General features: G+C 31.8%; 19 protein-coding genes across 36 annotated transcripts; 10 read left to right on the plus strand and 9 right to left on the minus strand.

Moving 5' to 3' along the window:
• The first annotated feature begins 4181 nt into the window (after positions 1-4181).
• LOC108325343 (transcription factor bHLH149) lies at positions 4182-5226 on the plus strand. Its single transcript, XM_017558403.2, has one exon. The coding sequence runs from the start codon at positions 4374-4376 to the stop codon at positions 4965-4967; it is 594 nt and encodes a 197-aa protein (XP_017413892.1). The 5' UTR covers positions 4182-4373; the 3' UTR covers positions 4968-5226.
• Positions 5227-14795: 9569 nt separating this feature from the next.
• On the minus strand, positions 14796-17723 carry LOC108325215 (uncharacterized). The gene is made up of 3 exons (XM_017558243.2): positions 17523-17723; positions 17260-17408; positions 14796-15091 (listed from the first exon to the last, which is right to left on the minus strand). The coding sequence occupies exons 1-3, from the start codon at positions 17647-17649 to the stop codon at positions 15014-15016; spliced, it is 354 nt and encodes a 117-aa protein (XP_017413732.1). The 5' UTR covers positions 17650-17723; the 3' UTR covers positions 14796-15013.
• Positions 17724-18395: 672 nt separating this feature from the next.
• On the minus strand, positions 18396-18852 carry LOC128195932 (uncharacterized). The gene has a single exon (XM_052875006.1). The coding sequence runs from the start codon at positions 18798-18800 to the stop codon at positions 18588-18590; it is 213 nt and encodes a 70-aa protein (XP_052730966.1). The 5' UTR covers positions 18801-18852; the 3' UTR covers positions 18396-18587.
• Positions 18853-23701: 4849 nt separating this feature from the next.
• LOC108324691 (PR5-like receptor kinase) lies at positions 23702-24190 on the plus strand. Its single transcript, XM_017557629.1, has 2 exons — positions 23702-23755; positions 23843-24190. The coding sequence occupies exons 1-2, from the start codon at positions 23702-23704 to the stop codon at positions 24188-24190; spliced, it is 402 nt and encodes a 133-aa protein (XP_017413118.1).
• Positions 24191-26586: 2396 nt separating this feature from the next.
• LOC108324129 (rhodanese-like domain-containing protein 6) lies at positions 26587-32522 on the plus strand. The gene is made up of 8 exons (XM_017556964.2): positions 26587-26864; positions 26951-27221; positions 27405-27585; positions 28273-28354; positions 28661-28743; positions 30427-30559; positions 31242-31395; positions 31610-32522. The coding sequence occupies exons 1-8, from the start codon at positions 26703-26705 to the stop codon at positions 32359-32361; spliced, it is 1818 nt and encodes a 605-aa protein (XP_017412453.1). The 5' UTR covers positions 26587-26702; the 3' UTR covers positions 32362-32522.
• Positions 32523-33172: 650 nt separating this feature from the next.
• Positions 33173-45083, plus strand: LOC108324190 (intermediate cleaving peptidase 55, mitochondrial). Of its 4 annotated transcripts, none has more exons than XR_008248050.1 (14): positions 33173-33314; positions 33714-33791; positions 34029-34292; positions 34778-34870; positions 35099-35305; positions 35444-35547; positions 35718-35784; positions 35857-35964; positions 38241-38333; positions 39676-39766; positions 39894-39959; positions 41801-41856; positions 42859-42919; positions 44693-44771. XR_008248050.1 is itself a non-coding variant. In XM_017557048.2 (14 exons), exons 1-14 carry the CDS (start codon positions 33267-33269, stop codon positions 44789-44791), a joined length of 1440 nt encoding a protein of 479 aa, XP_017412537.1. In that variant the 5' UTR covers positions 33173-33266; the 3' UTR covers positions 44792-45083. The 4 variants fall into 4 exon arrangements, 3 of the variants coding, with proteins under 3 accessions (XP_017412537.1, XP_052731371.1, XP_052731372.1); XM_017557048.2 differs by having other exon boundaries at positions 39894-39964; positions 44693-45083; XM_052875411.1 differs by lacking the exon at positions 44693-44771 and having other exon boundaries at positions 39894-39964; positions 41801-41868; positions 42859-42921.
• Positions 45084-49956: 4873 nt separating this feature from the next.
• LOC108325244 (uncharacterized) lies at positions 49957-50775 on the plus strand. The gene has a single exon (XM_017558282.2). The coding sequence runs from the start codon at positions 50092-50094 to the stop codon at positions 50602-50604; it is 513 nt and encodes a 170-aa protein (XP_017413771.1). The 5' UTR covers positions 49957-50091; the 3' UTR covers positions 50605-50775.
• Positions 50776-52131: 1356 nt separating this feature from the next.
• LOC108325018 (protein AGENET DOMAIN (AGD)-CONTAINING P1) lies at positions 52132-54509 on the minus strand. The gene is made up of 4 exons (XM_052874264.1): positions 54410-54509; positions 54236-54326; positions 53620-54114; positions 52132-52374 (listed from the first exon to the last, which is right to left on the minus strand). Exons 1-4 carry the CDS (start codon positions 54412-54414, stop codon positions 52360-52362), a joined length of 606 nt encoding a protein of 201 aa, XP_052730224.1. The 5' UTR covers positions 54415-54509; the 3' UTR covers positions 52132-52359.
• A 28-nt stretch (positions 54510-54537) lies between these two features.
• On the minus strand, positions 54538-67225 carry LOC108326315 (alkaline/neutral invertase A, mitochondrial). 9 transcript variants are annotated; one of them, XM_052874259.1, is made up of 9 exons: positions 66304-67224; positions 65258-65417; positions 64884-65095; positions 64097-64590; positions 63831-63879; positions 63116-63436; positions 57206-57456; positions 57021-57091; positions 54538-54676 (listed from the first exon to the last, which is right to left on the minus strand). In XM_052874259.1, the coding sequence occupies exons 1-7, from the start codon at positions 66994-66996 to the stop codon at positions 57427-57429; spliced, it is 1959 nt and encodes a 652-aa protein (XP_052730219.1). In that variant the 5' UTR covers positions 66997-67224; the 3' UTR covers positions 54538-54676; positions 57021-57091; positions 57206-57426. The 9 variants fall into 9 exon arrangements, with proteins under 9 accessions (XP_052730219.1, XP_052730217.1, XP_052730218.1 ...); XM_052874257.1 differs by having other exon boundaries at positions 57021-57114; XM_052874258.1 differs by lacking the exon at positions 54538-54676 and adding an exon at positions 54705-54847 and having other exon boundaries at positions 57021-57114.
• A 1422-nt stretch (positions 67226-68647) lies between these two features.
• On the minus strand, positions 68648-69386 carry LOC128195758 (probable protein phosphatase 2C 1). The gene is made up of 2 exons (XM_052874265.1): positions 68989-69386; positions 68648-68916 (listed from the first exon to the last, which is right to left on the minus strand). The coding sequence occupies exons 1-2, from the start codon at positions 69130-69132 to the stop codon at positions 68650-68652; spliced, it is 411 nt and encodes a 136-aa protein (XP_052730225.1). The 5' UTR covers positions 69133-69386; the 3' UTR covers positions 68648-68649.
• Positions 69387-73881: 4495 nt separating this feature from the next.
• LOC108324888 (60S ribosomal protein L5) lies at positions 73882-76324 on the plus strand. Its single transcript, XM_017557826.2, has 9 exons — positions 73882-73985; positions 74471-74540; positions 74630-74721; positions 74896-75022; positions 75102-75181; positions 75256-75372; positions 75448-75582; positions 75686-75855; positions 76042-76324. Exons 1-9 carry the CDS (start codon positions 73983-73985, stop codon positions 76145-76147), a joined length of 900 nt encoding a protein of 299 aa, XP_017413315.1. The 5' UTR covers positions 73882-73982; the 3' UTR covers positions 76148-76324.
• Positions 76325-78482: 2158 nt separating this feature from the next.
• Positions 78483-83322, minus strand: LOC108325037 (AP-3 complex subunit mu). 6 transcript variants are annotated; one of them, XR_001831799.2, is made up of 11 exons: positions 83158-83320; positions 82953-83052; positions 82761-82871; positions 82584-82673; positions 82236-82483; positions 81727-81936; positions 81328-81535; positions 80761-80994; positions 79526-79639; positions 79001-79130; positions 78735-78789 (listed from the first exon to the last, which is right to left on the minus strand). XR_001831799.2 is itself a non-coding variant. In XM_052874266.1 (10 exons), exons 1-10 carry the CDS (start codon positions 83190-83192, stop codon positions 78706-78708), a joined length of 1434 nt encoding a protein of 477 aa, XP_052730226.1. In that variant the 5' UTR covers positions 83193-83321; the 3' UTR covers positions 78492-78705. The 6 variants fall into 6 exon arrangements, 5 of the variants coding, with proteins under 5 accessions (XP_052730228.1, XP_052730226.1, XP_052730227.1 ...); XM_052874266.1 differs by lacking the exon at positions 79001-79130 and having other exon boundaries at positions 78492-78789; positions 83158-83321; XM_052874267.1 differs by lacking the exon at positions 79001-79130 and having other exon boundaries at positions 78664-78789; positions 79526-79629.
• A 946-nt stretch (positions 83323-84268) lies between these two features.
• On the minus strand, positions 84269-88708 carry LOC108326661 (Golgi apparatus membrane protein-like protein ECHIDNA). The gene is made up of 6 exons (XM_017560270.2): positions 88531-88708; positions 88172-88228; positions 87876-88079; positions 87666-87725; positions 86471-86597; positions 84269-84508 (listed from the first exon to the last, which is right to left on the minus strand). The coding sequence occupies exons 1-6, from the start codon at positions 88543-88545 to the stop codon at positions 84420-84422; spliced, it is 552 nt and encodes a 183-aa protein (XP_017415759.1). The 5' UTR covers positions 88546-88708; the 3' UTR covers positions 84269-84419.
• Positions 88709-92936: 4228 nt separating this feature from the next.
• On the plus strand, positions 92937-94437 carry LOC108325214 (galactinol synthase 1). The gene is made up of 4 exons (XM_017558242.2): positions 92937-93338; positions 93436-93756; positions 93839-93973; positions 94060-94437. The coding sequence occupies exons 1-4, from the start codon at positions 93006-93008 to the stop codon at positions 94255-94257; spliced, it is 987 nt and encodes a 328-aa protein (XP_017413731.1). The 5' UTR covers positions 92937-93005; the 3' UTR covers positions 94258-94437.
• A 575-nt stretch (positions 94438-95012) lies between these two features.
• LOC108324955 (ABC transporter I family member 20) lies at positions 95013-97645 on the plus strand. The gene is made up of 7 exons (XM_017557914.2): positions 95013-95420; positions 95510-95643; positions 95862-95981; positions 96475-96570; positions 96655-96807; positions 96889-96966; positions 97209-97645. Exons 1-7 carry the CDS (start codon positions 95240-95242, stop codon positions 97446-97448), a joined length of 1002 nt encoding a protein of 333 aa, XP_017413403.1. The 5' UTR covers positions 95013-95239; the 3' UTR covers positions 97449-97645.
• A 1142-nt stretch (positions 97646-98787) lies between these two features.
• LOC108326330 (ADP-ribosylation factor) lies at positions 98788-102176 on the minus strand. Its single transcript, XM_017559777.2, has 7 exons — positions 102018-102176; positions 101306-101463; positions 101052-101122; positions 99840-99959; positions 99277-99395; positions 99087-99168; positions 98788-99004 (listed from the first exon to the last, which is right to left on the minus strand). Exons 2-7 carry the CDS (start codon positions 101451-101453, stop codon positions 98999-99001), a joined length of 546 nt encoding a protein of 181 aa, XP_017415266.1. The 5' UTR covers positions 101454-101463; positions 102018-102176; the 3' UTR covers positions 98788-98998.
• Positions 102177-103305: 1129 nt separating this feature from the next.
• Positions 103306-105422, minus strand: LOC108325504 (WAT1-related protein At1g09380). The gene is made up of 7 exons (XM_017558587.2): positions 105189-105422; positions 105037-105099; positions 104728-104844; positions 104369-104621; positions 104102-104260; positions 103863-104014; positions 103306-103758 (listed from the first exon to the last, which is right to left on the minus strand). Exons 1-7 carry the CDS (start codon positions 105362-105364, stop codon positions 103530-103532), a joined length of 1149 nt encoding a protein of 382 aa, XP_017414076.1. The 5' UTR covers positions 105365-105422; the 3' UTR covers positions 103306-103529.
• Positions 105423-107964: 2542 nt separating this feature from the next.
• On the plus strand, positions 107965-109327 carry LOC108324690 (V-type proton ATPase subunit D). The gene is made up of 2 exons (XM_017557628.2): positions 107965-108826; positions 109089-109327. The coding sequence occupies exon 1, from the start codon at positions 108016-108018 to the stop codon at positions 108793-108795; it is 780 nt and encodes a 259-aa protein (XP_017413117.1). The 5' UTR covers positions 107965-108015; the 3' UTR covers positions 108796-108826; positions 109089-109327.
• A 20801-nt stretch (positions 109328-130128) lies between these two features.
• On the plus strand, positions 130129-133604 carry LOC108326288 (uncharacterized). Of its 2 annotated transcripts, none has more exons than XM_017559696.2 (5): positions 130129-130355; positions 131011-131344; positions 132421-132525; positions 132634-132681; positions 133121-133604. In XM_017559696.2, the coding sequence occupies exons 2-5, from the start codon at positions 131069-131071 to the stop codon at positions 133358-133360; spliced, it is 669 nt and encodes a 222-aa protein (XP_017415185.1). In that variant the 5' UTR covers positions 130129-130355; positions 131011-131068; the 3' UTR covers positions 133361-133604. The 2 variants fall into 2 exon arrangements, with proteins under 2 accessions (XP_017415185.1, XP_017415186.1); XM_017559697.2 differs by having other exon boundaries at positions 130344-130447.
• The last annotated feature ends 8716 nt before the right edge of the window (positions 133605-142320 follow it).

The following is a 142320-nucleotide window of genomic DNA, read 5'->3' on the forward strand; positions in this document are numbered from 1 at the left end:
TTATATAAATTCAAATTATAATAGGCATAAAAAAAATCTGGTTTATAAGTTTATGACCGTCTCGTATCACGCTAAGTGAATTGAAAATATTATAGTAAGTAATTATTAAATCTAAGTTTTACATTTAATATTCAATAATACTTTAATCATTAAAGTTTCTAAAGTTCCACTAAAATGCATTACGTTAATAGATAATTTCATTTGTTTGGGAAATTTGTCATGTATAATTAATTTACCATTTTCGTATAGGATGATATATTAAATTTTAGTGTGAATATACTATATCTATAAAACATTTTAATTAAACACGGTTTACACTAATGGAAATAAGCGTAACGGTCTAGTTCTTTTGGTAGTATCTTTAGTCTTTTTTTGTAATGTATGCAAAAAGTGAAATGAAAGCTTAATTTATTATTTATAACTAAATAATTAACTTCGAATTAATACACCTTTACATTAACCAAATTAAGGTAAAATTGTTGTGAGGCCACCTTCGGACAGTGATTTCTCAACTACACAGCAGCAACAAACCTCTCTCACACATTTCAACATTTTCAAAAATATTTAGGATTTTTTATTTAAATAAACATAAGTAATAATAATAGTTACAATAAATTTGAAAAACTAATGACAAACATAAAAATAATAGCTTCCATATTACATTTTAAAAAAAATTAATCCATAAAATAAAGACACATCCATCTTCCAGAGAGATCCGTCCAAATTCAGAATTGCAATGTGTGTGTCAGGTGTTTTGGCTTTCTCTAGCCTAATAAGATGACATCAGAATTGTGTAATGACATTGAAGAATACGTTTAATAGCATATATTATAGAAATAAACAGGATTATGATGATTGTTTTGTGGATAAGCAAGGGATGGATTGGTTAGCAAGGCAAACAGTTGCGTTTGATTAATATAAAGCTTGTGGGGTGGCCAATAATTGGACATTCGTGTGTTTTATTCGCTCTCAGAATGCCGAGAAGCATAAATCATTTCCACAAACAGGTTGCAAACAAATTAATTAGTCTTTAGAAACAGTCTTCTTCACCACAACACTTACTATAATTTATAATAATATTCAAGATAAGACAGAGAGAAACGCGTTAGTTGCACCAAATCCCAAATTAAACCTCTGCCTAACAATTGTCTACTACTAGTTTGGTGCAAGCCATTTGCTTATAGAATTCTCGTGGGAGAAACATTTTTCTATGCAGACATCATTCCTCTTCTTTTTAGTGCTGTGAAGAAAAATTAGCAGAAGGTGCGAATTTTGGTGCTCTGCATCAAATTTGTGAATTGTGATGAGTCGGCGCTTGCTTTGCCTGTCCAAGGTCAACCATTCATGCATCATCATAACAGGTGAAAAGATAAAACAATAAGAAACTGCATAATACGTTATGAGGTTATTTAATGCAAGAAAAACATGTTGGGGAGCATAGCGGCATCATTAATGAATGTTGTTTGTCTTATGCGGTCACCTGCTATAACTAATCTTTTGTATTATATATATACTAATGTTTGTGCAAGAGCTGAACTTTCCAGCAAATTATTATATAATATGGTCAGAAACGAGGAAGTGAAACGCAAATTGGGTTCTTCACGGAACATGGTTAATTAAGTGGAGATGGATGAAATTATTGGTTTATTAGAAGTCAAATTGAATATTGATTATAAACTAAGAAGAGGAGCTGCATAAAAGTCTCATCACATCATATAAGTCATATCTTCTCACATGGATTGATAACAAGATTTTAAAGTGGAAATCCTCGTAAGTAACCCCACATGAAAATACAAGATTCGGAGCAAATCTATAAGAAAGGTAAAAATAGCTTTCAGTAATTGAGCATCTGTTTGATATGATGAGGACGTAATATAAGATCAGTGACCATGCGGTGAAAATATCGATGGAGGAGGTCTCTCTCAGTCTCACTATCACATAGGTTTTGAACTGTAGATGGTTATGATAGAATGAAAGTAATAGTGTATTGTTTGTTTCTTGGGTGAATGCGAAAAATGATTGTACTGGACCAATTGCGTTGTTGTTTAATATATTAGGAGGGAGTTAAGACAGCAAGGCGTGTCTCTTTCCGGGAGACAAAGCTCTCTGGCTTGCCATTTGGATACGAGGCTGATCAGATTTTTGACAGATTTTGTTTCCAATTTTCCATTCTCGCCACAGCTATTTTATTCTGAACTTTGTTGCTGATAATTTAACATGCTTTTCTCAAAGCCATGGAGGGTGGTGGTGGTGGCCAAAATGAAGTGCTTAGTTTACCAATAATGCAGGGCAGTGTACAGTAGAATATTATTATTCTTCAGAGAGAAAAGGGGTGGGCAATGTGGATGAAACCTGGCCACACCGTCTCAGGGAGGAAGTCAGTCCAAAAATCCTTTCTTTCATACATTGAAAAACAAATAAATAAATACAAAATAGAGGGCCAGCTGATAGATAGAAAATGCTAAAGAAAAAAAAAAAAAACATGTCTTCCTTTTTCTGTATTTTGGCATCCATTTGGGTGCATCACCCCCTAATCATTGCCAAGAATAAAAACAAACAAGTTTGGCCCCATTTCAGGAACCAATCAACAGAGGACAACTCCGTTTCTCATTCCCATTCATCATCAATGCCTTCTCATTAAAAAAAATAAAAGGTTTTTTCTCCTTCCAATAAACCCCTTACTTTATCAATTCATCAACCTGTTTTTCAAACCTCGTGTCCAAAACATGGGAAAACTTATTTCTTTACCAATCATAAAATATAAACCAAACCATTAAACAATCCTTGCAGGCAAAGGTAAGATCCACAGTGAAATTTAACACACATTTTGTGGCTTTTAGCACATGCTAGCCATTCACACCCAGCCAAAAAATGAACTAACGAAATAGAGAAAAGTTCATGATTTAGCGTGACCGGGTCATGACCACTCTGACCATCAATCTTGATGAGACACAGCAATGCCTCTGCACTCTGATACCAATATTTTTTAACCCCCCGGTTCTGTTTGATTTCTGAGAAGGGTTAAAATGTGCAGTTTTTGTAATAAGAGTTACTTACAGGAGTTTTAAATAGGTGATGTTGCGCCAAATGTCCCCTCCTAATCATGTTTTAATTTTTTCTTTTTTGTCCCCTCCTCTCTCTTTCCTCTCTCCTCTTGGGCTCTATCTTTGTAAGCAAGTTAAGATGATTGAGGGAACATGGGAGATCTTATCCGTATGAAGCACAAAATAATAGTGTGATTAATAGGATGTACATGCTTTGAAAATGGAGTTCCCGTTCTCCCTTTAATTACAATTAGTTTTATGCCTCCCGTGACATGCAAATTTTTAAAGTTTCTCCAACCGAAAATTAGAATAAAAATTAAAAATTGAAAAGGAATTAGTTAGAACTGTGGGGGAGAATACGATAAAATTAATTAAGCAAGTTGTCCACTAGCCCATCTTGTCCAATCAAATAAACCTCAACTTTCCTCATGAGAGGTGCCATGTGAGGTCTCTATCTCTCTCTATTTTATTATTATCATATTCAAACCACATACTTGTTGTTGGTTAATCTTTCATTTCGCTTTATTAGTCAAACTAAACTCATACTTAAACTTCCCACCCCCCCTCAAATTAATTATACACCAAATAAATCAATATTCACCAATGTTAATATCAAACCCCTCAATCTATTTCTTTCAAAATTATTCTTCAAAACCAATTCATATCTATAACTTTTTTAGTAAATAAAAGTATACACCTTATTTGTTATTTCAAGTAAAAGATAGAAATATATTTTTCAAAATTAAATATATTTTTAATCTCTAAATTTAGATATAAAATTAAAATTCAAAATTTTATATACCTAGTCTTAAATTTTCAAAATAAATAAATATATTCATTTTAATTTAATATTAACTTTTTTTTTGTGTTAAACGTTGTTATTTTAAATTGATATTCGAACTCAAACATAATGTAAACAATAAATATTGACATCTAAAACAAGTTAACACCATTAAATTAAAATTATTATATTTATTTATTTTTAAAACTTAAAAATAAAACTAAATCAAAATTTGTAACCTATAAATTTTAATTTCACATTTAAATTTAAAAACTAAAATGATATTTAATCCTAACCTTTTATTTTATAATATTGAAAGGCTGGTTCTATTGTTAAAAAAAAGGGGGAAAGGAAAGAGTAGGGCAATAAATGTGAGTAACTGAAGGACGCGTGGTTCCCCGTGACTTGAACTCCTTTTATACTCTTTCTCTTCTTCTATTTTCTTCCCCCACTTGGCTTCCAACACCATCGACTTCTTCTTCACGGTTTCGTTCAAATTCTTCTTATCTTTTCATCTCAATCGACAAATCATTCGGTTGCAATTATCTATGGAGTCTTTTGAGCCCAACGTAGATTCAAGTAATTCAGAAACGTTGCGAGAATCTAATCAAAAGAAGCGCAGGAAAATCGGAGACCACGCCGCCGATCACAATTCCGCCAACGCTGTCCCTTGGAGATCCGAGGCGGAGCAACGGATCTACTCTCGCCGCCTCGTCGAGGCTCTCCGCCGGACTCCATCATCGGTTGCCAGGCCTGCGGCCGCCGGCCAGGTCCACGAGACCGCAGACCGAATTCTCGCCGCCACCGCCAGAGGCCGAACGCGGTGGAGTCGCGCGATTCTCGGCCGGTGGAGGAAGCTCCGCACGCAGCACAAGAAGGCGAAGAAGACATCGTCCACCGGATTGAAGAGAACGAGGATCAACAGCGGAGAGAGGAGGAACCGGTTACCGGCTGTGCAGAAGAAAGCGCGCGTTCTCAGCCGGTTGGTTCCCGGTTGCCGGAAGGTCTCGTTCCCAAACCTTCTGGAAGAAGCCACGGACTATATCTCCGCCTTGGAGATGCAAGTGCGAACCATGACGGCTCTAGCAGAATTACTCTCCGGCGGTGCTCCGGCTGGTATAGACGGTGGCGCGTTGAGTTGACCGCCCGCGTTGGTTACAACGCCTAGGCTATATTGCGCCAGGTGTTTCTTATTTTTTTTGTTTTATTTTTTTAATTATATCGTTTTTAATGGTTTCCAGATTCATGTATTTTTATCGTGTACACTGTACATGCCATTTGCTTATTCCTCCTTCTTTCGAGTTCCACTATCCTCTCCACCTTCCATTTTTTTTTAATTTCTTTTATTCTTTCATATTTAATTGAATGTCAACATGCTACCTACTTTTATTCTTTTTTTAACCACTTCCTTCATAAATGAACAACTCGTTTATGCATATTTATCTGGAAAAATAAATAAAATGTCACTTCAAATTATCGTTTGGAAATAACATTTAAGTCCATATTATTATTTGTCCTTCTCAAATTTCTATCGAACTTTTTAATTCATCGTGAATGCTTCTAAAGAGTGGTTGTGAAATTGTGAAGTCTATCGTAGGAAGATATCGAGCTTTTTAGTTTATTTTTACAGTTTTTTATGTCTAGTTAAATCTAACTAGAAAGGAAATTCTGTACAGTGCACTTGATTTTTTAAGCTCGTAAAAATATCTCCGCCTACTATTTCATGGTTTATTACAAAATTAAAAAGAACAAAACATAATTTAAGTTTAAAAAAAATAAGAAAAGCAAATCACGCTATTAATTTCATCCATGGTCATTTGCAGCCTTTTGTCGTTTGAATTTGAACATCATTAGAAGGCTTCACCTCTCGTTTATCACAGCTAATACCTCACTTTTATCGGGATTTGATTTGCGTACAAGGTATCAACTCAGATAATTGCAATTACATTCCGTGTAACAATAGGAATTTTCATTTATGCTTGAAAAGTGAAAAAAATGAAAAGCTAATGAAAGCAATACAAAAATTGATCCCATGTGATTAGGCCCAACTTCGTATTCAGCTTTATAGGTAAGCAAATTAGCTTTAGGTAATCTTCAATTATTTTTTAAGGTTTTCTTTGTCTGTGGATGAATTTCGGACATGTTTGATCCAGCTATAAATTTTTTTACAAAAGGGAAAATAAAAAATATTTTTTATAAATTAATTTATAAAAATTTATCAGATAATTTTTATAAATTATTTTTTTCATAATTAAAAATTAATTTAATTTTTTAATTATTTATAAACAAACTTATCCAAACATGTCTATGTTTTATAGACTGTTAATTAGTTTTAGGGTGTTGCTCTCCCTCCACCACTCCCTCCACCACTCCAAGTGTTTCTGCACCTTTCCACTATTTTTTTTTTATTCCAAAAATACTATATACTTCTTCACTATTTTCTTTTAATGAAGTATTCATATGGCTTAGATTTAAACTTGTAATATATTGCAAAATATAAAATTCAGAGGAAACTTCAATATTAGTGTTTCTACCACTTTCATTTTATAAACTTAAAAGTTAGATGCAAATACAAAATAATAAACATAATAATATTAATAGTAAATATATTATTATTATTATTATTATTATATACTAACTTTATAATGACGAAAGAACTAAATAAATTTCAAATTTTTGACAAATAATGTTTCTTTTATATTTTAAGTATTTAATAATATATTTATATTATTTATCTAATAAATTAAATATTTTATTTAAGTTATTTGAGTCAAACATGTCGGTAAGTTAAAATATAATATAATGTTAAAAATTATAGATATTAAATGTAAAATAAAAACACATATATAAATATTTTTCTAGAAATTTAGAACAAAATTTTATTATTTATTAAGTAATTTGAAGAAAAAATATATATTGAACAGTGAAAATAAGATTGAATCAAACTTATTTAAGAGAAAGTGTAAATAAAATTTTGCATATATCACAAGTTTAAATCTGAATCATGTGAATACTCCATTAATGTTGGAATAAAAGAAAATAGTGGAGAGACCTAGAATATTTTTAAAATAAAAGAAAACACTTGGAAGATGCAGGAACACTTGGGGGTGGTGGAGGTAGCAACATCCTTAGTTTTATTAGTGATTTGGACTCTTTATTCTTCTCTTTACAATAAAGTGTTGTAAAAATAAGTGGCCAATTCAAATTTAGTTACAGTAAAATCCAAAAGTGTTTGGGATTCCGTATTTCTTTTGGGAGGGAGATTTTCTTCGGTTTAAAATTAATGTACAAGATGATTCACTTTAAATATATATATATATATATATATATATATATATATATATATATTAGAATTAATAAATGTTAATTGTTAGTATTTGTTAATAAAAAAAAATTATATTATAATATTTATCGTTTTTTTTAACTTGTTAAACCAATCTTATAACTTCCATAAGTTATTGAGAAGAATAAATTCACAATTTTTTTGCATTCCTTTCTTCTAATTTTACTATATATAATTTGTGTTCAAAATTGTCGGTTTTACAAAAAATTAAATTCTATGTTATAATAATAGATAATAATATTTTTTATATATCAATTTATACACTATTTTTAAGTAAGGTTGAGTCAACTTTTGTTTTCTTTAACAGAATGAAAGGGCAAAAAAAATAAAGGTGTAAGAAATATATATCTGTACTTTAGTATTACCAATTAACAACTCAAAATTTAGAACTCCAACAAAAAAGTTGAATAATTTGAAAATAATATTTTTAATAATAAAATAGAATAAATAAATGTAATAATATTTTAATATCACGTTAATCTACAATTTAGCCATACTTCTACTTAAAAGTATGCAAATTACAAATAAATATAATTCATAAAAACTAGATTTATAAGCAAACTTACTTATACATTTGGATATTCCATCGTGTGTGTGTGTGTATATATATATATATATATATATATATATATATATATATATATATATATATATATATATATATATATATATATATATATATCATAAACTGTCAAAATGTATCTATAATCTTTAAATTTTGTGCAGAAATAAATGAAAAATATAACAGAAAAATATATATTAAAACATACAATATATGAGAAATATAAAACACACAATGATCTACAATTACTTTGAGTCTGTCTAAATGATAAAAAATCACTCTATAATTGCATCCAATCATATACTAAAATTTAGAAAGGAATACAACAATTATTTGTTTTTGACAGTAAAATATCTTGACCTTTACCGATACAAAAATAAACCAGAATAAAACTATCTTAATAAAGTATATATATGACTTTTATACATTGTTGTACATCTCAAGATACGTCAAAACTTACATAGGCTTACATGATTCTCTTAAATAAAAAGATAGGCATGTGTGAAATTCAACTAATTATATGTCGTTGATAATATATAGAGTAGAAATCTTGAATATGGTCCATCAAAACCTCATCACAAACACCGAATGACTCATGTTATACCATTACGAACTAAAAGCTTGACACAGTAAAAAGTTACAGAGTCTGAATGAACTAATAAAGAAGATGAAGTGCCAGTTACCTTTTAGCGAAGAAAGACATAGATATAAATAAAAGCACCTGAGCCGCGTAATCGACGGTCCATGACAGCTTTACTAGCATATCATGTATATTATCCCGCTGTCATTTGCTTCGCCATTTTTGGTCACCTGTCATTCTAGTTGACTGCACCATGCTTAAACTAGTTAGTACATTTCAAGTTCATTAAATCTCTTTAACTAATAACTCTATACTCATTTCAGCTACTTACTTAGTTGCCATCTGCTGGCAAACCCATTCCTGCTCCAACACCAACATTTCTTCTATTTAAGCCGTTAAATCTTCCTAAAAATCACTCATTTATTACACACCAAGCAGCCCATATGATTATTTTAAAAAGGGTATCAGTGATATACCATGTTGTTTAAAAAAAGGTAAAAAAAATTGTGTCTTGCTGTTGAGGTGCAAGATTTTTGGATTAGAAATAGCCTGAGGAAGAACATGAGGAAGAAGGTAGTTTTGGATAGTTTTTCTGTGAAAGGGAAAGTAATTAAAGAAGCCGACAAATTGAAGAAAGTTAAGGGAAAAAAATGAAAAGAGGGTGAAGTTTGACGTACATTATGTATATCATGTGGGAGGGAGGCCCTACAAAATGAAGGGTTATGCATTGGGTTGCATGTGAGAATGTGAGTGTATGGGGAAGAGTTTCACATGGTGTTTTGAGAAGAAGAAGAAGAAATAGTAGTTTTTTTTTTTTGCATAAACTTTGTTCTTCTCGGAACAGACAGTGAGGGTGGGATAAAGACTCTAGGGTTGGACCCTACCCTAAGTACCCTACCCTACCCTCTGGATGAAGGATTAGCGAGTTTTAAGGGATACCTTTTTCTAATAAAAGGGTGACACGTGTGCTGTAGGGCAACCACATTACAACTGTCAAGTTCCACATGCTCGGACTGTGACACGCCCGTTCCCATCCCATGCATACAAAACCTATTTCATACTTAAATATATAAATTTTGAAAAAATTTAAAAATATTTTCGTTTGTGAAGAAGTTAATTTTAGTTTCTTTTTTCAAATTATTTATTAAAAAGTCTTGTAAAGATGTGGTAGTGTTAGGTATACATACATCCTCGTTAACCGAATTATCTATTGTCTTTAAATAGTTTTTATCCACTTGGTAATCTCAAGGTAGGGTTTCCTTTCACGGCAGCCACACAATTTCAAAAATAGAAATAGTTTAATGAAATAAAAGAAATTGTATATTAAAGTTGAGTCTTTATTATTGAAAGTAGTGACTTCTTTTAATGTTGAGAGACAGAGAGAGACTTTTAATGTCAACCATTTCATATTTTTGTGTTTTTTTTTTAACTTTTAATGCTGAAAAATTATAAATAATCATATTGCGAAGTTTATTTTTGAAGTTTAAACGTTTCATTCTCTTGTTATTTTTTATTATCAAATGCTCATTTCTTTTGTAATAGTAACATGTTTAACATACTTTATTTGTCTTTTTATACATAATTTTAAAATTGATTATATTTTACATGTTGTCCAAAATTAAAACTAAATAAAGAAAATAAATAATGAGAAATTGATGAAAAGGTGCATAGATGGTTAATTAAAAGGGACCACAAATACATATAATGTGTATATTGTTGGGTTGGCCCTTGAACTTGTTGAAATCACATTATGTATGGCCTTTGGTTTATTCTTTTTCATTCTCATTAGTGACTACATTTCACATGCATCCATGTGCCTCCATTTAAGAAGCCATCTTTCTCTCTCTCCTTTTTTCTCTTTCTTCTTTTTCTTTATTTTTCTCTTCCTTTTGGTTTCCATTCACCTTTATCTTCCTTTTTGTTTTTTACTTTCTTCATGTACGACTGCCTCAAATTAATTCATGGAATCTGCCTCAAGGGAAAATACTGAAAAGAAAAATTACCTCTTAAATACACACAATGTATTTTACATTGTAACTATCATGCTACATATCAAGTAACTACCAAGGTGAAATAATCACATTAAAATGTCATTATATATATAACTATTAGTATGTAAATTAGTATTAAGAATTTAAATATGAGTTCAAAGTTTTATATTAAATAAAAATATGATTGAATGAAAAATTCTTACACGTTAAACTTTAAAAATATTTTATTAAAAATTGTTCTTATTCGACAAAATAAACATATAAAAGAACACGCTCCAATAAGGATCATTAAGTTTTTTTATCAATCCAAATTTATGTCTATTAAGATAATATCCACGTATTATAATTAATCTTGATAGTTTAGTAATTTGATTATTATTTATGATAAATTATCATTATATTATTATTAACTATATTATTATTATATGTTTAAGATAAGTATTATTTTAATAGAAACATAGGTCTACGATTGATATTGAATCTTAAATAAAAATACTATTTTTCTAAAAGATATTCATTTTATAATTATTCTTACTCATTATATTTATAAAAATCTTACTCTTAATAAGATCTTTTAAACCCGTAATATCTTGTTAATTATATGTAAATTCACACTCATAATTCCGATGACAGAGTATAAGTAATGTGAAGTAAATAACTCGTACATGAGAAATGCCTGATCTTTCTTAATCTATCTTAATGTAAAGAAATTTAACAAATAATTCTTAATGCTATGCGTCCCATTTATTTTCCTTGGAAAAAACCTAAAAGACAAGGTAGAACAAGAGTTGGTGGGATGGAAAAAGGTTTTTTCTCAAACAGGGATGCATCTTATTTTCAACATTGAAACGTGGTCCATCTAGTGACATATCTTGATTCCTAGCTACTATGTGGTACTAGGTAAAATGGAGTTTGTTACATCAATGATTTTGAAAATTGAGTTTAACCTCGTTCAACAAGGTAAAATATCGATCATTGCCTTCTTTCACAAACAACCCTTTTGTTTTAATATTAAGAAGAAAAAAACAAGTTACCTTAGTGTGATGATTGGTGTCATGGTTCCAAAATCTTGAATTGCGTTAGAAGGAGTTCACTTTTAGTGCATATTATGTTGAAGTAATGATATGTTAGGAGCCATCATAATTTGGGCAATGACCCATCTTGCTTTTATTGTCTCATTAAAGACAATCATCAACTAACGTCTATAACCTCTTTACTATTTATAACATTTTTTTAGTTTGGCTTCTGTTTTTTTACCTATATCTTCTTCTTGTCTCACTCAATATTCATGTTTTGACCAACAAATAATATTCAACTATTAAAATAATTTATTATTTTTTAATCAAAATCCTTAAAATGTCTTTCCCTGGCTGCTTATTATCATCACACTAACATTATATTTTCACGAGACTAGTGGCAGATCTTTAAAATATATTTTAGGACGTTAACATTTTCTTTTATAAAAGTGTGCATATATAAATTTGAGAAGGTCAAATATTTAAAATTGAAAAAAAAATACTTTTATTTATATTTTAGTTTTGTTTGTGTAAAAGAAATTTGAGATGACCGAGTGAGACATTCAAACAAGTTAGAACAAAATATTATTATAATGTAGCAAAATATCATACCTTTTATTAAAAAAAGTAGTGAAACATATCTTTTTTATTAAGAATTTAATTTTACAAAATCGATTTATAAAAGGACATTTATATCTCTAATTTTGTCTTATTATATGTGATATCTGAAGTCGTTCTTATACTGGAATGAAATACTGTTTTTTCACAAATTTTATACTTTAAAATTGTTATTTTAAAGATACCATACCAAGGTTAAGTTTTGTAAAAAAAATAGTCATTTTATTATTTATTCTTATTTTTATTTTTAGAAACCAAACAATACAAAAGAAAAACTTTTCATTCCACTTCATCTTTCTCTGTTTAACCTGCTACCACAAATCGAAAGATAAGGTTAATGAAATTCCTTAAACAAGTTACGTATTAAATTCCAATTTTTTTGGAATTTCTGTCTCTTGTGAGAATACTATTTTATTTTTTTATTTTTATATATAGGGGTGTCACTTTCTTTCAGAAATTCAGATGAAACTGTAATTGAATGTATAACTGGATCCATGTGCTACCAAGTGACATGTCATAGTTGGATCAAAAGAAAGAACTTGCATTTTCCTAAATCCAGAAGCCAACAAAAAAAATATACATTACTTATTTAATTTTTATTCTTTTGCTTTTTTATTTCTGCCTTGGGTCTTATCGAAATCAAAGCAAATGGCCAAAAGAGAAAAGCAAAACAACAATGACCCTTTCAATTCAACGCCCTAATAATTGAACCCATGTATCTGTCAGCTAGTTTCTTCAATTAACAAATCACCAAATTCCATTTATTATAATTCTCAACGTCTCAAATTCTAAAAAGTGTAGATAATTTGATAAAATATCCACATCATCGTACCTAAATGTTCATAAACGCGATATTTAAATATCAATATAAAAAATATCTAATAATATAATATATTTAACAATATATAAAATTAAAAATTAGAGAAAAATCACATATTTTTTTAAAATATAAAACTATACTCTAAAAGAATAAAATATGGTTTTGTTGAAAAATCATTTAAAAAAAATAAAAATTTTCATAAATTTACTTTTAATACCATTCTAAAATACTTTTTGTAGATATAAACTAATTTCATCTCTTATTTTATTAATATAAAAATTTTCTTAGTATCCTAAGTTTGTTTAGTTTAGAAATAAGTAGCAGTTAAGGCCAAAGTTTGATTAGATTAAAATGATTAGATAGGAAGAGGAGTAAGAGAATAGTGGAGTTCACAAACGACAAGATGAGAATTACTTTTGAGTTGTCAGAGTTCAACGACAACGCCCTAAAACAAAGAGTGGTCACATTGGGTTGGGCCCATGGGCCCAAAACCCAGTATCCGACAAAATGTGTGTCAAACAAACCACCTTCACCAATTTTCATTCAATGAACATCGTGCGCAGATGCCGTGGTGCTTCACACAACGCAAACTATTTATTCAATATATATTTTTTATTATTTACGTGATTTTTCTCCCATTTTTCATATTGACATGATTTTGGTTGCTTAGTTTTGTTGGATATAAGAGTTTTGGTGGGTTTTGAGGTGGTTGGCAAAAAAGGCAAAAGAAAAAAAAAAGGAAAGAAACAAAGGAGAAAGGGTTGTGGTACAAATACAACAACTACTATTTTGGGGAATGGGCCCAAAGTGTCCCTTACCACACGTGGCCTCTTCCAATGATGGACAATAACTCTTTATGTATAGGGTCCCCTTCCACACTCTTCTCTATCTATCACTAATACTTTTCACAACAATTTTAGGATAAGATTTATTGTCTTTTTTTTCCTCAACTATTTCTTAAACGTCAGTATGTGTAGAAAAATGACAAAATTCAACTCAAAGATGTATACTCATGGAATGTGTCTTAGCAAATGATATCAAATAAAATCTACCATTCCTCCTATATATAGTATATATTTATTTTTCTATCTCTTCTTGTAAAAATAAGTTAATTTTAAAGAGATTGTCCATAAAATTACTAATTAAACATTTGTATGTTCCAGGTTTATTTAACTTAGAATACAGTATAACTATAACATAACCGACCGAATGAAGGAAACAAAGGAGCAAACATCCCCGTGTTCGGCCCATAATAGGAAAACCTAAACACTCTCAACTGAGTTCAAAAGCCCAAACATTAAATGATGACTCAACGAATATTAGAGCCCACCATCAATGACTACCATAAATTAGACAAAGGGTAAATGATTTATTTATTACTGGTGACCCATGTCTATTCACTTTTCTTTTTCGTAATAAAATAAAAAATTATCACACAATTTGATGGTTAATTGATTTTAAAAAACATTTATAAAAACTTAAAAGATAAAAAAAAAATATGTTGATAAAGGATAAAATTCGTATAATAGTTAATAGAAAAATATTAACAAAATTTTAAAAGACAAAAATAATAAAATAATCTATTAATAAAAGGTGATATTTAGTAATTATAACATATTTAATATTAATATGCACTTAAGCTTATTTTTTTATTTGCCCATTAATAAAAAAAGTAATAATTGCTTAAAAATATATATTCAATTATCCCGACAATTGACATAGTTCAAATAAAATTAATAGAATTAAAATTTCTCTAATATGATTGTATTTTTTTCCCTTAAAACAATATATTTATACTTGTACTAAATTGAATATCCTGATTAATAATTCCTGCTTTTATCAAGATCAACATAGTATTGAATCAATTGCTGACCAATTAATGTCAGACTGCGAAAGATTGCGATAACATCTTTGGATTTAAGCGCGGCTAGCTGAACTATATGAAAGCATGGCGAACTTCTGAGCATCAATATTCTTTTCGCTAAAAACAAGAGGTGCATCACTCAAATAATATGCAATGATGTCACCGGGGATACGAAATAAGAAACAACAACTGTAAATTAAGATAAGTCCATTGTACATAACTGGTGTAAATACCAATATCTGTTCGCAAGAGATAAATGGGGTGAAAAGATCTGTGGTCTCTAAAGAAAGTGACTTGATCTTTTCATGTAAAGTGGAGCATTGTCATTCTGCTGCTGCTGCTAAACATTTGGAATATGACCTAACAAACTGTAACTGCTTACTAGTTAGAACAATCAAGCTTTGATGGACTCAACACGTGGCCTCCATAATCCCAGCCTGTACTTGTGTGTGTATTTCAATATTAACTTCCTCTGCAAAGCAAAAACTAGTCGTTAGGAAGAGTTTGCAAGTTAACCGAACAATGTCTTGTGGACAAATCAATTCATTGTATCTTAAAATCCATCTAAGTACAAAAAAACCCAATTCTAACAGAAGGTGAGGCCATTTCAATCCCAATCAACAAGTTATGGGATTGAAGATCTGACCTGAATTGTCTCACAAGAACTGACTACCATGACAAGCAGTCGTTTTACTTCCAATATTAGAGTCCATAACAGCCCTATGAATTGTGCAAATTTATCTTGGATACATGAATGTAAGACATAGAATACAAGTTATAGTGGCATCTAAGATAACCCATGTTAGGACTTCGGTAAAAATGGTAATTTAGGATCATAAAGCCTGACATTGTTTTAATTGATGGAAATCACATACCCTAAGACATCTAAGATGCAGTAACATAACCATATACCTAACATAGGTAGTGTGCCAGGATGAAGATGACAATAGTACATTGTAACAAGCAAAAGGGCTGGTGCTATTATAGAGGGAGAGTTAGTCGAAGGTAGTGGCCACGTGTCCAAAGAAAAAATGAGAATGGACCATGTAGAGCTGTGACGTCGAGAAAGAGAGTGCTAAATGGCATGATTAAGTGATAGATAATTAAGATTGTGTGATATGAGACTTTCTCTCACTGATATTCTCTGAAACATTCTTCCTCTCATAATTCAGCTTTTCTGCTTGACCTCTCTTTTCTTACCTCATCATATCCTGTTTAACAATTGCAGATGAGCTCACGTTCTTTTCGAGTTTAACAGAATATTATGTCAATCGTCTTTCTTATTCTATGCATTGAATTGTTTAACGGATATTTTTCTTATTGCGTGTTAAACAAATTTTGGAACCACTATTGTTTTGTTTCGGTTACTGTTACATTGCTTGATTCTATAATTTTGAGTTTAATCCATTACATACATCAAACACCTCAATGAACACAGAAAGATGCAGAAAATTGAATCACTCAACAATGTATACATGTGACCCTTTCAACTAGCATGTCAGAGCCAATCCAAATGCTTAATACAGAGCAGAAGGGAAAGTCATACAAAAGGTAGTAGACATTGAGAGGAGAATAAATTTTGTCAAGGACAGGAAAATCAACAGGTTCAAAAGTCATATGGATTTTTCAGATCTGAAATTTATGTCAAATACCAGTTCTCTTAAAAGCATAAAATGTTGAATGACGGTTCAGCCTTTATTAATGTCTAACAAATTATGCTGTAGAACAAGATGCACTATTAGCCCTATAGAGATTCTAAAAAGCCCTTGGATAATCCTACAATCAAGGCCCTCAATTTGATATATTTCACTAAACCATAGTTATTCATCGTCATTTTAATGGACCATTTAATACAAGGGAGAGAACGGAAAGGAAAATGACATCTTCTGATATTGGAGGAGTGGAATGCTCAGCTCCTCATTTTCCCTTCCCTCAATTCCCCTCCAACCAAACAAAATGAGGAGTTACAATGCCAGTCATAAATTCAAATATTCAAACACAAATTTGCTTACAGAATTAAGGAAGAAACCAAGACACAATTCAACACAGATTGAACTAATAACGCAAACAAGCCAATCCAGTGGCTTCACCAGGAGTTACTAAACACAAATCAAGATGATGACACAGAACCCAAAAATCTTGAACTTGAGAAATTGAATTCCGTGATACTAATTAGTTGTCTTACTTGATTGATTGTAACTTGAGTACGTGTAAATAGCTTATGTGATCAATTAGTTCTTCAGTTAACAGCATTTATCTGTGTGTGTAGCTCGGCCTGTATTAGTTTGAGTTTTAATCTCACTTGTCAGTATTCACCAATCTCCCTTCTTTGTTTTTATTACCAGTTTACGTAATGCGCACAAGGACTGACCTTTTTTCACATATGCACCTGCAACCGTGGCAAATCTCATTCTCCCTCTCCAGGTCTTCATCCAAATTCTACTTTTGGAGAATTGCCAATTTCTTTACGACTAATAGGGAAACGAAAATACCCCAAATTTTATACACAGTAGGCAGAAAAGAAAAAATCACTCCATTTACGAATTTGGCAAGAGTGATGAATTAATTTCACATATTAAGCTAAAGATGCAGAAAGCAATCGTGAACGACGCCAAAGTGTTAGGAATAAGGAATACATACATGTTTGCAAGGAATACCGAGCTTCTTGAGCTTGAGGGTGCGAGTGACAAGAAGCTTCTGGAAATCTCCGATTTCGGATTCGAGCTTGGGAACGTGGGACTCAACCCCTTTCCCAATTCCGTTTAAAAACTCTGGTATTCCAACCTTCGCTGCATTCAGCAAAAATAAAAAACATTAATAATTCGCTCACACATTAGGGCGTGCTTTTCTGTTTGTTGCTTAGTGATCAATGCAGCAAAAACGAAGATAGAGAAAGATATTACCAACGTAGGTGGATGATTTAGAGAAGAATCTAGAAGAAGAACAAGGCATAGAGTGTGGAAGTGTTGAAATCAGATTAACACCTCCTTTGGTGATGATTCTCTGTATCTGCAACCATGCCATTCCCATTTTTCTCTTCAATGTTTCGCCACACACTTCAGGTTCATACAGGGCTTCGGCTTCGGCTTCGGCTGTGGAGTTTCGGACTATGTTTATAGTCAACGACGTCGTTTAAGCAAGTGCATCAACGTTTACTGTGTCTTGCTATACCGGCCCAACATGGGGTTAGGCCCCCTTTTTCCTCTTCGGTCTTTTTCTTTATACAGTTCCATAATTGCTGAATGCACCGCATAACTTCTAAAATGTATTTTCATTGGTGTTGACAATGTTTGTATCAAGGTCATCAAAACAAAAATGAGTGTTATGTTTTTAATTTAACAAAAGTATAAATTTAATCATTTTCAATTTATTTTTCCACTCATATTCATATATATATAAATTTTGTAAGGTGAATATTTTTTATGTCCTTTTCTTTATGTGTACTATAGAAAGAAGTATGAGATTTCTTCAATTTAAAAAAAAAAATATAAGTAGAGAAAAGAATAAAAAAATACCACTTTTTCTTCATTCGTAAATACTTTATTGTACACCTTTCCTTGCAAAAATGTAGTAAACCGGAAATAAAAAGTCTGGTCTAATTATAGTATTAAAGTCACCTTTTCTTACACTTTATTATTAAATGAACAAGAACATACATATTTTATTATTATTTATTTAAAAAAATAGTTTTTTAAACACGACGCCTTTAGTTCAAAACACCACCTCGTTTCCTGAGTCAACAAAGAAAAATGGGAAGGGATACCAAATTCAGAGGATGAGCACAAATTAAACACCATTAATTTTCTCCTTTACTATTATACACATAGCTCAGGAAGTCTGAGAAAAGTACACACAACAGTAGCCAAAATTTCAACCTAGTTCAGTGCATTTCTACTTTTCGAATGCCATTACAAAAAATTCTAAAAACCATAAGTTCGCTGCCAGTGCTAATGGGTTGAGAGTTGGGATCAAATAGTGCAGCCACAGAACAAGAAAAAGAAACAGAGCATCGAAACGAGAGCCACCGATTCAAACGCGGTCACCACTCTCCACACCACCTCGTCCACAATTGACACGCTCATCATTCCCGACCACCTCAGCAACCTCACCGGCGACCACCGAGGAGTTATGTACGATGCCAATGTTCCTGGCCATGACGACACCATTGAGAGCTCCCACATCGTCCGACCAAATGTCGAATACCTCTCACTTTCTTGTGAAAAGGGTTGTGAAGGAGAGTGGGTATTTATTGATTCCAAATATTAATCATGGTAAACACTAGTAGGTTAAAAGTTATAAATAATTGTTACTGTAGAAATTTTGAAGATGAATTTGAGAGATTCACAACTGTTCGTTCTGAAAATGGATTAGTCAAGTAATTTTCATGAGTGGGAGTAGGACATACAAGTGTATGGGTTCGGCATAAATTGCGGTTCGACAAAGTGTAAGACAGTAACATTGTAACAAACAGTCAACAAAGTTTCCATCAAATCAAAATTAACAACATTGAATACGACAAAATAATTGCAGTCTTGAAGCGGGAGAATTTTGAATTTAAACAATTTTGTTTCTGAATCCCGCCCCTAGTTTGAATTATACTTTGTAGCTACTTTTAAAAAGTATAGTTAATTGGATGATAAAAAACACAAACTACAGTCTATATGATAAGAAAAACAAGGTTGGAAATAATTAACATGAAAGACAAAATTCTTACATAACCAATTATATATAATTGTGTAACTGATATTTATGTTATTTTTATATATACAATTTTATTTAATATATTAATTTATTAATATTATTATTTATTGATGAATTTATTTCAAAAATAAATAACTGAAGTTAATATTTAAATAATAAATCAATATAATTAATTAATTTAAAAATAAAATTAACACACATTTAGACTATTAAATTAATTTTTTAATAAATTAATATCACTTGTTAGATTTATCAAGGAAGAGTTCCTGAAAGAGACACGACATCAATCATATCTAAATTCAATATGGGAAGGAATTAACACAATTTTCAAAAAAACTTTAAAATAATAAATTCACCAAGTCCTATTTTTTTTGTGGGAATCTCAAATTGGTTCTTTTCTTTTTCGGCGACTTTGAGTCCTTATTTTGTGGAAATTACAACAATTAAACTTTTGCCTTTAAATTAAGTCCAACTGGTGTATGGTTGACGTGACATGCTTATCTTCATTTTTAAATGACACGGAGTATCTTATTTTATATATGTGATTCTGATGTGTTTTTTTGATTTTTTTTTTTCAATAAAAGAAATTGGTAAAAATGAATTAAACGTTAAACTACATACTTTGTTCGAATTAGAGATTGGGAAAAAGAAATATTGATTTTAGAGTTCATATAAATTGGGAATTAATTTCAGAAATTGATCTCATTGATGCTTATGCCTTTGACTCAGCTTTTGATGTTGGTTAAGATAAGATCATTTTTTTTTATTTTCTTCTTCAAAGAAAGATGATGTAGGAATTATATCTGAAATCATAATACAAGGTTGAAGAAATTAACACATACAGCAAAATCATAATAGTTGGAACTACCTCTGAAATTGTTTTCTTAAAGAAGATATGAGGAAAGACACTTTTTGCCTGGCCACCATATGCAATGTCATAGTGTTACGTGTAGGACTCGTCGGACCACCCCCACTGCAACCTCCACGTGAAACCAGTTTATGCGCCGCCACCATCTTCGCGCATCATCTTCCTCGTGCTTCCAAACCCTCAGGTCATCGCCGTCATGAATCATGTTTTGCTTCCTTGTGCCGACCACTACCTTCAACGCATCATCTTCTTGGCACAGATACAAGCCTCCTCCATTAGCGCAACCTAAATCGCAAGCACCATCGGCACGTCAACCTCCATGGAATACCACCAGACCTAATCATAGAAAACCCAAATCAATTTCAGCAGAGAGCATCGCGCCTTGCACCTACAAATCAAAAGCAGAAGAGCTCTAATCAGAAAAATTCCCAATTGGAAAAATCCTCTCAAACCCTAAATCGCGTTCGAGCTCTCCATGACATAAATCGCATTTGAATCGTGATGTCACGCGACCACATTCCTCACAACTGTTCAAACCACAACCGCAAGCCTCAATGTTCTCTTTCAAACAATAATCGCAACCTGCAAAGAAAGAGAATCCCAAATAAGAAGCCGGAAAAACCTCTAAATTCGCACAAAACATAAACCCTACAATCGTGAAATCCTTTATCGATAAAACCAAATCGCGATATCTAAATGAACCCTCAAACCAAATTTTCAATTTCTCTTGATTTCTAAGTATGTGTAATTAACTTTTTCAAAATTTTTAATTTAAAAAAATAAAATTGTATGTCAGACTTTTCTATTAGTATATAACATAAGAACCGAAAAATAAGAGGAATAATTTGAGATTCCTACCCAAAAATTGGACTTGCGAAATTATTAAACCAATAATAAATTAACAAGTATTGGTACTCTATTTTCTTAAATATACGTAACAATGAAACTTAAAGTTATAATTGAATTCCCAGCATCAATTACATCATATATTAGGAAAAGGTTAAATATTTTTTATATAATACATAAATTATAATCACATATTTCTTGATTTTTTTCACCAAAAAAAATGTTGTAAAATCAATTAAATTTTATGCGATAAGAAAAATCCATCCACACTTTTTTCTAGTAAAATAAATATTCAACTTTCAAACTTTTTCTATTCTTTGATATATGAAAAAAAAATTAAAAGGAGAAATATATGGTTAAAAACTGAGGAACAAAAGAAAATTTGGAATCTAACTTATAAAATATTAAAAAAAATAAGGATGTATTGTTTTCGAGGTTTTAAAAATTATTTTTAAAATAATGTTAGGTCAGATTACGTTTTTAAAAAAATCTCAAATAAATTTTTTATTTTTATTTGTCTTAATTTATTTTTCGTATTTAAAATTTGATGATCAAATTCAAACCTTTTCCGTTAAATTTTGTAAAACAATATTTAGACATGATGATCTCGAAATTTGTAACCATTGTTTTTTTTGTTTTCAAAATTAGTACAGTAAATGTGTTTTTTTTCCTGTTATTGGCCAAACCTAAATCAATGCCACCCCTCCTTTCGTCCCCTCATAACAATAACTTATAACAATTCATACTATCTTTATAAACCTTGTTCTTCTTCCACCATTCAGGTATCACTCCAAAGCAACTTTTATAAATTCAGCAAGTTGTTAATATTTTTGTTACGTGTAAGTGATTATCGAATTCAAAATTCATTTTTGTAAACCATGTCTATTTTATAGTTTCTATAATTAAAAAAAAATCACGATGACAATTTCTAAATCTCGTTTTAAATGTCGTTATTTGTATGGTTCATCCTACAATTTCTATTTCAGTTGCAACTTACAATTACTTCGGAATGAAAGAAAATCAAGCCATTTAATTAGGTGTGAAAATAATTTTTCTTTATATTTTTCTTTTCCTTTTATTTTTGAATATGTATATTTTTTGTCCTTTTGGTATTTGAAATAGTTGTATATGTAATTTTTTCATTTTAATATTTGAGACAATTGTTGAACAGTGAATCCCATGACATGATATATATCTAGGGGTGACAAAAAAATGTCAAAGTCTGGTGACTTAGCGTGACAAAAAAAAAGGCTTGGGTCAACCTCTTCAACCTGACATCTTGACACAATTCATCTCGTTCAATTTGATATGTCAGTTTGATTAGTCCAATATTATTAAAAAACTTAAATATAAGGAACTCGACGTTATCTATGATAACATTGAGGACAATCTGACAACCTGAGATCATTAAAAAACATAAATACAAGCAACTCAATCCCGCTTGCGACAACACTTAAACTAACCCAACATCATTAATTTTATATCCAAATAAGCCGTCAGCCCAACATCAACCCGGTAACCTAACCTGCAACCCAACATAAACCCGTTTCAGCTTGACAACTCATTCAACCTGCTAGTCCGACACTCCAACAGATCAAAAGCTCGGGTTGTAAAATTGAACTCATTCTTAAGTGCGTGGACTACTCCATCCTAACTTGCTTCTACCAAACCAAAGTAGGATAAAATTTAAACGAGACAAATTGATCCATTTTACAACTTGTAATGAAGACAACTGACATTTACCTTCGAAATATATAAAAATATAAAAATAATTAAATTTAAAATAACTATTAGGTTTAAACCCTCGGTCCTCGTATTTGTTGGAAAGCTCAAGTGGGTTATCGTTTTTTAAACTGTCAAAGTTGGGTCTATATATTTGTAAAATTGAGTCAATTTTATCATCTCCATTAAGTTTTGATAAACGGCGTTAAATTGTGATAACATATGTGTATACTGATGTGCATTATTTGATTATGTGAAATTTTTATTTAAATTAAAGGATTATGACATAGCAAAAATTGAAAAAGAAATTATGAATTTGGAAACCACCGGGCGTTCTTCTGAATGTTCTTTGCAAAAGTATGGAGGAGTGATCATCTCTGTCCATCACTTGGACTGTGTGATTTATGGCATTCACCAAGCCTGTGGAGGCTTCTTGCGGAAAAACAAAAAAATGTACTTCATTTTTGTTCTATCAAGAGAAATGTTCTCGCATTTTTTTTCTAAAGTGTAAAATTTCTGACATGTTATGTATTTCCAAGTTCTTCTTGTTTGAGAGTCTGTGAGATGAACATGTAAAGTTGAGACCTTTTCAATTATCTTCAATTAAGGAAGTTTGATTTTTTACTATGGGAATTCCCTTTGTCTTCAGGTTTTTGATCTCTAATCCTTTTCGAAATTAAACTATTCATTCACATTCTTAGGACAAATATTTTGGTTAATATGCGTGAGTCACTGAATCTGGTTATTCCATATATTTTTTTTATTTTGCTTTTTCTGTGAGAGTTGTATTTTTTTGTTAATACTTTTTTCATTGATATATACGTCTTTGTATTTGATGCTTCAACATGAACAATAAACCACATAATTTTGAAATTTTGTTCTTTTATAGATTTGATGGAAGAAGCTTTTGAATTTCGAAGTTGGACAGGGATCAATTCCGCTAAAATGACTTTGATCAACCAATGCAACTACACGGTGTGGCCAGCTCTGAGCGGTAAGGTCAGTCTTTCAACCACGGGGTTCGTTTTGCCAAGCAGCGAAAATTCCAGTGTCAATGTACTCGTGAATTGGCTGGGTCGAATCTAGGGCCGTACACTCTGCACCACCGACTCAATTATCGGAAAATTCTCTTGTGCTACCGGTGACTGCAGTTCTGGCAAGATGGCATGTAATGGAAGTGGAGGCTCTCCACCGAACACGCTGGTGGAGTTCAGTTTAGACGGCTTCAACGATATTGACTTTTATGACGTGAGCTTGGTGGACGGGTTCAACCTGCCCCTGATTGTTGTTCCCATAAGTGGTTCAAGCAGCAACTGTAAGAGCACAGGGTGCGTGGTGGATTTGAACGCAGTGTGTCCGACGGAGCTAAAGGCAACCAGAAATGAGGAAGTGGTGGTATATCGGCGCATAAGCGCAGTGTTTTCAAATTCCTAATTTTCCTTACAATTTTGACATGTGATAATATTTTAATTTAAATAACAAATTCACATAATCAAATAATGTATATGAACATAGATAATTAATACCGTTTATTACAGAGAACAAAATTGGTTCAATTTTATAAATATATAGACCTAATTTTGACAATTTAAAAAGTAAAAGATTATTTTTCGAGGGTTTAAACCTAACTTTTAAGATTAAAACTGAAAAAACAAATGTATATACACAAAATAGATATATGATAACTAATTTTTTATTCTAACATAATTTTGTTAAATTGTAAAATAATTTGTATTAGAAATAATTATAAAATGGGATAATTTGTATCTTTCTTATTATAGTAAATACTTTTAATTTTAAAAAATAGCTATTAATAGAATAAAATGGTAAAATAACTATTTTAATTTATAAAATAATTAAATTTAGATAATATAATTTAAAAGGTAAAAATGTAAATGCAATTATTTTAATTTTAAATAACGCTTAATTAAAGAATAAAATTGGAAAAATATTATGTACACGAAAAAGTAATCTTATTATATAGGTATAAATAAATATTTTTTTATTCATACAAGAATTTATTAAACTATACAATAATTTTTATTAAAAATAATTATAGAAATAGATAATTTGTATATTTTTTGTTACAATTAGTTATTTGAATTTAAAAAATTAATTCCAAAATAATAAAATAAAATAATCATTTTAATTTAAAAAAATTAAATCTAGATAACGATATCAAAAATGAAAATGTAATTATTTTAGTTTAAAATAATAATTAACTAAAATATACCATTGGAAAAAAATTGGTACAAAAATAAATTCTCAAAAAAAAAAAAAAAAAATATATATATATATATATATATATATATATATATATATATATATATATATATATATATATCGTAAATTTTATTTAACTTTTCTGACTTCAATAAATAGTCGCTGAATATTTGACCTCTCAAGACATTTAAGGGTGTAACTTAGTCTGGTATAAAAAAGTTAAACCCCTTTAGTTGTTCTTATTTACGTAGATTTTTCCTAGTTTGATCCCCGTTTTTTTAAAATCTCTAATTGAGTCCTAAAAAATGCTAATTTGAATCAATTAAGCACCTGCCCAGTTTGATCCCCGTTTTTCTAAAATCTCTAATTGAGTCTTAAAAAAATGCTAGTTTGGATCAATTAAGCATCTGCCGTTAATTTGACTGAACAGGGTTGAGTTTTTGCTGAGATTGGAGGTTGATGTGTCAACTTTTATAAATGTGGCATGCTGAGAGGAATGTGCTTGTGCCGCCGTCAGCACCATGGGCAACCCTAGGCTACCGTTAACCGCCTTGCCGCAACCTCGCCATCACCCAACACCAGCGTCGCCGCCACAAGACCACCTTGTGCCGCCGTCACGCAATCAATTTATAGCATTCCAGCAACCATCTTCATCTTCTCCAGCAGAACCCTTGAACGCGAATCGCAACGCCGTCCCGAGTTCGATTTCTCCACCAATTCACGAACATCTTCATCAACCTCCCTCACCGTCATTCAAACACCACCCAACACTGCAAGTCGTCGTTGTTCCCCCTGGTGGTTTGGTTGCCCCAATTGATGTTGTTGTTCCCCCTGACAACACCGGTCTCGATCCATCTCAGACCTCTTTCTTCCAAGTGCTTAACATTCCAACCGGTCTTGAGCCATCGCTTGGCTTCTCCAAATCGTACTTTAACATCTGAAATAATTGTTGTTATCTCAAAACAGGAACCCCAATTCCAAAACAAAACCTAAAAGCCATAATCCGAAAATCTCAATCAACAACTCAAATGAAACTTACGAGATCAAGAACACAAGAAGCAGAACTCTGACCCCAAAACGCAATTTGAGAAAACAAGAATAGAGCACCTAGAAGAGAATTCCTAAACAAGATCAAAAACCCCAATTTGCAAGAACAAATTGCAAACCCTAACCCCCAGTTAGTGAGACCCAAAACTGCAAAAAAGATTTAAGAGAACACCCAAAAATCGCATCAATCAGGAAACCTAATTTCAACCCCGATTCCGAACACGAAAACTCATTTAAGCCCCAATCATCTTCCATTTTCTTTTTCTCTGATAAAATGCCAAGGAAAGATATGCCATTTTCTTTGGGTTTCAATTTTCCAGAATTTTATGAGAATGTCACGTTTTAAAAAATTAACACGTCAACTTCCAATCTCAACAAAAACTTAACCCGTTAAGCCAAATTAACATGGACTCAATTAATTCAAATTAACACTTTTTAGAATTCAATTAGTGATTTAAAAAAAACAAAAATCAAACTGAAAAAAAACACACATAAATAAAGGCAACTAAAGGGGTTTAACCTAAAAAAATGTAATAAATTTATATTTTCGAATAACACATTTATAAAAAACAAGCAAAAGGATCTGGGGCAAACGGTGGAGCCCAGTACGCCGTTAAATTGCGCAACCCTGCACCCGCTGTGACAGAACCGGCGAGTAAAAACCCTAAACCCTATCATGTCCGAAGACAAAGACAGGGAGCAGTACGGAGTGCTCCTTTATTACAATTACGCTGAAATTCCAGACCTCAATCACCTCCTCACCTTCTACCACTCCAACTGCTCCTCCCTCAACCTACGAGGTCGTGTTCGCCTTTCAACCCATGGTGTCAATGTCACTGTTAGTAATCATATATGCTATTCCTGTTTTTTTTTTTTTCCATTTCATCTTTCAATTCCTATAGCTACTCAATTATTTTCGCACAGGTTGGTGGCAATTTGTCCTCTCTCGAGTCCCACATCGAAGCGCTCAAAGCCTACAACTCCTTGTTTCACCGCACTGATTTTAAGCTCGGCACGTGTCATCACCCACTAAACGACAAAGTTGCCCAGGAGTGTGGCTTCACTTCTCTCTCTATTCGGATTGTGGATGAACTTGTTACTCTTAGTTCTCAGCCACTGTTAAAAGCGCCTGATATCTCCAATGCTGGAAGGCATCTATCTGCACTTGACTTCCATTCTTCCCTTCACAATGCCAGTAAGTTTCTATAACTTCACACCATTCATTTATGCAATTCCACCCCCCCAGTTTAGTGTTACCCTGTTAATTTGTTTATTTCTCACTTTTGTTGTCTCTATCTTCTGCATTCGGTTATGTTTGGGGAATTGGTATTGGAACTTGAGTCTTGTATCATCATTTGTGTAATCCATTATTTTGTAGACAACGAGAATCCAGAAAACGGCCTTGTTTTACTTGATGCAAGGAATATGTATGAAACAAGGATTGGGAAGTTTCACGTGCCAAATGTTGAGACTTTGGATCCACAAGTTAGGCAGTACAGTGATTTATCCTCGTGGATAGATGATAATGGTGACCGGTTGAAAGGAAAAAATATTTTCATGTAAGTTTTCTTTTATGACATTTTGAGGGTGATTTAAATTATAAAGTATGATATGATAGATTATGAAGCTCCGGCTCAGGCAGACAGGGACACAAGAACAGACTGATGTCCAAAATGTAAGACACGGTGATATTGCCGATATATATATAATCAACACGACAAAAGTCTGTATTGAAAACTAAGATTTTATATTTTATACTATATAGGCAAATTGCTATAGTTTTCCTATAATAACAGCTCTCACAATAGAATTCCGAAACAGGAAACATATATCTTAATAGTTTAAATAACTAGTTAAGTCTTAAGGACACAAGCCTACAAAAGTGAGTCCTGCATTATTTGTAATATAATTTGTTTTCCTTTAATTTCTTTTTTTACCTTTCCTTATGATAGTAGTGTCTAGTAAGTGCTTAGTCAAGAATAGATGTTGGTTCACTTTCTTTACTTGAAGCCATGTAAAGGTTTTTTAGCTGAAAAAAGTATTTTTTTAATTGTGACATGGTTCAAGAGTGCCAGACATGTAACAAGTGTTGTATCCAAAAAGTGTCATACACGGTGCTATTCTACAGAGGTGTTGGTGCTGCCTATCTGATCAGTCATTTGGGGGTGGTGTTTTCCATGTTGCGATCGTTTTGTGCTCGAGTAACTAGTAATTAGTTATCCTGTGGCTCCACTGATTGGTTGCAGGTATTGTACTGGCGGAATTCGGTGTGAGATGGCATCAGCATATATTAAGTCTAAAGGTGCCGGTTTTGAGAATGTGTTTCAGGTAAAACCTGAATTTTCTGTTTTTCTATTCACTCTTTTTGAAAATGAAAGAAGAAATCTCGATAATTGTACAATGGAAATGTATTATGTTAACAAGGTGTTCATATCGGCACAACTTATTGCCTTATAAAAGAGCCTATGTAGTCATAAGGTCCCTGGTATTAATGTGTGTGATGGAATACCTACTTTGGGGTGTGGAAATATTGCGGTTGAGGAGTACCCTTTTATAAGAAGTTGCTACATACATGATCAAGAATAGCCTTAAGGCTGATTAAAAATATTTCTTATGATTTTGTATTAACTGCAGTTATTTGGTGGCATACAACGCTATTTGGAGCAATTCCCAGATGGTGGTTTTTTCAAAGGAAAGAATTTTGTATTTGACCACCGGTATGCCCCTTTTCAAAGGAATGAATTTGCACCAGTATCTTGTAATCTTGTAGTGATTGGAATAGTGATATTATGTTAAATTCTCTGGTTGTCAGTGTTTGTGCTTGGTAACAAGAGTTATAGTGGTAGATTTTTTGTTTTTGGAGTGATAGGGGCAAAGACCTGAAAATGTAATTATTGTGGAAAATAAGACTGATTTATTATTCTCAATCATAAAAAATACATTCTGATACTTTCTATTTGTAATAATCTAATTCTCCTAAAAAGGGAAATAGGAAAACTAGGAAAGTAAAATAAAGGGAAATAGGAAAACTAGGAAAGTAAAATAAAATAAAGATTATATATCTATTTCCTCTAATTAGGCTGATTCTAAAGATATTATCTCAAATTACAACAGTAATTTAAGCTTCATTATACTACAACCCATTACTTTTTGTTTTTGGATTGAAAATACCTCTATGTAACATAAATTGGATATGTGTGTGGATCTCATACTACAAAATATGATTATTTTATAAGTACACAGAAATTAACACACAGAAATTAATTTCAGCATTAGCTGTAAGCTTTTCATCCAAATTTGATTTTAAAGTTTTTGTATTCTCTCTCTTCCTCACACTCTCTCAATAATCCTCCCTATCTTCATTCCTCTCATTTTCCAGTGTATTTAATCTGTGCGTATCTTAAATTTGATGGAATGACTTAATCTATTAATTTGTTTTTCTAGAAGTGCTATTTCCACTATTGTGTATGGAATGGAAAGCAAGCTTTACTATGCGCAATATGACACACACACACACACACACTATATATATATATATATATATATATATATATATATATATATATATATACACACACACACACACATGCTTGATTGTATTAGTGAACTAAGTCCTTCTCTACAAATATCTACAAATAATGTTTTTATGCTATTCCCTGATTTTAATTTTCTCATGTTTTAACTAGGAGTTACTTGCTGATTTTGCCCCCTCGTTTCTCAGGTTTTTAATTGATTTTAATGTTTCAGCATTAGCTGTAAGCTTTTCATCCAAATTTGATTTTAAAGTTTTTGTTTTCTCTCTCTTCCTCACACTCTCTCAATGCTACCATTCTTATTTTTATCAGGTCACCATTAATCCCCCCTATCTTCATTCCTCTCATTTTCCAGTGTATTTAATCTGTGCTTATCTTAAAATTTGATGGAATGACTTAATCTATTAATTTGTTTTTCTAGAAGTGCTATTTCCACTATTGTTTATGGAATGGAAAGCAAGCTTTACTATGCGCAATATGACTTTCATAATTACATGTATATTCTTTCCGAATTACGGCCTATGCTTTTAAATCTCAGTTTAAAGAACCTGGACAAACTATCATGGTTTAATGCGTTCACTGCCCAGGTGTATTGTTCACATAGCTTGCTGCACATGCTGATAATTCTAATTTAATATCTTTGCCTTTTAACTTTTGGGGTGGGGGTGGTTCACTTTTTCTTGTCTTCTGATGATAACAGTTGTGGCTTCTAATGCATTAGTGGTTTCGTTTATTACATATATTCATTCATTGAAAGTCCGCAAGTGTCTAGTAAAGAGTGGGGGTAATATTTAAAGCTGGTCAAAATCATAGGGGTAGTTGTGCAACAGTGCATGAAACGAATCTTATTTTATTCATTGACTGTAGGATATCGGTTGGAAGTTCAGATGCTAATGTTATGGGTACCTGCCTTATGTGTCAATGTTCGTTTGATGATTACACTTCTCGCTGCCGGTGTACTTATTGCAGAATGCTTGTTTTGGTGTGCCGTAGTTGCGAGGTATGATCTGATAATTTGTATTATTTATGCCTACATTTTTTTGTTTGCAGTTTTGTGAATTTAACCATCTTGAAGGAGTTAGGTAGGAGAAAAAGTAAAAGAAAAGAAAAGGAAGTATTTAATATCTCCTGATATTATATACTGAATCTAGCAGTCTCAATCGTGCTGGTGTTTGCCTGTTTCTAGAGAACTTAGAATTGTTATATATGTTAGTTTGTGAAGTGTCCATGAAGTTCTAAATAAGATATTGGTTCTGATTATTTTTGTGTACTAATAGAGCTTAACATTAGAGTTGCTTTTGGGCTGGTTTACCTGTAACTGGTTCTGGGTAATACAGATAATGTGACTTGATGTTGGTCAAGAGTTTAACTTTGTTACTGGTAAAAAGGTTGGATATTTCCCAAATTAGGTTCAAGTTTTAATTGATTTTGTATGGCTCCAGCCCGGCTATTGCTGTGGTCATTGGGCCTCAAAATTCAGCTTCCAGCGTGCTTGCACTTGAATAACATTTGTCCTTATGCCATGTGTCCTATATCTTTGATTAACTACTTTTCTTAATTGGTACTCCAGAAAATTTATTCCTTCTCCACCATCTTTAATTGCTTGAGTCTAATATTTTTTCTATTTCATTGCTGGGTTCTTGGTTTTTTTTCTTGCTTCTGATATAGTTGTGTTCCACCAGAGTGAATCTACCGTGTATGTTTGTGAGCTATGTCAGAAACAGGGCAAGGCCGAGTCAGCACAGCTAATTGAAATTGGAGAATCAAAAACATCATTGTCGGGTGCCGAGTTCAACAACTTTTGTTCAGATTTGCCTCGAGTGCCCAGGGGAGATGGTAAGGTCTGTGATCCATATTGCTCGACAAATCTTTACGTTCACATGCGTTCCATAAAGTTTGTAGTTAACCGGTTAATTTTACAATTGTCACTATAATGACTACTGAAAAATTCAAGTTTCTTTTTTTAAAATTTGCAACTCAGGCAATTTAAATGCCCTTTGTAATTTACTACAAGTGTGCAATTCCTAACATCCTAATGATTAATGTTCAGATCCAAGGACCTCAAGAAAACTGAGAATCTTGTGCTTACATGGGTTTCGGCAGAATGCATCCAGTTTCAAAGGCAGAACAGCATCACTAGCCAAGAAACTAAAGAAAATCACTGAATTTGTTTTTGTTGATGCTCCCCATGAATTGCCATTCATTTACCAAACCCCCATGTTTGAGTCAAATGAAAATTGTGCATCATCATCATTGCCATCTAGTCCTCCACCACCATTGGCGAATTGCAAGAAGAAGTTTGCATGGTTTGTGGCACCCAACTTTGATGGAAGCAGTGGCGTTGACTGGAAGGTAGCAAATGGCCCATTTGATCCACTTCAATACCAGCAGCAAACTGCTGGATATGATGTTTCACTATCACACTTGAAGAATATCTTTTCCCGGGAAGGACCATTTGATGGAATCTTGGGATTTTCACAGGGAGCAGCAATGGCTGCCTTAATCTCAGCACTACAAGAAGAGCTGAAAGGTGAAATGGACTTCAAATTTGTAGTCTTGTGCTCTGGCTTTGCTCTCCGGATGAAAGCCATGGAGTGTGGCCCTATCAAGTGCCCTTCTCTTCATATTTTTGGTAATGAACATGGTAAAGACAGACAGATAGCTAACCAAACAAGCAAGGAACTTGCTTCTCTATATGACGGTGATTGTTCTGCGATAGTTGAGCATGATAATGGTCATATAATTCCTACTCGGTCCCCTTGTATTGATGAGATCAAGGATTTTCTTAATGGCTTTCTGTAGGAGTTCAAACAAAAATGATCTCAAGTTTTTGATACCATTCAAATTTACGTCGTTGTTTGATATCTTGTCTTTCTATGTACGGCCACAAAAATTTGTACAATGCTCTATTACTATGCGATTGCCTCAATTGAACTAGCAAAATTAGACACGTCTTTTCGTTATATTTCGTGATTATGTGAAAAGAAAATGTTAGGCCATCTCGAAAACATGCAATAGCAATGGTTTTTCATCAGTGAAAGGAAGAAGAAGTTTTGTTGATTTTTCCAATAATGATCTTAACATATTTCATTTGAAGTATTTAGTATTTAAATTTTGGTAGGTTACTGCGGGGTTGACTGCGAGGGAAAGGTTCCTTGTCCTAGCCTTGTTTTAGTATGATGGATGAGTGCAGTACTGCATGTGCACTGACTGTTGCTTCAATTAGAGTTGAAGCTTTAATTTTGTAATTAGAATTCACCTGTTGTAAGTATGTTCATTGGACAAATCATTGAAACCATTTGGTTTTCATTATGCTTTTGGTCACCTATTATTTTCTTTGAAGAAACTATAATCAAAATTTTTAAATAACAATGAACTCAGTAATACTAAATCGTTTATTGGTGTTGTTTTTTTATCAAATAAATATAAATATTTATATTAAATATTTCCCAGCATATATTTTTGAATTATAAAAGACTGTATAAATGTTATTCGAAAGAGAGGGCATTCCAACGTTTTACAGCACAATTAATTTATAGAGGGAAAATAAATCGAACATAATAATGATAATGATATATAATATAATAATAACAATAGTAAAACGATTGGGCGAGACAAATGAAGTGACAGTACAAACTTGTGAGGATTAACTCACTCTAAAACCCTTTAAACCTCTGCACTGTAGTGTATTGTTGAACACAAAGAAGATGCAGCGCGTCGTAAGAAAACTAACCAGCATAATTTCACACAGACAAGTATGTCTTCTTTCATAGCTTTCTGCAACCTCGTACTTCGTATTCATAGCATCTCAAACTGTTTGTCTGCTTAGTATGTTTTAATAAATGATTTTCTGATGCTACTGTGGTTTCGAACGTGGGAATTTTGTTTTGTTTCTTCAAATTCTGTTACCCATTTTATCAAATGCTTGTAACTCTTGCTTTTCTGTTGGTCAATTCAATCTTCTCGCACGGCAAATACTTTAACAATTCATACTCTCGGCCTTTAACCGGTTCTTCTCACCGGAAGCTATGCATGATTGATGATCTCATTTTTCTATTTTCTTTATTCTTATTTGTAAGGGTAAATCTAGGGATTATTCAAATAATTCATTTTGGTTACTCTGACTACTTGGCATTTGCAAATTTCGCTCGCAGGTTGTAGGTTTTCGTGCCTATTGCACTGGCGGGGTTGTTTTTGATGTTGGACAGCCAACCTCCGCATCTCATCCCCAGGTTTATTGTATTTCTATTTGTGTTTTTTAGAAGTTCAATAACAGAAGTAAAAGAATATTGTGATATAAACATTTCAAGTGTCTATTGTGTGTTTGCCACATGCAAGCCAACTATTTTGAAGTAGGGCTTCCTTGCTGGGCACTATCGTCTTGCTGGGCACTATCGTGTAGAGCATTTAGCTAAAATGCTTGTTTGTTAAGACTACTTAGCATTTTTTTATGTTATGTTACATTGTAGCTACTAAAAGATGGGGAGCTCACACCGGGCATATCTACTGAGGAATACATCCTAAGAAGAAAAAAGTTGTTGGAACTTCTCCCAGAGAAGAGTTTGGCAATCATCGCTGCTGCCCCAGTAAAGATGATGACAGATGTTGTGCCTTATACATTTCGACAAGATGCTGATTACTTGTATATCACAGGCTGCCAACAGCCTGGTGGTGTGGCCATTTTGGGACACGACTGTGGTTTATGCATGTTCATGCCAGAAGCTAAGCCTTATGTGTGTCTGACATTATATCTTCTTGAAAATAGAACTATGTTTTGCAATAGGAATACAATGCCAGTGTAAAAAGATGTAATTAATTGACATAAATTGGTTATGGGTTTAATCTTCATGCATTTTCAATGTAATGATTTTTACACAGTTAACCAATTAGAAATCTGTGACTTGTAAAGAAGTTATTACAAAGTTCAACTATTTTATCTTATATAACAATCTGTGATTAGATGACTGTGTAAATTTCTTTTAGACTGTCAGTTTATTTAAATTTAATTCAGTTATTTACTTACATGTAAAAGCATTCTTTTATATAAATATCTTATTATCAATATAAATCTATGATTTCAATTGTTTTTTCATGTTAGATTAACCATATGTCAATTTGGTCATTATGTGTGTGATTTTTGTTCTGACTTCTATGGAGTTTTGTTATAGAGAATTACCTAATCTCAAGTGAACGTTTTAAAATCTTAAAATGTGTGTAGGATGTTATTTGGCAAGGGCAGATAGCAGGAGTTGATGCAGCAGTAGATACATTCAAGGCTGATAAGGCATATCCAATGAGAAAATTGCATGAGGTGAATTACTGGTATCAACCATCAAAAGCTTTTACTTCCATAGAAATTATATAGTAAACAATTTTGTTCTTACGACTGAAATATTTCCATTGGTAAGCTTGCTGGAAGCTTGAAGCCAATGTTATGACATCTTTCAATTCTAAAAAGTGCATTGTCATCTCCTGGGTTAAACTGTTACAACTGTTATTTATAATGATTTTTATTTAACATTTTTTACTACTGATTCAGATCCTTCCCGATATGATAAAGGGATCATCAAAAGTGTTCCACAATGTCCAGACTGCAACTCCAGCATATATGGAAATGGAAGCATTCAAAAAACTAGCTTACTGTAACAATGTAATGGATCTAGCTGTTTACACCCATCAACTGCGATGGATAAAGTCACCAGCAGAGCTTAAGCTGATGAAGGAATCTGCATCCATCGCTTGTCAGGTACTTTCATCTCTAGTGCTACGGTAACTATTTGTTAACTAAATATTCCAAACTCCTATTGAGGCTGTTGAATGCACATTTGGTAATACCATTAGTAGGTCCTACATGTAGAATGATATCCATGTGATCTTTGAACAGGCTCTTTTGTTGACAATGCTACATTCAAAGACATACCCTTTTGAAGGTACACTTGCAGCAAAGGTTGAATATGAATGCAAAATTAGAGGTGCCCAGCGGATGGGGTGAGGAGTTTTTTATGTCTGAATACTTCATCTATTGCTGTTGATAAATAATATAAGAAGCTTCCATAAAAGAATAAAAGTAAAGAAGTTCATTAATAGAAAAGAAATTCAAGTTTAAGGATCATTTCATCCATAACTAATGATATAACCTTTTTTTTCCTCTGTATCAGATTCAATCCTGTGGTTGGTGGTGGACCTAATGGAAGCATTATACATTATTCTAGGAATGATCAGAGAGTAAATTCATTTAATAAATGCCATCTCCTAGTAACTTTAGTTTCGTGTTTCTAATCTTTACTTGTTTGGCAGATTAAACAAGGGGATCTTGTTTTGATGGATATTGGATGTGAGTTACATGGCTATGCCAGTGATCTTACCAGGACATGGCCACCTTGTGGTAGCTTTTCTTCTGCCCAGGTTAGCATGATTGATGTCCGTTTAGCAATTCAATCTACTAATTGCAGGAGAGCTTAATAAGGAAGAGTTTATTTTCATTTCAGCACATACAATAAGCTTATGTCTATATCGCTTTCTTATTTTTTCTCACATTTGATATCCAATTAATCGATCAATTAATAGCAATCTAGGACAAACAGACTTCATGTTCTCAACTTCCTGTTGCATACTTTATTGCATGATGGCTGTATACTTATAGGTATTCTTGTTTGTAGACATATAACTCTTCTCATACATAATGCACTTGTTTTTGATCAAGTTTCTATGATGTTAAAATAACTTCCCTTTTGTTTCTTGTAATGAGCTTTTTTGGCCATCATCTTGTGCTTGCTAAGTTTTCTACTCAAGGCCGAGATTCTGCAACATTAACTTCACGACATGAAATATTATGGCTTTTTTACTTCAAGAAAATGTTATTTAAATCATTAAAATTGGTACTTTGTTTTGAACTTCATGTTTGTTTTCTGTAGTCAAAGGTTTGTAAAGGAAATAATGAAAATAATTTTGTTTGTTGTGAAAGATCTGTAAAGGAAACATTCTTTTTCACTGTTTCCTATACAAACCCTTAAAATGGAAAATATAACGAAAATAATATCATACGTAATTAAAAGTTAAAACAGAAAACATTTTCTCAAACCAACACAACTTATTTTTCTTGCAATTTTTTGGAGGGAAGGGAGTTATTTATGAGATTGCCTTCTCAACAAATAATGGTAAGTGTTGGTGGTTATGATATTTGAATTTGCTTAAGCCTATAGTTATACTCTATACTTCCAGATTAAGGGAAGAAGCGTTGCAGATTATAGTTACGCAAATGGCCTCATGGTGAAGGGTAAATACTTTAAAAGTACAAAAAGTTTACCGCTAGTTGTTGGTGCTCCATGACATGAAACAGAAGATGAGATATTGATCAGTTATTATAGCCAAAATAGACATTTTTGTACATAGAAATATAGTTAATTGGGGAGAGGTACTTTGAATAATTTATTCATATCTGGTCATTCAATTAGGGATAGATTTGCTCTCTCCTCTTGCTTTTCTTCAAGGGATCTAATGGGCCTAAACCGTTGGGGACATAATTATGTAATACAAGTCGGATCTTTCTTTGCTTTTGGTATACTATGACATAAAAATGTTTGAAGCTTAGTTTTTTGTTGGAAATAACGGTTTATTATGATAAAATATGTTTAGGATTTCAATATTGTTTCGAATAAAATATGTTTAGAATCTTCAAATTTATTTCAATATATTGTTTCTTTATTTAAGAGATATTGATTGTTATAAATAGATTAGCTGAGAATATAATTGGTGGGATTGTTATCAAAAAAATTATTTTCTTGTTCATGCAAGTTAGAATCAGAGCTCTTGATATTGGAAGCTCTATTTTTTCTGCTTCGCAAACAATGAGACAAGGATGCACTGTTGCTTGTGCCACCCCCACTGTTGTGGGGCCAGTGGTGGGTTAGAACAGTGTGGTTCACGTCAGCAACCACTATGTTGACAATTGCATTGTTAGTGGAGCTGTCATAAGACATGATAGAGTATCTTGTTCTAGTGCAAAAGCTAAATTTTGAACCCTGTGCAAGAAATGTGTAAAGGGCTCTAGTTGAGAATAATTCTTGATGACCATAAAATCAAGGTAGACATTCCTATACAGCTCTGTCGTGACAAGTCAACCATGAGCATTGCCAATAATCTAGTACGTGACCAGGCAAAACATTGAAAATGACAAACACTTCATCAAAGATAATCTAGATAGAGTGTGAGGTTACGACCCATGTCCCTATAGGACTTAAGCTTAGGACAGTGGATATTTTCACTAAAGGGCTTCCTTAGGAAGGATTTCAGGATCTTGTAGGTAAGTTGAGAATGATTGATATTTATTGACTAACTTGAGGGAAACTATTGTAAATAATGGTTTATGAAGATAACATTATGTTTAGAATCTCCATATTGATTAAGATAAAATATCCTTAACATCTTTCTATATTTTGGAGAGATTGTTACAATAGAGGACCTCATAATGTATTTGGTATGGTCATCAATAAAATTATTTTCTTGTTTCCATGTGTAGTTCGAGTGTTTTGCTCCTTATCCATGCCTTGTGAAATCCAGACAAAATGAAACTCCTGATCTCCATATTACTTTGTTCTTTTAATGTCAAAATCAACTTATTGCTTTGCTCTTTTATTCTTGCCACTTTTCATATGAATATCATGGTTTCTTCTATATTTCAGGAGGAGCTTTATCAGCTTATACTGGAAACAAATAAGCATTGTGTGGAACTTTGTAAGCCTGGTGCCAGTATTAGGCAAATACACAACCATTCGGTATCCCTTTTTTCTTATCCCCTTTCAATTTTCGAAAGATGTAATAAGGTCACTATCACTCTAAACCAACCTAATAGCTTAAGTTTTTAGGAGATATAACTAAGTTGCCAAGAGTTTAATTCTTGCTTCCCTCATGCTTCTGAATAAAATTTGAATTCCATTGCAAGTTTGGGTGGGCCTGTGATATTCCTTCCTTTCAACAAGAGGGATTGTGTCGTATAAATAACAATGCCGTTTTGGAGCCTTTACCTAATAAATATTTCAGGAGAGTTGGTGATTGACAGAAATGTTAGTCAGTTGTGTTTGTTACTCTTCTCTTTTCCAGTTCATGATAGGATTTAGAGGGAAGAGTATCCTTAGTTATTCTAATCTTAAAACTTTCTTGATGATCTGATTAGGATTATGCAGTAGTTTCTCAAGTAATTGTTCAAAAGATTCAAAAGTATGAACTTATTTAGATTCAAGATATATTTAACCACGTGTAGAATGTTATGTAATTAAATAAAATAATTTGTTTTATATTTGTTTTTGGTGAACAAGAAACAACATTTTGTCTTAGCTAGTAACAGCATGGAATTGCTTATTCGGATTAAACAAAATCCAGCCTTGTCCATTAATGGAAAAATTATTTTGTCTTAGCTAGTAACAACCTATATCAACATAGATATATTTGGTAATAATATAGGATGTCCGTCTGCATTTTTGTACTTTTTAAATTGAACAACCTATGCAATAGCTTCTGTTCCAGCACAAACAAATACTAGAGTCTAGAATTTGGTTTGCCTCAAAAGTTGGATGTTGCTGGCTTATTTTATGTGGGTAGTAAAGCATGGGATTCTCCAAATATCCCTTTCTATGTGAAGCTCATCAGTAAATCTTATTAGAACTGTCATTTGATTAATTCTTATTTTATTCTATGATCAGTTTGGGAGATACCAAAGACAGAGCATAGGGAATTTAATTATCTCTGGTTTCTGTTGTTGGCTTGTTGAAACTGTCCTATAATTCAGCTGTATTCTGGTTCATGATTTCAAGTGGATCTGAACTTATGTTGCCTTAGTTAATCATCAAATATTTTCTTTTAAGTGTTCATTTTGCATTAACACCCAATTCACCACCAAAAAAACTTTCAATATTTGCTTTGCGCTTGACGAACATCATCTTATAACCAGTAACAGTAATTAGTGTGTGCTAGTGGCCTGAGTATCTTCTTCACAAACCCATCGTTATTTTTTGATTGTCATCTTACTTTTAAAATTTTCACTTTTGAATGTTTTACTATTGTTCATTTCGATTAGCTGAAGTTATACAAAGTGTAATCTGAAATGATCTGGTTACATAGGTTGAAATGCTGCAGAAAGGACTCAAAGAGCTTGGGATTTTGAGAGGTGTTGGAAGCAGTTCCTACCATAAGCTTAACCCAACTTCTATAGGTAGCTATGTGCTCATATCTGCTTGCTGACAAAGTGTGCAATATGTAGTTATGAGAAAAATAATTGTCATGTATATTCGTAGGACTGCTGATATATATATCTAATCACACTTTATTGGTCCATCCAGGTCACTATCTAGGGATGGACATCCATGATTGTTCAATGGTCAGCTTTGACGGTCCTCTGAAGCCAGGTGTTGTAAGTAGTTTCCCTGACAAAGCAAATTTTTCCATCTCCACTAACCACTGACAGATAATATTTAATAATCATTTGTCACACGTGGTTAATGGAGATATCTTTGCCTTATTCCTCTAAAATTATAATCCATTATTGTTTCAGATATATGGAGAAATTGATTTAGATTATGGAGAAATTTAATTATAGATAATTTAAAAACTTTAAATACTCATTCATGGAGCAATAATGTCTTTCTTCATGGAGACATAGAGGAGAAAATTTACATGGAGCAACCTTCTGGGTTAGTTTGTGAATTGCGCCAATCTCTCTATCTCTCTATGATCTTAAACAATCACCAAATGCTTCGTATAGAAAATTCAGCCATTTTACAGCACTTTGGGTTTAGTGAAATAGATTATTTAGTCTTTTATCGTGTTAGTTGATGATATAGTCATTGCAGGGAATGATGCTACTAAAACTTTTAAGCTAGAGAAACATTTATGCAATCACTTTTGGACCAAAGATCTTAGATGTCTCAAATACTTCTTCAGTATTGAAGTAATCTGATCAAAGGGAAGTATTGTGATTTCTCAACAAAAATTGATTGTAGAATAGATTGAGCTCTTCTCATACCCAAAAGAATATAAAAGACTCGTTGGGAAATTTATTCATGTCACTATTAGTTGACCTAACTTGTCTTTTGCATTGTATTAAATACTAAATTTATGTAGGATCTTCATCTAGATCAGTGGATCGTTGTCATTCACATCCTCATATACCTCAAAAAGGATCCATGACAAGGATATTTAAGGGAAATAATCAAATGACTAGTTATTGTAATGCTGATTGGTTAGGATCTCCAATAGATAAGCAATCCACTAGTGGATATTTTGTGTTTTCACTGGAGGAAGTATTGTTTCTTGGAAAAACAAGAAACAAAATGTGGATGCTCGATCTACTGATGAAGCTAAGTATAAGGCTATGTCATCACTCACTTGTGAGCCTATGTGGATTAAACAATTCCTTCAAGAGCTGAAATTTTGTGAAATGTAACAAATGAGCATGTACTGTTGTGATAAACAAACAACTATTCATATTGCAACCGATCCTATTTTTCGTGAGAGAACCAATGTAGACATTTATTGTTGTTTTGTTTGAGAGAACTTGTTATCAAAGGAAATTTGCACAAAACTCCAATGATCAACTTGTAGATATTTTGAATAAGTTTTGAGAGGATCTCAAATTAAATTTATTTGTTCCTAGTTTGGTACATACAATCTGTATGTTTGTGTTTAAGGGGGACTGTCATACTTGTTTAATTTATTTGAATGGATTAACTTGTTAGAATATGTTAACTTATGCATTGTATTACTTATCTGATCTGTGTAGGTTGATCATTTCATTACTTTTCTGGATATCTTTGGTGTATGAATTCTATTAATTAATGAATTAGTTATAAGAGATGATGTAATTGCTTCATATTTCTCTCTCAAGTGTATACGTGCTCTCAGCTAACTGCTATCAGAAGAACTCTGCTGCATAAAAATATGTTAAAGCTAGTGCTAACTGAATTAATTTTTAAAATTTACAGCCTAGGGCTCTTCGTTGATATTTTTCAACACATATTTTGTTATATAACTCAAATAACAAATATAATCTTTTTGGGCTGGGAATTAGGTGGTGAATTGAAGCAGGTGAATCCTGCCACTTAATTTTAACCCTCTTTGAGCAAGATAACCTCTTTTTGGAGTTTTGATTGCCTGCTTATGGGGACATATGCTTCAGAGTTGCACTGTGTACCCATATTAGCTGACAGCCTGTTCTTTTTTATAATTTGTGTGGTGTGTCTGTGTACAGGTAATAACTATTGAACCAGGAGTGTACATCCCGTCTTCTTTTAATGGTCCGGGGAGGTAATTATTAAGGTTGATTAAATAGCTGTTTTTTACAAACTGTTTTTTCCGAATTGATGATTTCCCATTGCTTACTCGTCTAAGGAAATTTTCTGGTTTACCAGCTAAATCGACTAAAGAATGCTAATTCACAGGAGTTTGTTTGCCTTGACTAGCTCCACGAATTTACCCTTCATTTCTCCTTCCAAGAATCTGGTTTCGTATACCAGTTTATTAAAGCTTGAATTGAGTATCCCGATTAAATAGTTTCCAAGGATGATTTAGCACCAATTACCCTGTTTTCTCAGTCTTCTCAATCCCTAAGGTCTTATTTTGGAATTTTGCAATGAGACTATTCATTCACTGTCTAGGGTGTTCTTATACCATCAGAAAAACGAAATAGCCATTCCCTCCAAAATAGGAATGTATTTCGTTCCATAAAGATTTACTGCAATACCTCTATATACCATGTCTTCCCTAAAAATGAGAAAAATCACTTTCTACCAGTAGCTGGACCATCAGGGTCCCCACCTTCAACCCCCAACTATCATTGCACCAACTCCATCTCGTTATAAATAACGTTTTATTATACTCTTATTTATAGGACTGGAATGGAATAGTCATTTAATCATATACACTTGGCAGTGGATATGGCTATTCCACTCTCATCCGCAGTCCTATTCAGTGGGGCCGGAAGTTGGGAAGATGTATATTTCCTAAATTATTCAAGCCATTAAGAGACATGTGTCCGTTTTTGTTGCTCAAATTTTTCATATGTAAATTAAGAATCTTACTTTAGTTAATCTGTTTCAATCGTAGTACCAGTTGGACATTTGGGCAAGCATGATATGATCTTATTCCTCTCACCTGTATTCTACTTGTTATGTCTTTTTTGGTCAATCGCTGCCCTGTTCACAATTGTCCACGTATACTCCGTATGAACATTTAGGATGTTTTCACTCTTGACATTAAATGTTTGTCTCCTGCGCAATATAATAAATCTTGGAAGAGGTCCAATTGCAGGTATCGAGGCATTGGGATACGGATTGAGGATGAGGTTCTCATCACAGAAACTGGTTATGAGGTATTTTCTCTTAAAGTTTTGCAGTTGAATGTTGAAACTAGTATGTAAATTGGGGTAGCTAGGTCATCTGCTAATTGTGCTTCTCTTGAGCGTTAGAATGATGAATGAAAGATGCAAGAGGTTGCAATAGATGAGTTCAAGTAAATACTTTATCCTTAAAAGACAAACAAGTAAGCACTTGCGCCATTTGAGTTTCACAATGCGACCTCCTTCACATATTATTATCTAATATGCCCCTTTTTTATGTTATGAACACGACCTCTCCAAGCCGATTTCACTCCATAAATAAATGGGGACATATTGGATAATAATGTGTTGTGGTAGTACCTAAAAAACTCAAATGGAGGCTCAGTGGTAAAAACTCCCGCATATGAGACTTAAAAGCTGACAAAAACGGATGATGATTTTTTACACAGCATCATTATCCATACTTGTCAAAGCTGTATGGAAAAATGGAGAGAAATAGCTTGAAATGATTTTGTTAAAAAGAAATAGGCAAGTCGTAAAAGTAAAGATACAGAAATGAATGAAAGCAGATTAAAAATAATAAGGTGAATCTTACTATTTTTAAAATTATACAGTTCAATTTAATTTCATCTTCTCTTTTCTCTTTCATTTCTTCCCTACCAAACATAGCATTAATGATTTTGTGGTAGGCGCAGCTATGGTACGTTTTTTTTATTACCCTTGATGAGTTGTCAAGAATTTTAGGGATTGCTGCTTCTCACAAGTTGGTCTCTCTGAAATCCGTATATGTATTAGTGGTGGTAGAATTTCTTAGTAACACACGGTCGTCTTATACAGTGTCATTACATGAGTAATCAGTTAGTTGTGAGCCATACTTGTCAAATCACAAACCAATAAATTGAAGGATATTGTTACGTTATAAAGTAATCAACGTCATTAATCTCCATCAATTATCGTCTAATCAATCAGAATTAAGTCGTTAGAATATTTACAAACTTGGATGTGCTAGGTTTAATTCAATAAATTCAATTCGATATATACATCCCTCCCCTGAAGCAAACATTATTTTGAAATTCCTAGTTTGTATTCATAATATTTTATTAACGGAAAAGGTCTAATCTTCGTAGTTAAAAAAGAGATGTGTTTGTATATATATAATCAATGTTTCTAACAGTATCAAAATAAACCAGCAAGCATTATATCAGACGAAACTTTAAAAGTAAATAAAGTGTGACATGATTAATGCATACCTTTTTTGCCTTTTACACATGTCTTTATAGGTTTGATCATTAGACTTGTGTGTGAAAAACATCCATATAGAAAGGTCATTTGTTTCAATAGATTTCAATATTTAAAGGGATTAATTAGTCCTTAACTTTGGGTTGAAAGATCTTAGAGAAAGAGAGTTCTTAGATTTAGTTTCAGTCTCTTAGATGTTTTGCGGTGATTTTCTCTGAGCAACGCTTGCAGTATATTGTTGTTCTTACACCTCATATATGAACACTTTATTTCATGTTAAGAATACATTGAAAATCACGGTGGAGTCAATTAATAACATTTCAATAAAAAACTTATTACGATATTTTTTACTTCTCAAGTAATATCTTGTCACGTTAATTTTTTGTGTGACCATGTTAATGGTGGGAATTATCTCATCGCATTAGTTAACTTAATGTTAGACAATTAAAGCAAGACAGAACATTTAATTTGTGTTCTTTCTGCAAAATCTACAGATGGTTTGTCCTGCATAGATACTAGTGACAGTTAATCAGTAACTGATATTTAAGTTGTTGGGAAACTACACAGGTCCTAACAGCATCAATCCCAAAAGAAGTGAAGCATATTGAGTCCTTGCTAAACAATTTCTGCCATGGAATGGGAACGCTGGACAGCCAAAACAACTGAAGAGGTTAACCCAACTGATATATTCCTTATGCCAGCAGTTGCAGACAACAACCAGAACAGTGAATCCTTGAGACGGGCATGCCATTGTTTGGAGCAGTAACTAAATTTTTATCCTTTATTTTGGTCTCCTGCATATTTTTTCAACCTGTGAAACATGTACTTTATAATCTTGACGAGGACAACGAGGTGGTCGAGGGTGGGGATATGTTATTTATGTTGTGTTAGTGTTAGGATTTGGATGATAAAAGATAAATTAGAGAAAGAAATGGATAACCATACATTTTATCTGATTTGATTGAAGAGCAAAATAAGAAGAAAATAGAAAAAATAATTATTTTCTATATTTTCTTTGGTATAAATTTCAAAACTGTCTATTCATGCTTTCTATCTTTGCAACTGAACGGAACTTTAATTGATTATTGTTCCATTTCCTTGATGATCCAATTTATGGCTCATTCCTGTTCTGTTCTTTACTTCATAGTTGTAAATGATTGATGATTGCGATTTCAAGAAGTGACCGACTGCAGATAAATTGTTCAGTGCTGTTGGAATGTAAACGGTTGAAATGTGAAAAGGACAATACTGATATTATATTATTCTATTTGATTGACTAGTTTTGTGTGTGGTTTAATAGTTACTCTTCTTTTTTTAATTCTTATTGATGTAATTGAACCAAAGCAATATTTTAATTTGAATTATTAATTGACGTTACGATTGCATTACTGCAACTTATTCCCTATTCCTGTTTTAATTGTCGGCTTTTTCAATAAAAAATATTATGTTTTGTAATTTTTTAAATTTCAAAACAATACATGCTAATTAAATATTTTTCGTGATTTAGATGAAACAAAACTTAAAGAATTAACATAAAGGAAACCAGTAGTATTACCTTTTAACAGATATTGGACTGTTATGAATTTGTTATTCAGAAAGTGAACTGAAATGTAATAATTTATAGCTATGTTAGCGATGCTTTTATAAAATATCATTGAATAATATTTTTAATTGAATTACACTTAATATTTTTTATGAATATTTCCTTATTGGTTAACTTTTTATTGTCAATTAAAGTATTATTAAATTTGGGTATGGTTACTTTGTTATCCGATGATTATAGAAATAAATAAATAAATATAACGTCCTGGGACTAAGAAAAATATGAAAATAAGTAATACATAAATTTAATACACATGATTACATAGAAACAAATTTTGAATAACTTTTTTAATATCAGATCAAATTTAAGTTTAACTTAGCATTATATAATTGAATTTGTACCAAATAATGACGAATTTTAATAGAGATGGAGTGTAGTCGCAATCCTTCCAACCTGGTGGTGAGGTCCAAAGCTTTCAATTCTTCTTCTTTTTAAGATTATAAGATTAGAGACAAAAATAAAAATCAATGTTATTAATGATTAAAAACGGTATAATTCACGTATAAGGTAAAGGTAATGAAATACACATATGAAAAAGGTAAAGAAGTTCGACATACTCGAACATGAAATTAAAGAGAACTTCATAGCAAATGACATTTTAAACTCAATAACATATAACTCATTCAGATAAGTCTAAGTCAATAGCACATAATTATACCATGATCACTAATTAGTAGAGACTCTTATAGATGTCTCAAATGTTACATATAATCTCATATAATTTGTATATAAAGGAAAACAAAATAGAGAAAGGAAGTAGTACAAAATCAACTTATTCTAAAGAAATATATGAAAGTGAAGAGCTCACATAATCACTCTAGTGGTTTTCAATATTCACACCATAAAAGAAAAAAAATCTTTATACATAAATAAGAGAACTTTAAAAATGTAATTTATAAAAAAATAATATATTTTAAAATAATAAAACTAGTTTGTAACAAAATTATTTGTATTAAAATATTTTAATATTAAAATAGTTTAATCTCACTATTTTTAAATAATTATCACTTTTATAATGTGATTTTTTAAATCTTTATAGATTTACTATAAACCATCTACCATTATTAATTAAGTGAACATTTATTGTGTTATATATTTTTCATGATGATATTCTTACATTTATTCGTGAAACATAGTTGTCTAAAACCACAAGAAATATTTATTTTCTTTGGTGTAAACGTTTTAGGTTTCTGCCTTATGGGCCAAACTTATCCATCTATTTTCTTTTTCACACATGCACAGCACAACCTAAAGAGCTGTTTGAATTCTTCTTCTTTTGTGTTTTATCTTCTGTTTTAACTTCAAAATTACATAAAAGGAAAAATCAAAGTATTTTAAGATTAATTTTTAACAAAATTTTCCTCTTTAATAACTTTGTAATTGATAATTGTTACTTTAATCGTTTTATACTTAACTAAACAAATTTGACATATAATATATTTTTTTCGTAACCATTAAAATAGTCAGAAGAATTTTCACCGGCAGTTACTTTACAATAACTTCATTTTTATTTCGTTTCGCGTTATGTATGAGGGTCAAGTTTATTTATAGATAAACTAAATTTGTTGGATGCTAATTTTATAAGTTTAACATCAACAAAGTTAGTTTGTTCACAACCAAAATTAATTAGTTCTTATATGATTTCCCATTTGTATAAAAAAAACTAGTGATTTGTGCAGTTAATATCTATTTAGAGTTTAACTATTTATATGAAATTAGTATTTTTTATAAGTTAACATTAAGCTATTTATAAAATAATTTGTAACAGTTCTTTTATATAAATTTTTGCTTTTAGCTTATGAAATTGATTTTTATAAGAAGGACAATTTCAATTTTTTGTTCTAGAAAAAAAGTATAGAAAATTCAGCAAAAAGTATCCTTAGCCATTAAGGATACTAGTTAACATTTTTCTTAAAATACAATATTAAATTTAATTAAAAAGGTAACAACTTTACTAGTTGAATACGATGTGAGGTGAGCTTGGATGGTTGATAAAATTTATATTCATTCCATTCGTAAGAAATGATTAGGTGACCTTCCCAACTGTTATATCACACCTCATTGTTTTCTCTCTTCACTCATTATTACACATTAAATTTTCAACCATATGAAAATGTTTAGTGCTGTGCTTTTCAAGAAATTTGGACATTTTTTTTTAAAAGTACTGTCATAGGCCACCAGAGATATTGGTGCTGAGCACGACATATTCTCTTATGCAAAAACACACTAAAATTTTTAATTATTTATTTCAATTTAATATTTTCTAAAAAATATTTTAACTTTTATTTATTTTTTATATTTTATTATTGGGCTAAACAACTTATCAAAATTTAAAAAAGAAAAAGCTTAAATTACCTCATGGTCGTCTGAAAAACTTAAAAATGAAATGTTTGGGAAAATTAAAAATCTGAAAATAAAATATTAGGAAATATTGGAGATAAAAGAATTGAACTTTTGACAAGAACATCTAGAAAACTCCACAAGAAAGTAACAATTGACTATAAAGAAGTGAAGCCTAAAAAAATCTCATACATATGTCTAGTAGTATTTCTAAGAAAGAATTATATAAATAATCTGACATAAGAAGACCCAAGTACATCATGCTTAATAGTAGTAAACAAACACATAATGATACTTTGATGGTGAGTATTTAGGAATCAGGACATATGTACATATCTCTGTATGTTCGTTCCTACACGTATGCTATGAACCTCTGATCAAGTTGAAAAGAAAACATAAATAAAGTAACCATCTAGTCACATTTTACTCTCCAGTATTATTATTAGTGTTTAATCTTACATTCAAGATTGAATGAAGAAGTATGTCTCAATACAAGTATTAAATTCATATTAACGAAATATATGACATTTAAAATATACAAGTGACTCAAGCATGGAATGGAATGTGCAACTTTACACTTTTATTCCTTACATATACACATAATTAAAATATATATATATATATATATATATATATATATATATATATATATATCAACTTTTTTAGATTGTTGTATTCTATGATTGATTAAACTCCTAACGCATGTTAAGACATGATTGAACAATCATTAAACTAGCAAAAAGTAAACATTTATCACAAATACTATAAATTAAGATTTCAGGTATGACTTAAGAGATCTGCATACTATATGTATCACTTATTGTGCTAACTAATCTGTTATATTAATGACTTGAGTATTAGAGTGTTTTTGATAGGTATTCACCCACACAACTTGGACAAAAAAGAGAGAAAATGAACAACGTAACTTAAATAATGGAAGATCATTATAAAATTCATTCGATCTTTGAAATAGTTTAGAGTGCTTTCAAAAAGAAATCCATATTCAAAACATTCATACATGTTAATAATTAAATTTTCAGGAAATAACTTGTGAAAGAATAAATAATTTAGTTATAATTAAAGAGATATAAATGCGTTTTGTTAATTAGAAAATGAGCTATGTCCACAGGTGAGCTAACTCTATGTAGTTGCAAACAAAGAAAAACAAGAAGTCGGTCAATAATTTAATTAGATTAATGTTTTATGCAAAAAGAACATAATTATCGAGAAACATGTCCTTAAAAATAATTAGTCAAATTATTCAATAGAAAATAATTATCAATAAAATTAATAAACACTTCATATTAATGCATAGTAAAAAATCTAATATTTTCTTTTTAATTAAATGAAAACCACATATATGTATTTGCATACAATTAAGATGGTTGGTTAACATATCAGCTTCATTAAACGGTAAAATTAGAATTTTAATTGCTTGCAACCGGCAATAGCATGCATTTACCCAGTCACCAAATCTCAACCGTCACCACCAGTGACAATCGAACAACTCCTATTAAATCAGATTCAGAACAGAACACACATTTATAACACAATTCGTTCAATCTTTATCAGACAGGAGTAAAGTGTTGTTACATGAATGCTGTCATTTCTGACCATTTTGAATGCATTTCCTAATACTTGGCATAGCTATAACAGTGAGAAAGAAAAGTACACCTTTCTCAAACGAATTTGATTGAAAATTTTACTGCAAAAAGACCCTCATTTGAATACTCTTTTAATACAGCTTCAGCCATATATTAACAACATGCAGAGAAGCATTTAAGACACACGTTTTTGCTCACCAACTACCTTAATAGTGAGTGCTACACAACACATAACATACTACAAAATTTAAAGTGAGTATGGGGGCACATTATGAACTGTGACGGTGGCATTTGTTGAAGTTTATGGGAGATACAAGGGCAAAGAGATAGCCCTTGAGCTATATATATCAACCCCACCTTCATCATTCACCATCACATACCAAACGTTAACCGATCATAGTATCAGAAAAGAAGAGAAAATGAGTCAAGTTTCTGCAGAGATGAAGGCCAAATCTGAGGTGTACCATGGAGATGAACTGTGCCAAGAAAAGACCAAGTTGCTGCTGAAGGAGGTAGGGCTACCCAATGGGCTTTTGCCCTTGAAGGACATTGAAGAGTGTGGGTACGAGAAGGAAAGTGGGTTTGTGTGGCTGAAGCAGAAGAAGACCATAAACCACAAGTTTGAGAAGATTGGGAAGCTAGTGTCCTATGCAACTGAGATCACAGCCTTTGTTGAGGTTGGTAAGATAAAGAAGCTCACTGGTGTGAAGGCGAAGGAACTCTTGATTTGGGTGACACTGAATGAGATCTTTGTTGATGATCCACCCAGTGGGAAGATCACCTTCAAGACCCCTACAGCGTTGTTCAGGACATTCCCTGTCTCAGCTTTTGTGATTGAGGAGCCAGTTAAGGAGCTCAAGAATAAAGAAGAAAAAGAAGAAGAGAAGCAAGTGAAACAAGTTGGTAATGCTGTTGAAGTTCAAGAAGTTTGATTCTTCTTCCTCTCACTGTTATATTATAATAAGTTCATTATATTCTATAGGTTTCATGTCTCAGTTGTATTACAGCTACAGCTATATCTATCAGCTATATTGGCATCTAAGCTATCTACACTTTGAAAGAGAAAACGATGCTTAAGTTATAAATTTGTATTAGTATTAAAATTTGTTCTCTTATGTTTCTGATATGATTTCACATTTTCTTAATTAAGTTAAACTGATCCTCAGTTTCCTGTTGTGGTTCAGCACCTTGTGATGCAGTAAACAGCTCTCATCTTCATGGTTTGGAATGAAAAGATATTAACTGTGCAAGATGGAAAAAAAAAATGCACATACTTTTTAATTCCGATATCTATGACAAGCAAATCTATAGGCTATTTTTAAGGATTTTCTACAATTTGAAAATTTTATTAACGAGTGATTTGCGCGATTCAGGTTAAAATTGGGTGTGATGAGCAAATGAAGCTTGGATATCATTCTTTGTTTTAATTATTATCAGAATTTTATTTTGATACACCATTATCTTATTAATTAATTAAAAATTATTGTCAATCTAGTTAGATGGTAAGTGGTCCTTCTCTATACCTATTTTCGTTAAAAAATTATTAAAAACTATCTTTGTTGACTTTTTAAATAGTTTCTTTTCAAAATTAAATAATATTTAATTATATGACCATGTATTAAAGAAAGAGATAAAAAAAACCTCTGATAATTTATAATTTTGAGTATAAAAACATTTATGGCGTCATTGTATTCACACTCTCTGGAGGGCGAAGCAAGACATGAGAAAATAAATACATTGAAAAGACAAGCTTAATATGTCCGCCATTCACCCTTATTTTTCTCAAAAATGAAAAACTAGAAAAAGAAACCACTAACAAGACAACAGTATGCCAGGAAATTAAAGATTAAGGATCATCTGCAGTTGAAAAGAAACTGCAGGATCATGAGTCTTAAATCTAAGGGTGAACAATTTTTAACTTACTATTTATTTATAATTTAAACTGTAAACTTTATTTTTAATGATTGGGACTCATGTAGATAATGTTTCAGCAGCAGAGCATCTGAGCTGATCAAGTAATGTACTTTCCTTACTATTTTGCTTATCTTTATTTTGGGTATAATTAAGTGATCAATTTTTAATATTTAGGAAGAAGTTTAACATCAACGTAATTAAAAGAAGCATTATGCCCTACCAACCACCACTTATCAAGTTTTAATTGCCAAAACAAACCAACATTAATGCGCCAAAAGAAAAGTCGCGCTAACGCAACAAACACATTGGACTTGACTATTTTACAGGAGTGAAAAGCTATGGCGTGCTGCTCTTCACATCGTTGATTCGAACTAAATACTCACAATACACGACACATAATACTAATAATTGTAAGAATACTAACAGCATTTTTTTAGTAAAACATTTTTCTCGTTATGGCTTATCTGTTATTCAATGCAATCCATGATATTTGTCATTAGGAAAAATATTGGTGTTGCACGTAGCAAATCAAATGACAAAAGGACTGCACACAAGCAAAAATTGCAATTTCGAGAGAATTATGTACTGGCTATACTTACCAGAAAATGTCAAAGGTCAATGTCTAAAGCAAAGCTACACAATCAGAATCTAAAGTGGTCATTAGCATATCCGGTGAGATGAGTTCGAGTTTGGATCCGAACAAACTGGTAAGTTCTGACGAGTGACTGAACCGAATCGGGGTTTTTTCTTCTACCTCTTGTTATCTTCAGCGTTCACAACTTCATCGCCTGAAATTTTTTAACCAAAGGCATTGAAAGCTAGTAATCATCTAAAGATTATTTTTTGCATGAGTTAGTATTATATGATTCAATAACTTGAAATTCAACGGTATATCAATTACTTGGCCAAGATGACTACTATTCATCTTTTATTTTCAATGGCAACAATTTGTCATTGGTCACTTCATCAATTGGATATAAAAAACCGTCTTCCTCCATGGTGATCTTAAAAAAGAAGTTTATATGGAGCAATCTTGAGTTTGTTGTTCGGGAGGAGTTTGATATAGTATGCAAATTGCATCACACTTTATATGGCCTCAAGTAATCACCGTGTGCTTGGTTTGAAAAATTTAGGTGATATAGTATGCAAATTACATCACACTTTATACGGCCTCAAGCAATCACCATGTGTTTGGTTTGAAAAATTTAGGTCTATTCTTCAAAAGTTTGGGCTAAGAAGTAGTGAAGTAAATCATTTGGAACAAGTTTGGATATTGTTCCTTTAAAGAACAATATAGCAGCTGACCCCAAAACAGTATAGCAGGATAGCATATAGCAGGAATTCTGAAAATTTTTATTAGCTTATGCCAGCATACTATATACATAAGAATTCTCAAAAGTGATCAAGGCTAATCAAAGTGTGTGACATTTGAATTGAATATAGAAAGGCATAGGTGCATTAAACACATAAAAAATATAAAAACTACGCTACCCTAGTGCCAGAAGACCAAAGTAAATATAACTACAAAATTCAAGTACAAGTTTTCAAATGGGAATCATCCATCATCATCTTCTAATTTCAAGTCTCTATCATTTTGACTATTGCAGTTATAGATTTCAAGTTTAGAAATTGAAATCCCAAATTTTGTCTCACTACACCTCTACGGTGGCACTATTTAATATCTTGATTCCGACCTACTAAACCTAGTCACTCAATTATTTATGTTGGTAATTATCTTAACATGATTAAATGCAAATTTTCCAGATAAAACCATCAAATTAGATGACAATGAACCTTCATATGCTGAATTTTCACATGTGAATCTAACATGAGAATATACATTTTCAATCAAGATAGAGACTGAAATGAATCTCAAACTAGAGCCTCCAGCAGGAATGAAATTTAACATAAAGATTTACTAGAGACTGAAATGAATCTCAAACTACTTTTTACTATAAGCTGTCATGTGAAATTCTTAAAAAAGTAACAACATGCATGCATGATCAGAGAGTTTCAGTAAATACTGTGCATACCTTAGAAGGCATAACCCATTTTCCATGAATCCAGTCCTGATGCAGCCTCAAATGGGAGTGATGAAACTCTAGTTCCTCGTTAGAAGACCTGAAATAAATCACATACTTGGAGTCGGCAAGAACTTTTGAAATCACACCCACCCACCAACCGTCATTGTACAGGGCATCCACTTCGTCAAGAAGATTGAATTGACCGTCAACATTAGTATTGGGCGGAGGAGGCCTTATGTGAAAGACATCAATCTCCTCTCTCAAAAGATTAGAATCATCATCGGCTAACAGAGTCTGGTACTCAACAAGGAACTTGTCATTTCCCTTTGCTTCAACAATAGTGGCTTCAAACCAAGCTCCACTGAACCCCTCTTCATCACTGCTAACCTCGACTATAGCCCCTTGGACAAATTCATCTGGCTTTGCAGCTTCATTAGATTCATCTGGCTTTGCAGCTTCATTAGATTCATCTGGCTTTGCAGCTTCATTAGATTCATCGTTTTTCTGTAATTAACAACACTGTCGTCGTAACATTAAACTATAACCAAATTAGGCCTACTCCTCTAGTTTAAAATTTTCAGGTTATGACCCGGAATATATAAATAAAATTAAGAGATGAATATACCTGTTGGAGTGGCGGGACCCATTTGTGATCGAACCATTCTCGATGGATTCTGAGTTGTTCTTTGAAAAACACTAATTGCTCCTTGGACGCCCTGAAATACACTGCAAATCTGTCATTCTCTAATTCCTCAGTTATAAATCCCTCCCACCAACCGTCGTTGTAGAATGCGTCAACCTCATCCCCAAATTTGAATATTTGGCCTGTCTCTGGTGGGAGGATGGGCCGCAGTTGACGCATATGCAAGATTTCCCTCAAATGCTTTGAGCTTTTATCGTCTGCCATCAGGTTGTGGTACTCTACTAGGAACCTGTCAGAAGCAAGATGGCGGATGATGGTGCCGGAAAACCAGGAGCCACGGAAGCCTTCATCCTCAGAGCTGACTTCCACCACAGTACCTGGTTTGAAGAAGGCGGCGGAACCCGATGCACCTTCGGTTTTAGGCTTCGGCACCATTGTATTCTTGGTTTAGGGTTTGTACCAGTTGCGGAAATTTAAACGGAACGGAATAAGAGAGAACGTGTTTTATATATGCAGTTGGCGGGAATGCGAAGATACTAGTCTCTTCTTGGGAACTCTTCACATTCTAATGCCTATGCAGTGTTAATTATTCTTCTGCAACATATATTTATTTATTGGAATCTTTTTTTTTTTTACAACTCAGCTAAGAAAATTTTATAATAAGTATAAAAAGGTACAAAATATGTAAAAGAAATAAAGGGTTTCCTATAAATTGTTTGATGAAATCTTGATAATTTAGGTTGAGAAAATCAATCTCTTTCAATTGTCAATTAAAGAAAGAAAAAAAAATTAACATTAAAAGAAAAGAATAATAAATTGAGGCCATAAAATAATCTCATAATTTGGGAAACATAAATATTAAGCAGACATTGGGAAGAAACAATTTAGCACAATGGTAATGCAAGTTCAGTATGGATTATTTATGGCTTGCTTTGGAGTTAATAAAAATTGGAATTGATACTTAAGGCTTAAATGACTTTTTGTAGTCTCATCACACACATTCTTATTTGTATTCATTTTACAATGTGATGATCCTTGTATTTGTAAATGTTTGATTACGTGAAAATATTTATAAGTATATAGAAATATTTTTTGTAAAAATAAATTTAGAAAAAAAAATATAATATAATGTGCAAGATCGTTCAACCAAATTACTAAGATTTTGTTAAAATAAACTTGTTAAAAGTTGTAGTTTTGTTAAAATTATTAAGAGCATATTGTAGGATAACATTTGACTAAACAACTTATTTTTTAATAATTAAAACAAGTAAAATGAAAAAAAATATACATTAAAACAACTTTATTATAAACTACGTTGTTATTTTTTTGAGTTTTTTTTTCTATGTAATTTCTTTTGTAAGTTTTAGGCTTTTGAAATAAATAAAAAACACTTATTTTAAAATTAGTAATCATTTATATATATAATTTTGTTTGTATATAATATAACCTAATACATTATTTATTTAAAATTTAAACAAGATATAGAATTATTTGATTAATTTTGAGTTCCAACATTTTACCAAAAACATATTTAATACTCTCTATCTTTCTTCTGACAGCAGTTTGAACGTTTTGTTAACTAAAAAATTAACTTTTATATTTTCAATAAAATATTAAATGACTTATAATATCTTCTTCACTGGTCCTATTTCAAGATGTGTTTATGTACTATTATATTTTTATCTTTCTTAAAAAAAAAATAATGAATAGAAAAGAAAATTATTGTAAAACCAACTATTAAAAATGTACACAGGCCTGATCAACAAAGATAAATAAATTATATGATTGTAATGCTTTGTAACAAAATTTAATATAACAATAACAGCAAAACAGATTATTATTTATAGTTGTTTAAATAGGTTTACTTGTTAGGGTTAAAATGTTTTTTTAATCATATAAAGTTTCAGTGTTTTTACCACTTTTATAAAAAGTTTTGGAACAATCCAACAACAAAACTGCAGACCTCTTCTCAGATCAATCCAACTCCTTCTCAAGTCACTTTTATTTCTAATACTTCACTTTAATTTTTCAAACTAGAAAAATCAGTCTAATTGGCTTCAGCAGCATAAATATTTGATATCAAGGCATAAGTTCCTATTGGCTTCATATCCGAATCCCTTATAACATGCTAATTTGGCCACACTGGGTTGATTATGCAATTTATAAGCCTCTCATATAGACCCATCTGACTGAAATTGTATATTCTCAATTAGTTAATAAGTTTGCTTCACTTTTTCAGAGCTATAAGATAAAATGTCTCAGTCCTTCACCCACTAGTCCTGGCTACAAGCAATTGTGATAAACAATATCCTATCTAGTTTAGTACCTGATCCTACAATTTCATTGAAAAGTTCAACAACTTTTCTACCATATCCATGATCCCAGAGGTCATTCACCATTGAAGTCCAAAAGACCAGATTTGTGAATAACATTTGTTAAATATTTCTTGTGAATCAGCTGTATTTCCACACTTGGCATACATATAAATTAGGGCATTGGATATTTCCAAGTTGTTATCAAGGCCTGTATGAACTATTACACTGTGAAGCTGTTGGCCACAAGATAGAACTGCTAAGTTAGTAAATGCATCTATAGGAGAAGCAATCTTGATTAAAACTTTCTAAATCCAGCTATCAAAGTATTCAATGTGACGATGATGTCTTTCCGAGTCATTTCAGATAATAATTGTTTTGCCTCTGAAAACATAATGACACTATGTGTAGCATGGAATGCATAATAGGAAGGTTGGACTCAACTCCATACTTACCCTAAAAACCGAAACAAATAAAGGCACAAGTGCGGGATTGAGAAGCTAAAGGGACTTGGTGGTCCTTCCTCCTGTTTGTCACCAAGAAATTGTGCTGTGCTATTTAGAACACTAATAAATAAAACAATTAAGTAAAAATAGATATGACTTTGAAGCAAGACAAGAGGGATTAAGAAAAAACATACCAGAAACATTTGACAGAAAATTCTAAGACCATGGCATATGTCTGCTCTGAGTGTATCCAGTGGTCAAAGTAGTCCGACAGTCATAAGTTTGGTTGTGATATCCTCAAAAACCATTTTTGTGTAGTCCATGGCATTGCAGCAAGTGGCATACATGTCTATGAGTGCATTGTCAACATATATGGATCATCCTAGGACACCAATCTTGATGGCCAAAGCATGAGCTAATTGGCCACACAAAGAGCTTTCAAACCCTGCATTCAAAATAGCAGATATGGTGAATTCAATGGGCTATGCCCCATCTCTGAGCATTTGAAGAAAGACACTCCATCCATGCTTATAGCGGTTGCACAAATTGTTTCCATTGATGATGGCATTTAGGTGATCACATTTCTTCAAACAAAACACATGCCTCTTTGATTGAGCTCTTATCAAGAAGAATATTAAAATATCATTGGCTAAATGGTCAAATCCTTAGGGGGAAACAGTTCATTCAATTGGATGCTGTGAAGATAGCTTTTTACCACCAAGGTTGAATTGAAAACCAAAAGAGGACAGTAACTTCTCAGTAAACACCATCTTCCAAAAATGCCCATGCAACCAACTCTCTTATTTGTGTGTCACGATGATGCCATGATACAGGTTTGGGGATGGATACAGATGTTGAAATTTCACAAACACATGTCCTGAATAAGCTCATATAATTGAGAACTGTTCTGGCAACTAGCATAATTGGCCTTTTATGAACTTGGCCTGAAGTCCGGAACATAAACATAAATATGTTAGGAGATTTGTATAGCCATTAGTCAGTTAGGACTAGGCTTCAATAAGTCAATAGTGAAGGATTAACTCTGAGGAGTTAGTTGGTCAGTTTTGCTATATAAGGCAACTCTTACCTTATGTGAAGACATGTAATTGCCTTTTCTCATATTCTTGTATTCTTCTTCTCAATTCAATATAGCTTTTGAAACTGTTTCTTTACGTGGTTCCCTATTGTTCCTCAAGTTCTTTGGACCTTGCATTCCTAGAACTAGAAAACTAGAAAATAATTTCTTAAATATTAGTATAAGCCTTAACAGTCCATTCACAGTATCAGCTATGGCAGAGGGTACCCATAATGCAGCGGTAATTAAAGATTTGGAAGAACACGTGTGTACAAGATTAGAAACGCGTTTACTGGAGCTTGTGGGTTCAATGAAAAAAACCTTGGGTGATTCTTTTAAAGATCAAATTCAAGAATTGGTCAAGCAAAATTTTGATGATGTTTTTGGCAATTCTACTGGAGTTAATTCTAGAGGTGAGAACCATCGTTCTTCTTCATATTGTTGTGGAACAAGATTGGCAAGAATCAATTTCCCTCGTTTTTCTGGATAAGCTATCCATCAAGGATATTTCAATGCGAAAACTACTTCTTAAATGATAATACGCCTGACAATGTTCGAGTCAAACTTGCAATTGTCATATGGGGGACACGCTTTGTAATGGCATACCGCTATGGTCAGGTCAGCACATTATTCTCCAATGATTTCTTGAACCTAATATACAAGATTACTCATTGAGCAGTTTGGACAAATTTGTGATGAACCTATAGCTGAGTTGATGAGGTTGTTTGTGGCAGAAGAAATTTGTGTCTGAGTACAAGAGGACTTTGATTCAATCTCGATGAGACGGAATCTTAGTGAGGACTATATGTTGAGTTGCTTTTTAGGGGGTTTAAAGAAAGAAATCCACATGTTGGTTAGTATATTTCAGCCTACAGCAGTGAGACGAGCCTTTACCTTGGCAAGAATGTATGAAGCAGCCAATTCCCTTCTATTCAATCTGTTGTGCTACCTAAGCCTCAGAAACGAATCTTAGATCTAAACTTGTCGCCTCGATTAATCCTACTAAGACTGCTCCTAACTTTGGTTATGGGTCTAATATGGAAACTAGTCCTAAGGTCAGAAATAACAGGATTTTAACCCCTATTTATATAAGTGAAAGAAGAGCAAAAAAACTATGTTATTTATGTGATGTGCTATATTCGCAAGAGCATAGTTTAACACAAAAAGATTTAGGTGCATGTTTTGGAGGTTCAGGGAAAGGAGGACTTACGTGAATCTGTAGACCCTGTTGGTAGTTCATTTAATGACTCTGATCAGAACTCTCCTCAAATATCAATGAATGCGTTGACTGGTGTGGTAAATTTCAGAATCATGTGAATCACATGATACAAGCAAAAGAATCCTCTAAACATCTTGATTGATAGTGGATCCACACACAATTTTCTGGATGTTGACATGGCTCAGAAATTGGGGTGACAAATCGAGGAACCTCAGACATGTTTGTAACCCCACTTGGCTGTTGTGATTTGTTGTTAAGGATAGAGTGGCTAATTACATTGGGTGACATAATTCGAAATTTTGACAAGTTACCATGGAATCCATAATCAAATAATAGTGGCAAGTCTACCAAGGCTCAACAGTTCAATAAAGCCTTAGCGGCAGGGGAGCACATTTCAGTTCTACAACTCTATTCATTCAAAATAGTACTAGTCATTTTACTAGTTCAGTGATTTTGGTGGGTAAAAAAGAAGGATCATTGATTACAAGGAACTTAATAAGAACACTTTGAAGAATGAGTTTCCCTTAGTAGATGATTTATTAGATGAGCTTCCTGGATCTTCAATCTTATCCAAGATTGACCTTCAGTCTGGCTATAACCAAGTGAAGATGGATCCCTTGGATGTGTACAAGATAGCTTTTAGGACTCATAGGGAATACTATGAGCATGTAGTGATGCCATTTGATCTCACTTATGCTCCAGCAACCTTTCAGTGGTTAATGAATACAGTATTTCAGCAATTCTTGAGACGACACTTATTGTTCTTTTTATCATATTTTGGTATATAGGAAGACCTTGGAAGAACACTTGGGTCTGTTGAAACTCACTCTTAGGAACAATTAATTGTTCGCTAAGAGGAGTAAATGCTATTTTGTTGTTTGTAAAGTAGAACACCTTGGCATTTCATTTATGGTTCAGGCGTATCTACAGATCCAAATAAAACTGAAGCTATGCTCAACTGCCCTCTTACACAGACTATCGAACAATTGAGAGGGTTTCTTGGTGTCGTGGGATATTATAGAAGCTTTGTGAAAGGGTATTGAATAGTAGTAAAACCCTTAACTAATATGTTAAAAAAAATGGATTTAGTGGGACCCTAGATGCTAAACTGGCATTTCAGAAACTGAAAGAATTGCTCAATTGTACTCCAGTTTTAGCTCTTTCTAATTTTTCTAAAGTTTTTGTGGTGGAAGTGGATGCCCCGGGTGGTGGAATAGGAGCAGTTATTATGCAAGATCAACACCTTATGCTTATATCAATAGAGTCCTCTAATCTGCAGCAACAATCTTTGGCCACACATGAGGAAGAGTTATTAGCTGTTGTCTTTGCGACTCAGAGATGGAGACACTACCTTTTGAACAGGCACTTTAATGTCAGAACAGATCATTACAACCTTAAGTGTATACTGGAGCAGAAGTTGTCAATAGATTTTCAGCGAAAATGGCTAGTTAAACTTATGGAGTTTGACTTTTCAATAGATTATAAAAGGGGCTAGAAAATGTAGTTGTTGATGCTCTTTCAAGAAGAGTTATGATTGAATACAATAGTCTTCCTATGCATCAGTTACAAGCTGATTGGATAAATAAAATTCATTTGTCATGGGTGAATGATGCTAACCTACAGAAGCTAATCAAAGAAATTCAAGAGGGAACAGTTTCTCAAAATCATTATAGATGGCAGCATGGAGAATTGAGAAGGAAGGGCAAGTTAGTTATTGGCAATGATCTAGCATTAGGGAATGATATTTAAAGTGGTTGCACACTTTTGCTGGGGAAGGACATTCAGGGATCAATGCTACTATGAAACCGGTTTAAGATGTGGTATATTGGAAAGGGGTAATCAATGATGTCAAGAAGTTCATCCAACGATGTACAATTTGCCAACAATGAAAAATATGACTCTTCAGCGGCTCCTGGTTTACATCAACCTCTTCCAGTTCCTGAACAAATTTGGAAGCATGTCACTATAGATTTCATTGAGGGCTTGCCAAGTTCATTCAGTAAGAACGTGATATTTGTAGTGGTTGACAGATTGAGCAAAGCTGCATATTTTATGGATTTGTCCCATCCTTATACAGACAGTGATGTGGCCAATCTTATATGGATAATGTGTTTAAATTGCATGGATTCCCAAGCACCAGCCCCAGTGACAGAGATCCCATTTTTATCAGTTAGTTCTGTTAAAATTTCATGACTACGGGATTTAGGTTCAGCTGTCATCAAGTTACCATCTGCAGACAGATGGTCAAACTGAAGTTATCATTTAATAGATGCTTGGAAACTTATCTGAGATGTCTGTGTAATGATGGTTCTCACAAGGGGTCAAAGTGGCCGCCATTGGCTGAATGCTGGTACAACACTTCCTACCACACTGCTACTAAAGCTACTCCTTTCGAAATAATGTATGGACAGCCAAACCCAATCAATCTCCCTTACCTCCCCAGAGAATCAAAAGTAGAATTGGTGAACAAAAGTTTAATCAAGAGAAGAAATTATGAAATTAATCAAGTTCCACTTGAGAAGAGCCAAAGAAAGGATGAAACAGGTTGCTGATAAACATAGAAGTGATAGCAATTTAAGATTAGAGATTTTGTCTATGTGAAGCTACATCCTTATAGACAGGTATCAATGGCATTCAGGCACAATTCTAAACTGAGTCCTAAATATTTTAGCCTCTTACTGCATTGGTAGTGTAGCCTACATACAGGCTTGTCTCTCAACTCAAGAAACATGGGGGCAACTTGGCTACTGCCACTTATCTTCTTTACCAGCAAGAAGATATTTTTGCGGAAAAGGAGCCTGAACGTATCGTATGATAGCTAGAAGAAGAGGCATGCCTGTTACTAAAGGCCTTGTGAAATGGAAACACCAGCTTCTAGAAGATGCAACTTGGAAATACTACTACGGTTTGAAAAAGAAATTCCTAATCTTCCATCCTTGAGGTCAAGGATTCTTTCAAGGGAAGGGCCATGTTAGGAAACTTGTATAGCCATTAGTCGGTTAGGACTAGGCTGCAGTAAGTCAATAGTAAGGGGTTAACTCTGGTAGGAGTTAGTTGATCAGTTTTGCTATATAAGCAACTCCGACCTTATGTGAAGACATTCAATTGACGTTTCTCATATTCTTGTATTCTTCTTCTCAATTCAATGTGGCTTTCAAAACTGTTTCTGTTCGTGGTTCCCTATTGTTCCTCAAGTTCTTTGGATCTTGCACTACTAGAGATTTTTTTTTTTAACAAAAAAATAACTATTGAAATTATCACTTGATAAGTTTCTGGACTCAGTATTTCTTTCACAATATCTATAATGTTCTAGTCAAGGGTTATAATTATAATTTACCTTGTAATGCGTCCTTTTAAACTAAACGGTGAATCATTAATCTTGGTAGTGTTACAGCCACTGTTCTCTGCAAACATCCTATACGGCAACCTTGACTATATGATTAGTAATGTCCTTCAATCTTAAGACCAGTGATGAGAAAGTGAAGTCAAACACGAACCAGAACAAGGTAAAACAATTGTATTGGGAGATAAAGAAACTCTTACAAAATGCTGAAAAGGAGCGACTGTATAGTGTGAAATAAATCAATGTGAATATTAGTTCATATACAAGAAGAGGACGTACTTTTAACCTTCTATTTCCTCATTGTTAAAATAAAGTAAGAATTGCCATCCTAGAACAAAGGAACGCCTTCTCAACCATAATTATACCAATGCAGAATATGTTAACCTTCCTATGTAACTTTTACTATAAGCATATACCAATGATCCCCTGAACTCTGAATTTCACACAACACTAGGTTTTCATCATACAAGAATCTGAGACCTGGCAGCACCACGGGAACACCTTTTCCTGCCATTCTTGCTAAGTCCACAAACACATATGTCTAGAAGCTCATAATCCTCCTCCCAGAATAACCTGGATGCCGTCTCAGGATCTTTCAAAAGCATCTTGGATGTAAGGAAACCAGCTATGGTCCATGTTTGATACATCCGGGCTTGTTTTCCGATAAATTTTCCAGTGCGTGTATCATAGTATTCAGGCCAAGAATCAACTGGCAGTCTTTTCTCAGCCAAAGCAACTGCTTTCTGGGCAAGTTCAGTCCTCCCCATTTTGATGCATGCCAGCGTGAACTGAATATGAGATGAGGTGCAAGGGAATATATCAGAAATTAAAGCAACAGTTCATGACTTGACAGTTGACATGCAAGGTCCCAGCAACAAAACTGGAAAATAATTTTGTTTTATTTATAAAATATTTTGCTCTCAATTAAAAAACCGAGGAAATAATCTCTCTGGATATTTTTCTCTTACTTCAGGTTCTGCAGTGTATGGTTTTAATTTCCACTTTACCGCATTATAGTAGAATGAGTTTCTATTGGTGACCTGGTATGTATTCCTGCCATGCTTATTATTATTCCCCATTGAGTTCAAAGGTTTAGGTGGTAAGACACAGGCCAAAGAGAATAGCCAACAACGAGTCTTAGCTTTCCTTAAAATACACCCATTGCCATCAGGAAAAATTTACCTGCCACAGAAGGGTTGGCCAAGATCCACCATTGTGATATGACCAAGGGCTGCAAAAGTTAAGCACGGTGTTTAGGTTAAGATGCACACAGTAGCAGCAATTCTGATTACAAAGACTAACAAATAATAAAAATGGAATTCGCAGTTCTGACTACAAAGACTAACAAATAATGAAAATGGAATTCAACAAATGTGCTTCATATTAAAAAAGAATCAAAATTCTCAGGTCTGCAAACAACAAAAAGGAAAATTATGGTATGAACTCACGTATTCTTTGGGTCAGAACCAGTAGTTATGCGCCACTCTTCATTATCCAAGGCAGGATAACATATCTTAAGAGGCATATGGCCCACAAGATCATCCCATTTTGCTTCTATCAGATTTAAAGTAGCCTGGTTCTGTCTTGGGGTGCCCAATGACGATACAATGGACCAAAGATTTCCAAGTGTGAAAAACCTGAAGTCCATGTGAGCTGGCTGCAAATTCCCAATCAGATATCCACCTTCTTCTGGAATCCAATCCATTAACCACGGTGGAATTTGCTCTGGATAGATGTTGAATTTATTGATGGCATCCATGGAGTACTCTTCTGTTTTATACCTGTATATTTCATTTATCTTTTTCATGTCCACCCAATAGTATTCTCTAATGTGGAATGACAAAGCGCTGAGCCGGTTGTTAATAGCTCTAATAAGATTATCAGTTCCCTCAGTTACAACAAGCATCTCACGTGAGCAGCGAAGAGCTGAGTAAAATAATGCCTGAAAAGTAAAACTGCCACAGCTAAATGGAAGGATAATATGTGAAAAAGTAGAAGTACATTGCAGAAACCACGTTGCCTGAATTGAGAGTTTTATCTTTATTTAGCAGACAGATTAATGTAGCTGAAGCATATGCACTAAAATAACATACTTCAATGGAACGGGAGCATATAATGATAGATGCATAGACTTGGGCAATTTCAAATGTGTAATACAGAGCATTGTACAATTTTAAACAGAACAGACACAGAACAGCAGAAGAATGAAAAAGCTTATAGCAAAGTTAAACTTACTTGGATCTCAAGGGGGTGACCATGAATCCCCATCCTCCTGTCTATCATGCAAGAACCATCAGTGACTAGCAGAGAAGGAAACATATCGAAACCATCTGTTAAACACAAGTTAAGGATCATTTTTAAGCCTGTTTGAACATCAGCCCTTTCTTGCAAGCTGCAATCTCCTGTGAGCTTCCCGTAAGCCCGCAAGAGGATGATCCACCACAATCCTATCCAGAAAACAAAAACAGAATTAATAAATGAAAGTTCTTTTCCATACTACTCAAATAATATTTTCCAGAGTTCTCATTCCGTATGTACAACTCTAGCAATTTTCAACATATTCCTCTATGGGAAGTATTTAAGAAACTGCTAAATAATCAACTGCTCACCTGAATCTACAGGTGCAACGCGACCAATAGCTGATTCCCCGAAATCAGGATCTAAAACTTCTTCATGTTTATCTTCGTCCAGAGCTACAGTTCTAACTTTGAAACTTGCAGGCATCAAGCCCTGTCCTGGACTGTAGCAGTCCACTGTTTTCTCCCAACTCTTTTAACAAAAATGTATAATATTAACAATCATTTCTCAACAAAATTTATAAACACTAAATGAATCTTGCTACACAAAAATCACTTTCTTTCAGGATCAATCAATTACAGACAAAACACTGAACTGTAAAATATATTCATCCAAAAAGGAGTGCTAGCAACACAACACGGACATTACATCACGTATAATAAAACAAAAGTATATATATATATATATATATATATATATATATATATATATATATTGAAAATCATTATAAGTTATCTATTTAAAATTATCTATAACAAGATTAGCAAAATATAACAATTTAAATATATTCTTACCAAATACAAATTGAATCTAATCCATTTATCTAAAATAAATAAAAAGTAAAAGAGGATTCATTTAGGACATTTTATCATCTTCTTCGTCATCTAATTGAAAAAGAAAGACACTCTACTCGGAATTGACAACTTTAACAATTTTCATATTATATAAAGATATAAGAAGAAAATAAATAAAAACATTCTAAATAATGCATATATATAATTCAAAACATTCTTGATTATATGTGATTTCTGGCCTATTTTCATAAACATAATAGAAACTTCATAATATTCTTAGTTATCATAGAATACAGTGTGTATCTGCCCTTACTAAGGTTGTTTTAGTACTATGTCTGCCAGAAACCCAACAAACGTTTGTTTAATTTGACAATCCTTTTCATAGCTAGCAACTCACTTTTTCTATAACATTTTCTACTATTATCAGAGTTTATTAAAAACTACTAAATCATGAAAATCATTTTGTGTAGTCCACAGTTCTTATTCTTCCTACATAGAAGGTATTCAAGTGATGAAGCACGTGATTGAATCATTAGGTGTCTGACTTCAAAAGGGTAGATTACCTGCAACTGCAAGGTGTGAAGAAGAAAGTTCTTGACAATCTCACTTTCTCCTCTAAGCAAGAAAGCAAGTGCTGATGGGATAAAATCCCTAAGAAAGACCTGATCATAATTCAAGGGTAGCTTGTCACCAGGATCATTTGCCGCCACAGTCCCCACAGGGTTGCCACAATAAGTCACAACGGCTCCCTGCAACAACTTCCATGCCTGTTTTTCCACATCTGACTCCTCCCATTTACTCTTCCCCACACTCACATTCACATCACCTAAATTTCTCTCATCTGTAACATCCTCATGAGAACTTTCCACCACCAAGGGCTTCACGTTATTCATGCCACCCTGTACGTAAATCCTCTCAAAATTCTTGTCATGGCCACGGCTCTCCACAGAGGTTGAGCAATTTCGAACCTTGAAGGTAGATACGTCCCTGTTGGACGTGATTAAAATAAAGGGCATTGTTAAAGGAGCGAAATTCGGAGAGGGCAAGCCAAAAACATTCTGCGCAATACCCTTTATGCGATGCATTTGCAAAGGCTGGTGATGATTGAAACGGGGTTTCGGGGAATTGCTAGCAATAGGAGGAGCATGACCTGAATTTGCAGGTGTGGACAGAAAAGGCGATGAGTTCCGAGAACTGATGAGAATCCTGCGAATGGATTTCATGGCCCGGTTGCGAATAAGGACAATTGTGTTCATCGTGACAAAGAAATAAGAACGGCAACAGAGACAGAAACTAAGGAAATTTGTACGAAAAATATGTTAAAGACGATGTTATTAGCATTCGGGAATGAGAAATTTGGTGTTTGTAAGAATGAATGAGAAAGTTTAGGTTGAGTGGCTATGGCATCATGGCATGTGGGCTGAAGGCGGTGCTGTTGCCGGCGGGGAAGACAATATCCTTCGACACCTTTTCGATTTAAAACGTGAGTGGGTTATCCAAATATTAGTTTTAAAATATTTTAATTGGCTTAACTATTAATTTGATATCTACACCTGTCTGCACTTCAATGTTTTGATCTTTATAACCTCCCGGAAAATTTAAATACATTTTGTTTTTTGTTGTTTATTTTATAACTTGGTCCTTGTAATAATACTACACTTTTATCCAACATAATAAATTTGACACAGATTTCTCCCATGGAAAAATAAGAAAAACAACAATTTTGTCAAACTCATGAAATCTTACTTGTTTCTGTACATATAATTATTCTCCTAAAATGGAAAAATAAAATAATTATCAATATCACCACTAAAAATAATAGTTTGAGTTTTGTTAGTGAAAAAAAAACAAGGTTTCCTAAAAAAGTATTAAATTTAATGATCACAAATAAAAACTTTACAATTCTAATTATATTATTTTCTTTTTCACTTGGTTCATAATAGCATGACTGTCAATTACCGACTCGACTGGACGTGTCGAACACGATTTATCACTGTATAAATGTCTCCAAATATTTAATATTTATAAAAATAATATATATGCTTTTAGATTTATATGAAACAAAAAAATCATTTTGGAATCTCTCATCAGAAATTCGTCCAAACGTAAAAAGTAAAAAAAAAATTTTCTATAAAACCTAATTTAATTTTACAAGAACCATACAACACCAAATCATATTTTAAACAAATTCCTTTTTAAAATTTAGGTTTAAACCCTCTTTTGTTTCTCATATCTGTTAGTAAATCTCAAGTGAGTCCTTATATTTTTAAGTATCTAAATTAGTTCAATATTTTGAAAATTTGAGCCAATTTTGTCATTTCTGTTAAATGTTCTCAAACAGTGTTAACAAATGCTGAGCTGTAATTATTTTTAAGAGGACGTGTCATTCTGATTAAACTTAGTGAGTGATGTGTTTTACCATCTCAATTCCACCTAACATTTAGAGAGCCTTCAATCTACCGTGTCTCTCGCACGACACGCTCCACCAGCTCTTCTCTTCCCTCCCCCTTTGCGTCCTCCCCCGTCGTTGCTCCACTGGCACCACCACCACCAACAACCACCACTCACAAATGCAATTAAACCTAACAGTTTCAAGCTCACAAATGGGAACACAAAATCAATATCCCAATTCAACTCCAACTTCCAAAAATGTGATAAAAAACCTGCATAGAAAATCCAATGAACCATCCCAGAAATCCCAATTTCAAGACCGCAATACACTAACAGGAAATCCCAAGAGAACCCAATCAAAAATCAGAGAAAGATGGAGAGGAAAGGAAGCTTGCCCTTGCGCCATTGTCAATAACAGATTGGAACCCTGGTAAGATAAGAAATCAAGAAAATTGAAAAAGAATGGGAAACAATCATAACAATAAAATGGTGTTCTTCTACTACCCACTTCACTATAGTCACAGCAGTGCTCCCACTGCAGAAGCAATCCACATAGAGTTCATTTTATCCTCTGTGAAGGAATCCTTCTCAAATTCTACACTATCAAATTTTACATTCCCTTTAAAGCAAGTTTTATCATACCCATTTCGCTTTGATTCAGAAGAATGCAAAAATGATAGCAGTTTAAGAGGTATATCATCCCTAACTTTGCGTGCAACAAGATGACCATGCGGATCATGCCCATCAAAAACACCACAAAAGATCATATCTTCAGACATGAAATCCTGCACAGATACAGATCCAAAATAGGATTCAGTGTCTAAAATTAACAGTCTTTCTTTAAGCAATACCCTTACTTCCCACACAATCATGGCATCCTGATTACTACCCTTGCGGCCCTGCTGCGTAAAGATGCACGAACCCCGGCTCTTTCCATTAGAGAAAATTCTATTGGGTAAGGATGGTAAATGGTGAAGAGAAATAACATGATCAGAGAGCATTCATTGCTGGTGGGGTAGATGAATGCGAAGATCTTCCCGGAAGGGTAATGTTCCGGTGGGGAGAACATTCACCGTTGGCGAAGTAGCAGTATGGCCGGAGTATATCAGCGACGTCGGCGCGGATCCAGAGTCGGATCTCGTATGGCCCAGTTTGAAACCGCACCCCTTTTCCCTCAGCTCATCCATCTTCGTCGTGCAAACCAGAACCTTGAGAAAGGAAAAGGCTCAAAAGGAAAGACAAAGACGGTGAAGAATGATGAAGACTCTGAACAAACACATCCCTAATGCAAGTTCAGGAAAATAATCCCTAATTTCATGCCACATCAAAAACTATTTTTTTAAATATAAATATCCACGTAATTTAATCCTTATAACTGAGCTAATAATATGTGCATCACGTCATCAGAGTTAGACGGCGTTACTGATAAATTAACGGAGAGAGCTTAATTGACTCATTTTAACAAGTTTATGAACTTGATTGAGATCGAAGAAAAAAACGATAACTCACTTAATATTGACATACAAATACGAGGATAAAACGAGAGTTTAAACCTAAAATTTAACATCGCAATTCTAAGATATGATAAGTATTAGAATCATGCTCCCACTAAAATCGAACCATTTGATGTTTCCTATATTAATTTATTGCTTTCCTTTTGTATGCAGATTTTATTGTGATTGGAAAAATATTAAAGCATTTACTGGATCAAATACAGTAATAAGGTAATATATGGTTTTGGCACCAGTTTAGTTTTATAGTTGAAAAAACCTTTTTATTTGTAGTGTTTGGACTATATAATCATGTGTCTAAAATTTATCTCTTCACGTACACCTGTACTCAATTTTAATAATTTTGTTCACTAATATAAAAAAACCTGAATGAATTTTTAAACAGAGTAAATTGGTTTTCTATTTTTTAATGGACATAAATTCATTTGATTTAAATATCCTACTTTATTCAATTATAGTAGTACACTGCATGCAGTATGAAGTATGATTATTTATATGTGCCTCTGTATATGTTTTTATTTTTTTCAAATGTTTATTCATTACATATAATTTTATTTTTCGGTCTTTTGTTCCCAAGGCATACTCCATAGAAGTATGTGAAAATAAAATGATGGAACGGTTTGCGACTGGAGGTTTGAAGTTGGTCTTAAAATTTAAATAAATTAAAATAAGATTCTGAAAATAACTTTCAGTTCATTTTAGATAAAATCTTACATATTCATTAAAATACAATTTAATTTTGCTATTCTTAATTTTCAATTAAAATATAATTTAGTCATATATAAAGAATAAATTAGATTTAAATGATAATATATAAGAATCCATTTGTATATTATTGTTATTTATTTATTGATAAGTTTCAAATAACATAAAACATGGTCAGAGATAGACTCAAAAAATTACATAAGTTTATAAACATTGAAATTAAATAATTTATATGTATATTTTTTATTTCAGGCACTGAATGTTAGAAATAGCGTTCATCACCACTGAATGTAAGAAGATCAAACTGGTGTAAGAAGATTAAGCGAGGGAGACAAAACTAGGTAGAAACATAGTTATAGAAATTTAGAAAAATTTATATTTTGTGACGACAATATATAGAGTGATATTTGAATGTCATTTGTGCAAAATATAATTGTCATAAACACCATTTTATATCACGTATCATCTTATTTAATATGATTTTTTGTAGTGTCATCATGATCCAAAATTTGAATATGCGGAAGTAACTTGTTACTTTAACTTTTAACTTTTAATATGAAATTGGAATTAAATACAAAATCATTGCATATTGAAACATGCATTTAATAATTTGAATTTTACCTTTGTTTCGGTTCTCGTTTATAAGAGAAGAAGAGTTAACTTTGATCTATTAAAGAAAGCAAATTTTGATAATCTCTGGATTTTGTTATAACAAAATGATTAGTATATCTTTTGTTATAAAGGGAGTACAAAAGATTAAAGACAACTACAACCCATCTACATGGATGCTAGACGTTACTTCAAGATCAGCAGAATCTGAACTTGGACTAGATATTTCCCAAATTTATAGTGAATCAACCGTATATGAGTAAGTAGGAGAACTTTATTTCTACTTTATTGTTGTTGAAAATTTCACATCGACTAGAGATGAGACCAATTCATAATTTATAAGTGGGTGCAAATTTCACTTTACAAACTGATTTTGTGGGTTGAGTTAGGCTTAATGTCCATTTCTAACATAGTATCAGAGTCATGGTTAGAGCCTATCCTAGCGATAATTTATTGTTTGTTATGCTCGAGGTAAGTGGGTGCAAATTTATCGGACCACTCATTAAAAATGTCTAATCCCATGCTCGAGATGTATATATCTCGATATGAACGGTGTGTGTTGGAAGCTCCGTCTCGACTAGAGGTCAATTTATACTTTGTGGGTGCAAACCTCACCCTACAAGTGTACTTCTAACCGTTGTCTTTGACTACTATTAAAATTGATCTCTATGATCTTCTCCAACAACTCAATTATCTGAAACTAAGGTTCCTTGACTCCATGTTTAGTAACTGATACTAAATAAACATTTAATAAGCCTTTTATGTTCTCAGCATATGCTAAGAATTAAAGAATTTCACTGGCTGCTATGGTGGTTATGTTCCTCTAGATATGGTAATGAATAAACATTCTAATGAAATTACTGCAGCATATTAGTATTTGTAGTGGTAAATAGTATCACACAATGTTTGACTATGGCTATCTTCGTATTGGATCTGCTAAAGTTTCTTAGCTTGGTGTTAGTACTATGTCAAATTATTTGTAGGAAAAAACAAAAAACAAAGAAATAAAGGTTTATAGAATTTTATAGCATTTAAAAACTGCAGAAACATGTGATATTCCAATGAAAACACGAGAGCGTATATGGATTTCTCATTAAAAATAGTAACAAAAGTTATAAAATGAGTAAGAAGCATGTAACACTTTAAATTTTTTAATGATTTGCATTTTCGACCAGGATGAAAAGAAAAAAAATAGAAATAATATCATTTCTTTACATATGAGAACTATAATTATTTTATATAACTTTTATTTACATTCATAATTTTTAATATTTTTAATTTTATTCCTTATTAAATTTAAAAATATTATTTATGGTATCTATACAATTAGACATATATCTTCTTAAATATAATTTTATATTAATTAAATCACTCTCATATTTTTAGTTAATAAAATAACGACACTAACATATTTGATTATATAAATAATATAAAATTGTTAACATTTTAAATTTTTGAGTCTCACTTATAAATGACAATGGATCGGATATATGTAATGTCCACCTATTATTTGTCGTCTAAAAAAATTGTTTCGGTATCAGTCACATTATCCATTGGGTATTTATTAAGAAATATTGCAGTATTTTTATACATGTAAATACCATGGACACAGACAAATATTTTTATATCTTATTCTATTTTAAATTTTAAATAAAATTATTTAAAAATAATCTTTGTAAATATACAAGTAAATACAACATTAATTTTAAAAATATGATTTAAATCAAATTACTCATTAAAATATTAATGCAATGTAAATTTAAATGAATTACACTAAAATATAAATTTAATAAAATTATTTCATTTTAATAACTTTCATTTTATAAACCTCAATAAAAAAAATATATATTAAGTCAAATAGTAAAACAATATTTCAGTAATTAATATCTCTTTCACCAATAATTTTATTTGTCAATTTAATAAATAAGAATACGATTTAATTATAAACTTCTCACATTAACAATAATTATAATCTAAAAGTATACGTGAAGGATTCTCTACATTAGGAAGTACATCCTCAGTCATATCTACCCATAGAAAATGCTTAGGTGACATCTTTTACCACTTTCTAATTTGCTAAAAAGAAAACATGAGTGCAAAAAGTAATTCCTCGTGTGTTGTTTTTGAAACAATGAAGTTAAAATCCACATGAGATATTTCAGTTTTTTTAGTGAGATGAGGGTATATGTAGAAAGGGTGTTGCTTCCTCCACCACCATCCTATACTTCCTTCACCTCCCCACATTATTTTAAATACAATTATATGCTTAAATTAAAAAGAATTTTATTTTTATCCTATTTTAAATAATTTGAAACCCTAATTTTACTTTTTTAGCACCTACCCACGGAACTTTCTTCCCCTTTCCCCGTTTCCGTTTCACCTCCCGTACTTCCATTCCTTTTTCTTCCCAGTTTTTTTTTTGTTTGAAAGCTTCCATTGTCGTGTGAAGGAGCGTCGCCGTCGTGGTGTGGAGGAACATCGAGGAGCGTCCAGAGCATCAACTAGCGTGAGGAAGTATGCATCAACGGAGGTGACATGCTTCAACGGATGTCCCCTAATAAAACAAACCCTAAAATAAACTGCTTGATAATTCTTTCCACCACCACCAATCTTTGCAACTTGCAGTATCTCACAACCACGAAAGAAAGAGAGGAAGAAATATAATGTTAAAATGAAAGAAAAGTATTTTAGTGATATGTATGGGACTAGAATAGGTTATTAGTGAAATAGGTTGTGAATGAGTAAAATTAAAAAATAATAACCTTAAAATAAAATTTTATTGAGGGACAAAATAGTAAAGGGGAGTTGGAGGGAGCAACACCCATGTAGAAAATATGGTGCAGGATTTCAAACAGCAGGTTAGTCCAAAAAAAATAACCCCATTTGGGCCTACAAAACCCTAAGCCCACAACAAACCAGTCTACCCAAAACTCAACGTCTTTATAAGCAAAAAATATTGGCAAACCCTAATTTGCTTTCACTCTTCCATCAGTCACAGTCGGGGGAAGAGACCGAGCTTCACAGCAATGGTGCGTATTGGATCCTTCTTCTTTCATCTCATCAGATGCCCTAATTTGAACTTCAGTTTTACATGTTTTAGTTTGTCTTATACTTTTTATTGTTTGTTATAGTAAGGGTTTTGGGTAGTTATAGTAATATTTTCCTGAACAAGAACTATCCCTAGTTTCGAATCTAGTCTTGGCATCAATTCCAAAGGTTTATAGTCCCAGAAAAAGACTTCAAAAGGGTAGGTCGTGGAACTGAGTTCCGCTAACCGCATCTTGCTTACAAAAGTGTCCAATCCAATCAATGTGTTTACGTCGTCTCTTTGAAGTTTTCAATTACGATGGGGTTTTGCATCTTGTTCCATTGTTTTCTTATTTTTTTTTCAGAGTTTTTATGCTTTTGATAATATATAACGGATCTGTTTTAAACAAAGCTTTGCTAAGTATGTGAATTATATTATGTCTCTTTTCTGACATAAATTGTATCGAAACTTGTGTGTATGTAAAAGGCGTTTGTTAAGGCTCAGAAATCAAGGGCCTACTTCAAGAGATATCAAGTGAAGTTTAAAAGAAGAAGAGGTGTGTTGTTTGTTTTGTTTCTTTGTGTTTAATGTTTAAATTGTTTCTTCCATACGTTTTTTTTATAATTGTAATTTTAATTATCGCAGAGGGTAAAACCGATTACCGAGCCAGGATTCGATTGATTAACCAGGATAAGAACAAGTACAACACTCCAAAATATCGCTTTGTGGTTCGATTTGTATCCTGCTTATAATTTTTTTTATGTTATGACTAGTTGGTTTTACTTGTTTAGAATTCATTGATCGTCCGATTTTTATGTTGAGACATACTTGGATTATGTGAATAAGTGAAGTTATTTTACCGGTATATGTCCTGTTATGTGTCTGTGTACAAACCTTGACCTTCTTATTAGACCAACAAAGACATCATCGCCCAAATAACATCTGCTAGCATTGCTGGCGATATTGTCCTCGCTGCAGCATATTCACATGAGCTGCCACGCTATGGTCTTGAAGTAGGCCTTACAAATTATGCTGCAGGTATTTTCTGCTATAGTTTATCTCCCCAACCCACTTATTGTTTTGTGCCTATATCTCACTCTTTTGGGTCTGTGAACAGCTTATTGCACTGGGCTCTTATTGGCCCGTCGAGTACTTAAAAAGCTTGAAATGGACGAGGATTATGAAGGAAATGTTGAGGTATAGGAGTTTTCTATGATCTGTGTTTGTATTTGTTTTTACATCTTATTTAGTTAACTTTTTTCACTTTTTAGGCCAGTGGAGAGGATTATTCTGTTGAACCCGCTGATACCAGGAGACCATTCCGTGCTCTCCTTGATGTTGGTCTTATCAGGACTACAACGGGAAATCGTGTCTTTGGTGCCCTTAAGGTGATCTACCCGCAATGCTACTTGGTTTGTTTCTGATTTATTAGTTATTAATGGAGTAATTGTAATCGTTTACAGGGAGCTTTGGATGGTGGTTTGGATATTCCTCACAGTGACAAAAGGTTTGCTGGATTTGATAAGGATAAAAAGGAGCTTGATGCTGATGTTCATCGCAAATATGTCTTTGGTGGACATGTTGCTTCTTATATGAAGGTATGGACAGATTTTATTTAGCATCGTGCTGGTAGAATGTTTTGGAGCTTTATTGTGACTTTTCAAAGGATAAGCTAGGCAAACCATTTTATTTTTTTTGCAGAGCCTGATCGAAGATGAGCCAGAAAAATACCAGACACACTTCAGTGAGTATATCAAGCGTGGAATAGAGCCTGATGGTATAGAGGAGCTCTACAAGAATGTCCATGCTGCCATCCGTGCAGATCCTACTGTCAAGAAATCTGAGAAAGAGCCACCAAAGGAGCACAAGAGGTAAATTAAATCGCTCTGATAATTTTTGAGAATGCTTATACGTTCTACAAATAATGAACTATGTATAGTCTATCAATTTTTTGGCTTTGCACATGTTTTTAATATAGTTTGTGCTCATTATATTGTTTGACATTTGTAATGTCTGGTTTGGAGAATGTTTCTGAAAGTATTTCCATCTTTGCGTAGGTACAACCTGAAAAAGCTCACTTATGAAGAGAGAAAGGCCAAGTTGGTTGCACGCTTGCAGGCTCTGAACTCTGCTGCTGATGTTGATGAAGATGATGATGAGTGAAACTTTATCATGGGTGCAGTCTAATTGCTGCATTAATAGGAGGTGTTTAACTTGCATCTGGATCACAATTTTGGGATACTTTTGGAGTGGAGTTATATTTATTTTTGTCTTAACATTTAATTTTAATGGATTATCGATGGTATTTTCCTTAGTAGTATAATCAGCCGTTTACATTTCCTTGTCGGCCTCAAAATTTATGTTACAACGAACAGCAAAATTACTAAGGCAAATTTTAAGAAAAAAATTACTAAATTTTGAGATGTTTAATTATTTTGTTAATCACTATTATTTTGTTAATTATTTAGTTATTCCCTTAATTACTAAGGAGATTTAGTTTTAATATCAGATGAAATTTCGTTCTAAAGATTACGCTCTTATCTTTTAATTGTAGTCAATTTTTCAACTTAAAATCAACTTATTTTTTGTGTATGTTTATTTTATTTAAATTCGATTTCGGTTGATAGCTATATTTGTTCTTTAATTTTATGTTTATTTTATTTAAATTTTAATTTGAACTTGTTGATAACAAAAAGTAATATATTCATAGCGCGGTCCGATCTATGAAAATAATATAATAATTGATCTTAAAGCATTTCTGCCTTATGTATAACTATCAAAGTTTAAAATAAAAAATATATTTATAATTAATAAGTATTTACTCAAATAATTTCAAATTTTAGATAATATATGGGGGTTTTGAAATTAATGTTCAAATTTTAAATCTGAGATTTTTTTAAATGTTCTTTGTCGTCTTATTCTTGTAAAACAGAGAATTATTAATTATTAAAGTAATTGAATTAAACAAAATTTAATTTAAGTTAATTTTATTCTTTGAATGTTTAATTTAATTTGATATATTTATTCATTATTTAATACAAATAAGATAATTTTATTATTAAGTATTATTGCACTGGATAACGTATTAAAAAAAACAATGTATTCTAAAATTGGATTTTCATTAAAAATAGTTATATTTTACTTACGGTTTAAAATTTGATTTTTGTTTCTATCTTTTAGTTATATTGGAACATTATAAACATATACTTTATCTTTATCTCTAAAGATATAATGATATATAAATTTGAAGATTAAGAATTAATATTTATAATATACTTCATTAACTAGAATATAAAGAAACCTATGTAATATATTAAATATGAATAAGGTAAAATTTTATGTTATTTCTACTTTTTAATTCAGTAGTTTATTTTTAAAATTGTATTTTCACTTAAAATCATTATGTTTTATCTATGGTTTATAGATTATTTTATAAATTATAAATATTATTTTTAATATTAGGTTATTCAATCTAAAAATTATTTTTAATATATTTTATCAAATTATTTTTAATTTTAACGTTAAAGTTTAATATAATTTGAGAAAACTTATAAATTAAACTTTAGTAAGTTATGAAGTTTCTATGAAAAAGTTATTAAACTTAAAATCACACTAGTTAAGACAAAAAAAGTGTTCCATCTTGTTTTACAAAGAAACACAATTTGCATGTTGGTCGTATTTACGTTAAATTTTCTTACTTCTCTCAAAAATAATTTGAAGTTGTATGGTTTGTCAAGTGTTTTTTAAGTTCATATATTTTCTTGTCAAGTATATATGGCACTTAAGTTTGGTCATTTGTATTACTTTTTTTTCTTCTGTATAACATGATGTTACTTTATACCGATATGAAAAGAGCTGTTAAATTGGGTAACCCGGCTAGACTCGGCTCGACCCACCACGGATTGGTCATTTAGTGAGTCAACTCAATTCGGCTTACTTATTATCGAGCTGAAAAAATTCGAATCCGACTCGACCCACTACGGGTTGGTGGGTTAAACGAGTTGGCTCACTAGTTCATTTAATTATAATTTTTTTTAAAATAAGAAAGTTACAATTTTTTTTTTTAAATTCAAATATAAACAAACGTAACTCTAAAATGATGTTAAACTCCAAAGACAATTCATAAAAAAATATTATACAATCCAAGCGTAATCCAAAAATATGTACACAAAAGACGAACAAATAAGTTTTTAATATTGAAAATTTTTGTATCACTTGTCCATTTATAATATCAGAGTCTTGAATAAATAAATCTATAATATTTTTCTCTCTTACAACATCTTTTTTATCACCATCTACGATATAATAAAAAAAAATGCTAACTAATAATATTAAAACACAAAATAATAAATAATTAAATTAAATTAGGTAGATTGGTGAGCCAACTCGGCTCACCACAGGTTCAATCCGACTCACCACGGGTTCAACCCGATGAGCCGGGTTGAAAACTAACCTGTATAAAAAAATTACATTTCTTTCAAACCCAATCCGGCTCAAACCCTTGGTGAGTCGGGTTGACTCGCGGGTTACAATCCATTTTGACATCATTATATGAAATATAAATGATGGGTACCACCCGTGCAATTAAGGGAAAATTACATTTTTTATGGTTAATGCTTTCGTGTTGTTTATCTAATCATAAATGAGTTGAACTAAACTCGTTTTCACATATTAAGGCATATTGTTGCAACGATGTCAAAATTTTAAATGGTTCATTCATTTCAATTAGATTCTACAATGTCACCCAAAAAGAAAGACTTCTTCCCCAGTATGTCAAATGCTGGAAGTGCTTCATCATACAATGCCTGCAAGTCAAAAGAATCAACAATTCTCTTTGTGTTTTACTCAGTATGGAGCAGTTCACAACAAAGAATCTGAATGAGAGCACAGTATAACAAGAAATACTATTTATACAGCTTTGAACTATGCTAGAATTATGGACATCAACGCGAATACAACAAGCATGACCAAGCAATCCTAATTCATGGTACGGTAGCAAATCCTTTACAATAATACCTTTTAAAATTGCTTCCTGATAACTTCCTTTGCAACTTCAATTTATGGAATAGTTGGTTCACAACAATTGTCTTTGCCTATACATTTTAAAATTGACTGGTAGGACTCTGTCATGATATTTTCAAGTTCTCTGTGGAAAGTTGACTGCTGTCAGTAGCTAGTTTGGATAACAATAATCAATAGATGTTTCCATAATTTATAGATATTATCTTCACATTGTTGTCATCAGATTGCATTTTACAACACTAAATATTGCTTAAATAGCTCAAATATACATCATTTTATTGTTTTGGGAAATCAACAGAATACTCCAGGAGAACACTAATCATCAATGACATTCATTAAAAGGTTTTGAGGGCATTAACTGGTTGCTGATATATCTTATGCATCCTATACTCTGAAAACATCCAGTCATGCAAACATGTCATATGGTGGAGAGAAGAGGCATATGAATATTTCAATGCCCTCGCATAGTTAAAGGCACAACAGAGAAGCATGCAAAGAACATTTATCAACAATTAATACCTTGTCCCCAGTGACAAGTATGACTAGTTGGCCATCTTCTGCAGGCTTCTTGCTACCCGAAACAGGAGCTTCAAGGAAGTAAACCACATTTTTCTTTTGATTGCCTGTGAATTTCTTTCAATTCGAAAGGTTGAGTAAGTAAAATGTGAAGTACCATCTAATGCATATAGTAAGAACTGGCAGATATAGTATACATCACAAGAATAAATAGAATGGAGCTTATATTTAAAAGTTGGATTTTTTTACGTATATAGGCAAATTTGAAAATCATTTTATTGATATAGGCAAAAATTTAAAAAATTACGCATTTAGACAAGTCGTGGGGGTTCAGACGACTTCAAATGAAGAAGTCGTGCACTCCTGAAACGATTTTAGGTCCAGTAATCGATTATCAGGCCTTGTAATCGATTACAGAAGTCTGAACTCATGTAGAGGAGGCACGACTTCACCTGTAATAGATATAAGCTCTGGTAATCGATTACATCAGAAGGTTTTAGTGTTAAAACAAAGAGTTTTTTTTGGTTCTGTGTGCTATGTTTGTTAATTTGTATATAATTAGTAATTATTACAATTTCCATTTAAATGTAATAATAGAAATGTTAATTTGTATATAATTAGTAATTATTACCATTTTCATTTAAATGTAATAATAGAAATGTTAATTTGTATATAATTAGTAATTATTACAATTTCCATTTTGACAGCCCATATTTGATATGCTTTCCATACATGGTTAGCATCTATATATGCTTCCATTTTGACAGCCCACATTTGATAGTTTTGTCCATCAAATACAGGTGCAGTAGTAAAGGATGTTTGAGATTCAATCTTATGTGTGGTGGCTATTTTGTGGTTGTAGGTGTTTGTGGGTTATATCACAGATCCCGTGAGAACTTTTTTTGCTCTGATACCAATTGTTGGGTTTTAAAGTATAAGAGGCAAAAAAATGAAAGGGGAACTGATATCTTTTATTGAACATAAGCAGTAAATATTTAAACTACAAGATTTGTAACCAACTTTGAAAAATATTTACTAAACCTAATTAATTAAATAATGCATAAAAAATAGGATAGGGATATATTTTTATTTAACTTATTTGACTCCTTCAACCAAATGTTGTTTGAGTCACAGAATTCCAACAAATTACAAAAAAAACCACCTAATGTTATACAGGCAATAATTTCATATCCACACTATACAAATGACTTATGGTAGATCATAAATTATGATCTTACATCAAATTGACCTGCCCGAGTAAGAGCTCTAAAACCTTTGTAAAATTGGTATGGTGCATTCTTCAGATCCAGTTTATCTATTTGCAGACCAGAGAGGGCGACACCCATAATCCTAAAACCCACTTGAAATGAGGGGCAGACATGAAGGCGCTCCAAGCCAGTTTCAATCACCAATAATCCAGACATGGAAGGGGCTTTATCTTTTGGAATCCGACCAATGGACCATATGCATGTCTGGTATGATATAAAGAAAGAATAAAGCAAGAGTAATGATAGGATAAAAGTTTACAGTGTCAATCAGTCTGAAATCATCGTTTTTAAACTAGTTATTGTAAAAATCATTGCAATCACTTAGCAATGGATTTGTAATTGGATAACAGTATGAAAACCTTTTATATTATGCATATACTATCTATAATGATGTTGCAAAAATGGACCCAGAAGCTTGTCTTTAATGATTTTAATTATTCTCAAGTTTCACAGTGGATAATTAATTGTCAATATGAAACACTGATGCTCACTACTCACTATTCACTAGAAACATGATGCTAGCGAAATTTTAAGTACCTTTTTAGCAAGGATGTTCACTGTTCCATGATTTGAAGTCAGATCAGCTGACAAGATGAAAGGAGGGAGCTGAAACTGAACAGTAACCGAGTCGATTGTCTTTCCAGGATCATTTCTTATTCCAACCAATACACTAAGACGGCATGTCCCACCATCAGATATTAACTGCGGCTTTACATATATTGGGGTGCTCTTCAACTTTCTTACCCTGAAAAGTGAAGTGCTTGAATTATTGAAAGAACACAAATTGGGATAATTTAACATTCAGAATCACAACTGTATCCATTACAACTTTTTCCAAAAAGATTTTGGTTCTTGATAAACACAGCCAAGAGAAACAAAGCTCACACATGCTAGTTTCAAATTTTGATCCAGGCAACACACGAGGGGATTTTGCACCTGTAACTCATAAGCTTAAATTGTCCATCAGGAGGCACAAACGAAAGAATTTGATGAGACTCCCAAGGCCGAAAACGAACACACGGATGGAACCTGACATCATCTAGGACGGAAGGATTTGTAAAAGAAAGGGTCAAATCAGGAAAACCTGAGATACGGGAATTTACTTGAACTTCACCATAGATCTCACATTTCAACAAACCTCCATCCCTGAATGAATAAAGCACTTTAGTTGTGACTGCTAAGAAATAATGAAATTCTCCAAAAGATAAAAACTACAAAAGAGCGGTCTGAACATGATCTGCAATATTTTTTACAAAAAAGGTTCCTCCAAGTTCTGACTTCGAATAGTTAGTAATATCCCATTCACAAATATTGTAAGGTAGATGTCCCATTACAAAAACATTGTGGCATTCGACCGCAATATCCAAAAAGTAAAAACACCGTTAATATTATCAATATCAAAGTGTAATATTAAGAAGTGATAAAGAAGAATGTGTATAATAGACCTGTTAATAATCGCATCCATTTCTTCAACAAGGTCAACATATACTTCATTGTTGGAGTACTTTGGCTCTGCTGTTCTCCAGGGAATACAAGATGCAGTAGCCCTCGGAAGGGTATCACTCACATTTGAATTGCTACCAGTCACAATACTCAAAGCTTTGTTAACCACATTTGGCGGATTAATAATCTCTCGCAGGATACTAGGTTCTGTAGTTAAGGGGAATCCATTGTCTATCATCTCATCCAACAACTAAAAGAATAACGCAAAGTAAACTGGTCAGTTTGCATCTAATCAACAGAGACCAGTTGATAAAGCTATGTCAGTAGACATTAGTACTCAAGATAAGTACCTCGTACACAATGACAAAGTTGTCTTTAATTATGTCTTCGTTTAAGGCCCCAAAATAATCATTGAGAACATCAGCGGCCCTACAAAGGAACTAAAACTGACATAGTTAAGGGAAAAATCATTAAATAAACAGAGTAGCATTCATTCGGCTTCATATTCTGAGTAGCCAAAAACATACCTCAATGGCCATCAAGGGTGGCATTTCAATTTGCGTGCACCCCAAAAAAGTGATTCCATCGCGAAAAACTTGGAAAATGTAATGCGAATGAGAGGTGATCACTGGTTGTTGCTAAAAGTAAAATAGTTGAATGAAGAGCGCAAATAAATAAGGTCAATGAAGTTCAAAAATCTGAAAGAAGAAAAAAAAAACCTTGAAGGAGTCGCCAAATGAAACGGCTTGTTCCCAGAACCAGACACATATGGAGCGATCGACGCAGTGCCCCGAAAGCTGTTTCTCTAGTACTACCTCTCTTCACATGGAATCAAATTCAAATTGCAATAAAATTTAACTGAATTTGGAGCAAGTAGAGCAGATTTAAAATAAAATAAAGATTATGAAGTTTGATTTATCTTACCCGGCATCTGAGAGGAGAAATATGCACTGCAGCATCACTGTCGTTCTCTGGAGTATACCCAAAATCGGAAGCAGAATTGGTAGTGAAGAAGATGAGAAAAAGTTTGCTTTTGCTGCGAAACTATAAACAATTCGTCAGCTTTGCAATGATTCCAGTTCCAACCACAAAGAAGCTGGCAAACTTTCCTGCTGACATGGATATCCAATAAACTATTATCTTAATTTAATCTTAAGTGAAGATTAAATACAAATAATTTTATATCTGATTTTTAAATAATTATTACAAAACTCTGTCACAACATTGCTGTAATTTATTTCACGCAGTCACATGTTGATTTAATCTCAAAAGTTAAAGTATTTAATTATATAATTTACTTTTATGTTTACTAATGTTATGAATTATGAATGATTAGATTTTTTTTTATATCAATTCTGTTTTGGATATATTAAGAATTATTTCATGGTAGTTTTATAATTTGATTAAAGAAATAATTTGTTATAAATTGATATATTCATGATTATCAAAATGATATTAACACACTTTTAAACACTAAATAGAAAAATATATAATTTTGTGATAGACGGAAATTGGAAAGGCTGGAGTTGAATTATGAAATGAACTTCGCCAAATAATTAATAGTGTGTTACATAAAAGAAGCAGAGAAAATTATATGAAAAGGTGTTAAACGTATCAACAAAAGGAAGAAACAGAAGGGAAAAAAGAAGGAATTTATACTATTTCGTAAAATAAATTTTAAAATCGAAGGTTGCAACAAATAAATTCTACAGTTATCGGAGATACAGAGCTTTATATAATTGGAAACTCTGTTTTTCTTGTCCTGTGTTGAAGTGGTTAGAAACAGTTAGAATTTATATATGTAGACAGGAAAAGATGATTAAAATTAAATCATAAATTTTATGCGAGTTCTGCATATATTCTGTTCAGTGAAACAACTGTGGCCAGTTACCCGTGATTATGAAACATCGTCATTTATAATTATTATCATTCGTTTCCATGAGTCAATATCCTGATTATATATGCCGTAAAGATTTTTTTTGCAGTCAATATTGAATATCCTTCAATGGAAAAAGAATACAAGAAAAAAACATGATTTACGCCTAAAAATAACTGTTTCGCTATTAGATCATAAAAGTCTCATTCAAGCCATTTAATATAAAAAGTACAAAATTTTGCACGTGCTGTATAATCATGTACAAACTTCCACCGCATCTCAATTCAACTTGTATTTCCATCTTTCACAATCAGACGACACTGAATGCTGACTGTAGGGTTGATGAGAACCGAGAGGCAATTGTCTGAGACGCAAATTGTTGTATCTGCTTCTTGGCATCTGAAATAAAACCAATAAGCTCACCATTGCAAGTTTTAGCCATTCATTTCGAGTATATAACCACTCTTGAGATGAGTAAAACTAGACTTATAGAGAACTCCTTAGGCGTGTATGTTTCACAAACATCCCAATCATTCAGAATGAAACATGCCTCCGTGGTAACATCAATTAAACCAGATGGAATGCAGAAAATATTGATACAATACAAGACCCAGAGCTCCCAATCTGACAAAAACAGGTGCTAGTACAAAGGAATCATCGTTCCAAAATGTTTTTTATTACTTAACACCCCCCCTGCAATTATTTTGTACAGTAACAACAATAACTGTAATTGATAGAGTTCTTTATGCTTAAGCATAATATTCACTTATTTCATTTTTTTAGACACTTGAAGATGACTCTCACAGTTCTCTTTTTATAATTACAGTAAAAAAAAGCTTTAACATATTTTTTATTGATAACATTTTGAAATTCTGTTGGTAGGATTTAGGGAAGAAAAAAAGTTAAGAGAATAAAGGAACATGGAAGAAGCAAAGCTAGCCAAGCTAACATGATTCCTTGCTTGCCCAAAATTGACCTCGCTCTTAATCAGTCTTCTCCTTGCTCAGACAAAACATAGACCAAAGATTACCATATATGGAAGATCAGGTCTTCCCAGCAAGAGATCAGCGTAGCCTAGTGAGTTCTATAGGCAAAGAGCATGAAAACATTGCTTCCATGTTATTCAACTCCAACTAAACCCTCTTCTATTGGGGTTAGATATAATCACCAAACTCTCTTGTATGTGTTGACTATATCTATGTACAATGTTATATTACTCTTATCCTTTGATGTTTACTCTTAATGCTTATTGTTTATTGTGGCTTACTCAATCATAAATTAGTGAAGTTGTAAGAGGTTCGAAAACCCTTATGAGTTCTTGACCTAAGATAAAACAATCAATAAATCATTTGTCTAGGAAAGAGAATGACTTATTGATCATCTTCAAATCCTTGAACACAATGCGTGTTGATTTTATTAATTTGACAAGGATTTGTAATTCAATTTGCTCTAAGAGATTGGAGTATACTTAGGTTCGCTTTGAGAAATTGGAGAATAACTTTTCATGATAAGGATTGATGTCAAGGAAGAAGAGGAAACTCTTTATTCATGAGCTTAATGAATCAGGAGAGGGAGGTGTGAAGTCTATCCCAAGAATATCCATCATATATTTCAATCTGACTAGCTTTCATATTTAAAAAATATCAAAAATATTGTAGTGTTTAATTTTTACTATTTTTTAAGTTATTGCTATTTAGTCTCATTTCATGCTTGATTGTTTCTTTTATGCCTAGTAGGATCAAAGTTAGTATAATTCTCAGCATTACATCGAGTCCACGAGGATTCAACACTTTAACTTTTAAAACTACTAATGCTAATGGTGTGCTTCGCAGAAAGTCACTAGTAATATATTCCAATTGTTGTGAATGTAGAATGAGACTAAGAGCACCCTACATAAGTTTATATCAGCACCCAAACCATTTTTCATACTGAACATCATATCCAACCCTGGGGAATTATGATTCAGATATTAAAAAGGTCATGTTGATTCATAACGAAGCCCTTTCACCAACAGGGAATTGAAACAAATATCATAAATTGGCAGTTCACAAATAAGAGGTGGACTCTAAACATGAATCATCTATTAGGGATCATCCTAATATGTCAACAAACTTAAGGAAGTAGGAGAATGCAGTAAATTAGAGTTCACATTTTTAGAAATGAGATGAGGAAAAGGGCACTTCAAGATTAAGTTTCAATAACTTCATGATGAGATATATGTATAGTATATATCATAAACAATAAAAATTACTTGTATCTTATTATTATATGAAGATGGTTCCTCCATTCCAAATCAATTTTTGAATATTAGGAGAGTGGAAAACATACACTTTTAAGAATACTATCAGTAAACTTACTAACCTTTTTTGCATTTGGTAAAACCAACAATATTTGCAATGCTGAGGGTCAGACAAACTCCAATAACAAGGAGATAATCAGCTTGAAGCCTTATGAGCGAGAATATTGCCAGAAAAATCCATGCAGTAGCCTGTATAAAAATACAAATAGAAAACATCAATTCTTATGTTGATCACCATTACGATTTTAACTTCTCGGAGGGGGATTGTATCAAAACTACAAGCAATTTTGTTAATGAGAGATCATGGTTTATGGAAACAGGTCAAAACAGCCGACAAAAATCTGCTAGAAGGGGTAGCATTTTAAAGTGGATGCAAAAAATATAAAAAACTAAACAATTGAACATAAAACCAACGTGTTAAAGAACAATGCACAAAAGAAATGCTCAATTCATAAACTTTAGACACAGAGCACTAGAACCTAAATAAACACTTACGAAAAAAATGGAGTGCAGAATAAATCCAAAAAGACAACCGAAGGAACGGGAAAGAAAAAGAAACAGTGTCTGCCTAGAGAATGTAAGGATATGGAAGAGACACAAAAAGGGGTCAGGGAGCATAAAAACCAAAAACAGGGAGGAAACTGTGGGAAATAGAGTCTAGGCTGGCCAGAGGTGGACGAGGAAAGATCTAGAATGGGAGTGAGTGCTGAAAATGAAAACTGAGGAGAAAGATACAGGTTTCCTGAAGATTGTGCAACGCAGCTACACTAAAACTTATGAATCATGGGTATATCCATGAATATGGGTCTAACATGTCAGGTTAGAGTGGCCCCGTTTTTTTCCTGGGAATTTTCCACCATAACTGTTTTTTGGCTCTATTGCGCGGTGAGCGTGATATTCACCATAGCACAACCACAAATCTGCCGCACCATAGACTCAGTATGGTATCTTCTTGAAAGTTGGTCACGCCATCCCATCATCACATCAGAACCACCTTTCAGACAATGACCCCAAGCACTAACACACCATGCCATGTTAATTCCTAGAGTTTCTCTCCATCTGGCGGGTATTAACCTATTTAGAATACCATTTAATCCTAAACAACACATGCACCATGTGAATGAATCTGATCAATATTATTACATAAAGCCCCCATTATCAAAAACTGCCAACGCCCACATTTTGACTGTAATTCTAACAATCCGAGAGAAAACTGGGAATGCCATTGCATACGGTAATCAATCTATATTTACTTACCGTAAGGTACAGGGTCCACCAGAAAAGCCAAGAATCTTTCTTGTTCATCCGAGACAATGACTGCAGGGGGAAAGTCAATGTGTAAGGTGCAAGGAAGTATCTATAAAGAATTAAGCGCTCGTTCTTTTGCTATGTTTCGATTCAGCAGAAACAGTATATGACAGAGATATCATTTCAAAAATGCCACTGATCTGAAGAAGAACTACCTACCTCTTGGTCAAGACACTCAAATTTCCAAACACTCTCACCCAGATCATTGATTTCATTCCACCACCTCAAACCAACTAAAATTCGCCCACTCACATTCTTGACTACCCAAAAGTCAAGGGCAGCAAGAAGGACAGTCACCACAAAAATGATGACAAAGTTATCGATAAAGAGGGCCGAGAGAATATAAAATGCCAAGGATGCAGCCTGCAAGATACAGAGAAAAAACTTATGCCTCAATGAAATGAACATGGCTTGCATAAAAATACATATTAAAGTGCACAATTGGATAAACAAACCTTGAAGAGGACATGAAAGAAGCAAGTCCTGGGATTAGCGTAGTTTTCACCCACAGGCTGCACACAGAAAAATTTATCTAATCAATTAAATCTGGAAAGAATCAATATTCAATACCAAGACCAATCATAAAACATATCCATTTTCAGTGTCCAGCGCAACAAGTGAAAAATCGAGCAGAAAATCAAAGACATTGTAAATCATCAGAGGAAATTAAGCATGTATGTTATTTGGTTAGATAATCTCGGCGACAAAAATGAAATAAACTTTATTTCAAGAAACGCACAGTAATTGAATGAAAGAACTTGGATAACACCAGATCTAGGAATTGCGAAGAAATGTAGAAAGGTGGTTGACTAACCTGGTTGGGATCCATGTGTACAGATGAGAGAGAATGAACGAAGCTTGCAAGTAACGATGAGTCTTGGGAACTATAGCATACCAGATCTCATACCCTCCAACGAATTTCGGACCAAAATTTGTTAGCAAAACACTTAAATAAATATTTTTTGAGAGTAAGAACTTCTTTATTTCGAGGAACTGCAAACTGTACAACAAAAACGTTTCGTGCTGGAAAGGAATTTTACTCGGGCTAATGATTGGGCTTTTTCAAGGAGATGAAAGGAAGATTGCTTCCTGCACCCTATTATTTTTCTTTCTAACATTTTATTTCTGTACCCATCAAACATGTGAAATACCAGAACTGACCTTTATACCTTTTTTTACTTTATCCTAAATTTTCCCGTTATCACTTGATTGCATCTTTTTCTCTACGTTCATGGTGACAACTGCTTCCACCAGTGACAGCGCAAACAACAGAGAAAAGCTATGAAGCCTACAAATTGCCACAAATTTTCACAATTGTTAAATGTTTCTGCACCCACGATGACCCAAAACTGAGACATTTTACGGATAAGATATTTTATGCTTCCTGGAATAGATTTTCCGGAAGTCATATTTACACTTTGTTTTCACCTTTTTCAGAAAAAATCCCCATCTAATTGCGGAATTACCTTTCTGTAACGAAACAAAACTAGTATTACAGAATTTATTTTTCAGAACATAGTAAACTACTTGCAGATTTATTAATCAGGAATATTGATTTCAAATTCCGAAAACATAATTCTAGAATAAATTTCCCACCTCCACAATCATTTAGGATAACATTTTATTTTCCAAAAACCTTCAACAATGCAACACTAGTTCTTCCTTCTTCACTATGACTCCTTTATTGAGATAGATTTCAAATAAAAGTCTCAGGGCCAAAATGGAAATTAAATAAAATGATGGAGTACAGGAAGAAAATAATAGAGTGTAGGAAGCAATTGTCAAATGTTACAAATTGGGCTATCTTTCGAGCCCAGTACAATAAAACAAATTAGCGGGCCGGGTGGAAGCTTCATGCATTTCAGTACGGATGCTTCTCCATGTATTTCCAAGGTTTCTCCACCTCCAAACTTTTTTTTAATGTCTAAACTACTCTCTTTATAAATGTAAATTTTTCTCTCTCTCCTATAATTACCTCATCCACTCATTACCCATTTTTACTCCCATTTTTTCTTAATCTAAATATAGTGACACTTAACTATATTTTAAAAGATAAAGCCTCTAATCAGAATTCAAAATCTGATTTAAAAATTTACAAAATTTCAAAATTTGGTGAAGAAAATTTTTCAAATTTTAAAATTTAATTTAAGAACTCAACAAATTTTAAAATCTGTTTTGAAAACTTATCGAATTTTGAAATTAGGTTGAATGTATTTTCAATGTTTCAAAATTTGATAAAGTTCATTTCTTCCAAATTTCAAAATTCAATAAACACTTTCTTTATATTTCAAAATTCACTATTGATTTTATTATTATATTTTATTTATTTTCTTTTCTTTTTTAATTTTTTTTTGTTAAATGTGTTTTACTTGTTTTAATAAATTATATGTTAAAATATTAACATAGATTGAATTATTTAAATTTTTATTAAATTAAAATTGATCCAAATAAAATAATTTTTTTATGTTAATTCAGATGAATATATATATATATATATATATATATATATATATATAAATTATACTAATAAAAACAATGATTAAATTCTATTTTTAAACATAATGTAAACAGGATTTTCAAATTTTAATAATGGAAATTTAAATTCATTTGAATAAAGGTTTAAATAAAATTTATTAAATATGTTAAGTTTAGTTAATCAGATTTCATATTTATATTTAACCTGATTTCATTTTAATATAATTTAAAGTTAATTGAATTTCATTTTAGAATAATTTGATATTTTAATATATTTTAAATTATGTTAACATGATTTCAAAATTAGAATTGACATATTTATTGGAATTTTGCTTTAAATTAGATAAATTATTTGAAGAATACAATGATGATGAATTCAGTTATAATAAATAAAAATAGTAAAATTTGATACATTATTCCTACAATTTTTAATGATAAAATTTATATTATTATATTATAAGTTATAATATCATTAACAATATTATGTTAATTATAATATCATTAATACTATTAATAATAAATTATTTATAAATTAAAACGTGTAAATATATAATTTTTTATTACCGAATTTTGAAATTAAGTAGGAGTGTTCATCAGTTTTGAAATCCAAAAAAAATAAATATACATCAAATTTTGAAATTCGAGGAAAATAAATACTGATTTCAAAATCCAAAAATAATAAATATCATATTTCAAAATCTGAAATCAATATATATTGGATTTCAAAATTATGTAAATTTTTTAATCAAATTTCAAAATCCAATAATTTTTTACACTAGATTTTAAAATTGAGTAATTTTTTAATATGAATTTCAAAATCTAATAAGTTTTCTAAACGGAATTTCAAATTTTAATATATGCGAAAAGAGACTAAAGAAATAAAAAAACACATGAAGACTTAAAGGATACATGATTAAATAAATATAAAAAATACAATAAATACGCTTTGGTAATGAACAATTGCTTATCTATTTTTATTTTATTTTATATAATTTTTTTTACTGATAAAAGAAACTGTAAACTTAATGCTGGGATAAACATTAGAGGTGGAGGGAAAAGCCGCCTTTCAGTATATATTTTGTAATTTCTAACAGATTTTTTTAATTATTCGGAACAATACCTTTAAAGTATTATGAAATATTAAATATACATTATTGTGCATGTTAAAACAGTTAAAATCATGTGCATGTTAGAAGTAAAAATTCTGTACTTAATCTACAAGCAAACAGATAAGTGAATGATAGAATGCATGTTAGAATTTCACTAGTATCTTTTCTACAATGATAGAAAAGCAATACAAATATTCTTATTTTATGTTATCAATAAAAATTCTTTTTAATTTTTTCTTTTCATTTTGACGTCAAAGGTAATAATAATCAAAATATTAAAAAAGAAAAAAAAGAAAGGAATCTAGAATTTCAGAGAATATTCTTGTAAAGGATGTTTCCTAGGTGTTGGCAGTGAGTTTCTTTTGTCAAAATTTAAGGCAAACCTTCGAACCCAAGTTAAGGCTGTCGGCGTTGGAAAAGAAGATCAAAGCATTATCCTAAAATTATAAAATTAGGTTTCACTTGACTATTTGACTATTCTTCATGCTGCAACATCTTATAACATGGATTAGTGTCGTGTTTTTTAAATTTCTTTTAGTGACCTTACTATATTTTATTAATTAATAAATAAAAAGAGTCGCAAAATGAATTATATTTGGTCCACCAACTAACAAAACCAGAAAACGATTGTGATAGGAAGTTAAACTAACTACCATGTGGCTCTCTCTCCACCTTACAGCACCACCCCGTTTACACACGCAAAGAATTTCATGGATCCCACAAAAATATACAGAGTTCCCAACAATACCCTCATTTAATGCCACGTGTCCAATGATAGTCCATGTGGCAGTCGGTGGTGATGATATCCACTGTTTGGGCGGTGGCAGTTAAGCTCTTAACGGATATTCTATCTGTACTCTCTTTTTCTCCTTTATGCATGCCCATATCTTTCTTTCATCATGTCACCTCAGTTTAACTTTTTCCAAATTTTTTGGATGTCGGTTTTTTCTTTTCAATTTTTCCTCTCTTGCATGTGTCCATTTCAACGCTATTACTCCATATTTTCCTCAGAAAATAACTATTATGACAAAAAAAAAAACAAATATTTCAATGTGTTTTCTTTACTAGAAATTGAAGATTCTCTCATGTTCCTAAACTATAATAATTTTGATTCAGGTCGTTTTATTAATTTCTACTGAGATATAAAAAAATCAACTACGGTTTGCTTGTAATAATGACATAAGAGTCAGCTTGTAAATTGTTGGCTACATTAATGTCAAGATTCTATTGATCAACTAATAAAACACGCATTCTACTATCATTATTTTTCTATATTATCCATTTTTATCAAGGATTTATCATAATTACACCTAACAGTAATTAATAACACCAATAATTCATCCTGAAAGTGTGCTAGAATACTCTAATGTTATAAAAGTACACTAAACGGATAATGTGAATTGATTGATAATTTCTTTAATTGATTAACCGGAGAAAAGACCATATCTAACCGCGTGATCAGTGGAATAATAAATTAATTAATCAATGAAAGATATCCGTTATACATAATTCACCGTGAGATTCCAGAACGATCTCCTAACCCTTGGATTAATGACGTAGTTAATTACTATAGTACCCTTCGGAGATCTATATAAAGAATTGTGCAACTCCCGACCAACACAACAACAAACCAAGATCTTCCTTGCAACTTTCCAGTGTCCTGTCTAAAATATCCTTCAAGCAAGTAAAACTACTCACTGAGACCATGGCCCCTGTCATGACCACCGTGGAAGCCAATCTCACCAAAGCAGAAGCTAAATCCGCCGAAGGTGTTGACCGTGCCTACGTGACCTTCCTTGCTGGAAACGGTGACTATGTAAAAGGTGTGGTTGGGTTGGCGAAAGGTCTGAGGAAGGTGAAGAGCATGTACCCTCTGGTGGTAGCAATGCTACCGGATGTTCCCGAAGAGCATCGCAACATTCTCATCAACCAAGGCTGCATTGTTAGAGAGATTGAGCCCGTGTACCCTCCAGAAAACCAAACCCAGTTTGCCATGGCATATTATGTCATCAACTACTCCAAGCTAAGAATTTGGGAGGTAAACACACAACTATAATTCATCTTTTAATTTTTGTTCTTTTTCCCATTTTCTTATAGTATTAATGTCTTGTTTTCTTTTCTGCTAAATGTTCCAGTTTGTGGAATACTCTAAGATGATTTACCTAGATGGTGATATCCAAGTGTTTGACAACATCGACCACTTGTTCGACTTGCCTGACAACTACTTGTATGCGGTGAAGGACTGTTTCTGTGAAGCCACCTGGGCCCACACTCCACAGTATGGGATCGGGTACTGCCAGCAGTGCCCCGACAAGGTTCAGTGGCCCGCCAACCTTGGGCCCAAGCCTCCTCTCTATTTCAACGCTGGGATGTTTGTTTACCAGCCCAATCTGGCTACCTACAAGGACCTTCTTCAAACAGTTCAAGTCACCAAGCCCACTTCCTTTGCTGAACAAGTACTAATTGCCGATACAACAAACATGTTAGTATGCAATTAGCTTATGACAGAAACTTATGATTTTGTTTATTGTGTTGCAGGATTTTCTGAACATGTACTTCAAGGGTAAGTATAAGCCAATTTCCAATATGTACAATCTTGTGCTGGCCATGTTATGGCGTCACCCTGAGAATGTTGAGCTTGAAAAAGTTAAAGTGGTTCACTACTGTGCTGCGGTGAGCGTTGAATTCTGAATGAAATGAAAATGGAATGTAGAATAGTGATATAATATTTATTTATTTTGGTTGCATTGGTGTGACAGGGATCAAAGCCTTGGAGGTACAGTGAAAAAGAGGAGAATATGCAGAGAGAAGATATAAAGATGTTAGTGAAGAAGTGGTGGGATATATATGAGGATGAGACTTTGGATTATAACTATTCACTCAATGCAGAAAGGTTCACTGAGACGCTTTTAGAGGGTGGCGAACTCAATTACGTTCCTGCTCCATCTGCTGCTTAAAGTGTTTTTGCTTCCATATACTATATTTAAGACTCGTAGATCATTAAGTTTTATGGATTTGTAGTTGAGAGGACCCTTTTTGTGTGTCCTTTTTCATATATTTTTCTTTTTTTTCAACTAGTATAACCAGATTGGTGTGATAGGATTTTACATTACATGATTCACATACTTTTCTTCTTATACACTACTTATTCCGTTGGTGTGTGAAAAAAGAAAATTCCGATTCAATTTTACTACTGAATAATAAATTAATCCTTGAATTTTATTACATAAGGTGAAACATTCTTTGAAAAATATGATCTAATATTATATTAGTTTTAAAACCTCGTGACTTAATGATAAAATTATTCTATAAACATATCAATAAAATGTAATTGTGTGTAACTATAAAAATATTTAGAAGTAGGAGTGCTCTATAACTATACAATCATCATAGAACATATAATAAGATATAATTCTTTATTTTCTTTTAAAGGAACAATATTTTTCTTAAAGAATGCCTCTGTGCTGTCAGAAAATGTATAAAATAATGAAAAGATTAATAAATCCTGAAAATATCAAATAAAATTGTAAAACTCAATCACTTATTATCAAGTTAGGTATTGAATATACCTCAAATAATATTTTTCAAGTTTTGATTAATATAACTGTCAAATTATTTTTAAATTTAAAAAAAAAATTATTTAAGAATTAATCTTATAGTGTTTTGACAAAGGTTACTAAAAAGAAGCGAAGTAGATCCACCGTTTTCATTAAAAGACAATATATGAGTTTTCAGAGTTTTCCATTTTTGATGGTCGTTTGGGTAGGTGGCGGAGGCGAACGCGAGTGTCTGAGAAGAAGCCACGCAACTCCTTTTCCTTTCCCTCAAAGCCACCAAACACCACTTCATGAATCAATTTATTCGCCAATCAAAAGCTCACAAGAATAAGCAGAAGCAGAGACACTCAGATACGTTTCGCAGTTAAAAGTTCAAATCAAAATGGCCGGTGATGGGACCCATTCAGATTCAAAAGCTGCAACAATTGTCATTAAAGATCTCAAATTTACATACCCCGGCATCGACGGCCACTCGCCACCGGGTTCCTCACCGCTTATTCAAAACTTCTCTCTCACTCTCGGTTCCGGCGACCGCTGCCTTCTCGTCGGTTCCAACGGCGCCGGTACTCTCTCTCTCTCTTTGAATCTTGGAATATGCGATTGGCCCTTTTTTTGTATTCAATTGTAAGTTTATTGGTTTTGCGATTTATAGGGAAAACCACGATCCTGAAGATACTAGGAGGGAAGCACTTGGTGGAACCTGACATGGTTCGCGTGCTTGGAAGATCAGCTTTTCACGACACCACTTTGGTGTCTTCTGGTGATCTCTGTTATCTCGGTGGCGAGGTTCGTTCCTGTTTTCATTTTACTTTTACCTTTCAACTCTACTGCTTCTGTTTATGTAACTAAAAACTAATGTTCATTTTGGTTATTACAAACTAGTTATATGCCCAACTCCCCAGTTAAACTTTAGGACCGTCGGAAATTGATATTGCGATCTGCGTTTTTATTTTATTTCTTGTGTCTATGGAACTTTTTTAATTGTTTGAAATTGATTCCATCAGTGGAGGCGAGATGTTGCTTTTGCGGGTTTTGATGTGCCAATACAGATGGACGTTTCTGCTGAAAAAATGATATTTGGTGTGGCTGGGATTGATCCTCAAAGAAGAGCGGATCTCATCAAGGTTGGATGAATCTTTTCCTATTATTTCCTCCTTTTTCCATTGCTTTATTTATTGATTATGTTTTAACTATTTGTTCATTTCTGCATGTGGTTTCTATTAACTTATGTCGTTCATGTTGATAAAATATAAGTAACTCATCATGGTGGAAAACATAAGAACCTAAATGTGTTCTATATGGTACCTGATTCTATATCCATCAATTTAATATTTGATTCCATGAAGACTGAGCTTGGTACTTGACTAGGGTCTGTTTATTGATAAACTAAGATTAGCTTATACTTAGTTAATCTGTAGAAATTCTTCCATACTAGTTTTTCCAAAAGATGATTTTTTATTGCATTAGCTAATTTAAGCTTATGGATAAACTTTCATTTTTCTCTTCTTTTTAGTGTTTATGCAGATATTTATCGGAATATGTCTAAAACCAAGTTGTTACTTTCTCTTCATGTTCATGTTTTTTGTTTATATATAGTTTTACTGTTCAACTGGGTAGGTATTGGACATTGATCTTTCCTGGAGATTGCATAAAGTATCTGACGGTCAAAGAAGAAGAGTACAGATTTGTATGGGTCTTCTCAAACCGTTCAAGGTATGTTAATCTTGTGCTTGATCTGTCAAAAAGTCAGTTTAGCCTCATTACACATATGTACAAGCTTGTTCCTTGTTTATATAGGTTCTTCTTCTTGATGAGATAACTGTTGACCTTGATGTTCTAGCAAGAGCTGACCTTCTTAGATTTCTAAGAAAGGAATGTGAAGAGAGGGGTGCCACCATTATCTATGCAACACATATATTTGACGGTCTTGAGGATTGGCCTACACATATTGTACGTTTGGGCTATTTCTGAACTCTTTTTGTGTCAGTTTTAGCATAAGCTCTACACCATTCTTAATGTTCTTTTTATCAGGTGTATGTAGCCCATGGAAAGCTGCAACTAGCAATGCCTATGGACAAAGTCAAAGAAATTAGCAAATTGTCACTAATGGTTAGTGTTCTTGTACATAATCTTAAGACTTGAATGAGTTATTGATCGATTATTTATTTGTTGCCCGTAGTGCGAGCCTATGCCAAAGAAAATAACAATTCGGCCATTGTAAAACTTGTCAAGACCCCAAACATGGATAACTCAACATATTATTGTTATGTGTGCTACTGTTAGATTGTAACGCGAAGTAATGTGCTGTGTGTCTTGAGTATATGCAAAAGTAATTGGTGTTGAATATGCAGAGAACAGTAGAAAGTTGGCTGCGGAAGGAACGAGATGAAGATAGAAGGAAAAGAAAAGAAAGAAAAGCAGCTGGGCTTCCTGAATTTGGAAAGAAAATTGAGGGAAGCCGTGTAACAGGGGATCCTGCACGTGCTGCAATTCGAGCAACTAATAATGGGTGGGCAGCAGGACGATTAAATTCCACCGTTGCTGGTGAGGAAAACTTCATCCTCAGCTCTAATCGAGTACTGAGGCAGTAGATAAATTTCAAATGCAATCAACTTCTGAACAAAATTTCTTCTTCAGTGCCTTATGGCATATATGATGAGTTGTTGTTATATAGGAAGCATAACATGTGAGGTAATATATATGTCTAATGTGGCCTTAGTATTTGCAAAATTGTGCTCGATATATGAGAATAAAGAAAATAACCTCGTGAAATTCTCGTTACCATTAATTTCCTGTTCTTTTCATTAAGTTGGAGTCTTTGACTGTAAATCCAAATATCAGAGAATTCCACTTCCACGAAAAATAAGCTTTTACAAACAAAGAATATGTAATTCTCCACATACCTTGTTTATAAAAGATAACAAAAAAGGAAACGCTTTATTTATCCTACGAATTAAAATACGCTAGCAATATAACGTTGCACTTTAAATCGTATATCCGTTCCCCATGTCTTCAATTGAATCTAGTGATGTCTGTGAAAGACACATGGGGTTCCCAATTTCTACGTAACATAGACTTTGCTATGCATTGCAACTGAACCACTACGCAAAGAGTATCAAGGTGAGTCAACCACACTCATCATCCTAGGAGCTAAATATAATGACTAACACAATTTATTTTTTGAGTAAAATATTCTATAAATAAGTTTCACTCTTCACATATTAATAAATTAGTAAATTAATTTACTAAATAATATTTTACATTTTAATTTATTTCATATATTTATTATAATAGAATTAAAATAAATTAATTTAACTCATTATTTTATAAAAATATAAACAAAATATTCATCTATTTTAATAAACATTATTACGAAGACAATAGTTAATAGTTAAAAATTAAAGTATCAATCACTTAAAAGATAAATAAATTAAATATTCAAATTATTCAAATATTGTTATACAATGTTCTAATATTTAAAAATATCGAATTATTAATCTACATAATTAGAAATAATAAATAATTATAATAAAAAATCATAAAAAATTAATGAAAAATTATTGTTTAACAGTCAACTAAGTCAATCCACCTTCACTCAACTTGAATCCATTTAATCTCCTAGTTAAGTGAATTAGGTCTAATTAGATTCACAATTAAAAATCCTAAATTTTTTCCGATTCAAATTCGTAGTGAGCAAAATATTAACTATTAGAACCTATTTTTCCAACCCTAGGCTCATGACTCAAGTAATTTAATTTCTTTTGAAAAAAAGAAAAACAGTACCACTATTGAAAAGTACCAACGTTACTGCATAATCAAAATCATATAACAAGTATAACCAGTACATTGTACCTCGGAACAACTAGTAGTCGCGGCTTAAAATGGGTGAGATTATTGACTCATGCAGAATTCTAAGAAAAGCATGATCACTGCATGTATAGTTTGTAATTCATTAATATTATTAATTGTTTAGAAATTCTACAGGAACAAATAAGATTGCTATGATAATATAGTATCAAAAACCTAAATAAAGACAAAAAGAACTTAATAAGTAGTTGAAAAAGACTTTAAACATCAACCGATCAACGTCAAAATATAATCGTAAAGCCGAGCAAGATAGCAGCGTTCCCCAAAAATGTCTCTAAGCCTGATCCAGAAAAGTAAACAGAAATCAACTACAGTTATACAGCTCAAGCATCGAACGCAAGAGATGAAGAATCTAAGCCTACCTTGTTAGCTATATTGTTGGAGAGCCAGTCCAGACCTTCATAGAGCCCTTCCCCAGAGGTGGCACATGTGCTCTGGATATACCTGTGATGAACAAGAAAAACAAAATACCCAACACCAAAATCCAATTATCATAAGTAATCGATAAAGATGGCAGCATGCGGCATACATAACAGAGACGCATTTGAATACCAGTGGCGTTGACGAAGAGAATGAAGACCAAGCTTGTCTGTGATTTCTGCAGCATTCATAGCATTTGGAAGATCTTGTTTGTTGGCAAATACAAGGAGAACAGCATCTCTCAACTCATCCTATCAATTAACCAAGTAGACAACTAAATTTTCTACCACAATGTAAATCTTAAATGCAGCAGTTTCACTATCAACACTCGGTCAATCGAGAAAGGCTAAAACCAGAAGATTATCAATAAAAAGAGTATAACTAATGCCATCATGTATGTAGTTGACAGAATAAGAGAAGTATCAAAATTAAAATCCAATATTATTTAAAACAACTGAACATGCAAGACATTTCAATCACGGTGATGCCGTCCATATTAATTTACACTCATCTTGCTCTTACTTTAATCCATTTACCTCATAACTAATACCATGTATGTAGTTGACAGAGTAAGAGAAGTATAAAAATTAAAGTCCAAAATTATTTAAAACAACTGAAAATGCAAGACATTTCGATCACGGTGATGCCGTCCATATTAATTTACACTCATCTTGCTCTTATTTTAATCCATTTACCTCATTCAGCATCCGGTGGAGCTCATCTCTAGCTTCAACAACACGGTCACGATCATTGCTGTCCACAACAAAGATAAGTCCCTGAGTGTTTTGGAAGTAGTGTCTCCATAAAGGACGAATCTGTGAGAGCACCGTACAAAAGACCATTAATGTTAACATGCAAGGATCAAGATGAAGGCAAGAAAAATTTAGAAGCTAACCTAAAAGACCTTGTATCGTATGTACTCTAATAACGGTGCAAAAGCCATAGAAACCATCCAAAACATTTTCAAAAGTAAACAGGAACACGGTAGAAATTTTGCTACCACACGCGAGTACAAAATTTTAGTCAATCTAAAGCACATAATAGAATATATATTTGGTAAATACTTTCAAAGCAAGAAAAATGGACAAATGAAGAACGTTCTTAACAAAAATGCATAGAAAAATACTGGGAAGATAGACTACTCGACACAGACTGTCTATAGGTAAATGCAACTCTTCAATGAACACCAATATATATGTTTGACATCTAAACTGTAAGTCACAATGTGTTCAGGAAAAACTTGTAGACATCGATGGCTCAATACTAGTTTATGTTTGTGTTGTGTGTTAACGAGAGAAACTCCGCTAGGCACAGGACCATCAATAAGCATATTTTCATCAAAACCTATAAATTTCAAGCAGCAAATCTAGAATAAATTGTGAAAGATAGCATATGTCTACAAATAAGGAAACATAAAGCCTTGTATATGTTCATTGGCAGTGGTGGAGCATCTTTAGGGAGAGGGGTGGCAGTTGCGCCCTAATTTTTTTATCTTTCTTGTATTGGTTATAAATCTTCTATCACAATCAAAGCTCGAAGCTTTTTCACCACAACTACATAGAAGCCTTCATTAAGCTCCTGTCCCCATCAAACTTTTGGGTGATTTTCTGAAATGCTCCATCACTGTTTACATGAATTCTATTAATTATTTTTAAGAGGTAAGTCACAGCACAACGCTATAATTTTCCCTAATATGGTTCAAATAAAACTTGTAACGAGATTTATGTAGTTTACGTTGATCGTCAAAAAGTATGTTTAACAAAGAAAGAAGTAGTTACTGCCCATGTTCACATCTGTTGTCTTAGGTTCAGAGTGCTTTATCAACAAAGAAAAGGAACAGGAAAAAAATAATAAACGATTCCTCCAAAACCTTAACAGATCTTAATACAAATATGCAAGCAACGGACCTTGTCTTGGCCACCCACATCCCATACAGTAAAGCTAATATTTTTATACTCCACAGTCTCCACATTAAATCCTGTATAACAACAAACATCAGCATCAATTGGCAATTCCTTTTTCAACAAACAAAAGATGTACACAAGAGAAGTTGGATGGTAAGTTTGAATCAGATCATAAAAGCACTAGAACTTCTAAAACTAAGGAGAATCGCAACATAAGCAAAAACTGAAGCATGTAAAAGACAAATTCAGGAGAATACCAATTGTGGGAATGGTTGTCACAATCTCTCCCAGCTTGAGCTTGTACAATATGGTTGTCTTACCAGCAGCGTCGAGACCTACCATGAGAATACGCATCTCTTTCTTTGCAAAGAGCCGGCTAAAAAGCTTGGTGAAAGACAACCCCATCTTGCTTCAACTGGATGCAGATATTCATGGGAAGGTACATGTCAACAAAATCAGATAGTCGCAGTCAAAACTCATATTTTAAGAATCAATGTACATGAGAACCATTAACCTTAATTTTCCAAATTCAGACAGAAATACTAAAAAAAAAAATACTACACGCAAGTGATATCCCATCAATTTTTGAAAACTAGAGAGGTGGTGTCAAGTGTTAATTTATTTCGCGAAATCTATCAAAAAATTAGAATAACATAATTCGGTGCGAGGTAAGATGAACAGTCTGTTAAACACAAATACGAAAGAAAGTTTTGAAATGAAATTATTCGATTTCTTCATCGAACATCATAAGACAGGAAATGCGAAAGCCAAGATCTCCGTAATTGAGAAAAACCTGCTTGATTTTATAATTGAAAATGAGAAACTTTTTTACTTGCAACAGATCTGCTATCATAACACGTAACGAGATGGCAAGGATTTCAATCCAGAACTTAAACAAAAGGTAATCAGATCTAGAGCAAGCGAGAGGCAAAAATGAATCAATCACAGTCCAAAAGAGAAGAATCTTACAGAGAGATGACTTAGGAGTTGTAGAAGAAGAAGAGGCAGATAATTGAGACGATTAGAGAAATGGAGAGGGTAGATCCAAGAAGAAGCTCCCTCCAAATCGAATCCAGACGGTGGTGGTGAAGGGAATGATGCTTCTTACGTTTAATATTATTGAGTTATTTTAGTACCAAAAATTATTATTTAATATAATAAAAGAGAAATACTATTCTATATTTAATACCCTAGTTAATTATGCATGGTCGTATACGATTAGATTCTAGTACATTTTAATTAAATTTATTTCATGTAAATATAAATCTTAAAATTCATTCATCAAACGATATATGTCAACAAAATATTTATAATGTGTTCGTAATAGAGTATTTAAATGAAAATTTATGTATATAAAATATTTTAAAACTAGCTTATTAATATAAAGTATTTAAATGTTTTATGATAAAATATTCTATTTAAATTAGAAATAAAAAAATGTTAAATTCATGAGATTGATTAAAGTAATTTGATTATTTAATACCATAGAATTAAAAAACTTTATATTGTATCTTGATTGACTTTCTTTTATAATACAATTGTCCTCTTTTATTACTGCTATCGTTGTGTGAACCTAAAAATTGATACCATTTGTGTCAACGAGAATAAAAGAATCAATATTTAAAGACATGACTACAAAGTTTTATGTTAAAAACGACTTCAGACTAAAAGAATGAAGTTGGTAGTTATTTACATAGAACAAATTGTAATAATGTGATAGCTATGAAGTTTATTGGTAGAGTTTTTGTTTTCATTCATCTTTTATATTAACATTTATAGCTATAAGTTTCTTGATATGATTAACTTTTAGGTTAAATATGATTTTTACCTCAAGCTATTTAAAAAGAAAAAGTATATTATGTCCTATAAACTAAACTAATATATATTTCTGTATTTTATGTAAAATGATGTAAACCGACATTAGGAGGAGACCGGTTCCTTATATAACAAACAGAATTTATAATACAATCTTTATGTGTTGTTTATTGAAAAATATTTTACGTTATTTTTATAAAGTGTAAGATGAAATATATATATATATATATATATATATATATATATATATATATATATATATATATATATATATATATATATATATATATATATATAATAACTTTGATTTCAGGTTATGATTCTTGCTTGTTTTAAGAAAAATTCTAATGAAGGGAAATTTTGAAGTAAGGATGCCGTTTATTAAAAAAAGCAAAAAGAATTATGAATGAGTACGAGGAAACTAATAATGATAGACGAGGAGTGATAGGAATAGAAGAAAGTTTATATGGAATTCTTCTACTTTAAAACTCATATGATCTATAGTAACTTGTACAATCATCTTTCCTAAATGTGAAAGAGACCTTCGACCTTGTTGTTAGATAAAGGTAATAAATTGAAATGTGTAGGAGCAATTTTCGATCTAGACTTTCAAATGCGACATTTCAAACTGCACTATAATATAGAAACGTCTTTGTCTTCATGCACCTAATCTGCGTCGAATCCTCTGCCTGTCACCTTCCCTTTCCTTTTATCATCTTCTTCATGATGCTTTCCGTTACCGTTGAAAGGATTATAGGGTTCCAATTCCAGGTCTTTCACATCATCCTCCATTGCCTCCGTTATCTCATCAACACCGTCATTCTCATCCACATCTTTGTTCTTTCCCAACAACACAAAATACAGCCCAAACACTATCACCAGAGACCCTATCGCACTGAACATGACCAAAAACCTTTGATTAGGAACAAAGAAATCAAATTGAAGAACCCAAAATGTTCAATTTTTATTGAGTTTTATTGAAGTCCATGAATTTCGTACGTGCCAATGTATATTTTTTCGTGCAGTAGTGCCCAGCTAACAACAGCAATGATGACAAGCTGCAAAGGGGAGAACACAGACGCATAGAGAGGACCTTTCTTCTCGATAGACCACGAGAGGAGCGAATACGTTAGCCCAGTTGAAATAATTCCCTTGAAACCGACATTGTAAAATGCAATAATTAGCGAAATGAATAACCCAATTCATCATAGAAAATGGAAACTATATAATATATATACCGCATAAAGTGCAGAGGTAAGTCTTATTGTACTGTACAGTGACCAAGCTGAGGCCTCGTGTTGGACAGACAAGGCAATGACCAAACACTGAATGCTTGCCATCAAACACATGTAGAAACTGCTGGTAAAAGGAACTGGGTAGCTCCTGCTTATATTTGCCTGAACAAACAAACAAAACAAGTGTATGTGTATGTACTTAATTTAGGAGATTTTTTTAAGATGTAGTGTTTGTTTAGTTTAACGTAACTTAGTTTATATGATCCTTACTTGAATTATGAACCATACTGCCCAAAGAAGAGCGCTACAAATTACAGAAACAGGACCCAGAAGCAAGTTTGTTTCACCGCGAGAGGAGGCTCCTCCTTCCATTTTCTCAGCATATTTCCATTGAATTTTTGACTCACCTAGACCAAGGAGTTTTCCATGGTAAAAAGATAGAACAACTGCTCCACCCACACCAAGGATTGTCCCAAACACCTTCGCTACCCCAGCCTTTGTCTTGATCCTCAAACACTCTTGTCTGCTCGTAAAAACATAAACTTAATCAATTACAATTTGTGCACTGCAAAGAAAATATTGGGGTGGTTGCTTCTGTTTGTTTGTTTGCTTGCTTGCATGATAGTTACCCGAAGAGAACTGCAAGAACGAAAGTGAATGCTGGGAGCAAGTTGTTTAGTGCACATGCAATTGTAGCGGTTGAATATTTAAGACCCAAGAAATATAGTATCTGATTTCCTGTAATTCTGCATTCGAGGTCAAACTAATAATTACTAAACAATTAGAATGGGTGAAACACTAAATCAGTAAACAAAATAAGAGATTTTGTATCGATTAGAAATACAATGATGGTTGTAACTTGTATGTTATATAGCATAAGAAGAAAGTGCAAGTTGAAGACGTTAAAAGGTAGCAGCAACAGACCAGATTAAACTTACCCTGTTAAGGAAGATAATAATATCTGGAACGCAATTCGCTTTGTCATTGGGGGAGCCGTATTCCTATTGAAAGGAAACAAAAATAATAGGTGTTAATGTGTAAGTAAAAGTGTTTAAAGGAGGTAATTAGCGTATGATATAATGTGTATTACCGTTCAAAGCAATAAGCAAAAGGAGCTAAGGAGAAAGTGGCAAAAATTTGACGATAAGCAACAAGGACAAGAGGGTGCATGCCAGATTGTATTGCAAGCTTTGAGGAAATATTCATTCCTGCATAACTCAATTGTACAACAATCATGGCCAAGAGTGGAATAACGCTACCACCCATTCTCTCTTCAAAGGTTCTTCTTGGGAATTTGGCCAGAGTTTTTTCAAAGGATGAGAAATGAAATGTTCCAGAGTATGAGATATACATGTCTCTCTATTCAAATATATACACAAGAAACACCAACAAGTATAGGATATCGTGGATAGCATTAGCGTAAGTGTGGAGTTTGTGTAATATAAAAGGAGAATAATATGTTAACACAGATTTTTTTTATAACATTTTCAATAACAAATAAATAATAAACTAGTAAGAAAATAATGTGTGTTGTATTAAAATATTGTAAAAAAAATTGTGTTAAAATATATTTTTTCAATATAAAAAGTGAAATAAGAAAGTAAACACTGCCAAATTACTTACGCAAACTAACATTCTTAACAAACTGTAATACGGTAAGCAAATGCATGGCTTGTGAAATCGAATTGTAGCTATATCAACTTGTTATCTATTTCTAGTATATGCGAAATATTACTTTTACAACTTTTATTTTAACACGTGCAATCTTTCTTTTTACTTTTACTTTTAGGACAATCTCAATGCACCTAAGGAAAACGTTTGGTACGTATCTCTCTGGTGTTACTTTTGGCGTAAATAGCTTGTTGTAAACGTGCTTATAATACTATAACGTTTCAGTTTTACTCAAACTTTGATAAAAGTAATTATTATTTATTTTTTATGTTTAAAACAATTCAATCTTTTAAAAGCTAAAACTTAACTCTCCTTTTTTTTCCAGCATTATTAAGCGTATTGTTATGGTGCATAATTTTTGTCTTTCTCAACTTATGTTTTCACTCAAACAAACTTTTTAATTTTTAATTTTATTTATTTCTTTTTTATTTCAATTGAATTAACCAAATTATATGGATTGTGCTTATGATCAACGATTTTCTTTCATCTTTATGGATGACGTATTGTAAGTTACACCCACAAAACACCAGTACAAGGTGGGTCTTTACTAAAGCTAAAGCTTAAATATGTTTCCTATTCTTTCTCTTGTCGTTTACCATAAGATGGTCAATGTTACCTTCATACTCGGAGAGTTTTTCCTTTTCTTTTTTTTAATATGTTGTAAGATTTTCAATAATTGAAGCTAAAAGTATATTAAAATATATCATTAAGTATTTTGTGACCTTTTGTGTTTTACCCACTCAAATTATTATATATTGAAAAGTTATTGATTGTACAAAATAATATAACATGCAACTTAAAAGTGGAGTATGTATACCCTTTAAATACATCAATCCCTTCCCCCCAACATTTTCAAATCTTTAATTAGTGGGCTTAAATAAAAATCAATGTCATTTTCTTATTGTCGTAGACCAAAAACCATTAAAGATAACATCACATATTTACATTTCATGGACAACCATGGAGGTAAGTTGTAGATCACTAGCATAACAGACCATGTACTATGTTTATTACTCAAGTTACCATATGAGTTCTTTCTTGTATCTTGATAATCCACAATGTGGACATTAATGTAACTTTTCAAATTCCTTCATATACAACACACAATCGTTCATACATGCATGAATTTTTTTGCCTCCATACCCATCGAGCACAATTTCTTCTTTGCATCATAATTAGATTTTAGCATCATAATTAGACTCGTCTAATCAATATGTGGAATGATTTGTGTCATGTATTTTACTATCTAGTGATTGTATGGACAACTTATCTAATCTCTATTGTTAAACGTGTCTAATCACTGTTGACAAACTTTTTAATATTTTTTGTTATACTCATCTAATTAATGTATAGGCAAACTCATCTATTATATATTGTTAAACTCATCTAATTATTTTATTTATATTCGTCTAATTAATGTATGGACAGACTCGTCAAGTATATATTGCTAAACTCATCTAATAATTTTTATTATGTTTGTTTAGCGTGTTGCTAGGCTTGTATAATTAATGTACGTATTTTTGAACTCATCTAATAACAATACAAATACAATATAAATACATTAGTGGTATATTTAAAATAATTAATTTGTTAATTTTACCTTTCATTTTGGTCTTACTAAAGTCTTAAGTCTACATTTTCAACTTAAAAAATAATAAAAAGTAAATACAAAGAATATAAAACAAAATATATATAATATCAAAAGGTGTAATTTTTTTATTATAAATATATAACTTAAACCATTGATTTGAACGGTTAACTACAATGTTTTAGTTTACTCATTTACAAATATAATTATTTAAAACCTTATTATCAATTTTTATGTACATATGATTAATACTAATCTTTTTATTAAATAATTTCATTTTAACTTTTACATACAAAAATTATGAAAAATATTAAAAAAACATTTGTATTATAATTTAATATAAAAAAATAAATGTGAATTTTTGTTGAAATTTTTTTTTAAGACAAAATTATCACATGACAATTTTTGTGTAACACTCTAAATTTTTTTTATTATCAATATATATATATATATATATATATATATTATTTAATAAATAATAAACTTAAATATTTATGGATTTTTGTGTAACACTCTAAATTTTTTTTATTATCAATATATATATATATATATATATATATTATTTAATAAATAATAAACTTAAATATTTATTGATTTCTTAGTGAATTTTTGTTTAATATTGTATGAATAAAGTCCTGTGCGGGTTGAGTCGGTGGGAATGGCGTTAATTTCACACTTAACTGGTTTCAATTTTTTTCTCTCTATTGTCACTTTATTCTCTCTTTTCTATTTCTCTCACCGTCGACTAAAAGCAGAAAGTGATGCGCTGAAGAAGAAGAAGAAGAGCGATGCGCTCACGGTGCAGTTCCGTCAGATCCTGAAGAAGATTGTCACCGCGAAGGAGTCCATGGGCGACATCATGAAAACCTCGTCGTTCGCGCTCACCGAGGCCAAGTACGTCGCCGGCGACAATATCAAACACGTGCTCCTCGAGAATGTCCGGGAAGCCTCCCTCCGCGTCCGCTTGCGCCAGGAAAATGTCGCCGGTGTCAAGCTCCCCAAGTTCGAGTACACCTCCGACGCTGACGCCAACAAGAACGACCTCACCGGACTGGCGCGGGGCGGCCAGCAGGTGCAGCACTGTCGTGCCGCCTACATCAAGGCCATCGAGGTTCTCGTCGAGCTCGCCTCGCTTCAGACCTCGTTCCTCACTCTCGATGAGGTTATCAAGACCACGAATCGTAGGGTTAACGCTCAGGAGAATGTGGTGAAGCCGCGGTTGGAGAATACGATTAGTTACATCAAGGGGGAGTTGGATGAGCTCGAGAGGGAAGATTTCTTCGGGCTGAAGAAGATTCAGGGGTATAAGAAGAGGGAGATTGAGAAGCAGATGTTGTTGAAGAAGGTTGAGTCTAATTTAACTCTGCACAAAGCGGTTTCTTACAATTCCTCTAATTTGTTGGCTGTGGGTGACAAAGATGAGGATATTATCTTCTAAACGTAGTTCCATCCGCTGCTGCTTCTGCTGGGTGAGACTTCTCTGCTATTGTTTAGGCACAGTTTTCTGTATCATGAATAAAGGTCTTTAGTATATGTTTATTTATTTCTTTCTTCATTAATTCGAGACGTCATCGTTTTAAAGTATGTCTATGTTTATTTATTTCTTTCTTCATTATTTATTTCTGTATCATGAATAAAGGTCTTTAGTATATCTATGTTATAGTATTTGTTTTTTGAATTCTCCACATGCGTAATTGGTCAATTATCCTCTTTTTCCTTTGTGCTTTTCAGTCCGCACTTACAGGTGAATCACTTCCAGTGACAAAGGGTCCTCGTGATGGAGTATACTCTGGTTCAACATGCAAACAGGGAGAGATTGAAGCTGTGGTTTGCTACTGTTGTGAGTAGCTTTTGTAACGGTGAGAGAAATAGGAAAAAAAGAGAAAAAAGATGTTAAGGAGAGGAGAGAGTAAAAAAGTGTAACAAGGATGAAGTTAACACCGTTTCTATTAACTTAATAGAAAAGAACTTAATGTCTCCACTTTTAAAACTGATTAATAAATAGAAATTCACCTTATCTTAAAAATGAAGTAATTATTTAAGCTTAAATAATATTATTCTAAGAAATAAAATTAAAATTTGTTTTTTATAATTTTATTTTATTAAATGACTAAGTAATTATAAATGATTAAAAGTTACAATTGAAAATGAAAAATATAATATAAAATGAAGAATTAATAACTTAATATAAGTTATTTTTATTTAATATTTTTGTTATACTGATGTAGTTTATAGTACTCGTCTAATTAATATAGTTATATGTATAATATATATTCATAGAGTCATTTAATTACAATATAAATATATTATCTAATTAATATATGTATAATATATATTCATAGAGTCATTTAATAATAATATAAATATATCAAAAGTATATTTTAAAATAATTAATATGAAAGGATAAAATAAACATAAAAAATAATATAAAAAAGAATTAAATTGATTAAGAAAAGAATTCTAATATTATATTAAAAAGAAAACTTGTAATGATGATTAAAATGTATTTAGAACGGCATAGTAAAAGAAATAATTATTTATTTATTCTAAAAGTCAACTTTTTTTTAAAATAATTTTTAGCGATGTGTATCATAGATTAAATTAATTAATAAAAAAATTTCAAATTTTAAACATAATTGACGTTTTAAATGATACGAAGGTTTTAAATTTTAGAAACTAATGGTGCTAATTAATAACTAGAATAATAATTTATTAAATATTAAATAATATTGTTAAATATATTTTTATTTTTTCAACTTAAAAATAAATAAAATGGATAAAAGAAGTAAAACAACTCTTTATATAGACAATTTTTTTATATGAATGTGTAAACAATTTTTATTATTAATATTTTTTTAAATAATATTATTTTAAGAGAAAAAAGTAAAATATATTTTTTAATTTATTAAATCATCAAGCAATTAGAAATTATAACAAAATAAAATGAAATATGTAGTATAAAAAAATAATATTTTAAATATCAGTTATTTTTAAAATAACTTATTAAATAAAAAATAATTAAAAATTATAAAAGGATAAAATATGTGTATAAAAACACCTATTGAAAGACCTCTATTGAAAAAAGTAATTATTTATTTATTTTAAAAATAGACTAATTTTAAAATAATTTGTAAAATGCATATCCTGAATTAAATTGGTTAAGAATAAAATTTTAAAATTAAGTTATAATTGACATTTTATATATTAGTATGTAGATTTTAAATATAAAAAACTAATAATGTTATTTAAAAATTAAAATAGTATTTTATTAGATTTTAAATAGAGAATTAATATACTTTTATTTTTACGGTAAATAAGTTTAATAACACATGAATATAATAGTGAAATAATTATTTAGAGAAATAATTTTTACATGCATGATAAACAATTTATATTTAATAAATATATATTATATTTGAAATAAATTTATTTTAATAAATAAAATTAAAATATATTTTTCTAAATTTTATTTTATTAAATGATCAAATAATTTGAAATTATAAAAAAAATTAAAAATTAAAAAATTAATATAGAACAAGAACTGATACTTTAAATATGAGTTATTCTTTGATAATATATTAAATGACTAAGTATTTAAAAATTATAAAAAATAAAATTTAAAATAAAAAAATAATATAAAAATATATTTATATTTTTCAGACAAATTAGTTTAAATATAACAAATAGATAAAAATGTAAAATAGTTTCTATAGATATGTAGTAGTTAAATAAATATAAAGAAAAATTAAATTAATAATGCATTAAGAGGCATATAAATTTAAAAACATATAAAGAGTTATAATATATATATATATATATATATATATATACTCTTTTTATATAAATCTAAATAAAAACTTATAAATTTACAAAAGCAAATTTTAAATGGTTATTCAATTATTAATTTTTTTTAACTAAAAATTTTACTTCTGTCATCTAATTCCGAAAGAAAATGTACACAAAAATCACTAACAATGAAAATAAAGATATTATTATTAAAATTGGAATTACATATTAAAAATAAAATTTTAGAAGTTTATATAATAAAATTACATATTTCTTAATACGGATATATACTTAGGTTAGTAAGTTGGTTTTTGGTATAAGAGTGGATCCCACTAACTTTTCCCTTTTTTTTTTTTCTCTCAGGGGTTGTTTTCCGGTATCAATGCATAATCAATAGTCTGCTCCCTGGTTGAGTCACTTTGTTAACTTGGCCTTTTAATATGTTGTTGATTTAGCTGGGGAAAAGAAAAATCTTGTTATATATTTATTATTCTAGACTTAGGTAATTTTTTTTTTGGTAATCACAATTTATTTCTGTAAGATAGTAAAAGAAAAACAGATTTAAAGATAGATAAAATTTGATACCAATAATTAAAATTTGTTAATAAACTAAAATTATTAATATATGTTTAATGATTAGAAAACTATTAATAAAAAGTTCATCAATATTGATAGAATCCATAATTATTTATTAAAAAATATTTATTAATAATTACGATAAATTTTAATTATTAATAAATATTGTAATTTAATATTCTTTTCTTATTTTTTTTTATTTTTTCTTTCTTTTTCATTTCTTTTGTTCTCTTTATTTACCTTTTTATTCATTCTTCTCGATCACATCTAGATGACAATTTTACCCACAAACATGGATATCCGTGGGTAAAATTCGCGGTGAGTAATTACTATTCATGAATATTTATTATCTGCTAGTAACGGGTAGCCGGTATTTTAATATTTTCTTATAAACGGATCGGGTACGGGTAGTATACTACCCACCATTATCCAAAAAAAGTAAAAAAATAAAAATATATATCTTTTAATTAAAATTAAAATAAAATTATATTTTATTAGGTTAAATTTAATTAAAATTAAATTTTTATTTATATTTAATTTAACTTATATTATATTATATATATTTTTTTGTAATCTTATTTTAAAATTGTATTAAATATTTTCTTTTATTTTTGCGGATATCCGCATGTATCTACAGATTTTAAAATACCCACGAATATTTTTTAAACGGATACCTACACGAATAACAGATCGGGTAACGTGTACAGTTTTATCCGACAGATCGGATTGCAGGTAAGCACTACCCATACCCGACCTATCCCTTTGCCATCCCTAGTCACATCATTACCAACTCCATCCTTACCATTACTTTTATAAATATAATTATTATTACTGTTATTTTTGTTATCATTTCATTTTCTTTTTCTTTATGTTTTTTTTATAATTAATTTACATTAGATATTTCTTCAGATATAATAGGAAAATTGACATCATTTTATAATAAATTTACAAACAAAGTAATGGGCAAATTTAAAAAAATTAAATTAGCAAAAAATTATTGTCAAATTTAAATTATATACAAAATAATATATTTATAAACAATTTTTTAACGACATCCATTTCATCGAAAAAATTATCCATTTATAATAAATATTATAAATTATGGACAAATATTATTGATGAATTTATTATTAATAAAATTTTTTGTTGATAATAAAAATCTTAATTTAAAACAAATATTACTAACAAATATTTTAATTAATAATTAAAATATAAAAATTAATCACTAAAATCATTCAATAATATACAATTTATTTAGTAATTTAGGTCTTTATAAAAAAGATATCAACACTTTATTATATTTAACTAGTATTTATTAGGTTTAAACCCTCCGGATCCTCATTTTTGTATGAAAATCTCAGTTCGGTCCTCATTTTTTCATCTGTCTCAATTGGGTCATATTTTTTGTAAAAAATGAACACATTTTACCCTAACCGTTAACTAGTCTCAAGCTGCGTTAAATTAAGGTCACGTGGTGCAAAGAGAATGTGTTGATGTGTGTTCCTCATTTACGTGCAGAGAGAATGCGTTGAAATCTCTAAAGTGAATATCCTTAAAGTCACATCACCATATTTTCTCTTCAATTTTTTATATTAAGATAATATTTTAATTTAATTAATAATATATTAATAATCCAATTTAATTAATAAAATATTAAAAAATATATTAATTTAATTAATAATCCAATTTAATCATATTCACTGGTTATTATTTTGAACTAAATTATTATAAATTTAGTTTTTTAATTTTAAAATTTTTATAAAATTATGTGTACTTTAATTGAATATTAATATACAAAATTGTTTATATTATATCAAATTATTATATAAAAATAATAACTTATTTAATATTTTTTAGATGACTATTTGAGAGAAATCATTTATTTTTAAACTAAAATATGTTTATTATATTTTTTTAAAATTATTTTATTTTTAAATTTAAATAAATTCAATATATATATATATATATATATTATATTTTTAAAGTAATAAAATTATATATCTAATGATTACAATAAAAAATTATTTTAAATAGTTTTTTATAAAAATTAATATTTATGTATTTATATTTAAAGAAAAAAGATAATATTAAAATATTATGTAAAACTTGAAAATTAAAATATTAAATAAAAATTATCAAATAAATAAAATAAATAATTAAAAATAAACTAATTTAATTCTGAAAAATAATTGTGTTCTAACCCGCTGTAGGTGGTGAAACTTAAAAAAAACAGTCTTCTATAAGTAAATAAAAAAGTCTTCTATAAGTAAATAAAAAATAAATAAAACTTGGTTTTAAAAATATTAAATAAAGAGAAGTAAATAATGTTACATCACCACTATTTATTTAATCAAAACACTCCAGTGAATAATGTCACATCACACATCAGCACAACATTCTCTCTGCACCACGTGGCCTTAATTTAATGTCATCTGAGACCACTTAACGGTTAGGGTAAAACGTGTTCATTTTTACATGACCAAATTGAGACAGATAAAAAAATGAGGACCAAACTGAAATTTTTATACAAAAATGAGGAGCAAAGAGGGTTTAAACCTATTTATTATTATATCTACACTTTTTTTTTTCATGATGATGTATCAAATAATATGGGATATTAATGCATTATTTGACATCTATGTTAACATGACCTTGTAACCTCTATCTTGATTGTGTGTGAGAAAAGTATCATTATTGATTAAATTTTCCAATTTACTTTCCTTCTACTTTACACATTTGTGAATTTTTCCCCTCTCTCCTCCCTTATTATTGTGTGGTTGTGACTTGTTTCTTGTTGGCATGGAAAATTGGTTCAGTGAGAGTGATGGTGCTCTTTCTCCCAACATGCTAAGTTCATCAAATTGAGACAGTTGTATGCTCAATCATTACAATGACATTTTATGAAACCTGTCAAAAACATATTTTATAATATAAATAAACGATAAAACTGTTTTAAAAAAAAAGTAATTAACATATATAACAAAATTAAAACTATAAAATATGTATATATATTGATTGAGGAAATACAGGGAAAATTGAAGGAAGAAAGCAATTCGGTGGTCTTGAAGGCAATCCATTACAGTAGAGACGTTATTGGTGTTAATTATAGAGAAAGATTTAGGTCTAAATCATGGGTTGGTTTGTTGTTATTTCCATTTTGATTTCGTGAGTGTGGCTCTGTGGTTGGTTCTGCTGATTCTTTGTGCGGAGGATCTTGCTCTGTCTCTTTCCCAGAACGAGCTGGTCCATCTTTAAAGTTAATCTTCACCAGCTCTTGATCATCCATGAAATCTTCAGGTTCAAAACTGGGTTTCCAAACACCCTTTGCCTTCTCTTCTTCCTTCTGTTTAGATAATTGATCCCGTGCTTCTTTCGTGCTCTTAATCAGTGCAAAGAACTTCTCCATCTGCTCCTCCTCACTCTCTTCCTCCCTCGCCATTTTCCTCTTCCTTCTTCCTCCTTCCATTCTGCTCTCTTCCAACCACTCCCAACCTTCTTAAAGCAAAATCCAGATGTGTATAATTCACTCAATCACTGTTCCCTTTTCCTTACTTCACGCCTTTGTAATCGTTGCTGACGATCAATCACAAAAAAGGAAAAACAAAAAAACAGAGTGAATCCAAATTAAATTTAATATACAGTTAAAGTAAACAATTTTAGAATGGAATAATGAATATTTTACCTGCCATAGCTAACCATGCAAAGGATCTCTCACCACTTCAATTCACCAAACCCTACCTCTTCATTCAAATTGAATAGACCTTCTTGTTTTGTTTTGCTCAATATATGAACATGGTTTTAACTTGGGGACACCACCAAGGATACAATGGTAGTTAGATGGAGCCCAATGTTACCTTCTAAACCTATTCTATTTTTCTCATTTTATAATTAAAATTTGAAAATTGAAAAAAAAATCTTATTAATTTGTAATTTGTAGAGGTCACTCTTATGATTTCTAATTGGGGAAAAATAGTTTTTAAAATATTAAAACATTGTGTCCTTCCTTATGAGCTTAGAGTGGAAATGGTTGTGCATGATGTAGGAATGGAGGAGGGTTGCTTTTATGAGAAGAGGAATAATACTTTAGGTGGACCCTAATAGAAAAAAAATATCACAAGGTAAATTAATTCGTGTGTCTCAACAAGGAAGTAACACGTCTCTGTCTCATCATATTCAGCGATTTAAAAAAAATAAATTCTGAAAGCATCTTTGCATGTGTTTGTCCACCAAAACAATATATTTTTCTTTTGAAAAAAAAAAATACTGCATGGGTTTATTTTAGAAAAAAAAAACTGTAGTTGATTAGTTGGATTTTAGTGAAAAGGAAAGAACAAATTACGGTGGCGATTGATCTATTATTGTGAAATAATTATCATAAAGTTATTAGAAGTGTAATTGTTGGGAGAGAGGACGAAGGAGATGGAACAATGGAGTGGGTAATTATTAAAAATGCTTTTCTCGTAAGGTGGGGGCAAGCTATTTTTAATTACTTATAATGTTTAATAATTTTTTATATAACATATAGAAATTAAAACAATTTTATTAAAAGTACTATAGACATACGTTTTAATTTTTATTACATTGGTATTTTTATCATTATAAAAAATCTGTTTCGTATAATTTATTTAACTTTCACTTTTTATTTTATTAGTCTAATAAATAAATTGAAAAAAAAATCGCTTAATTTCTACTATTTCTGCACAATTAAAATGCACACTTAGTTGTTAGTTTTACTACACTTTTAATTTATATATTTTTTTTCTTTGATTTGATCCCGCATCCATATAAACTATGATAAAACTATACCAATATTTATTTATTTTTCTGTTAAATCAACTATGATAAATAATTATTACTTTAGTAATCGAAATTACATAGGTATATGAGTAAATGGACTTTGACATGTTGTAAAAAATGTTAATTATATATTAATATTTTAACGCATCAATTTGTGCATATCTTTATTTATTGCTGACACGAAACATTTATCGAATTTTTTTAACATTAGTCTCCATAACTATGCTTCAGATTACTTTGTTTAAAAATATTTACTTTCGGTATTACTCGAAACAACAAAATAATATTACTTAAATTGTTAATATACATATTGAACAGAAGTAGGGAAAAACGAAACGTGTTTATTGTTTGAAGAAAAGAGAATAAAAAACAACTGCATCCCAGAAGTACACAAAAACCCCTATACGAAGGGTTGCAAAACAAAAACATAAAAACAAATTAAAAGAAATCCAAATCAAATAGGCCCAAAACATGAAATCCAATACACTCCCTCAAGATCGAGAAAAATGTTATCAACTCTTTGAGAGAAAACGTTGTCTTCGTACGGATTTTGTAAAAATATATGCAATTTGATGATGTCTTTTGATGTGAATGAGTTTGATGATGTTTTTACCAACTTCTTCAGAAACATAATGGAGGTCAATTTCCAAATGTTTTGTTCGCTTATTATGTGTACAATTGGATGCAATGCAAATAATAGCCTTGTTTCACAGTAAGCAAAAGGAATAAGAATGCGAAAATCAGTTAGCAAATTCAGTATCTAAGTAATTTTAGTTGTAAGAGATGCAAGATATCTCTACTCAGCTTTAGTTGAACATTTGCTAATAGTTGGTTGCTTCTTTCCTTTCCATGAAATTAATCAACTGTCAAAAAAAATGCAAAACTTAATAGTAGGTTTTCTATTCTCAAGACATGAACTCCAATAAGCATTTATTTATGTATTTCAGAATTGAATTTTGCTAAAAAAGAAATTTTAAACCTAATTTAACGATACAAAACTGATTTATAAAATAAATTTTGTATTCATATATGTATTTTAAATTGATCTATCTCTAATTGTAGTAAAACTTCTAATACATCATCTTTATGCTGATGTATATACAACTCGTGCGTGAAATTAAACATTAATGGATGGTTCGATAGCGGTCAGATAGTAAGTAGAATTATATGTCCAACAAATACAAATCTTACTAGAATAAGTTTTAACTCATAGTTTTGTTACCATGTTAAGAAGTGAACTTTAAACCTAAGTCAACCCCATAAAATCGACTTGGGAGGTAAATTTTGCACTCACATATGTACTCTAAATTGATCTTATATCTAATCGATGTACGGCTAAACAACATATTTGAATAAAAGACTTTGACTAGCAATATGCTTTAAGTATCTAAAAAGAAAATGTGCAACATTCATATGTTTAGATAAAGGATTAGATACAAATTGGCTCGATTTATGAATAATATAACAAATATCGGGTCTGGATAGTAATTTACTATGAGACATCTATGAATACTTGTATCAAATAAATGATCAACTCAATTACAATGAAGCTTAACATTGGGCATTATGGGAATGAAAGATGGTTTACAATCCATCATGGCACAATTAGAAAGAATGGACAAGACATAATGTCGTTGACACATAAAAATACTATATATAATTGGACCAAGAAAGCTGAAGCCTACAAAAAACTTAAGATTACTAAGATCTTTTAATTTGAAATGATTATCGTTAAGAAGTGGATTTTAAGCCTAACTCAACTCCACAAAATCGGCTTGTAAGATGAGGTTTGCACCCACTTATATATTATAAATTGACCTTATCTCTAGTTAATGTGAGACTTTTAACAATTATTTAACATAACAGTACCAGAATCAAGATAGTTGAATTAGGACTAGCAATCATAATGTCATCAACATAAACCAAAACATGTATAAAATTAGAAGTAGAACCTTTAGTGAAACAAGCTAGCCATATATACAAGCTCAACAAGAAACAAGCAACAAGTGCGGTAGAAGAAAAGCTCCACATGAGAAACATGGAGACAAGCTTGGAAGGAACAACCTTAGCAAACTCGGTAGGAGAGAAGCTCGACATATATACAACATGAGTTCAGCTCACAAGAAACTCTACTTTTTTTTACACATAGGTTTATTTAGGGTTTACTTATTTCCAAATTTTGCTTCTTTCTCTGTGAAGATGCAAATGTTTTTCTCATATGTTCTTGTAAAATTTTTATTGTTTTCTTTCAATTTTGTGAACCACCGCACATACTACATGTGAGATCTCTTTAGATCATATATCTATCATTTTTTTCACAACATTAATGTATCTCAATCGTCATAGAGAAAGCTTTTGCATTTCTTGAAAAAGATCTTTAATTCAACCAAACTAACCCAGTAGTCATCTAGATCAAACCAACTAGTTTGACAATCATTTTGACTAGACTACACCAGACTAACCTTATAGTATACCACACTAGATCAACTCGACAGTCATCTAGACCATTGCATAATAGCTTGACAATCATGAGACTAGCATCCAGACAATCCTTCAAACCAGACTCGACCAATCCGACGTAGATCTAGACTAAACCAACCCAACAATCATATAGACAAGACCAATCAACCCAACAATCATCCCGACCAAACAAACTAGCCTGACAAAATTGATAATATTAAATTTAATAGTAGAAAAAAAAATCAAAATTGAAAGGTTAACCCACCAACCCCAATAATGATGGTTTGTAAAATTGTTTTTATAGAAACAAAATACATTAAAAACGAATGTAATACGTTGCATGGGTCAAAATTATAATGATATACACATCTTTGAATTTTTAGTGTAAAGCTGGTATGATTATTTGAAAATTTTACTATCATATTCATATATTAAAATTACTCAATAAACTTTAACTCTTTCAACATCGTTATATATTTGAACAACTCTTTTACTAAAAACATTTTTTATCACATTAATTTTTTCTATATGATACATAGGCTTGAGAATTATATTTCTCCATTTATTAATCTCCTCTATTTCATATTTAACTCTTTATTAAAAAAGTATTATATAGTTCTATTGCCATTGAATATAAAGAAAAAGAGTCGATGTGGAAATTTTCACTCCCACTTAAAATTAATCTTCTTCTACCTTGACTGTCTCTAATTTTTTCTCCTATATGAAAATGTGTTTTTAGGCATGTATAAGTTGAAGAAATAATGATGAAGTGAGTTACTTTTTTCTAAAATAAAATCTATATTTTAGGTTAAAGAAAGTTTTTTAACTTAAACAAAAATGGTGTTTATAGCCTTTTTTTTTTTTAATTTCACTCAAAGGAGATAATTTATTCAAGTGAAAATTATTCTGCAATGATGTCCTATATATTTTATGGTAGCTCACTCTACGCATATGAGAAGGTATTATTATCCTTTTGGTTATATTAACGGAAAGAAAAAGTTATTAGACACTAATAACAACTATACGATAATTTTTATAAAGATAAAATGATTCTAACAAAAAGTAAATTTTTATATTAAAAAAAAAGGTGAAAGATAATAAAAAATAATATCAAATTATATAAAAAAAAATTGTATCAAAGGACCATTGTCTTAAGTTTTTTTTTTCATTTATTTTTTATATCAGGATTTCTTTACTTTTATACAATTTATAGATTCTCACCAACTAGGTTGACATTTTGGTTTTATATATATATATATATATATATATATATATATATATATATATATATATATATATATATATATATATATATATATAAATAAATAAATATAAATATAAAGTGTCCAAATTCTTTTGTTGAATATTTTGTATTATTTATTAATATGTCAAAAAAATAATTCAATTTAAATGCACAACAGAAAAAATCCAGCATGTAGCAGAATTTTCAGTTGTATTTCATTATTTTAAATGCTCTCAATTTAAGATTAATATATTATTTTAATAATAATAATAATAATGATAATAATAAGAGTAAAAGAAAATAAAAACTATTGAAGTAACCTTGTTATATTGCACATTGATACATTGTTTTTTTGATAGATATCAGAGAATAACCTTGTTCCTCTAATAGGTGGATCGTCTACAGTGTCTTCAACCTTCAATTCAGTGTTCTAACTTTTCTTTGAATCACTCCAGCACCAGTTTTCATCTTTCATGAAATGCACATCTCTACTTATTAGAATTTTTCTAGTTTGAGGTTGAAAAATCCTATAAGCTTTAGAAATTGTGTTGTAGCCAATAAATAATCCCGCTTCAGCCCTTTTATCAAGCTTATCACGTTTAATCTGAGGTATATGTGAGTAACACAAGCAACCAAATACTTTAAGAAAATCCAAAGAAGGTTTAAAACCAAACCAGGCTTGAAAAGGAGTTTGATTTTGCAAGGCTCGTGTCGGAAGCCTATTATGGATTAACACAGCTATATTTGCAGCTTCGGCCCAAAACTTCTTTGGTACTTCCTTTTGATGAAGCATGCACCTAACAATCTCCATGATTGATCACCCACTCCATTTTGTTGAGGAGTGTAATGAGCCGTTAATTGATGCTCAATCTCAACTTCATCACAAAATTGTTGAAATTGATTTGCTATATACTCTTTTCCATTGTCTAACCTTAAGATCTGAATATGGAAATTGCTTTGATTTTCAACAAATGTTTTAAATTTCCAGAACACTGCAACTACTTTTGATTTGTATTTAAAAAAGAAAATCCAGCACATACTTGTTAGGTCATCAATAAAAATAATATAATAAAGACTTCCTTTTATGGATGGAGTTCTTTGTGGTCCAACAACATCAGTGTGAACTAGCTGTAATTTTTTACTAGCCCTCCAACTACTTTTAGGAAATGGTTTCCTTGTTTGCTTTCCGAATCTACAAGCCTCACATTCAGCTGGTTTCTCTGTTAAGGAAGGAACTCCAAAAACTAATTGATTTTTCAGCATGTAGTTCATTCCTAAATGATGGAAATGACCCAGCATTTTGTTCCAAAGATTGACTGAGCTTGCTGTCACTGGAAATGCAATATGCTCCTCCTTCATTGGATTAAACGAGAAACTCTTGCTCCTCATCTTGACTTTAAACATTTCAAGGCCTGTTGGATCTTTAATTATGCAGACTTTATCTTCGAAGATAACTTTGAACCCTTTCTCTAGTAAGGGTCCGACACTAAGCAAGTTTTGATTAATTTTAGGTACATATAAGACATCAGGGAGGGTTTTTGTACCTGTGTAAGTTGTTATAGCTATTGAACCCTTGCCTTTTACTGGAATTTGTTCATCGTTTCCAATTTTGACCCATTTGACTTCGGTCATGTCCAAACACTTGAACAATTCTTTGTCATAGGTCATGTAGTTTGTGTAGCCACTATCAATCAACCAAGATTCATTTGAACTGCTACTGGAGAAACAGGTTACAGCAAAGCGTTGGTCTTCATTTTCTTGCGCATTTTGTGCATCACCTTCAGCTTATTGGACATTTGCTTTGCAAATTACAGCTTCATGACCGATCCTATTGCACTTACTGCACTTTGCATCAGGTTTTTTCCAGCAGCGAAATGGTGGATGACCCATTTTTCTGCAATGTTGACAAGGTGGATAATTTTCGTTTTACCCTTACCTTGTTTTTGATTAAATACACCATTTTCACTGCTTGCTGGTTGGAACCTTTTGAAAATTTTCTTTTTATTGGTTCCGACATCATGATGCTTGACAGGGAGTGCACCTTCAACCACACGATCTTCTCTCATTAGCCTTCGCTGTTCTTGGGCTTGCAAAGCGTGTAACACTTCTGCCAAAGTAATCTTGGATAGATTCTTTGTATTCTCCAATGAGGCAATAGACGCTTCGTACCTTTTTGGCACTGTCACAAGGATTTTCTCGACAATTTTGGAGTCTGCAAAGTCGCTGCCCAACAACTTTATTTTGTTGGCAATGCCTAATAACGTGTTTAAGTACTCCTTTGTCTCTGACTCTTTCATCTTTTGCAGCTCAAATTCCCTCCTTAGGTTCAACACTTGCATGCTTCTTATTCTGTCATCTCCTTCATATTCTTCCTTCGAAAAATCCCAATTTTTTTTTGATGATTTAAGAGTCATAATTCTGGTGAAGATCAATGTTGTAATACTAGAAGACAAGGACGATTTTGCCTTTGCCTTCTTTGTTTTTTGTTCCTTGTGATGTTTGATTTGGGTCATGGTAGGATTCTTCGGCAGCGGTTGAACATAGTAATCCTCTTCCACAGCTTCCCATAAATCTAGTCCCTCTAGATAGGACTGTATTTTTACAGCCCACGTATCATAGTCTTCCCCATTAAAGATGGGAAGTGCTATTGGAAAGGAAGTTGACTCTCCTTCCATTCTACAAGTCCCTTAAGAAAAAAGTGTTCGGATACCAATTGTTGGTTTTTAGAGAATAAAAAAAGATGAATATTGGCTGAAGTGTATTATCTTATTAAATGCAACTTAATTTAAATACATTTAGAAATAACTAACTAAAATATCACATTTCATGATTCTAGCAACCACTACTAGTGACTTGGTTGAAAAATAAGAAATAACTAATCCACTAACCGCCATTGATTAATTTAAAAAAATAAATCTAAAATCTTCTTAAATTCATGCAACTAACCGCCATTGATTAATCTCTCTGTTGTTGGAGTCAGTGTTCTGTAAGTGCTCAAGAGTTTGTTTTATATTTTCGTTTTAAAGTGTTTTTCTGTTTGACAATTTGTTCAATATTTTCTTTTTGAAAGTGTTTTTCTGTCTAATTTTTTACATTATCTTTTTGAAAGTGTTTTTCCTATCTGATGTTTTATATTTTCTTTTTTAGAGTGTTCTTGTTCTTCACACATATAGTGATTGCTTAGAATGTCTCTATTCTATCATAATTATGATACATTAGACAATCTCTTTATTATATTAGAGTTCTAATACGTGGACTTTGGTCAAAAGGAATCAGCCTCCAGAAAGTGCTTGACAGTTTATTTTGTAATTTTATATTTGCTTCTGAAGTGGTTTTTCTGCTTGACTACCTGTTTTATATTTTTTTGAAAGTGTTTTTCTTCACTTCGTTTAGTAATTGTTTAAAACAGTCTCTTTATCATATTATAATTCTATACATTGACTTTGGTCAAAATTTGTTGTTGCTAGCAGAAAGGGCATCCAGATTAATGAGATGTTAAAGGAGATAAGGTTTGCTTTAAAGAAATGCTCGAGTTCAAGTGAAACATTGATTTCTACTTGAGAATAGCTTATTATATGTTTTTTTGTTAAGCAATACTGCATTGCACTTCATCAAGTCTTTTTGCTATAATAGTTATGGTATTAATTTGAATTTATCAGAGAACAAAGTTTAGAAGATTATTTCTAGTTCCCAACCGAGAAAAACATTTAAGATGATAAAAGCATTGAGTAGAATAGTTCAAGTTAATTGTCTGATATTGTTGTAATGTAAGCATCAAGATTGACATGAAAAAGTTTATATTGTTGTAAGCATCAGAATTGACATGAAAGTTTACATAATTATAAGCAGCAGAATTGACAAATTGAAAATGGGATTTATATTTTTTAAGCATGAAGAGTCGCAATTCCTCATGAATATAATATTCAGTACAAATGTAAACAAAATTATGCAATATTTATATTCTGTATCGCGACAATAATCATGTCTGTCATTCCCATGCAGCATAATAAATACATCATAAGAAAACAAATAGCATAATAAATATTTATCAAATACTATGTCATCTCCTGTGGAAGTATTTGTGCACGCGTTCTCATTTGCATCTTCTATATAAATTGCTAGCTCAAACAAAATAAAACCACTATGAAGAGTGAAATGTACTTCTCAGACCGTTAAAGCGGTTTTATTTGTTCTAACTGAGACTTGCATGACACCATCACCATAACAATGCCAGATCACTGATATCTAAAGTGTCTACTCATCTGTCTGCGTTTCTTAAATAACGTGCTTTTTTATGTAACAGGCACCGGTAAGAAAATCATGTTTACCAATCTCACCTTGAGTAGAAAGCTTGGAATATAATATAACAAACAACACGTATAGACATATATGAAGGATGATATCAGTAATAATCGAGTTGCACCGGAAAAATTAAATTAAAGGAAGTTTGCATAAGTTGCTTGAGGGATAGGAGGAGATAGAGAGAAGAGTGGAAGGAGAGGGAGAAGAAGAAAGGGTATTGGTAAAGGGGGACTTAGAGAAAGGTGGTGCACCGGGGTTTGGCGGCAACTGGTAGAGGAGGCATAACCCAACATTTGCAACAAGGTCTTGAGGAGGGATGTTGATGTAGGGTGAAGAAGTGGGAAGAGAAGAGGTGGTGGTAGAGGAAGGAGGGGATTGGTTGAGGCGTGCACGGTCGCCAGCAGTGGACGTTCATGTGGCCGCCGAGAGCTTGGGCGGAGCGGAACTTTTGCGGTATGTGCTGGTGTAGGAGCGTGGAGGTGTAAAGGTGTAGAGAGATTTAAGATTTAAAAAAAAATAAATAAAATTAAATGGTAAATATTAAATTATGATATTTTTGGAATAAAAAGAATAGGAAGAAAATATAAGAAACACTGGGAATGGTGGAGGAGCCACTCTCTTTAAAATATGGAGTTTTACCGTCTGGGCAAGGCCCATGTTGGCCGAAAAGGACCTGAGCCAGCCTTACCATACCATGATATCATCTGGGAATGGAACAGGGATGCGATTATGCTCGCAATTCAACAGAGACTCACTCATCCAATGCATTCACCCATGCCATTCTTTTTGTCTTTTCCCACAAAATATACAAATTAAATGAATGAGTGATGCATATAGTGATCATATTTTGTCAGTTTTTGGAGTGTATTTGGTAACAATTATTTTTTATTAAAATAAGTATTATTTTTTTTATGTGTTTGTCTGACCTATCTATTTTAAAATCAATTATCTTTTAGTTTATTTTAACAGACAAATTATATATTTTTTAATATTTAAAATTTAACAAACTATCCAATAATAACGATATAAATAAAAGAAGTGGGATATTTTAGAATTATATTATTGAAAAAGAGAATTACTTGAATAAAAAAATTGAATATTGCTCAATTAGGCGTAATTGGAGTGATATCTGTCTGTCACTGAACGATATATAAATAATCAGAAGAAAATGTATTTTGCTGGCAACTTTCGGTGATAGTCGAATCAGATTGGGCAGTTTGGGCTGGCCTAATCCTCTGGCCCAAAATTCAAACAAGTACTTCATATAAACTCATAATAATTCAATATTTTCATTGATTATTTGTAGACATAATACATGATACAGTTCAACAATTTTTTTAATAATAATAATTGTACCTACTCAAACCAAATCAGTGTTCAAAGTCATTTTTAGTACATAGAAAACATAAAGTTTCGATGACATCGGCCAACCCGATTAATATAATACGTATTTTTTATTTTATTTATATTGTTATTAGGGTGTTACTCCCTCCACCACCACATAATGTTACATGTACCTCCCCATTTATCTTTTTGCCCTTCAACAGTAATATTTAAACGGATATGATTCATAAACGGATGTCAACATTCATGCACGGATATCAACATCCGTTTAACCATAATAAATCATTGAGAAGCTTAAAGTCCTCATCAATTATAACATGGTCTTCAAGAGAGAAAGCTCGTGCTAGACAAAACCAACAAAAACCCATCAAAAGAAGCTCTCATCATTACATTAGTTATTACATGCGTTATTACTCTCTCAGCACAGTGGACAATATTATTTTCAAGCATTAGACTAAACATTGTTTTCTCGCAAAAAGCCAAGAGAATTTCACCTTTGTGGCAAGGAAAGAGAGAATTTTGTGCCTTGTTACAATGTTCCAGCCAACTTGGTAGCAGGTTTCAAAGAAGGAGAAGAGTTTGATAGGCATTGTGAACTAACAGAAGCAGAAAGGTGTTTGGTTAGTCCTCCTATGGAATATAAAATTCCCTTCCAGTGGCCAACTAGCAGGGATGTTATATGGAGTGGAAATGTGAAGATAACCAGAAAACAATTTCTTTCGTGTGGAAGTATGACCAAAAGGTACTTCTTTCTCCATGCCAATTACGGGAGTAAAATAGAACCTCTTTGGGCTAAAATACTCATCAGACAGATATCCATATCCGCGCACGGATTGTGACATCCGTTTAAGAATTCAACACATATATATTCACATTCGTTAATATATTAATTAAGGGCAAAAGAGGAATTGAGGAGGTACAGGAAGTAGTAGGTGGTGGTGGAGGAAGTAACACCCTTGTTATTATTTCACAATCTTATTATTATATATTAAATATCAATATAGTTGATGAGTCTATTCATTTTTTTATATATATGCATATTTTATAGGAACAACTTTTAATTATCACTAAATATTTTAAACATTCACAATCTATACTTTTTTACTTATTGACTTAGCTATCAATGACTCTTATTGTAGATTAATTTTCCCTCTAATCTCTTTTGGAATCTGGTCCCTTCCCGTTGAGTTAGACAACACTCCAATCTTTAGGGTTAATTCACTTCGAAAACCCTCGCTAAAATCCGATTAGAACAATAATAATAATTAGCACAACGACTAACTTAGAAAAAAAAAGTGCTATAAAATATAATGTAGATTTTGAAAAGAGTCTGGTATATAACGATGAAAATAGAATCCTCATATTTGAAAACCTTTTCAAAATCTTGTTTATTCCTCTTTTTTGTTTAAAAATTAAACTTGTATTTTAAAATTATTATTATTTAAAAATTAGTTACTTTATGTATTTACCGAGCAAAGTATATTATGTGAAAATAAGTTTCATGGACTTCTTCACTCTTTTCTTCGTCAATTAATTTTTCTTTCGTCCTCTTCTCGATATTCATCCTTTATGGATAGATGGTGTATTTATAAAAGATACTCCGACTTCTAAGTTAGTAGGGTGCATTAGATAATAATTGATATTGTAAAAATGAATGTGTCGTATTTATCTCGATGGGTGTACTATTTATATAATAATTATGGATTTGTGGATCTCACCTATGTTGGCATGAGTGGATTTAGTGACCCATTTACCTCATGAGTAAGTTGTTTGATTCAAATATGCTAAATTAAATAATAACACACCATTAGAGTATGACACACTAGTTTATGGTTGGGTAGAAAAAGATCGGCTTGCAGACGGATAGAAACATGTCAGCTTGTGACCAGGTAAGAATTGGTTGATTTGTGGTCGGCTAGTATCATATCGTGTACAATACACTAGCCCTCCAAGTGTTCTCATGATTGGAAGACATGTGAAAAACTTTACTAAATTCAGTAAAATAGTTGTAGTTGATTGTCAATTGACTTATGAAACATGGTACCATTCACTCCATTGGTTTGTTGGCTCTTCTCCTTTATCTTAATTGGGGAGGCGAGTCTGGCAATGTACACGATGGTCTCTCTCGTTAGTTCGTCGATCTGATTTGCGATAGCAGCCCAGGTGCGATGATAGAGCTTCTTCCTCGTTGCGGTATGTCTAGTGACTTACTTTGTCATGTTGCTTCTTCGTTCACTAGAGATGGGCATTTTGGTTTGATCTGGGTTTCATATTTGGTTAACATCTCACGGTGGGACTTGTTGGGTCAGTCCACTGTTTCATTTATGGTGGTTGGTTGACACAAGGGGGAAAGGGGGGCTTGTGATGTAGATTACGAGAAAATGTCATCTCAACAAGCTTTCAATATAACCCTTCCTTCAACTCTTCAACCTATTGGGTTGCTTGTGTCTGTAAGTGGTTTGTCGCGATGGTTACTAGAGTGTTCTCAAAGGGTTGTGCAATGGCTCACAATGTGGTTCTGGTCACATTTGCAGAAATGTGGTTTTGGTTGCATTTACTACCATAGATGGCACTCTCGATGGCTCTAAGGCATGGCCTAATCTGGTTGGGTTTGCCATGAAGAGCGATAAGGTCTTCTTGAGGGGTCGTGCTTATATGCAACTAGAGGCGATATCCGTAACCTAAGCGGTGGTGGGCACTTTTGTGCTCGTGGCTGGCTATGAGAATTGCCATGGTCATATGACCCACATGATTTGAATGATTCCAAAAAGTGGTAGTGGACTATAATTGCAGCGATGAGTCGGTCTGGCGATGCCTCTCCAATCTTTCTTCTAGATTAAGAAGTAATGCCTCAATTTCTTCACATAATACCTCTCGGTCCCATAGTGGGCACTAATTGTACTTATGGAGCCAAGTGTCTAGCTCCACAAACTTCTTCAATCTTCCTTTAGTCAACTGGTTTTCCTTCTGCCCTCCTCTCAATACTCATCCTCCATGGATGGATGGTGTGCATGCAAAAAACATTTTGATGCCTTAGTTAGTAGGGGTTCTTCATATAACAATTGATGTTGTAAAAAGAAACGTGTCCTGTTTACCTTGATAAATATACTATTTATAGAATAATTATGACTTTGTGGATCCTCACCTGTATAAGCCTAAGTATATCTAGTGATTCATTTACCTTATAAAATATTTGTCTAATTAAGAATATATTAAATTAAAGAATAACATGTTAAAGTATGACAAACCAGTTTATGACTGATAAAAAAGAGTCGGCTTATAACTGAATAGGAATTAACCAACTTATGTCCAAATAACATCAAAGTTGTGTATAATATACTTTATAATATTTTTAGACAGTATAATTTAAATTTGTTAAAAACTTATATATATTTTAAGAATTTATCCTTGAGATTGTTGGATTGATTATCTTACTTTTTTCACTTAATTAATTAATAAGATGGAGATACCTTTTATTGGTTTATTTCAAAGGAAAAGGACACAAAAGGGTTTTTTGTTGGTTTAAAAAAAATTAAAGTGAAGGCTTTTTAATATTCTTATGCTTAATTATGTAGTGAGTAATGATGGGCATGCCGTGAAGTTTTGAAATGCTAGAAAAAAAAAGGAATAAAAGAATCCTTACTTTCTTTTTCAAACTATCATTTTTTTCAATACTTTAATGAAAATCAAAGCAAAAAAATTCAAGAATGGACGGCGGAATGGTCATTGATGTGTTTGAGTACAAAAATAATGCCACCATCAAATTTAATCACTTTTTTTATTTTTTATGATTGGGTAACTAATAAGTTTTTCCAACAATTGTCAAATCATGTATTAATAAAAGAAAAGTGCACTAAAATTTTTGTCAAAAGTAAATTTTTACCAAAGAATGATGAAATTCTAGGACAGTCAAAAAAGTATTTTAGTCTTTCATTATGAGTTAATTATTTAATTTGTCAATCAAACGTAACTAGCATATCAATAAGTCTAAACTAATTTGTCAAACTAGAGAATTAGTGTCGTTTACTGTAACAACATTATTTCTAATTTCAGTGTAACTTTACACAAATTAAAGCATAAAAACTTTCTGAAGTAACATTCAATCTTATGTTAACGCCTCTAAACAGAATTAAAAATGAATAAGATCACGTTGATTAGGTAAAAATAAGTTGATTTATTAATGAAGATAATAATGATGAAAGACTTATAATAATAACAATAATTATAGTAATAATAGAGCAGTAGGAGGTGGCATGATATGAACATGATAACAATCCATTACATTACAGTACGACGTTAATGCTTTGTTGTTTGAAAGTGACTCCCACGTAGCTTTTATTATTATATACATATTCTCTTCCTTCTCTCTCTTTTTCTCTAAATAAATCTAATCGGAATCTTCACCAGTTAATCAGAGCTTTGAGTAGATAAGACTCGTGGATGCGTCATCTCTTTTATTGAACGTTCAATATTGTTATTTTTCATTCCTGGTAAGGGAAAACTCTCTCTTTCTCTCGCACGATTAATCTTAATTATCTTCTTTTCTGATTCATTATTTGGCTTTGCGATCATCAGTAATCAGGTTGGTTTTCATGTACAGTGTTTTGGTCTACGGTTCCTTTTTGAGGGGTGTTCTGTAATTCGGCCATAATCTTGAAAAATCTTGTCTTTGTCCTCAAGACAATAATTTCTCTGAAAAATCTTGAAAAAAAAAACCCATAGATGTGTGTCTCCTTGTCTTTGTCCTTGTCCTTCTGTTGACATTCAGTTATCCTTCTTCTGTCAATCTTGAAATCTTTGATTTGCCTGCAAGATTATTTCAAGACCCTTTCTTGCTGCCACCTTGCCTCCTCAAATTAGGATAACTGCCCTTGCCAAATTAGTGACTTTTTTGGGTTTGGTTACCTGGGGTGCTCTTTTCACCTTCTCCAATTTGTTTTCCTTCTAAAAAGCCCTGAATTTTTTTTTTATTATTATTATTATTTGCAATTCATCGAAATAATTCTGGGTTGAAATAAAGTTTGATTGGGGCTTCTGTGGTTTAGGATTGTGAGATGAATTATGTTTAGTATGTGATCCACCTGATAGGAAACGAATTCAGTTTTTGTTCCTTTTTCACTCAATCTTTCTCACCGTTTAATGCAGGTATTGAGGAAATAGTTTGTCCTTGAAGCTTTGAATATTAACAGACCATCATCAGCAGATGGGGTCTGAAGGTTCTCCAGCAGCTGTAACAACAACAGTTCATGTAACAGGTTTCAAGAAATTCCATGGGGTTTCAGAGAATCCAACGGAAACAATTGTGAATAATTTGATGGAGTATTTAAAGAAGAAGGGTTTGCCAAAAGGGTTAGTTATTGGGAGCTGCAACATTCTTGAGACTGCGGGTGAAAGAGTACTCGATCGCCTCAATAATACATTGCAGTCTGCCATTACTTCCAAGGAGTCTGAATCTCCAAGTTCCAACAGAATTATCTGGGTGAGTTACCCATCTACTTGTTTTGTAGGTTCTCAGTTTATGTTCTCTAGTTAATTTTTTATGAAGTTACTGGTTATTATATCAGATCAAGATTGTTACCTCTCCATGAATTTACAGGTGAATTGTTTAAAAAACCAAAAGTGAGACAATATCATTAAAACGGTGGCAATTAAGGATCCATTTAAGTAAAATTTACCATAAACATTTATAGCAGAAAAATCAAAAAATAATAACATTGAAGTTAGTTAGTCTTTTTTCATTTAACTTTTCCAAAGGGTAATATGATTAAGTTGATTATTGATAACGGAGAAACTCAATTTTCTTATCCCACAAGTGGTTGTGAAGAGCTTTCTCTTCTTCACCTGCCTAAACCTGTTGCAGTTTGCAGTGACTGTGAACAAATGTATTTCTTTTTCTAATATCTCAATAAGCAATGCAGAATGTAAACCATGGCAAGGGTAGTCTGTCCCTTCCGCTCTATCAAAGTTTCGCTTTTAAAGCTATTATACAATTATTGGTATCTTAATATTTAAAGCAGCTGGATCTATATTCAGATAGATTCAACAATTAGGATTTGGCTTCATTAAAGCGAGCAAAGTTAAAATAAGTAGTCTTTGTTGTTGATATCTATGCAAAAGAAAGTTAATGGCTGGTATTTCATTGCATTCATGATCTGTTACATATGTACAATTGTTACCAGTCTTGACTTTTATCTTCAACTTTTGAAATTATTTTATCATCTAAAGTGATCAAGAGACTTTAGAGTCGTAAGATTCAGACAATTAAGGTTTAGGAGAGATAATCACTCGACTATCAACTGAGATTTTTTTGAAAAATTGGATTAGAACTGAACTGAAACTGAAACCTCTATTGGACTTCTTTCTCAGTACCTTAACTGTAATACTAAGGCCGAACTAGAAGGAGTGGATGGTCTTAAGATAAACTCTGAGGCTTTTTTATTCAATTGACGAGTTGAAATCATTCATCTATCCTAAATCTGTAGTCATTGATTAAATTTTCTTTCATTTCAGCATTCATAATCTTATGCTTTGGCTGTTTCTAATTTTTTCATTTAGCTGCATTTTGGGGTTAATAGTGGTGCAACAAGGTTTGCTATAGAGCGTCAAGCTGTCAATGAGGCTACATTCCGCTGCCCTGATGAAACACAATGGAAGCCCCTGGTTAGATTGAATTCACTTTAATAAATTTGTTATAAAGTAGCTTTCATCAAACCTGATTTTAAGAACTATGTCCTCCTTTAGTGAAATTTCCACAATTCTATGTTACAGAAAGAGCCTGTTGTTTCTTCAGATGGTCCAATTACACGAATACGGAAGGTAAATTGGATTGCTTATTTCTCTTACTCATTGTTTAGTATCAATATATTGGGTCCTAATACAGTAATGTTAAGGTTCATTTTATACCATCAAATATTTTAAGGTGCTGTTTTTTGTTGAATTATTTTGATGGCCCTAAAGCTGTAGCTTACATACACCATATTTGATATCATTTAGCATGCTTTTCTACTGTAATTTGGGGATATAGCTCTAGACCCTTTATGTTCTTCATTTATCAAAGCTTAAAAGTAAGGAGTTACAGAAAAAAGTTTTTGGTTTAGCAGTCTGCCTCTTGATGGAGACATAGATTCAAAGTACAAAGTCATTGACTTCCATACAAAAAAACATGATGAAGTACAAAGTTATTGACTTGCATACAAAAAACATGATGAGTGAGCATAATTATTATCTGATATTTCATGTCCTAACTGTTATGCAGACTACCCTTCCCGTGGAGGAGTTAACCAAAATCCTGACAAGTAAAGGTTATAATGTAATGACATCCGATGATGCGGGCAGGTTTGTGTGCAACTATGTTTACTATCATTCCCTTCGCTTTGCGGAGCAGAACGGGATCAAATCCCTTTTTGTGCACGTGCCACTCTTCTCTACAATCAATGAAGAGACCCAAATGCAATTTGCTGCTTCCTTGCTAGAGGTACTTGCTTCATCATGCTAGAAACATTTTCAGATGTAAATGATCTGGTGTTACCTGGTTTGTGAAAGTAGATGAGTGTACTTTGAATAAGACGATATTAAAAGATATTGTTTTGAGATGGAAAATGGTTTATTGCAAATGGCATGTGTAGCAGAGGTGTTTGCTTTATCAGTGAATGTTTATGATTAAAGGCTTCGGAAAATTGTCAAAACTTGTTGTTGATATCTTCAGTGCACATTGTGAATATTTGTTCCGTTGTCTATAATGCTCTGCTCTTATTTTTCATTGTAACTTGCATGAATGAATTGTATCAGGTACACCTCAGTAAAACTGAAAAGTAATAATTCAGAGTGTTTTTTCAGTTTAGATGCCCTGACAATATGTTGAGCCTAGATGAGATAATTAAATTGGAATTGCATATAACTTGCATGTTGATTATGATATTTTAGAGGGGAAAAAATATCATTCAACTACACAAGAGTCTTATGTAAAAAAGGACAACCAATTTTTTGAGAAAGAGTTGATGAATAGAGAAGGAAAGACATATTGAGTGTTTTATACACTCATGAACAAATTTTACTTCCTCATTCTTTTTAGTTAGAATAGAAGATTTCTAAATTGACTATTTTAAATATTTTATTTTAATTATTTTGAATGTTATATATCAATTGTAAAATCATCTAGATGTCACCAACCAGAGTTTTCAACACAATTATTAACTGATGTAAAAATAAAAAAAACTATATCAATTGATTCATCAATCAATGAAATGTCATTTAAAAAAATAAAAATAAGAATGTTTCTACATTATTTGTATAAAATGAACGTAAATGATATCTTTTATATAAGTTGAAAATGCAATGTATCTAATATGATATTTTCTATATTGAATGATATAATACTTTTTACATTGATTATAGACTTGATTAATGTAGAATCTGTTTCGTCAAACTTGATTTGTTTATTTTGTTTCAACCTTGCAAAATTACAATAAAAATTCACAACTACACAATGTAACTGAATTCTTATATTTTAACTAAATTCTAACTTAGGGATATTTATATATATATATATATATATATATATATATATATATATATCATAATTTTATATTTTAAATAACACATATATTCCTATATTCTAAAATTTAAAAATCAAATAAATTAAAAAATTTAACTTGTTATGACAATTTTGAGAAGTGTAAAGGGTGATGGTGTGGGCAAAGGAAAATGACTGAACATTCAAGTGTTTTATCATAAAGGTATCAAGAGAAACTAAAGAAAGAGTGGAGTGATAGATAAAGGAAGAGATTAATAAAAAAGAAGGAAAAACAAAGGGAGAAGGATTTCTTCCTACTATATCATGATGGTAAATGAGAACAAATGGTAGTATCATGATGGCGAATGAAAACATTTAGTAGACACCATAAAGAAGAAATGAGTGAAGAAATAAGGGAAGAATTAAGAGAAAATGAATACTAAAACAAAAAGTGAGGAGAAAAGATGTTAATGTGTCATAATTTAATAATATCCTACATTTGTTTCATTAACTTACGTAGAAAGTACAAAGTAATATCTATTTCTCACATTGTATGTGATATGATACCAAATAGAATAGACGTAAATATTTAAGAATTGGAATAAATTAAGAATATAAAATTGAAAACTAAAATTAAAATAGAAAAAATTGTATAATGGAAGGTATAAGATCACAAGATGCAGCAAAAATCCTAACAAAGACAACCTATAACTATTTTGACAAGAGTGTTTTCATCTAATTTAAATTTCAAAAGACTTATATATACAAATTAAATTGTAGATCTTTCCTCATTTTGCATATAAATAAAAGAAAATTATAATTCCTAAATGAGAAGAAAATATAATTTGTCTTAATAGTCATGTCGACACATTCTAAATGGTCTTAGACTCAAATCGAGACTATAACCATAATGTTGATATTTCTTATTTTAATACTTCAATAATGTAATACATGTAATTAGCTTGATCTCTTCAAGATGTGAGATCTTCAACTGGACCTCTTAAAGATGAGTCATTTTGTGTTACATTGTCTCTGTTATGTGTTTATCTAAATCTTGAATTAGGTTCTGATCTTTATCTTCATGATCCTTATCATGTTTTTGGGCTTTGATGTCCATATCATTCTCTCCCTCTTGACAAAGATTTGAATTCATTTTCAAAGCTTCATCGTTTACACTAAAAGGAGTTAAATCAAATATGTTAAAAGCTATGATGCACGGATATGGCACGTATTTGATATGTTAATATGTTTAATTTGAAAATAATAAAATACGATACGTGGTATATATAATGAAAAACATACAAAAGTTCTTAAAAAAAATTATAAATATATGATTGTTATGGTATAAATCTAAATTAAAATAATATGTATTAAACATTATCAAAATAAAAAATAAATTATTTTCATCATAAAAGTATTATTGTTTTATAGCTTAGATACTTCATTAATAAGTATCGGTAAAGTATCTGACACAGATACGTGTCAGATATGGATACATAACCCAAACTGAAATATTGTGCATCATAGATTAAAAGTATTACTTACATTATACTTTGTATCCCTATCACTAACAATACTTTTTGACAGTCCATGAAGTCTCACTACTTCCATGAAAAACAAGTCAACCATATGAAAAACATCATCAATCTTTTGTAAAGAAATAAAGTCAACCATTTTGGAAAAATCTATCAACAACCACAGAAATGGAATATTTCCCTCCTTGAGTCCATGACAAATCCAATACAAAGTTCATTCAAATATCAAGTCAAGGACTATCATGACAAAGCCAATACCAATGTTTGATAAGCGAAAGATGACCACCACACTAATTGAAGAATTCTTGATAAGATCACAAGATGTAGGAAAAATCCTAACAAAAATAACCTCACAGTTATCTTGGAAAAAGTGTTTTAATCAATTCAAAAGTTTATAAATACAAATTAAGTTGTAAGTTTTATCTCCTTTGCAAGTAAATAAAAGAAAATTACAATTCCTAAATTTCAAGAAAAGATAATTTGTTCTAGTAATCATGTTGACACATTTTAAATGATCCTATATTCAAATTTTCACTATAACCATAATGTTAATATTTTTTATTTTAATACTCCAATTATGTAATACATATAATAAGCTTAATGTTTTTAAGTGTGTGATCTTCAAAGGTTTCCAAAAGATAAGTCACCTTTATCACTTAGACCTTTTTAAGTCATCCTCTTGTTATGGGTTCACCTAAACCTTCTTGGATGGGATTTGATCCTTATCATTTTCTTGGATTTTGATATACACATAACATCAAAGGCAAATTAATATATAAAGTAAATATTACATCAATTTTCAATACAACTAATCTAATATTTATTTCCATACAATTTCAAAGGATGAATGACCAATGTAGAATATATACAAAATTGTAATCGAGTCAATTTTTATATTGATTTCTCTTAAACTAATGTTAATGAGATGATGTAAAATAATATTTTTTACATTACTAGTTGTGTAAAAATTTTCACTGAATAGTCACCCAAACAAAATATATAAAGATAAGTTAATATAATATTAAATTGGAATCAAATCAAACCAATATTTTACATAAAGTTTGAGTTGATTTTTCTTTTTTCATTATCAATTATTTTCTACGTTAAACATTTAATAATGATAAAATTTAAGTAGATATTTATGAATTATTTTGGGATGATTTGTCTTATTTTTATAATTTTAAATTACCTTGTATTTAAAATAAATTAGATAAACTTATAATTAAAAATTAAAATAAAATATTTATATTTTTTTAACAAATATAGATATATTGTAAATACAATTCAATCAAATTATAAAACAAATATTCTATATAATTGTTATTTTTTTTAATTAATCATAAACATAAAACGTTATATTTAAATATAATAAGCGGTTTAATTGAGTTGTTGAATTTTAATCCAAGATCCAAACTCACTTAAATTTAAGAAAAAATGTATCATAAAAATAAATAAATAAGTAATTTTGATCAAATCTTTTAATACGATTTTTGAACTTAAATTGTTTTAGTTTTGAACACTCTTACATTTAAGTGTTTTTACTTTTTTTTTCCTCTTAGTTATTGTAACTACTTTTCTTCTTTAATAATGACGGTATGAAAAAAAAATATTATCTTAAAATTTAAAAAAAAAACAAATAAAAAACATCGAATGTTTATTATTAAAACACGAAGTAATAAATTGAAAATTAATTGTCCCTCGTCATTATTATTAATTTATCTATCTATATTTATATATAAATAATACATTTTTTACACAACTTTTTTTTTTATTTTTATTTTTATAATTATTAACTAAGTTTTTTTCAGAAGTAATTACTATTTTGAAATATTTTATATAAAATTATCAATGATTTATCTTTTTTCTTTCTTTCTTTATTATATTTATAATTTCTACAAATAACATTAAACTATTTTCTATTATTCTTACTGATTTTCTCTTATATATTAACTTAATTAATTTATATAATATTAAGGTATAATACTTGTTTTAAATTAAAGAATTCAGTTGTATACGTATACCACGTAAAGATAGAATTATACTATAAATGGAATAGCGGTTACACTATTACTTTCTCTAACAAGATTCAGATAATGGATTGGTTAGATTTAACATAAAATATATATTTAGGAACTAAATATTTTTTCGTTTCATTAAAAAAAATATAAAATTGCTTATTTTTAAAACAAACAAATTATGACAATCAACAATCTGAAATAAAAGACTAGTGTTTAAAAATGCTAATTTGAATAGAAAAAAGAAATCCTAACTGATATCGCGTAATGATGACAAGAGGAAATCTTGGTCTCAATTTTATTTTTTATACTTATATAAATTAAAATGTCTTTTAAAATTTTAATGTATTTCTAATATATTTTATATATTTGGTATCTATTGAATGTATTCGATGTTTCTGTTTTGGTTTACTGTTCAGTATTTTCGTTTTCTAAGTTTTCTAATTTGGAGGTTTTGTTATTTTTCAGTTAGTTTGTTAGTTTGACAACTTTTGCTGCCTTACCGGAACCATATATAAAGGTTTCCAGCATCTGTAATATATTAACACACATATTCATATAATATACGATTTTTCTCTTTTCTCTTATCTCTGTTCAGTTTAAGAGGCTTACCTCTGTCGCGGGTTGTTTCTCCCGTCGTCCTCCTTCCGATCCACCACCGTCGCGGTGCTCTTGCCGGACGAACATGGAAATCCCACTTCTCTCTTCTTTTCGCAGCTGGCTCACTAACACCTTCTCACCAAACCTCTGACCATCAAAAGCTTCCAGTGAGATTTTTGTCTCACGTTACTAGGCCTCAAGTTGTGGGTCGTTTCTTTTCCTGCTGGGCCACCAGTTTTTTCTTTATGGTACCAGAGCAGGTCTTGGACCTGTTCTGCCACTGATTCCGCTGCACATCCTTCTTCTTCTTGATCTTTCTTTGGTTCTTTGAAATTTTCTTGCTAACAATGGAGAAACTGGACCAGACCAATAACCCAGTCAGTCCCTACTACTTACACCCAGGGGAGAACCCAGGCACCTCCCTCATATCTCAGGTCCTGAATGAAGCCAACTATACTTCTTGGAGTAGAAACATGAGAAGGGCTCTCTTATCCAAGAACAAACTGAAATTCATAGATGGAGGCATAACAAAACCCCCAAATTAGAAAACCTAGAAAACGAAAATACTGTTTACAGGAACAGTAAACCAAAACAGAAACATCGAATACATTCAATAGCCTCCCCTCAAGATGGATGGTGGATATTCATCATTCCAAGCTTGGGAATAATAGAGTTGAACCTAGTCCGGTGAGGAAACTTAGTAAATATATCTGCGAGTTGCCCTTCTGATCGAATGGGAAGCAAATGTAGGAGCTTGGCTTGTATTTTCTCACGAACAACGTGACAATCCAACTCTATGTGCTTGGTTCGCTCATGATAGCTTTGATTGTGGGCAATATGCCTTGCTGAGTTGTTATCACAATAAAGGATAGCAGTAGTTGTTGGCTCAATGTGTAAATCTTGAAGAAGATAGTGCAACCACTGCATCGCACACACTGTAGCTGCAAGAGCTCTGTATTCAGCCTCCGTGGAAGACCTTGACATCGTACTCTGTTTCTTTGACCTCCATGAGATAAGAGAGTTGCCTAAGAAAATACAGTATCCAGTAGTAGACCTTCTTGTATTAGGACATGTGGCCCAATCTGAATCACTGAAACCCTTTATCTGAGGATTAGAATCAGCAGCAAAGAAAAGTCCTTCAGCTGGACTTGATTTGACATACCTAAGTACATGTTGTAAGGCTTGATAGTGGTGCTTAGTTGGTTCCTGCATGAACTGACTTAAAAGATTGACAGTAAAGCATAAATCAGGCCTAGTGTTAGTAAGATAGAATAATTTTCCTATTAATCTCCTATAATCACCTAGGATTCTCCATATAATCCTCTGTTTTGTATAGACTGCTAGTATTGCTCAAATAGGGTGTAGAACTAGGTTTACTCCCTAGCATTCCTGTTTCTTCTAGGATATCCAAGGCATATTTCCTTTGGCACAAGTGTATCCCTTTCTTCGATCTAGCCACTTCAAACCCAAGAAAATACTTGAGTTCTCCTAAATCTTTAATCTGAAATTGATTATCCAAAAGAGTTTTTATGAGATTAATTTCTTTCATTGAATTCCCTGTCAAGATAATGTCATCAACATATATAAGTAAGGCTGTGAAATCCGAAGGGGTTCTTTTAACAAATAGGGAATGATCAGATTTAGATTGGGTATATCCTGAAGAAATAAGAAATGATGAAAGCTTGTCAAACCATTGTCTGCTAGCTTGTTTCAGCCCATATAAGGATTTGGTTAGTTTACAGACCAGTCCTTTATTATCAACATTTAATCCTGGAGGAAGATCCATATAAACATCTTCATTCAAATCTCCATGAAGGAAGGCATTGTCCACATCAAGTTGGTGTAGGAACCAGCTTTTAGAGGCTGCAAGAGCCAACAAAAGTCTAACAGAAGTGAGTTTAGCAACTGGGGAAAAAGTATCCAAAAAATCTATTCCCTCTTGTTGAGTGTAGCCTTTGGCTACCAATTTGGCTTTATATCTCTCAACTGTGCCATCAGCTTTATGCTTCACCTTATAGACCCATCTGCATCCGATAGATCTCTTTCCTGGAGGAAGTTGGGTCAAATACCAGGTTTTATTCATCTGCAGAGCATGTATTTCCTTCCTCATAGCATCAACCCATTCAGGGCTGTTCTTAGCTTCTTCATAGGAATTGGGCTCTTTATTCACAGTTATAGCAAGAGTGTATTTCAAATGCTTATCTGAAAGGGATTTATAAGACAAAAAAATTTTAATGGGATAGGGAGTAATCAAACCATTTTTGGCACACAGCTGAGTGGATGGAGATTGATCACTTTGTTGTATGTAATCCTTTAAGTATTCTGGAGTCCTTCTCATTCTGCTGGATTTCCTCTGTGCATTTCCAAGTTCTTGATCTATAGGATTGACATTCTCGGTGGCAGCTTCCTCTTCAGTAAATCTCTCATTAGTAGAACTGTTCTGAATAGGATTTAAGTCGTTTCTTCTCTCATTCTCAGCAAAACCCTGTTCATGGCTGCAAGTAATGTCATCAAGAAAAAATATGTCTTTTTTATCTTTATCATGATTACTGCTTCCTGCTTGTTTGTCTTTATATGGGAAAATATTTTCATAGAAGATAACATTCCTACTTATGAATATTTCTCTACTATTGATGTCAAGGACTATATATCCTTTTATCCCACTCTTGTATCCTAGAAAAATACCCTTTCTAGCTCTAGGATCGAGCTTACTTCTGTTACCTTCTAAGGTAGATGCAAAACATAGACAACCAAAAATCTTTAAGTCAAGATAGGTGGGTGAGTTACCGTGTAAGAGTTCATAAGAGGTTTTGTCTTTAATGATAGGAGAGGGAAGTCTATTGATCAGATAAACAGCTTGTGATAGAGCATAGGACCAATATATGTGAGGGATATTAGATTGGAAAATCAAGCTACGGGTTACATTCAATATATGTTGGTGTTTCCTTTCCACAACAGAATTTTGTTGTGGAGTCTCAACACAACTTCTTTGATGTTCAATTCCATAAGAATTATAGACACTAGAGTAATTAAATTCAGGTCCATTATCGGTTCTTATCACTTTAATAGCCTTATTATGTTGTGTCTTAACCTTAGCAATAAAGCTCTGCAGCAGTTCTCTAGTTTGGCCCTTATTATGCATAAGAAAAATCCATGTATGCCTACTGTAGTCATCAACAACAGTTAAAAAATACCTATGACCATGTACAGAAGGGGTAGATATGGTTCCTGTAAACAGTATTTTCGTTTTCTAGATTTTCTAATTTGGGAGTTTTGTTATTTTTCAATTAGTTTGTTAGTTTGACAGCTTTTGCTGCCTTACCGAAACCATATATAAAGGTTTCCAGCATCTGTAATATATTAACACACATATTCATATAATATACGATTTTTCTCTTTTCTCTTATCTCTGTTCAGTTTAAGAGGCTTACCTCTGTCGCGGGTTGTTTCTCCCGTCGTCCTCCTTCCGATCCACCACCGTCGCGGTGCTCTTGCCAGACGAACATGGAAATCCCACTTCTCTCTTCTTTTCGCAGCTGGCTCACTAACACCTTCTCACCAAACCTCTGACCATCAAAAGCTTCCAGTGAGATTTTTGTCTCACGTTACTGGGCCTCAAGTTGTGGGCCGTTTCTTTTCCTGCTGGGCCACCAGTTTTTTCTTTAGTATCCGAAAAGCTTTTATATTAGAAACTCTACAATAACAACAAATTGAGTGGCATATGATTTTGATACGGTTTGATTATAAACAAGTGAGATTAGATATGGTAGGAATCCTTGAAAAAGTAGCATGG

This window comes from Vigna angularis, chromosome 3, assembly GCF_016808095.1.
Source record: "Vigna angularis cultivar LongXiaoDou No.4 chromosome 3, ASM1680809v1, whole genome shotgun sequence".
NCBI lineage: Eukaryota > Viridiplantae > Streptophyta > Magnoliopsida > Fabales > Fabaceae > Vigna > Vigna angularis.

Bases quoted from the DNA above. Each gene is read 5' to 3' on its own strand.
- LOC108326288 (XM_017559696.2), top strand. From the start codon at position 131,069: ATGGGGTCTGAAGGTTCTCCAGCAGCTGTAACAACAACAGTTCATGTA. The intron at 131,345-132,420 runs GTGAGTTACCCA...TTTTTCATTTAG, and splicing joins GTTCCAACAGAATTATCTGG to CTGCATTTTGGGGTTAATAG. The intron at 132,682-133,120 runs GTAAATTGGATT...ACTGTTATGCAG, and splicing joins CAATTACACGAATACGGAAG to ACTACCCTTCCCGTGGAGGA.
- LOC128195758 (XM_052874265.1), bottom strand. From the start codon at position 69,132: ATGCTCTCTGATCATGTTATTTCTCTTCACCATTTACCATCCTTACCC. The intron at 68,917-68,988 runs GTAAGGGTATTG...GTATCTGTGCAG, and splicing joins ATGCCATGATTGTGTGGGAA to GATTTCATGTCTGAAGATAT.
- LOC108326330 (XM_017559777.2), bottom strand. From the start codon at position 101,453: ATGGGGTTGTCTTTCACCAAGCTTTTTAGCCGGCTCTTTGCAAAGAAA. The intron at 99,960-101,051 runs GTCCGTTGCTTG...GTGCTCTCACAG, and splicing joins ATGTGGGTGGCCAAGACAAG to ATTCGTCCTTTATGGAGACA. The intron at 99,396-99,839 runs GTAAATGGATTA...GTTAATTGATAG, and splicing joins TCCACCGGATGCTGAATGAG to GATGAGTTGAGAGATGCTGT.
- LOC108324190 (XM_017557048.2), top strand. From the start codon at position 33,267: ATGCAGCGCGTCGTAAGAAAACTAACCAGCATAATTTCACACAGACAA. The intron at 34,293-34,777 runs GTGTGTCTGACA...AAATGTGTGTAG, and splicing joins TGCCAGAAGCTAAGCCTTAT to GATGTTATTTGGCAAGGGCA. The intron at 39,767-39,893 runs GTAGCTATGTGC...TGGTCCATCCAG, and splicing joins GCTTAACCCAACTTCTATAG to GTCACTATCTAGGGATGGAC.
- LOC128195932 (XM_052875006.1), bottom strand. From the start codon at position 18,800: ATGTGGGAGCTCTCAATGGTGTCGTCATGGCCAGGAACATTGGCATCG.
- LOC108324690 (XM_017557628.2), top strand. From the start codon at position 108,016: ATGGCGTTAATTTCACACTTAACTGGTTTCAATTTTTTTCTCTCTATT.
- LOC108324888 (XM_017557826.2), top strand. The intron at 75,023-75,101 runs GTATTTTCTGCT...GTCTGTGAACAG, and splicing joins CCTTACAAATTATGCTGCAG to CTTATTGCACTGGGCTCTTA. The intron at 75,583-75,685 runs GTATGGACAGAT...TTTTTTTTGCAG, and splicing joins ATGTTGCTTCTTATATGAAG to AGCCTGATCGAAGATGAGCC.
- LOC108325018 (XM_052874264.1), bottom strand. The intron at 54,115-54,235 runs GTATATTCATCT...TGTTAATTACAG, and splicing joins GGGTCCCGCCACTCCAACAG to AAAAACGATGAATCTAATGA.
- LOC108325214 (XM_017558242.2), top strand. From the start codon at position 93,006: ATGGCCCCTGTCATGACCACCGTGGAAGCCAATCTCACCAAAGCAGAA. The intron at 93,757-93,838 runs GTACTAATTGCC...ATTGTGTTGCAG, and splicing joins CCACTTCCTTTGCTGAACAA to GATTTTCTGAACATGTACTT. The intron at 93,974-94,059 runs GTGAGCGTTGAA...TTGGTGTGACAG, and splicing joins TGGTTCACTACTGTGCTGCG to GGATCAAAGCCTTGGAGGTA.
- LOC108325504 (XM_017558587.2), bottom strand. From the start codon at position 105,364: ATGGGTGGTAGCGTTATTCCACTCTTGGCCATGATTGTTGTACAATTG. The intron at 104,622-104,727 runs GTAACTATCATG...TTTTACGAGCAG, and splicing joins GTTCTTGCAGTTCTCTTCGG to ACAAGAGTGTTTGAGGATCA. The intron at 104,261-104,368 runs GTAAGGATCATA...TTGTTTGTTCAG, and splicing joins CAGTATGGTTCATAATTCAA to GCAAATATAAGCAGGAGCTA.
- LOC108326315 (XM_052874259.1), bottom strand. From the start codon at position 66,996: ATGAACACAATTGTCCTTATTCGCAACCGGGCCATGAAATCCATTCGC. The intron at 63,437-63,830 runs GTAAATTTTTCC...TCTCATATTCAG, and splicing joins GGCCAACCCTTCTGTGGCAG to TTCACGCTGGCATGCATCAA. The intron at 57,457-63,115 runs GTATGATGAAAA...TTTTGAATGCAG, and splicing joins CTGCCAGGTCTCAGATTCTT to GGTTTGAAAGCTCTTTGTGT.
- LOC108326661 (XM_017560270.2), bottom strand. The intron at 87,726-87,875 runs GTAGGTAGTTCT...TTCCCCCTGCAG, and splicing joins TTGAGTGTCTTGACCAAGAG to TCATTGTCTCGGATGAACAA. The intron at 86,598-87,665 runs GTAAGTAAATAT...ATTTTTATACAG, and splicing joins GGTGGACCCTGTACCTTACG to GCTACTGCATGGATTTTTCT.
- LOC108324691 (XM_017557629.1), top strand. From the start codon at position 23,702: ATGACTTTGATCAACCAATGCAACTACACGGTGTGGCCAGCTCTGAGC. The intron at 23,756-23,842 runs GTCAGTCTTTCA...GGTCGAATCTAG, and splicing joins GGCCAGCTCTGAGCGGTAAG to GGCCGTACACTCTGCACCAC.
- LOC108324955 (XM_017557914.2), top strand. From the start codon at position 95,240: ATGGCCGGTGATGGGACCCATTCAGATTCAAAAGCTGCAACAATTGTC. The intron at 95,421-95,509 runs GTACTCTCTCTC...TGCGATTTATAG, and splicing joins CGTCGGTTCCAACGGCGCCG to GGAAAACCACGATCCTGAAG. The intron at 95,644-95,861 runs GTTCGTTCCTGT...TGATTCCATCAG, and splicing joins TCTGTTATCTCGGTGGCGAG to TGGAGGCGAGATGTTGCTTT.
- LOC108324129 (XM_017556964.2), top strand. From the start codon at position 26,703: ATGTCCGAAGACAAAGACAGGGAGCAGTACGGAGTGCTCCTTTATTAC. The intron at 28,355-28,660 runs GTAAAACCTGAA...TATTAACTGCAG, and splicing joins GTTTTGAGAATGTGTTTCAG to TTATTTGGTGGCATACAACG. The intron at 28,744-30,426 runs GTATGCCCCTTT...CATTGACTGTAG, and splicing joins AATTTTGTATTTGACCACCG to GATATCGGTTGGAAGTTCAG.
- LOC108325244 (XM_017558282.2), top strand. From the start codon at position 50,092: ATGAGTCAAGTTTCTGCAGAGATGAAGGCCAAATCTGAGGTGTACCAT.
- LOC108325037 (XM_052874266.1), bottom strand. From the start codon at position 83,192: ATGCTGCAGTGCATATTTCTCCTCTCAGATGCCGG. The intron at 83,053-83,157 runs GTAAGATAAATC...TTCCATGTGAAG, and splicing joins TTTCTCCTCTCAGATGCCGG to AGAGGTAGTACTAGAGAAAC. The intron at 82,872-82,952 runs GTTTTTTTTTTC...TTTTACTTTTAG, and splicing joins CATTTGGCGACTCCTTCAAG to CAACAACCAGTGATCACCTC.
- LOC108325215 (XM_017558243.2), bottom strand. From the start codon at position 17,649: ATGGGAATGGCATGGTTGCAGATACAGAGAATCATCACCAAAGGAGGT. The intron at 17,409-17,522 runs GTAATATCTTTC...TGCTGAATGCAG, and splicing joins TAAATCATCCACCTACGTTG to CGAAGGTTGGAATACCAGAG. The intron at 15,092-17,259 runs GTATGTATTCCT...TTTGCTTTGCAG, and splicing joins TCGGTATTCCTTGCAAACAT to AGGAAGTTAATATTGAAATA.
- LOC108325343 (XM_017558403.2), top strand. From the start codon at position 4,374: ATGGAGTCTTTTGAGCCCAACGTAGATTCAAGTAATTCAGAAACGTTG.